Source organism: Cupressus sempervirens, chromosome 4, assembly GCF_028749045.1.
Source record: "Cupressus sempervirens isolate cs-2001-9-10 chromosome 4, ASM2874904v1, whole genome shotgun sequence".
Lineage (NCBI taxonomy): Eukaryota > Viridiplantae > Streptophyta > Pinopsida > Cupressales > Cupressaceae > Cupressus > Cupressus sempervirens.
In genome coordinates, this window is record NC_143121.1 from 336,130,599 (window position 1) to 336,274,777 (window position 144,179).

A 144,179-nucleotide genomic window follows, 5' to 3' on the forward strand; every position below is an offset into this window, starting at 1 on the left:
AATCAATATTATGGCATATGGCTCATCAATTGTAGAGAATAAGATGTGTTATCATGAATGTTGATGATGTTCCTTTGGGGTAGTATCCTAAGCATTGGAGAGATGGTTAGCATGATTGACATGTTGTATTCATGACTATATTTGTCATTGATGTCAACATAGTATTGCTTTTATGAAGACTGGCAAAGTAGAAGATAGAGAATGAGGTCATATGGACTATGTATTGATGATCAAGTCAAGTGCACCTGAGGGTTTATTCTACATTATTTTCTAGTTCTATAGACAAGAGCACATATAGTGAATCAAAGACATGTGGAAGTTATTCATGAATTACATAAGATAATATGAAGACAGAGTACTTGATAAGTGGTTTTTGATGATTCGATTGTATCTCTTAATCGGGATAAATTTGTGAGAGTGAAATTAGATAGTGACAATAGATAGTTTGATGATGATTTTAGTAAGTGTGCAAGGTCAACGATCACACGTGTGAAAACTTGCAAACACTATGAGCTAGTAGTAATTCATAATTACAAAAAGATGTAATGTTTTGTAATATCTTAATGAGGTCCTATTATAATTAATTGAGAAAGCCTCAAGGCCAACTCAAGGAATTATTTTGAGAGTATAATATAAAGGAAGGTTATTTTCCTTGTAGTGATGTGTGCTCCATTTGTATTGAGCAAGTTATATGAAAATTTTGTAAATGCTTGTAAGAAATCCAAGGGATTATTTGGATGTGAAGTTGGTGATCTAGTACCAAATAAGATCAAGAGAGGTTTTGATTTGGTCAAGAGGAAAGAGGAGTTTGAGTTATCTCATTTCTATTATTTTGCGAGGAATAATATAGAGATTAGTTGGACAGTGAGTTCGGTGGTCTTGCCTCTAAATTTGTTTGGACACTAGATCCATGTACCTTCTTCTACAACTCCTAACAGGGTTGGAATCTCCTAACAAGAATTCAATGTCTCCTAACAAGGATTTATATGTACTATATGTATTTCATTGGATCCTAATAGAGTCCATCCTCTTATAAGGAACTATTATAATAGTACATCATTTTGTGGGTACCATCCCCAATGAGTTTTTCCCTCTAATCAAGGATTTCCCTAGCTAACATATCTCATGTTATTGTATGTTTATCTTCTTATGGTTGTTAATTATATTGATCACATGGTTAAGGATTAATAAATGTTTTAATATTTGGATAACTCATTCACCCCCACCCCCCCACACCCCCCCCCCCCCCCCCCCGCCCTCTCTCATTTATCTTGGTGGGATTCACTTTATAACAATTGGTATCAGAGCATGAGGTCCTTGAAGAAAAATCTTAATAGCTTAAGGAGATCAATGGCAAGTCACTTTAGAAAAGAAAGTCCTAATTTTTATGGAGTTAACTATGATAGGTGGAAGGAGAAGATGAAGACTCATTTTCTATGTATGGGTGTAGGGTATTGGTTGATGACAAAGAATGGAAAGAATATTGTGGAAGAAAGAAAAGTTGAGGAATAAAGTGAAGTTGAAAGAGATTTGTTCATGTGCAATATGATTTCCAAAGAAGCATTATTGTCATCCCTTCCTAAGAATAAATACAGTCAAGTAAAATTCTTAGAGACATCTCATGCAATTTGGGAAGCTTTAGAATATACTTTTTATGGTGATAAGAATGCTAAAAGAATCAAACTATAGAATTGGATATGTTTGTTTCAAGATTCTAACATTATGGAAGATGAATCTGTAAGAAGCTATATTGGTAGAATATCAAAAATTGTTGCTTTAATTAAGTCTTGTAGAGGATCTAAAGATGAAGATGGGATTATATGGAAGATCTTGAAAACTTTGAAACCATCATGGATGGCGTAGATGATTGAGAAAGTGATACCTTTTCCTGAGAAGTTTACTAGAGAGCCTCTACTTGGAAGATTGGAAGTAGTAGAAGTGAGCTTAAAAAAATCTAGAGAATTTCCTAGAGTGGAAACATCTTTTAGTGCATTAAATGTTTGTCCTTCTTTATCAAGAAGTGCAAGCACCATTGGAGACTATGCTAGTAGCAGTAGATCCAGATCTATGGAGGATAGAATAATTGAAGAAAGAATTTTCCTGCTTGTAAGAAGAGAACCAAATGGTAAGAGAATTTATAAATGTTAGACATGTAATGAATTTGTTCATTATGCTTCTAAGTTTCCTAAAAGAGAGAAAATTTTAAGAATAATTTCAATTCTAGAAGGCCTAGAGATTGTTTGCATGCAAATGAAGATGATGAGTTTGAATTAAGAGTTCAGAGTGAAAGTGATGATGAATTAGGATTTGTAGCTTTAAAAGAAGAAAATCCTTAAAAAGAAGTTAAAGAAGAGAAATCCCTAGTTTTGCAAGTTGAAATAAGAACTGATTGGATTATAGATAGTAGATGTTTGCATCATATGACTCGAGACATGAATAAGTTTGTTAAGTTTAGTGATCCTAATGGAGGAATTGTTAGAGTTGGTAACAATGCAACTTATCATATCAAGGGAAAAGGATCTATTATTCTTGATAGAAAGACTAACATTGATGATGTCTATTTTCTTGACAGATTAAAGCATAACCTATTGAGTTTTGAACAGTTGGTTGATAAATGTTATTAGTTGTAATTCATAGAGAAGACATGCATTATCAAAGATAAAGATGGTAAGTTGACTGGAACCAGTACAATATCCACAGGTAATGTGTTTCAATTAAACACTACAGAGATGATTTTTTTGGTTACAAATGTGGATAACACTTGGTTATGGCATAGAATATTTTTTCATATAAACTTTGATAATATTGTGAAGGATAGTAGTGTTGGAAATATAAGAGGAGTAAATAAGAGGGGATGGATGAATCAGTTACTACAAAAATAAATCCCAGATCCCTTAGATGTCAATACAAATCAAAACATAAATTCAAATAAAATTGTATTATGTTGTACCTTGGCAAACACACAAGCACTCGGTTAACACTAGAAAATGTTGTAACTTGGAAAATACTGAAAATCAATTGTTACTTGGCAATAACTAATCTTTAATATGTTAACTATGATTAACCTTAATTAAACATAGTTTCATACACATGAAAGTAAATAGTATGAACACAAGTGACACCAAAATTTAATGTGAAAACCCGATTTGGAAAAACCCACCAATTGCAACTAGTTACTAATTTTCACTCTTTTGAAGTGAGCCCTATTAGGAGCCAACCATGTTAAAGGTTGTAAAACACACTACTAGGTGTGACCCTGTTAGAGGATTTAATCACCTTGTTAGGAGTGGCCTTGTTAGAGGTATTTTGACACTTCAATCTAGAAATGTCACCTTGTTAGAGGATTTACAAATAGTTGTTAAGCCACCTCTGATAGGAGATTTAGATCACTGCTACAATGGTTAAAGAGTAACAATGAGATGACTTGATTTTTGATGCAACTAAATTTCTAATTACAAATCTCAATTCTAGCTTCAATACTTGATCCTTTTTTATTGAATGTACCTTTGCAGCTCCACAAGGATATTATGCTTATCCTTCAAATTTGCTTCCTCTAGGCATCATTTTCTTCACACACTCATTCACATTCCAATCCACATCTTGACCTTACATTTATATCTTATACTTTATCAAGTCAACTTGAATACAACTTACAATAAATAATATTCATCTTCTTAGTTGGCCAAAACCATCAAACATATTCATTTAACTTAATAGGCTAAAACAAGAAAATCCTTTGTTAGTCAACCCTTCTTGGTAGACACTAACCATAACAAATTTTCCTTCATTAACCAAGTAAGCTCAGTTAATACTAGTTTTCATGCCAACTTACTTTGTCTCCCAAGTGAACTCGATAAACACTGTCTTCTATAAATTCTCTTTGGTAATTGAGTGATCTTAGTTACCACTCATTACCTTCCAAATTTCCTTGGTCTCTCAAGTGAACTTGATAGACACTAAATTCAAAACTTGGCATACATAGGAATGCTCGAAAACCATAGAAAATTGTTTTCATCGCCTGAGTGATCTCAGCAAACATTGACTAGTGAATGTACAATATTTTGTGTAACAGCAAAGACAATATATAATTGATCAATTATTTTCAACAATCTCCCTCTTTGGCATTGATGGAAACACAACATGTCATAATACAATGAATTTACAAAGAAAAATAAAGTAAGGAAAATATCCTTAGTTTCATTCTAATTGTCATTTATGAGAACTCCCTATTTCTTTAGTCTTCTCCCTATGTCTTCAACATCTTCTTATGATAGCAAATTCTCCCTCTTTGATATCAGACCAAGTTCTTCATGCAACTTCAACTTTTCTCCTTCTTTGACAATTCCAATGACATCAAAGACTCTCTCCTTATTCATAGAATTATGACATTAGATCTCTCCCTCTTTGACATTTGATGCCAAAGACTATGAATAATGTAGTTTCCAATGTACCTTAAGTACTAATTCATATGAAATATGCCCTTTTATTACTGCATCAACTTGACTGATCTTCAACATGCTCTAGTTGATGCATCACTAAATGTTGTTTTAGTGAGCTTCAAATAGGGGAATGACCCCTAGCTTACCTCTTATATATAGAAATGCATCCTTAGGTAATGGCTTGGTGAATATGTCTGCAACCTGTTCTTTAGTATTCGCATATTCCAACATTACTTCCTTGTCTTGCATCAATTCTCTCAAGAAATGATATTTTACTACAATGTGTTTGGTCTTGGTATGCATCACTGGATTCTTTGATATGTTGATTGCACTGGTCTTATCATAAAAGATAACTATTGGATCCTTGATCTCTATCTTCATACCTGTCAACAGTTGCTTGAACCAAATAATATTGGAACAATTGACTATTTTTGCAACATATTATGCCTCTACTATTGACTGAGAGATGAAATTCTTATTTTTGTATGTCTAAGACACTAGTCTTTTACCAAGAAATAATGCCCAACCACTGGTACTTTTTTTATCATCAATGTTACCTGCCCAATCAACATCAGTGAAGGACTTTAACTCTAAGTTACCTCCTTTCTTGTACCATAGTCCATAGTCTTTAGTACCTTTTAGATACCTTGTGATTCTCTTGATTTCCATCATATGATTTTCTTTACGATTAGCTAAAAATATTTCCACCATACCAACTGCAAGAGAAATGACAGGACTAGTATGCACAACATACTGCAATTTACCAATCATTGATCTGTATGTGGTCTAATCTACCTCCTTGGAATCATGATTTTTTGAAAGCTTATGTCCAGTAGACATAGGTGTTCCGATTGGCTTTGAATCCTCCATTGCAAATTTCTTTAGTATCTCCTTGATATAATTAGACTGAGTAATGTAGATACCATCTTTCTTCTGTTGAATCTGCAATCTAACAAAGAATTTTATCTCACCAAACATGGTCGTCTTAAATTCTTTACTTTTTTTGTGTGAAAAATATATCCATAAGTCATCATTTCCAAAAAATAATGTGTCATCCATAAATATTTATGCCAATACAATCTTCTTTTCTAGTCTTTCTTTGATATATAAGCTACTATTATCATTTGTTCTTTCAAAACCAATCTTTATCAAGTAGTTATGAAGCCTTTCATATCAAGCTCTAGGTGATTTCTTGAGTCCATAAAATTTTTTGTGTAGTTTACAAACCATATCCCTTTTGTTGAGATCTACATAACCTTTTGGTTCTTCCATGTAAACTTCCTCTTCAAGAATGTAGATTTCACATCCATTTGATAAACTTTAAAACCTTTATGTGCTACATATGCAAGTAAATTTCTAACACCTTCTAATTTTGCAATAGGAGAAAAAGTTTCACCATAGTCAATACCTTCCTCTTGAGAATAATCTTTACAAACTAACCTTGCTTTGTTTCTTGAAACTTCTCCATCTTCATACAGCTTATTTCTGAAAACCCACTTTGTGCCAATCACATTCTTATCCTTGGGTCAAGGAACAAGAGTCCAGGTCTTATTTCTTTCTATATGTTCTATCTCTTCATTCATTGCTTCAATCTAAATTTCATTATCCAAAGAATCTTTAACATTTCTAGGTTCAAATTTAGTGAGCAAACATGTACCTTTCAATTTGTTTCTTGTCATTGTACCATCAAACTTGTCTCCAATGATTTGTTCAGGTGCATGGTGCCTTCTGACATGTCTTGTTAGTATAAGTACTTTGGATTTAGAACTTGTTTCACATAGCTTGACATGATCTTCAATCTTGGGTCCCATTATCTATGACTTGGTTCCTTCTGATGACTCGGGTTGCATTGGCAGCAACTTAGTAGCTTCTAACTATGACTCAGGTCCTTCAGACTGTGACTCAGGTTGTACTGGTTTTAACTCAGGTACTTCTAAATATTTTGGGGACTCAAGATATTAAGCTTCCTAACTTCCAATTAGATTAGGCAATGTATCAAGTTCATAGTACAAAAACCTTCTATAATCCTCAAGTTTTTTGCTACTTTCGTCCTCACTATTTTCTACAAACTCATCAATTCTTACATATGCACTTTTTATGATCTTATGAGTTGATAAATTTAAACATTTATATGCTTTGCTTCTACAGGAGTATCCTAGGTAAATTCCTTCATCACCTTTGACATCAAATTTACCTTTCCTAGATTCCTTCAAGATATAACATTTTCTACCAAATACATTCAAGTAACTTACATTGGGTTTGTAGCCATACCATAGTTCATAAGGTGTTTGATTTGAGTCTTTCTTTAGTTGTACTATGTTCAAGGTATGCACTACAATACTAATTTACTCCTTCCAATATTTGATTGCAACATTCTTTTCTATCATCAAGGTTCTTGCACAATCCATGATGGATATGTTCCTTCTTTCTGCTATACCATTCTGTTGAGGTGTACTAGGTGTTGATACTTGTCTTTTGATTCCTTTATCAATGTAGAACTCATTGAATTCATTAGAGATGAATTCACCTCCTCTATCTAACCTTAGAAATTTTAATTTCTTTCTTGTCTCTTTCTCAACTCTAGCCAGATACCATGTAAACTTTTGAAAAGTTTCAGATTTTTCTTTTAAATACATTATAGTCATCATTCTAGAATAGTTATCAACAAATAAAATAAAATAATTATCTCCATTGTAGCTCTCTATTCTAATAGGTCCACAAAAGTTTGTATGAACCAACTCCAATATTTTTTTTGAATGATAGTTCTTGCTTCTAAAATTAGTATTTCCCATCTTTCCAATTTGATAATTTTTGCATAGACCCATATCAAGCTTTCTCAAACTAGGAATGCCTCTTAATCTCTTGTTTTTTCTTATTTTGACCAGATTATCAAAATTCACATGACATAGCCTTTTGTGTAATATCCAGCTTTCTTCTACTTGAGCAATGAAACATGAACTTTCACTGAGATCTAGCTAGAATAAGTTACCTTTTGTCTAATTACTAGACCAAACTAGATTTTCTTTTCCATCTAGCAGCTTGGCCTTCCCACTCATGAATTCTACCTTGAATCCAATGTTGTTCAATTGTGCCACACTCAATAGATTATGCTTTAGTCCTTCCATCCAGTAGGCACTGTCACATCTAAGTTCATTGCTCAGGGAAATATAACCTTTTCCTTTCATGCAACAAGGTTCATTATTTCTATAGCTAACACTTCCACCATCATAGTGTTCCATATGTTCAAACATTTTTTTGTCACTAATCATATGGTGAGAACATGCACTATCAATAATCCATGTATCATTCTTACTAACATGAGAAATAAGTGCCATCTTATCTGACTCATCATCTGATTCATCTTTTATAGCTATATAGACCATTTCATCATTATGACTACTATTAGAATCTTTAGCCACAAAACAAGATTTCTTACCTTTTTCTTTGTAGTCCTTGTAGCTCTTGAATTCCTTCTATCATTTGAACTTATTGCTTTTCTTTTCTTCTTTTCTTTCTCTGTTTGGATACCTTGTAGCAATGTGACCAACTTCTTCATATGAAAAATAGATTAGAGGGATCTTACCTTTGTACTTTCCTCTACCTTTGGGATATTTCCTTGCAAGTAGGGCTTTAATAACTTCAAGATCACTGTCAAAAATTTCTTCCTCTTCTTCACTTTTAGATTGTTTGGCTTTTGATTTTCCACTTTTCTTCTTGAGTGAAAGCTTGGCTTCAAATGAAAAATTAATACCTTTGGAACTAGGAACATAGTTATCATAGTTTTCCAACTCAAAATTTGTCAATCTTCCTACTAGGGCATCCAGATTCATCTTATTATTTGGATCACATCTCATCTCTTAAATAGTAGATACTCTAATTGCATAGATAAGAAGAAGGGTTCTGAGTACCTTTCTTACAACAATTTTATCATCAATTTCTCCACTAGAGGATTTGATTTCACTTTCACTTTTTTTGATTCGGTCAACATAATGTACAATGTTCTCATCCTCTCTCATCTTTATCTGATCAAACTAGCCTCTAACACTTTCTGCTTTGGCTCCTTTTACATTGTCATCACCTCCATAAATATCCTTCATTTTGGTCCACATTTCATTAGTAGTAGTGCAACTTTTGACTTCATCAAATTCAACATAGTTGAGAGGAGAAGCAATATCAATCATCATGATATTATGATTTTTCTTTTTAGCAATCTCTTCAACTGCCAATTTTCTAGTGGGAGCCTTGTATTTATTATCAAGATCTTTCAAACCTAAATCACTAATGGTTGCTAGATGCAATTTCATAAGTTCTTGCCATACTGCAAAGTTGTCTTTGTTTAACTTGGGAATCTCTCTTTTGGAAGACATCCTGATCTTTAGCTTAGGTCCTTGAAACCTTCTCTACAAGCACCAAAAGCTCTAATGCCAATTGTTGGAAATAGAAGATGAGTAACTAAGAGGAGAGGGGTGAATTAGTTACTACAAAAACAAATCCAAAATCCCTTAGATGTCAACATAAATAAAAACATAAACTCTAATAAAATTGTATTTTACTGTAACTCAGAAAACAAACAAGCACTCAATTAACACTAGCAAATGTTGTAACTTGAAAAATACTGAAAATCAATTGTTACCTAGAAATAACTGATCTTTAAGATGTTAACTATGATTAATCTTAATTAAAATTAGTTGCATAAACATGAAATTAAATAGCATAAACACAAGTCACACCAAGATTTAACGTGAAAACCCAATTTGGGAAAAACCACCAATTGCAACTAGTTACTAATTTTCACTCTTCTAAAGTGAGCCCTATTAGGAGCCAACCATATTAAAGGTTACAAAACACACTATTAGGTGTGACCCTATTAGAGGATTTAATCACCCTATTAGGAGTGGCCTTGTTAGAGGTCTTTAGACACTTCAATCTAGAAATACAACCTTGTTAGAGGATTTACAAATAATTTTTAAGCCAACTCTGTTAAGAGATTTAGATCACTACTACAATAGTTAAAGATTAAATGACATGCTCTAATTTTTGATGTAACTAAATTGCTGATTATAGATCTCAATTCTGGCTTCAATACTTGATCCTTCTTGATCGAATGTATCTTTGCAGCTTCACAAGGATATTATGCTTAATTCGCTTCCTCTAGGCATCCTTTTCTTCACCCACTCATTCACATTTCAATCCACATCTTGACCTTACATTTATATCATATACATTATCAAGTCAGTTTGAATACAACTTACAATAAATAATATTCATCTTCTTAATCAGCCAAAACCATCAAACATATCCATTTAACTCAATAGGCTAAAAAAAGAAAATTCTTTGTTAGCCAACCCTTCTCAGTAGACACTAACCATAATAGATTTTCCTTTGTTAACCAAGTGAGCTCGATTAACATCGGTTTTCATGCCAACTTACTTTGTCTCTTGAGTGAAGTCAGTAGACACTGTCTTTCGTGAATTCTCTTTGGTAGCTGAGTGAGCTTGGTTAACACTCGTTACCTTCCAACTTTCCTTTGTCTCCTGAGTGAACTTAGTAGACACTTACTTTAGAACTTGGAATACATAGGAATGCTCGGTAGCCAGAGAAAATTGTCTTCATCACCCAAGTGAGCTTGGCAAACACTGACCGGTGAATGTATGACATTTTGTGTAACATAAAAGACAATTTACAATTGATTAATTGTTTTCAACAAGTAGTACATTTTCTGTTAGATATTTACCTAAAATTGTGAAACCTACTAATATTTTTACAAAGAATGTGTTATGGCTAAGTAGAAGAAAGTTTCTTTTCCTAGAAAAAATTTCACTGTCATAGCGAAATTGTACATTTTTCATACAGATTTGAGTGGTCCTACCAAAACAAGAGAATTCTATGGTGAAAGGTATTTTACGATTTTTTTTATGATTTCACTAGAATGATGTGGGTAGCATTTCTTAAAGAAAAGTTTGAGGCATTTGAAAAGTTTAATTTGTTTAAGAATAGATTTGAGAATGAATCTAGAGTAAAGATAAAATGTTTTAGATCAAATTGAGGTGGAGATTTTACCTCAAAAGAATTTAACACCTTTTGTGAATAAAATGGCATCAAGAGACAGCTATCAGTGCCTAAGACTCTTGAGAAAAATGGGATTTTCTGAAATAAGAAACATGTTTGTAACAAAAGTAGTAAGAGCCTTGATGTTTGAGAAGTAGTCAATACAATAGTATACGCAATGAATACAGTGCAGGTTAGAAAAGGTACAAACAAGACTCCCTATGAATTTATAGTTTGGACATGCACCCTCAGTAAAATACTTTAGAATTTTTGGAAGTAAGTGTTACATAAAGAGAGATGATAATATTGGTAAGTTTGATGCGAGAAGCAATGAAGGTATGTTCCTTGGTTATTCATTGAAAATAAAATCTTATAGATGTTTTAATCAAAGAACTAAGACTATTTTTGAGTGCACAAATGTGAAAGTGGATGAAAAGTTTTGAGTTAAAGAAAGAATGTTGGATTATAATTCTGATGAAGAAGAAGATAATCCTAAACCTATTAGAGAGAATGTTGAAGTTTTCTTTGAAACTAACAATGACTTGCAAAATGATGTTCAAATTTTTGAACAAAGAGAGGAACACCGATTTGAACCTAGAGAAGAAGTAAGAATTGTAACAACAACACCTACACCTAATAGGAATTTGACCAAGAATCACCCTATTGATCAGATTATTGGAAGCAAAGAAAAAGGAGTTATGACAAGAAACAAAGTACATGAATAAATGTGTTTGATTTCTCAAGTTGAACCAAGGAGTGTAGATGAGGCATGCAAGGATGATCATTGGATTCAAGAAATGAAGGAAGAACTAGATCATATTATGAAGAATGAGACATGGGAATTGATTCCTAGACCTAAACACAAGAATGTTATAGGGACTAAATGGGTTTTTCATAAATAAGATGAATGAACAAGGTGAGGTTGTGAGGAATAAAGCAAGATTGGTATGCAAAGGATATTCACAACAAGAAGGCATAGATTATGAAGATACATTTTCCCCTGTTGCCAGAATTGAAGCAGTTAGAATGTTCTTGGCTTGTGTAGCAAGTTAGAAGTTTAAAGTGTATGAGATGGATGTAAGTGTATCAGATGGATGTAAAGTTAGCATTTTGGAATGGAAAACTTGAACAAGAAGTCTACATTGAGAAGCCTAAATGATTTCCTTTGACAAAAGAAAAGAACATGGTATGTAGATTGAGGAAAGAATTGTATAGTCTAAAGCAAGCAGCTAAAACCCGGTATGCAAGGTTGGACAAGTATTTGGAAAAGTTGGGATTTTCTAAAGGTATGTAGATAAAAATTTGTATTTGAAAGAAATTGAGAATGGGTTGTTGATTATTGTAATATTTGTGGATGACATAATCTTTGGAGGTAATGATGAAGCAAGTGACGAATTTGTTGATGAAATGAACAATGAATTTGAGATGGGTATGATTGGTGAGATGAAATTTTTCTTAGGTCTACAGATTGTACAGAATAGTGAGGATATTTTCCTATCACAAACTAAGTATATAAATGACCTATCTTGGAAGGTTGTAAACCAATTGGTACACCCATGATAATTGGTCACAAGTTATCTAGCAAAAATGAGACACCTACAGTTGAATAAAAGAAGTACAAATCTATGATTGGAGGTTTGCAATATCTAACTCACACTAGACTAGATATAGAAAATGCACTTGGGATAGTAGAAAGATTTCAAGAAGATCCTGGAGAATAGCATTATGCAACAATAAAGAGAATATTCAAATATTTGAAGGGTACACCTGATTTTGGATTACAGTATGACAGATCAACTGATTTTACTTTGTGTACATATACTGATGTGGATTGGGCATGTAGTATGGATGATAGAAAGAACACTAGCAGTGGAGCATTTTTCCTTGGAGGAAGATTGGTTTCTTGACTAAGAAAGAAATAGGATTGTATCTCATAGAGTATAGCAGAAGTTGAGTATGTAGCAGTTGCAAACAATTATAATCAAATCATGTGGATGATGCAGATGTTGAAGGATATTGGATAGAATTCTCAAAAAAAATTATCGTACATTGTGATAACACAAGTATAGTAAGTATGTCTAAGAATCATATGTTGCATTCTAAGACTAAGCATATATCTATTAAGTATCATGTTTTGAGAGAGAAATTTGCAAAGAAAGAGATCATATTAGAGTATGTGAATACAAAAGAGTTGATTGTAGATATCTCTAGAAAGCCTTTTCCTAAAGATACATTTGAGTATTTTTGAGGTATGTTTGGGATTATGCCCCTGCCTACTTTTGAGTAGATGATGCAGAAAATGCATTAGTCTAGTGGTAGAGAGCATTATTGTTTATTTGGACTAAATGGTGATGCTTCTTGTATGGGGGAGTATGTATGATGAGAACAATCATCAAGGACTCTTGAGAGTTGGTATAGAATAGCTTCTTTGGAAACTTGACCTAATTGAATAATTGGAGCAAATTATTGACATAATGAAGCCTTTTTCATTGATCTCAATGGGGGAGAGATTGTATTAAAAACATCTCCAATGTATGGGGGAGAAGTGTTGCAGATGGAGAATATAAGATCTCCAACATAATGGGGGGCTGAGATTGTAACAATGGGGGAGAAATACTATTGAAAGTGATTGATGTCAATGAGGAAAAACATTGAGTTATATCAATAGGGGATAAGTGTGAAAATAGATGCCCATCCATGTAAGAATGAGGAAACACAAATGAAGAGTTCCTCCTATGAATTTTAATGTGAAAAACTGATGTTGATCCTAAGAGTGAGAAAGAAAAGATATAGCGGTGTTCCAGTGAGTTACAAATTTGATTGATGAAAAGAATTTGAAAAGAAGAGAGCAGAAACAACAGCAAAGTTGGATTTGGTATTCTTGGAACTTTGATGATTTTCATCTATGTTTCCATCAATGCCAAAGGGGGAGATTGTTAGCATGAATGATGATGTTATTCCTTTGGGGGAGTATCCTAAGGATTGGAGAAAGGGTTGGCATGATTGACATGTTCCATTCATGACTATGTTTGTCATTTATGTCAACATAGTATTGTTTCTATGAATACTAGTAGAGTAGAAGAAAAAGAATGAGGTTGTACACATTGTTTATTGATGATCAAGTCAAGGGGAGTTGAGGATGTATTCTATACTATGTCCTGGTTCTATGGACAAGAGTGCTTACATAGAATCGAAGACATGCAAAATTTATTCATAAATTAAAGAAGACATTATGCAGACAAAGTACTTGATAAGTGGTTTCTAATGATTGGATTGTATCTCTTAATTGGGATAAAATTGTGATGAGTGCATTTAGATAGTGATAGTAGATAGTCTGATGATGACATTAGTAAGTGTGCAAGGTCAGTGGTTGCACATGTGAAAAGTTGTAAAGACTGTGAGCCGGCAGTGATTTGTAATTACAAAAAAATGTAATGTCTTGTAATATCTAAATGAGGTCCTATTATAATTAATTAGGAAACCTCATGGTTGATTCAGGGAATTATTTTGAGGATATGGTATAAAGGAAGGTTATTTTCCTTGTAGTGATGTGCATTCCATTTGTATTGAGCAAGTGATATGCAAAGTTGATAAATGTGTGTAAGTGATCCAAGGTATTATTTGGATGTCAAGTTGGTGATTTGGTATTGGGATCAAAAGAGGTTTTGGTCCAGTCAAGAGGATAGAGGAGTTTGAGTTATTTCATTTCTATTATTCTACAGGGAATAATATAGAGATCATTTAGACAGTGAGTTTGGTGGTGTTTCCCCTAAAGTTATTTGGATAGTGGGTCCATCTGCCTTCTACAACTCCTAACATGGTTGGAATCTCCTAATAGGGATTCAAAGTCTCCTAACAAGGAGTGATATGTACTGAATGTATTTCATTGGCTCCTAATAGAGTCTGTACACTTACAAGAAACTTTTATATTAGTACATCATTTTGTGGGTACCATCCCCACCAGGGTTTTCCCTCAGATCAAGGGTTTCCCTAGTTAACATATCTGGTGTTATTGTATGTGTATCTTCTTATTGTTATTGATTATATTGCTCACATGGTTAAGGATTAATAAATGTTTTAATAGTTGGATAACTGATTCACCTCCCCCCCTCTCAGTTATCTTGGTGGACTTTACTTTCTAACAAGATGGATTTGAAGGTTAGTAATGTTGATTTGGTAAGGAATGAAGTATGTAACCCACCTAAATTTAAGGTATACCCTAAGATTGCGGTGACGGGAGATTCTTTTGGTGTTCTATCTTTGATCCCACTAAAAAATATATTGATTCACAATATTAGATCATGCTAAATGTGCAAGATTGGTGAGGTTGGTGATTTTGAACTAACAAATACATATGAAAAGTTTTGTGTAGATGGAATATTGAAGGATGAACACAACCATGTTGTTGAGAAATGGCTTACATGTGCCTTGAACTTTCCTAGGGTTTTCAAGATTGTTTGGATAAAGATTGTGTTGAGCTAAGTCCATGATATGAAGTTATGGTTGGAAGGAGAACCAAATGAGATTACCGGACAAATCATTCACCAAGTCACTGGCTAAACTATTACGAACAAGGTCAAAACCATTTGATGCCAAAGCAAGGAGGTTATTGAGGCTAATACATTGGTGAAATGGAACAAACGTGGAATGAAAATTTCAAGTATTAAAGATGCAGAGATTAATTTTATAGTTAGGGTTATGGTGCATAATTTTTACCAGTCTAGACAACGGGACAGTGTTCCTTGTATGGCTATGGATGTTGTATGGAAGATACTGAAGAAGGCTCATAGTTATGAGCTTGCAGACCTACACTTGAAGCAATTGGCTAAGAATCTAGAGAGCATTGGGAAGGTAAAGAATAGTATCTGTAAGTTTGACTCTCTACTTGTTTATATTTTCTTTTATGTTCAAAATATTTTCCCCAACATAAAAGAGGTAACATGGAACAAGAAGAATTCTATCGCACAATAGATAAATAAATTTATTAATCAACTGGTGACAATTTTGAAATAAATATGGATGGTTATTTTAAGGAGCTTAAGCAAAAAGTCAAGAATGTGTCAAAGATACCCAAATCCTTAGTTGACAATAACCATGGTGATATATTTTTTCTAGTGGATACAGAAAAAAACATATATAGAGGCAGTTATACCAAGAATTGCATGGTTAAGGCTATTAGGCTATGAAATTAACATCGATGAGGCTACTACAGCCATTATAGCACTTTTAGATAAACCTATTGATAAAGATGTTGAGTCATTCAGAAGGTATGAGACAGATAAGGTGCAAATAAATGTTCCCAAGATAAATAAGAAGAGGAAAGGCATGATAGAAAGTTTGGAAAGAACATTTGGAGAAGGTGTCAAACAAGGAAAATCATTGTAGATCAGCGAGGGAAAAGATGAAGACATGTGAAGTGATGAAGAGGAAGGAAATGAAAAAGAAGAGGTTTAAGGTAAAGGGGAAGGGGAAGCAATAGCATCTTCCAAGCCACAAGTAAGAAAAGGTAAGAAGAAGGTCACCAAACCTACCCCTACAACTCAAAGAGCTGCAAGGCTAATGACAAAGGCATCTACTACAAAAGTGGCCAACCCTAAGAAAATAATTTCTAAAACTACTAAGCATGCTCAAGGTAAGAAATTAACAAAGAGGAATGATATCACAATTGAGGTCGAGTCAAGAAAACCCACAACGAAGAAGAGAAGAATGGTTCTAATTCCAAAAGATGATGATGATGAAGAAGAAAAGATTGAGTCAAATGGCACTAGTCACTTCAAAATTGCAATACATAAGCTACCTCAGACAATTGATGAATTATGTGACAATATCAGGGACAGTGCAAGTATAGCAAGATTTATAAATTGGATAAAGTTGATAAGGCTAAGACTAAAGAAGAAGTTCTTGATACGATGGAAAAATTAAAGTATGTTCCATTAGAATTAGGTAACTTGATACCTGATGAACTATATGGAAAGATAGATGAAAGAGGAAGTATGCATTGAAGACTGAGAGGAAAATTAGAGAAGGCACAATTTCCCATGTTATGCCAAAACTAAGAAAGAAAGAAATTTCTAAAGCTTTGAGTGATTGCAATGACATATTTGTTCCTAAAAGAAGAGAATTTTTTTATTTTGAAAAGTAAAGTTGAAAATATAGTGGAAGAAAGTATATGGATGAATATCAGATGATGAGAAGAAAGATGTGGATGAGAAAGATAAACCTGAAAATGTAGAGTTGGATAATAAAGAGGACATATATGATGATACAAAACATCTTGCAGATACAATCCACATCATGATTCAATAAAGTGAAGGTCAAACTGACACACTTGTGATTGAATATGAACCAAAGGTTAGCCCAACCAAGGATGTGTCACATAAAGAAAATTTTATGGTTGAACCTGAAAGAAAGAGTGAAAGTCATATGTTGACCGAGCTAGAGAAGAGGGATGAAACTCTACCATTTAGGTCAGCTCATGAGATCTTGTTGAATCCAAATCTTGTGATAGTACAAGTGAAATATTATCCAAATATTGGTATAGAGGAGAGCACACGTCAAGTAGATTTAGCACCTATTATTTCTATTATTCCTAAAATTTCACTTAGTCAAGGAGATGTAAATTTAAGTCAAGTTGAGCAATAGAGACTGCTAGCTAATGAATATAATAACACCCAAAGGAAAGAATAGAAGGATGATGCCAAAGAGGGAAATAGAAATGTTAATACATATGGTGATAAGAATGAAAGGAGACAAGATGACAGGGATACAAGAGAACAAATTGATGGAGAAAGTAGCAACTAAGATTGCACTCAAACAAGTTGAACTCTCCACTCTTGTTACTGATTTGGAAAAATTAGTGCATAATGTAAACACATTATTTACTAAATATTTTATTTCCCCACATTCACCAAAGAAATTGGGGAGAAAATAGACAAGATTGATTCTAATTTATAGAAGAGCAATAGGACTTGGGCATTATGTTTTTCTAAGATTATATTTTTGCAAGGCAAGCAATCATAATTATTGCATGAGGAATGCAACATCAAATCATAGGCCTCATCCATTCAAGCATTGTTATCACCTCATTTGGAGGTGATGCAAAGACATCTATAGATTTCCAAAGACCTCATTCAAAGTCAAAATTTGTCTATAGCTGACAATATGGTGAACTTAGCAGCAAAATTTGAAATAGAGGTACAAGATTTTGAGATACTTAAGAACAATTGGGACAAAACAATGGGTCTTAAGATTACAACAACCATTTTTTGATGCATTTGGTATAGTCCCTGGTCCAAAGTTAAATATCACTCTTTGGCATAAGTGAAAAAAAATGGGGGAAATGTTGTGATCAAGTGTAAGGAGAAAAAGGAGGAATTGTATTAGAATAATAAGGAGACAATTTATTGATATGATGTTAAACAAAAAAAAATTGAAAATACAAGTTACAGTGTGCTACATGTAGACCGAGCTACTAGTATGGAGCACACCATAAGAGGGAGCTAAATGTTTTGAAGATTTTGTAATGTTCAAAAAAAAAATTAATCATGACAAGTTTTTTTGCCACTAATGCCAAAGGGGTAGATTGTTGACTGCAAAGACAATCTTGGTATTGTCTATTAGTACAAAACACTTAGTCATTTACAAGGTAGAGTTGGTCGGTCAACACTATGACCAAGCCACAACAAAGGCCAAGTTTTAAAGACCAAAATTGCACAAGTTCAATATGTTCCAAGCATATAATAATCATTGAGGAGTTAGTTGTTTTCAAGCTATCTAGCATGATATAATCCGAGTGTCACATTTTCCGAGTAGTTCAAAGAGGAATAGTTCAAGCCAAGCATAGTTTATGTTGAGGATCAACAAGAAGAATCAAGCAAGACTGAGCATCAAAGATGATATGTGTCAAGTTATGCAATTTGTGTATATGAGTTTGGAATGGCACAAAATGTTATGTGAACCATTTTTCCAAGCATGAAACATGTTTTTATGATAGAGGTGAAGATCAAGAAGGTGATTATGTCTATAATTTTGTATCACTAATCCCTATGCAATATAAAGAACCAATCAAAAATAGGAAATCTTAAGTGGAAAAAAGGATGAATGACAATTGTTGATTTTGATCTAGAAGTTTCATAAGATGGCTATATAAGCAAGGTTTATAGGTTGAATATGTTGTTGTGAATTGAGGAATATGTGTATGCAAAGCTAAAGGAGAATTAGTGAGTTGTGAAGGGCTAAAGGCGACAAAATAGTGTAGTGAGAAGATATCGAAGAACAATCACATTAAGGTGATTAGATATTTAAGATAGAAGATTTGTTATCAAAAAATTAGTGCAGATCAAAAGATCAAGGTACTATTACATCCTGACCAATGTATCAAGTGATTCTCTTAGCAGAGTGGTCCTAAAAGACCTATTGTAAATCTCCTAACAAAGTACTCACTTAGCTGTGAAGTTTAAATCCTTTTGTAACTAGGGTAGACCTAATAGTCTTATATGTTTTTAGTAGAGAAAATCCCTCATAGGGTAGATCATCACAATTGATCAAATAGTAGCACTAACAGGCACTTTGTTACTGCGGTAGTGAATATTTTGTGGGTATCATCCCTACCACAGTTTTACCTTCACATTGGAGGGTTTGTGCATTACCAAATCTTGTGTCGTGTTGATTATTTTCTTATGTGTTTTGATCATGTTAGTAGATGTTAGATATGTTATTGCATGATTGATTACATACAAGGTTAAGGTTAATAAGGTATATGGTGAATTACATTTAGTATGGTTAATGTTTCGAGTTCTAGAAAAAATAGAGGAAAGGTGGAGATCATGTATTTATAGCTTTGTCTAATGCAAATTATGTCCATTTTCAAGTGAGAAAACTTAGTATGAAGTAACTTGTGAAGGAAATATGGAATTATGATACTCGTCATACTAGTATTTCATCATTTGTTCCCTTGTCTTTGTTTGGAATGGCTTCTCCTGACATAGCAAGTATGTGTGTGTGTAACTGTTACATGAAAGTGTCAAAAAGTGAGTAAATCCTCATGACATGGATCCATAGGAATTTTTTTGGAACACAAATGTGTAGATCTAGAATATACGAGTAAAAAACATGGATGGGAGACTTTTGGGTAGTGGACCATTTGTTTTGAATGAAATAACTCTTTAAATGAAGAGAAAAACTAATGACTAGTTTTTCTGGAAGTAGTGCATATGCAGACAACAAGATTTAGGCTAAAAAATTAAAGCAAGAATGGATATTTATACATGTGTTAAGGAATCTTATCATAAGTAGGATTTTTAAATCCCATTGTAGGTCAACTAGAAAGCACTTAAAGATTTTGAGTGGGGTTTTAAGTTCATTTGTACTTTTGGTAAAAGTGTGGAATGATTGTGTAGTGCACTTTAACAATGGACTTTTATCTTGCATTTGTGTGTGAGACAAATAATTGCTTCTTGAAAGTGATTCAATGCTTAGAACATGGGTTTTAACCCCAATTGCATATACAAGAATGAATGGATTCTTGCATATGCGACTTGGAGAATTTCACATATGGGAGTAGAAGAATCATATCATAAAAACAGAATAATGCAAATGTGAAAAAAAAAAAACAATTGCATTTTAAAAATATATACAAAACATGAAAACAAATCCCTAAAAATTTCAAAAAAAAATATTGCCTCTTTCCTTGAGAAATGCAATAAAAAAATCTCTCAAAATCTTGGAGAAATATGAAACAAATCCATGAGATTTTGGATTTAGTAAAAGATCTCCAAAAAGAGGTTATATAAGAATTTTTGTAAAATTCTTCCTCAAATCAATGCATTTTTTGAGTCAATAGAGGACCTTTTGTGTGTGTTCCTGATGGAGAATAAAAATAAAAGAAAAGAGCAACTGAAAGAAACTTTCAAACTTGCAAATGCTTGTATTTGCTTGAAGATGCATACACACCCAAAAATAGTGCCTAGGGAAGAACATGTTTTTGGGGATGCAAAAAAGCTTCAAGTGTCACTTTTGGGCCTGGGTTGGCTTCAACTTCAAGTTGCAAGTTAGAATGCTTGCAAATGTTCCTCCCAATCTCATTTTTTACCAAAAATGTGCCCTAGACGAGTTGTTTTGTGCTAAATAGATGTGTATAAGGAAGAAAATCGTACATTGAAGAGCATGCAAATGCTCAAAAAAATGTTGCCAAACAACATGATGAAAAACACAGCTATATAAGGCAAAAAAAAAGGGTGATTATTGGGCATACAAACAATCCCAAAATTGTTTCCTGTAGGAAATGCAACACTTGGAGATCAAAGACATGTTTTATATATGCATTTGCATGTGTTTCAAATGCTTTGATCATATGCAAACTTACCTAAAAGTGTTGCCCGAAAAACACTTATTAAAATGCAAGTATTAATGCTTTAATGACATGCTTTTAGAATCACTTTACATGTGTGATTGGGATAAAAATCACCACTTATAACCTAAACAAGTTTGAAATTAGTAATGACGTAATTTTAGAAACACTCAACATCTAGTTTCAATTTAAAACATATGTAAAGTCATTCAAAATCACCACTTTAAACTTAGAATCACTTAAGACACACTTTACATATGCATTTGTAAATGTTTCATTTAAAAGATATGTAAAGTGACAAAAATGCCACTATGAAGTATAGGAATGCAAAATACACATGAATCTATATCAATGTGCTTATAATATGTGTGATAATGTTTAAAAAGGTTATCAAAAATAATGGTGGACTATTTAAACCCTTTTACGAGTGTTTACAACTTTGATTTTAATACATAGAATAGTAGGGGCCAGTCATTTAAGCCAAACCCCTACAGAAGGCGGGGCCCTAGAGGATCTTCCCTAAGGCGAATCTGTTTGATCTAGATCAACAAAGTCAAAAGATGAAAGGTTGTCGTGGAGATCCCTTTTCTAGTCTATTTCTCCTGGGTGTGCATGCAATGATCCTACTATTCTATGGCCTCTATTATTTAGGGGATGGGTGGGGAGGAATTCAAACCAGGAAGAATAACAAGGACAAGGAGATAAACAACATATAGTCGTGTGCCCAGTTGCCCGTAGGGGCCAAAGAAGTGCAGTGGAAAGGCACTTCATTTCTCCTCGCCTCAAACCCTATCCTCAGATTCAATCAAATTATGCCCTACAACTTATCATAGAGGGGGCCTATAGAAATGGTGGGGGCAAGGTTTAAAATATTAATGGTGGAGATTAAGAGATGACTTGCATATGTGATGACATGTAATACTAGATTTTAAAAGTCCACTTTATTGCAAAAAAAGGTTCTCATTTATAAAAAAATATACATGTAATTTTAGTTTAAAAAAACTGAAGTGATATAAATGGGACTAAAAAATATCACCAATATAAATTCATTAAAAACTATGTCTAAATCTCATCGAAATAATGTGAAATTTTAAAATTAGATTCTAAACCCACTTTACATGTGAATGACATTTGTATTTCATGCAATTATCAATAAATGCCCGCTTTTGAGATATTTTCAATTAAAGGACAAGGATATACAATCAGGCTAAAAAATCACACCTGCAGCACACTTAACTCCTTAATGACTTTAGCTAGACAACTTTGTTAGAGGCCTAAGATAGCTCATAACAAGCGGAATTAATAGGGGAAAAATAAGAATAAAAGCAAAACACAAAAATAAGAAAAAATAAGAAAAAGACTCGAAGGTTACCAAAAATCAAGTGCTTGTAGATAGATAAGAAAAACTTGTTCTGACAAGCAATAAGGTGATTAATTTGATGGAAACCCTCAAAAATGATGCATGAAAAGTGCAAATGAAAGATTCTTCAAGAATGATAAATTTACCTTTACAACACATTATCAAAAACATAGCAGATTCACCTACAAATCCATTACAAAATTGTGTAGGGTTGCCCCAATTTTGTGATGTCAAAATTGGAGACAACAAATATTAACCATCTCAATTGCAAATGTCAAAATTATTATTCTGTAGAATGAAGTCTTTGATATGTTTGGTGATGCAAGTGAAGCTTCACCAATATCTTTAGGATCCTTTATCCATATCCAAGTTAACTATAGCATTAGCAATCTTTTTGTCTTCTATGTAAGTGTGTTTTAGCTTAAATTATTTTAGGCTAAGAAAGAATTTCAAGAGGTTGTTAATGAATAGGATCCTAACCTTAACCTAGAGAATAAAATAGATAATATAAGATATTTTTCAAATATCAATTTTACCATACAAGACTTTAGAGATTATTCTAGAACATATAATTAACCTTTCCTAAATCCCTTTATTATTGTCATATCTTTTTCAATCAATGATGAAAGAAAAACCATGTTGTGAAGCTATTGCCAATATTATGTAAGTGTTGATCTATTTTTCATTCATAATGGAGGCTATATCATTACCTTTTTTAAAAGGTTGTTACCTCTAAAGAGGTTATGAAACAAAAGTCATGATTTTTTGTTGGTGCTTGTCATTGTTATATTGTTTTTTGTTTGAAGGACAACTTTGGTCAAGGATGAATCATAACCTCTTTTGAGATCGGTTTGGTCTAATGTTCATATGAAAAATTAATGACTTGTACACTGCATTAATATAAATTCAATTATTTCAATAGAAAATTACTAATGAGAGTCGTGTTTGTTTTTCTTATATTTAAGATGGAGGACAAATGTCTTTGTTAATATTGTTTGTGTTCTTGTTTTCCTAAGGTGCGTTAATTTTAGCATGTTGACAAATAATTATGAAGTAGGAAATGTTTGTAAACATAAAAATGGAAGAATATAAACTTATGAGTCCTAAATAGACCGATTAGCATGTATTAGCATGCCTTAAGGTAGGGACAAGGGGTTTCTCATGTTGCTAATGCTAAGCATGTGGAAACTAAGTCTTTTCATGTATGTCTTTTTATAGCTCTTGAACTTGATGGCTGACAATGGCAAAGATTGATCAGTGTGTTATTGATCTCTCTTCCGAAGTTATTTGTCGACTTAGGGGTTACTAGCCTAGTCTTATGGGGCTTCGTGCTTGGATTACTAAGCATTGGGAACTTATTGTTTTAGATTCAGTTTAGATTTCCAATGGTTAAGGGCTTCTTCTTAGTCAGATTTGATAATCCAGAAGAAAAAATAACCATTGTGTGAACATTTTCACATGGGAGAATCATTTCCCATTAATGATCAAACGGTGACACTTAGATTTTTTGATCCTTCTTCAAAATCTTTTTGTAAGATGTTGATTTGGGTTAGACTCCCCTACCTCCCACTTCACCTATGGGTGAACTCACTCTTAGAGGAAGTGGGTGAGGCTCTTGGAGATTTTTTATGGTGGATTTAGAGTCTTCAAATATTTTGCACTCCACCTACATTAGTAATTTGGTAGATATTAATGTTTTTAAGGGATTGCCTATGGAGATTAAACGTATTAAGGGTTTTTTTTGGATCTAGTCTCTCGATTATGAAGGAATCCCCTTTAGATGTAGGTGTTTTAAGATGGGTCATGCAACAATTAAGTGTAGTATTGAAACAGTTGCAACTTACGATCTACAAGAATGGTCAAATTTGAATTTGTTGGCCTTTTAAAAGACTAAGGGAAGTTTTCCAAATAGGTCTAATTAGGAACAAAATTATTATAGAAGATATAATCTAGAACAATTTTTTTTTTAAGGCCTCAAAAATGGATTGAACGTATAACATACCCAAAGAGGTCAAATTAAGATAAGGCGTGATATGGAAATATGGATTAATCATATTAATTATATGACAAAGGTAAATAAAAGATATATGACACACACAACTACTCTCGTTGAAGCCCACATCACAGAAAATCATGAATGAGAGGTGCGATGAACCAAACTCATTAGCAATAAAAAGCAACTAGTAAAAAAGAACTCAAGGTTACACAAGCACATTTTAAAGCAAAAAAAAGATATTTGAATAAACTAAAAGAGAAGTATTGATATACCTAACAAAGAATAACCCAAATATATTTTTAAAGAAACTTCGTTCAAGAAAAGAGAAAAATTAGAAAAGCATATTAGGTACTCAATGATTAGAGCATACAAAATAACTATAAGTATTATTTAAGGATTGAAATGTCTTTGAAGGTAAACACGACAATAATAAAAATTACAACAAGGTATCAAGAAATTGGGTGCATGAAGAGCTAAAGGCATGGTTGAGGTTCAAGTTGAATATCTAAAATGGGTGATGAAAATCCTGCCTCCCCACATTGTGAAAATATTCAAAGTCATCATTCAACATGGCTTCTTAAAGACTAGATCGCCAGCTTAACCATACCCTTCTTTAAGAGAAAAGATGACAACAATTCTCCAATTATAGTACAATGATCAATCCATTGTTTGCAAAGTTGTTTAGCAATGTCGTTGATCACAAAATTAGCAAGTGAGCAGACAAAAGAGAGAGAACAAAAGGGTAAACAGGTTTCAAATCAAGGCACTTGATAATCAATCATGGTATGACTCTTAGGGATATGATTGAAAAAAAATTGGAATCAGAAAGAGGAAACTTATAGCAAGTTATGGATAGAAAAAAGGATCTAATTGCAATTTAGAGTAGTTATCCACAAGCTTTATGAAGAAGTAGAGCTGGATTCAAAACTTAGTTACTTTAGAGAGTATCAAGAGTGCCATTGGGGTTAAGCAATGCTACCCTTTATCTCCTACTCTCTTTGACCTTTATATTGACAAACTTGGGGAGTGCTCGAATTTGAAGGCCAGGGAAGTGCTCCTTTGGAAGAGTATGATAGAAGGCTTCTCTTGTACTCTAAAAATCTTATTTTGATTACTAGATATACCCAAGGGTTGCAAACACATTTGGCATCACTTGAGCACTTTTGCAAAGATGTGGATACGTAAATTAACATTAGCAAGATTGAGATTGTGATTTTCTCCAATAGTAGGAAAAATATTTGACCTAACTTCTTATTTTGAATTTAGCATCCTAGAGTTGGTAATGTAGCATAAATGTTTTGGATTGCCTTCAACAGCAAGTTGAAAAACTAGCGAAAGGAAAACAACTTTGAGTAGACAGTACATTAATGCTCTTCACAATAGATGCAGAGTAACAAAGTCATGAGTTTGAAAAGCAATTCAAATTGCATTTGGGCTATTAGCAATTTTCAATGGTGCTTTATGGGTGTGAAACTTGGGCTAACAAAGCTTCCTACATCAAACAGTCATAAATTGAAAAAAATCAAAAGCACTTGTTCACAAGCAATACAAACTATAAGTATCATTTAATGATATTTTCCTAACTGATCCAGGAGCAATTGCTGTTGAAGCCATCAATATGTTGTATCCTTTAAGATACCTGAAAAAGTTTAGTGGATGAAAACATATTGTTGGCTCAATGTTATGTTTAAAGATGTCATGTGAAAGAAAGAAGACAAGGATGATGTAAAATTGTAGGTAGACAAACAAGTCGCACATTCACTTGAAAGTTGTTTTGATAATGACCAAAAAGAGGCTTTTGCTGTTGAGAAATTGCTGTTGACAAATTTCACAAGGTTGTGTGGTTGAAGATGGTTAGGAGAAAGAAGAAACATTACCTTGAAGAATTTAACCCCAACATGAACCATCAGCAAAAAACCTGTATATAGGCCAATATTCCCATCAGCAAAAAACCTGTATATAGGTCAATATTCCCATCAGCAAAAAACCTGTATATAGGCCAATATTCCTTGGAGTTGAGATTCAAATTGCCCAACTAAAGACTAATTTCATCATCTGCCGTGTGAAACATGGAGATGAAAAAGAGCAAAAGAATTTTGGGAAGGTTTGTATCTTGTGCATAATAGGGTCTGTGGAAACTGGAAAAGGGCTTTGTATGAGTTGGTGTGTATACAATGACATCAAGTCCAGCTACATTAATAATTTAGCAATGACTTCGAGATTTATTCAATAGAGGGTGAGTGGTAACAATTGGAGAGCTCATTGTTAAATTAAATTGCATAAGGTCAGCAGTTCACAATGAAAAATTACAGAGTCTACTGTCCCAAAGACCATCTTTGACCTCATGGAGATTAAAAGTCTTCTATTCAATTGTATTTCAATTCTAAATGAAAGTCATAATTTCCATTTGCCCTTTTGAAAATTAAAAGTCTTCTATTCTATTCTATTTTGATTTTTAAATGAAAGCAATCGTTAGCACTTCTCAGTGAAACTGTCAACTGCAGTAATCCCACAAAAAGAGACTTCAGAAGAAGAAACAATCAAAAACATTGCAAAAGAGTTCCATCCGGTAATTCCTGAGTTTTATCACTTGCAAATGGATGGGTTTCTACGTGCCAATTGGAAAACAACAAATATCCAGTGTTGTACTCGCATATGAACATGGAATATGATTGACAACATCAAGTTCTCCATAGGTTGATATTTTCCCAATATTTTTCTCTTACAGTCCATTGGAAGATCCTTTGGTCACTTCTCACAACAAGAAAAAGAAAGAACCACATTTTATTTATTGTGCATCAGTAAATCTCAGTAGTGCTCAATCGAAATTTATAAGCGAAATGGCATCAGGACTCTTATTTCTCCCATCATGTAAGGATATGCTTTGGATAATCAAAATGGCATTATAACCCCTATGATTTTCCCCATCATCTAAGGTTGTGCTTTGTACATATTGTTTGTCAATTTTAATTAATATGTAGTATCCTTCAAAGGTAATAGACAAATTGTATTAAGAGTACTCTCATTTTCTCTATTATAATATTTTGCTCTTGCAATGACACTATTAGGGCAATGGCTATTCTCTTATTGCAATTTAAAATTTGATATGAAGTCAACTGAATATAACTTTACAAAGGAGACCTTGAAGTTTGTCCATTAACGTTTCAAAGATTCTCACAACTTTTTGCTTGATATATCTCCAAGCAATTCTGTTTTCTTTAAGAGGGACTGCTTATTCTACTAAATATTTGATAAGTCCATTAGGATCAACCTTGCTTTTCTTTGTTTAAAATAGTTCATATTATTATCTCTTTTGAAAGAGAATTTTTCATTGAGCATCTTCTTTCAAGGTGTAGAATAAAAAATAGCAACAAATTACAAATAACAGAATATTTCCTTATCAAACCATCCACTATTAAAAAATTAAATCCTTTTGCTTGTGTTAATAGGATTCATCCTTTGTGCTTCTTTGGTTGTGAAAGCCAGTCTGCTTTCATTCCCTCCTAGCTTCTATTCTCAACCTAGTATTTCATTTCAAATGTCCATATTTGGACTTTGGACTTTGGACTTTATATCCTCGTGTCTATTAATACGTACGTAAGCACAATTGAACCTGAAACAATCGCCAAAAAGAACATGGGAGTATACAAAGGCCAAAATACATCCAGATTCAGCAACGGAAAAATATCCATTCAGTTGAAAATATGAAAAACATAAGAGCATTGATGAATACATCTTTCAAGCTGACCAAGGTTCAGCAGATTGACAGAAAAATCTGCATTTGGTTCAGCCTAAAATAAAACAATGGACTTTCACCAATGTCAGTGGCGCATCAAGGTGTCTTACCCCAAAGCTTCACCAATTTCACAAATATGTAGTCCTGTTTAGGACAATTTGTTTCCGAATAACCTAGGAGTGCAAATTGGCCCTCTTTGAATCACTAGTGTTACACATTCATCAATTTCTGCAATGCAATATTTCTACAATAGCTCGTCAGTCATATGATCCTGCAGCTCTCTCCTTGCAGTTGGGAAGACCATAACTCAAGGTCCCAATTCTAGAAATTCTGCTTGCTTTATCCTTTTGTTTAGCCGATCAGGCAACATCCTGCAAAATTGATTCTGGTCACTACAAATTTTTACTCTTTTACTTGACTTTGATGAACAGATTTAAAGTAAAAGATCAACTCATAAAAAGGTTTGCTGCTTGCCAATTCAGCAACATACGTATAGATACAAAAGTTGAGAAATTCCTCTACACTGGCATTCTGCAAATTGATGTTCTGTGATTGAGGTGTTTTAAGAAGCATTCAACACCTATTAATTTAAATAGACTAGTACGAGAAAAGAAAAATTAACATCCTGGACTTTGCCAAACATTAGAGATGAGATATTTGCAGAGTTTCTACTTTCAAGTTTCTATCAAACAATACTAAAATAGAAATGGCATCAAGAGAGGCATGCAGAAAAAGTTAAATAGTTGCTAGGAGTGCTGCGTGTTTTTTATGAGAATATATCACTTTTATGATGAAAATTAACTTATAATATGAAACATCTCAAAGATGCCTAGGATTAAACAACATTAAGGATCAAGGAATATTTGCTCACCTATTAGAACTCAAATGCTTTTGAGACCCTCGATAGATTATGCGTTCTTTCAGATTTTTAAGAGCCTCTTCAGCAGCCTGGAATTCAAAATGGATAAAAATTATAAAAACCACTTGATTCAATCTACAAAGCCAGCTTCACAAAAAGGCTCATGTACACTTTTCAGGTGACAAGAACTGAAGATTGTTATTTTCGCCTACATGTTAAAATACTAGAAAGAGAGCAAATAGAAAAAACAACTCTAATTAGCCTAATTTTATATGATGAAAAGATATGAAAACATTCTGACCAGAGGGTATCACTCCGAGCAAAATCCAAAAAATTAAAATTCAATAATAAATGTACATTTTTATCATATGGAGAAAACACAGAAAAAAAAGAGGCCTGTGAAAAAGCCATGAGAAGAGAATAGATTAAGCTTCATCTAGGTATTGAACAGAAGTTGCCGATAGCCAAGACTTTGGGACTTGAAATTAATGTAAACAGATCTTAAAATTCTCTCATCCTAGGAATCATAATATAACAATTTGGAGGGAAGCATTCATAACCACAATTAACCTTTCTTGATAATCTTCAGAACGAATTCCAAAAGGAAGACTAAGCAGATAGGGCATGAAAGTTTTGTCATGAGCACAAGCAGGAGCCGTAATTATCAAACCAGTAGAAGTTGGAGACCCCAGCAAAGGAGCTCACTGTCTTGTTCTAATAAAAGGGTGGAACTCTCTCTTAAATTAGGAAATATAAACCATGAAAAATAGGAACCAAATTCTAACAGGCCAGCCCACGTGAAAGATAATCATGAAGTTGAATGCAATTCAGAGATGAAAGCTTGTTAAAGGACAATTTTAAGTCCAAAGAAGTGCATTAAGAACTAGCTCAGAAGTCTCCATATCGTCCCATAATGAGTTACTCATTCCAAACATCCTAGTTCTGGCTTGTCTAGTTGCACCTAATAATTTGGGTGAGTTACAAACCTGCTTTGTGTATAACTTAATTTATATTATAAAGAAGTATGAACCAGTTTAGAATCTCTAAGCATACCTCATGCTGTAGAATCTCAGGAAAATTTTGTAATCTCTAAAAATCACAGAACATTTACAGAATTTTTTGCTTAACTATGCACAAGCTGATTAATGATTTCACCAGAAAAAAAAAATTTGAGTTAATAACTATAAACAAAAAACTATTCATCTAAAAAATAGATATAGCCACCTGCAACTTAGCTGCTTCCCAAATTGGAGAATTACTTTTTCCCAAGATTTCTCCTGCCACTTCAACCTAGCAAAAGGTAGACATCAATAAGGAAAATCTTAACTGTGCTTTTAAGCACATAATTTTAATGAAACGGCAATTTACTCTTTTCCTAGAAAAAAGAAAACTTCCTAACAACTCCAGCTGGCATAGAAATCCTTCTCTATGTAAAAAGTAACATGTTAGAACATACTTGTGCATGATAATCTATCACATTTGAAGCTCCGTTTGAATGTTGGTTTAGAAAATGAAAACTAAGACCCTCCTTTGTGCACTGAAAATAAGAGTTAACCTTCATTAAAATACTAAATGTTGCACTTGTTTCAAATACTGAAAACGTACATCTACAGTTGAGAAATTTGCAATTTCATATATGTCCATAATCTCTTTTAACTTCTAATTAATTAAGGTAATCATATGGCATGAGTTGTGTCAGAAGGGTCTTCCTACCAATTCTTGAAGAGCGATGGCAGGATCATAAGTTGCATTCCCATTATCATCTGATCTTTGCTCAAAACATGCTGCTTGTGCAGATATACATGGAACTTGTGAGTCACCTGCACAAGGAAGTCTCACAAAACCCATAGAATCTTGGGTTTCACAAGAAGGTTGGTCTCCATCCCTTTCATGACTAATCTTCTCTGTACACCAAGTCATACAATCAGGATCAACATGTTCTAACTGCTCAGATGTGCTTGCAACAGTTATATCAGGTTCCATGGGCTTACAAGAGACAGCATTTTGCAAATCTCTAGATTGTTTGTCACCTGATCCATTTTTCCCATTACAAATACCTCCAGATTTTATTGAACTGGGGTTTGATGTATGGTTCCCTGCACGGTAGAGTTTAATTTGTAGAGATAAGCATAAAGAAAATAAGGAAGAAGAAACTCCTCAAAACAAGTCCCCAATCAAAAAGAGAAACAAATCATTTCATTTCTGTTAGAACCCAAATTCTTAAAAAATCCAATTAATGCAGGTCATCATCAGAGAAATATTTGACTCATCGCTCCTTCCCTAGTTAAAGAAACTTAGAAATGCTTGTGTGCGTTGTATTTCCCTCTGCATTCTAATTATTACCAACATGTGTGTGTAAGCGGATATGAAAGTAAAAACTATTCACGGAATTTGATCATCATTGGTCTAGAGATAACTTTCACACAGAGGTCAAAGCCTCACTATTGAATATCCAATAGAAGAAAATTAATGCATCATATTTTACAATCAATATGAAATCAATCAAAGGATTCTAATGAGTTCCACTGTAAAATGCAAAATACCCACTCTACATGACATATAATGACACAAAACCCAACTCTTGGTACCAAATAATGCATATATGTGACCATTTAGAGATGTAAGTTAAGTCAGCTGAAAATCTGAACAAGTTTATAGTTTATACTAAGTTAATAACCACCTTTGGAGGCTACTAAATTTCCCCCCTTCGTACGGATAACACATAGCACGTCACATATCTTGGCCATCTATCCATGGAACACAAATTAAATGACCAACCAATTATGTTCTAGTTCTCAACTTCCAATTGATATTTGTCAGCCTTAAATTGTGTCACCAAGTATCTCTATATCTTAATAATTGATTCAAATTTAAAAGTGCTAGCTTTGTAACCTTACCAAATCATGGCAATTGCAGTAATTCTATTCCAGAAATTTACATTCTTACAAAACATAGGGCAAGTTCTTGATATCATTACATATCCGTAGACCTAAAACTGTTCCTCAGGGAACCAAATCTTTGGCCTTCCCTACATTTTCCATATCTGAATGAGCAGCAATGACAGCCATTATACCGAGCATTTTAGGTCTTTGCCAGGCTGTGGCAGTGATACCAATCAGACTAAACATTATGCTTTTGTCAGCCAGAATGAACAGCTTTGGCTCTAACGATCAAACCCTTGAGTAGATCTATTACTTCTAGAAAGATAATGACTATTGTTTCAGAACTGGGGCTATGTCTAGCACTGTTGGTAACGGCAGTTCTGTCATGTTGCATATCAATCTGAAGAGAGTAAAAATATAAAACATTGCATATACGTGATCATTTAGAGATGTAAGTTAAGTCAGTTGAAAATTTGAACAAGTTTATACTAAATTAATAACCACCTTTGGTGGCTACAAAATTTTCCCCATTCGTACAGATAACACATAGCACGTCACATATCTTGGCCATCTATCTCATGGCACACAAATTAGATGACCAACCAATTATGTTCTAGTTCTTAACTTCCTATTGATATTTGTCCACCTTAAATTGTGGCACCAAGTATTTCTATATCTTAATAACTGATTCAATTTTAGAAGTGTAGCTTCATAACCTTACCAAATCATGGCAGTTGCAGTAATTCTAGGCCACAAATTTACATTCTTACACAAAATAGGGTAAGTTCTTGATATCATGACATATCTGAAGACCTAGAACTGTTCCTCAGGTAACCAAATCTTTGGCCTTCCCTACATATCCCATATCTGAATGAGCAGCAATGACAGCCTTTATAGTATTATACTGAGCATTTTAGGTCTTTGCCAGGCTGTGGCAGTGATGCCAATCAGACTAAACATTATGCTTTTGCCAGCCAGAATGAAAAACTTCAGCTCTAACGATGAAACCCTCGAATAGATTTATTGCTTCTAGAAAGAAATACACTGCTGTTGCAGACCTGGGGCTACATCCAGTACTGTTGGTAACAGTAGTTTTGTCATGTTGCATATCAATATGCAGAGAGTAAAAATATAAAACATCAATATCCATAATAATAATCTTCTATTTTCCATCGGTTTCCTTTATAAAGACTCCATCCCAAAAAGCGTGAATTCCTCCATAAATCCTGGCTTTTAGGTGACTTGTCTTAAGCAATAAGATTAACATTTATTAGAAATCCCTCCATGAATAATTTGCCAAGTAAAATCATTTATAACTTAAAAATGGCCCCAGGTATATGACTAAAAACTGGGAACTTAAGGTGTGGCCCCATAATGAATAATGAAAATAATATTCGCTGGGTCTTCAGCTTTTCCTCCTCTTATCTAATTAATCATTTTATACCCTTATTAATCCCTTGGTTCCATATTATGGAAGTTAGAAGTCTTTCCACCCCAATTGCTTGCTCCAAACAATCAACAGAATCAAATTTGATTATGATCAAGTAAACCATTTAGAGCCTAGATCCCAAGGAAAACTCGGTGCATCTTCTTTGAATCTCCATTGCTCTCAATTGTCATAAACATGATAAAATCCATGACCATGAAGCAGACTGTCATAATCCCAATGTACAAGTACCTAAAACCAAACCACAGACCACACCACAAAAACCTGTAAGTACTCTTGTGAGTGAAGAATTCAGTCAATGAAAGTGTAAAACCACTATTATAAGTTGGAAAAATGTTTGTATATGACCCCACATGAATATCCCCACACCTAGACAAATATAGATTAGCAATCTCATCAAGCATATTGACTACTCCAAGGTCTGGTTTAAGGGATTAATCCACTTAAGTTGTAAAATGATGATATCATTCTTTGGGTACCGAGGAATTTTCAGAGTATATATCTTATTAACTCCCATTGCCAAACATGATGTACCATCAGATGAAGATATTATATCACTGCCAACGCCATGTATAAGACTGCAATGTCAGAAGGATAAGGAGATATGTTGCTGCTGACATTATAGACTATTCTAGTTTATCCTCTTCCACCTGATTGATGCTTTCATAGATCAAGTTAAGTTTGCATACACTTGGCTGTCATAACTTGTGAGTTAACACTTTTGGAAGCTCCATGTTGTTGAAGTCTTGGATGTGGCTTCCAAGACTAAATGTCATCACGAAATGTGTAGTCATCTAATTGTATACTCAACCTTGGTATTCTTCCTCTGCTACTAACTTTGGTTCCATCGGCCAACATGATGCTAAATCTATGGAAGTTCTCTTCTTGTAGTCCTTCCTTGATGACAAAGTCCTCATAGATAGCTCCTTGTCTTTGGACAATCCCTTTTAGTATGAAAAGATGATCTTTAGAACCACTAGATAGAGATGCAAGGGTACCTTGAACCTTGTCATCAAGCTGACTATCCTCATTGTTGTTTGCATCAGAAATCACCTCAATGAAATATGCCTTACCCTTAACAAGATACCTATGACCTGGTTCCCAAGGTTTTTTGCAATGAAAACAAAGATTCCTTCATATTAACTCATTTCTTGATTCCTTTTTTAACTTTAGAGGCATGACCTTGGGCTGATTAGGAGTCTTCACATATGATTCATTGTCTGATTTCTGATTTTTGAAGTTCTTGAGTGGCTGAGAAGGTGTGACTTCTATGTCCATGGCTAACCCAGTAACATCATCTAAAGAACCAAGCCTACGAGCCTTAATCAAACCTTTTAATTTGTCACTTAAACCTTCAACAAAGAGCATTGTAACTCTTTTCTGAGGCATATCAGGGGCCATTACAGATTTTTTTTGGATTTCATTGATGTTAGGCTCCAGATGTCCTACTTGCTTGAGCTGTTTCAGTTACCTGTAAAAGTCCTCTATGTCTTTCCGGTCAAAGCAACCAGCCTTTTGACAAACTCTTCATAAGAATGGACCCATGGCATGATCCTGGGAGACAAGTATGTGATGCCACAAATCCTATACCTTGTTCCAGGCACATGGTAGCAAATTAAATTGCTTTTTCCTCTTCCATGGGCTTGAGTGCCAAAATAGTATCCAACTATGAACCCATGATCTTGTTGGCATTTCACTGGTTCCATTAAAAACTTGTATGCTTATTTTGTTCAAAGCATCCTTATACTCCATAGGTTGTGTACCTACCTAAGTGACACTGTAGGTTTCATGTCTTGCCTTTCTAAACGGTTTCTAGCTCGAGATTTACAGTAGTTCATGAACTGATTTTAAGTTCACTAGCAATCTTACATCAGCTGGTAGTTGCAAATATTCATCTTGCGCCACCATCATTTCATCTGTGATGTGCGTTTCCTTTTGCTCTACCTCTAGAACTGCTTCATCAATGGGCCTTGGTAAGAAAAAAGATCTATGAGGTCAATCAGAGGTGGTGTCAGATTTCCTAACAGTGTAAGACATTGTCCTATGATGTTCATTTCCAACTTCACTTCTATCTTCATCCTGGTTTTGTGCATGTTATTGCTGGACCCTTAGATTTTGGATTTGAGCAATAAGTTGTTAAGACTGCACAAACAGTTGCATCACATATTATTGTTGTTGTTGTTGTGCCATCTGTGCCATAATATCATGCTGGCTCAGTTGACCATTACACCATCATTTCTCTGTTTTTCCATGTCTCCTTGATCAAACCAGAGATTCTCGTCTTCATATGCTTCTGACTGTTGATCTGCTCTACTTTTGGTGAAATATTTATATGATCCTATTACTCTTGAGTGCTTGGGACCCGCCCAGGTTTGAATCAATCGAATCAAGTGGTTCGTTACCTATGTAGACTAAAGACTGATGATACTCTCGATCGACTGATATTATATTAGATGCCCACGACCCCTTGAAGGATATATGGATAGGGAGGGCGAGGTTGATGCAGTTGGACTACAGTATATATATCTCCGGCCCACCAGAAACGGGCAGGTTTACCTTGGATTTGACACAGGAGTGATTACAAGTAACATGCAAACACACAATCTGACATGCAACTGAAAAAAAATTGACATGCAATTGAAAAATCTTACACTGACAAACCCCACAAGATGGCAAGATTTGGAGCTCTGATACCACTGAAATATCCTTCCTCCAGAATTTTCCCTAATAACAGATATAAAGTATAAACAAATAGCCAAACCAAGAGATAATTCATTCCATGATTATTTTACAAAATTACAGGTTGATCAGTACGATTTTGTTAGCATGCAACAAAGATTCTTAATTCCGAGACTATCAAATAAAACTTCAACCAAAGACAACCTTAAACTTCAATATATTGAATACAAGGTGTGCCAACATTGCATCAGGCTCAAGTTACAACCTTTGACAAAAGTTATTAGACCTAGATACTGAGAATGTCTATCACTGTTTGAACTGCTCTTGTTTATGACAGATAATCTGAATGAGCAGAAATGAAAGCCTTTATACTGAGCACTGTAGGTCTCTACCAGGCTGTGGTAGTGATACCAATCAGACTAACCATTTTTCTTTTGTCCATCAGAATGAACAGCTTCATCTCTAACAATGAAACCCTTGAATAGATTTATTGCTTTGAAAAAGAAATAAAATATTATTGTAGACCAGGGGCTATGTCCAGAACTGTTGGTAACAGGATTTTCATCATGTTTGCATACAAATATCCAAAGAGTAAAAATATAAAACATCAAAATGCATAATAATAATCTTCTAATTGTCATTGGTTTCCTTTATAAAGGCTCTCCATCCCAAAAAGCACTGACTTCCTCCATAAATCCTAGCTTTGAGGCAAATTGCCTTAAGCACTAAGATTACCATTTATTAGAAATCATTCCATGAATAATTTACCAAGTAAAATCATTTATAACTAGGATGCTGGTACAGGTTCGGTTCCAAGTTTGGTACGAAGGACTGGTTCGCCAATACAGCAAAAATTTGACAAGGGGTTGGGTTCGTTAATACAAAAACATCTATGTATATGTATATATCTATGTATGTATGTATATATGTATGTATATATGTATGTATGGATATATGTATGTATATATGTGTGTGTGTGTGTGTGTGTGTGTGTGTGTGTGTGTCTATATATGTATATATGTATATATGTATGTGTGTATGTGTGTGTATCTTTTGAAGCCTAAAAGGATGACTTAAGATTAGAATGTCACATGGTATCATTAAAACATTTAAGAATCATAAACATGTAATGATAGCATCATGAATCAAGATTATACCATCATTAAAATGTCAAGTGATAAGTCATAACATCAAGTCCAATTATCGTTGTTTCAGGCTCAACTAATGGAATTAAAATTTATTAATATTCGTCTTCTTCTTCTTCATCATCTTCTTCTATATTGGCATTAGTTAACTCACAAACAGAGCTAAAGGTCAATGGGATCAGCTGCACCAATAACAATATTGGTGTCAAAATTTTCAAATTCATCAAGTGCAAGATGAAAAGTGGAAGCCATAGATAAGCCTTTCGATCCACTTTTAAGGGTAGTGGATGTTGTTCTATGGAGCCTAATCAGGCTTGGAGGTTAATTTCTCCCCACATTTATTGACGCAATTTCCCCCCAGAGTTTTCAATGGGGGTTTGAGGGCAACACCCCCAAGATTGGTCAAGGGGCAAAGCCAAAAATGACTCTTATTATTGTATGAAGGCATTGAGAGTTATTTTTTTATTCGCTGACATATTCCAACCCTAACATTGGATGTCAAAAAATAATTAAATGTGCGAAAAAAAACAACTTGGCCACTAACTTTGACCATTATGGGACAAAGTTCATTGGTGGTTCCATGTTTTCCATCTTGGTCCGCCTTGGTGTGGTCTAGTTCAAAACACCCCCTTGTGGGCCGACCTTGTTTCGACACATAGGCAGACCAAAGTGGAACAACAAACCAGTTTGTACCTATGGCTGGTCTGGGGTCCCGTAGAGGCGAACTACACATCCTAGATTTATAACTATAAAAAGGCTCCTCCTCTATAACTAAAAAATACGAAGTTAAGGTGTGGCCCCATAATGATTTGTTAAAATAATATTTGTTGGGACTTTATCTTTTTGGCCTCCTATTAATCCCTTGACTCCATATAGTGGACATTACATTTAAGATAATAGTATCATCTAACAAATTACGCCTATAAGCAATAACCAAACCCTTTAATTTGTACCTTAATCCTTCAAACAAAGAGCATTGTAACTATTCTCTGAGGCATATTTGGGACCATTACAAAAAAAAAATTGGAATTCATTTATGTAAGACTCCAAAAGTCCTACCTGCTTAAGTTGTGTCAATTCTTTGTAATCGAATTCTATGCCTTTTTTATCAAAGCAAGTAGTCAGCCTTTTGACAACCTCTTCATAAGAATGAAGCATGGCATGATTGTAGGAAACAAGTTTGTGGTGCCACCAATCGTATCCTACTCCTTCCAAGTGCATAGTAGCAAACTGAATCGCCTTTTCTTCTTCCATGGGCTTGAGTGCCAAAAAGGTGTCCAACTTATGAACCCATAATCTAGCTGAGATTTCTCCATTCCATTGAAAGTTTGAATTGTAATTTTTCTCAAAGCATCCTTGAACTCTACTAGCTAGAAGCCTTGTCTAGTTTGCCCTCTAGGTTTTCTATCCTGCACTTCCAAACAATTCCTAGCTTTGTCCTTACATTAGTTCATGAACTAATTTAAATTCATTAGCTTCCTTACATCAGCTGGAAATTTCATGCATTCATTTTGAGCCTCCAAGAAATCATTAGTGATGTGTTGTAATGGGCACCCTAGAAATGCCCAAAAACTGAACCAACTGCTGATAGGAATTTAGTCAACTGCTGATAGGAATTTAGTCAAATAATTTGCATCCAACTCTTCATTTTACCGTTAAATGTTTAAACCCCTTTATGGCTCCGGAAATAAATTGTTTGTTTGTTTTTATGTCTTTACATAGATTTGAAACCACATAACATGAACAAGAAGGAATTTATAATAATATATGCAAATTGAAGATTGAACTACTACTGAAATAATATTAATTTTCAAACTAATAAAATCAAATACATAGCAGACTTTTAAACTCACTAATTACTCCAGCAGTATAACATAATATTCCAGTAATAACTTCCCACCTTGCTGCTACAATAATATGAATAGTGTCGTGCTATAGTGCTGCTACAGTAAAATCTGCCTTCAATCAGTCCAAGACCCTCATAAAATCATCCCTTCACAATGGCATAAGCATCGGACAAGAAGTGAGAATGATATGAGCAAACAACCAATCCGCCTATTGCTGGAAATGCGCCCAATCTGCATGTTAATGAAGCTGATAGCAATGAATTCTAAAGGCCAAACCCCAAGAGAATGATGTCTAAAATGTCACAAGAGAGGATAGAAATCCTCTAATGCCAAGAACGGATCTGCAACTCACACATCAATTTTCTTCTCATATTCCACCTACCGAATAAAGCCACTAATGCTCCCTTTTATTCTTTCTTCAAGGGTCGGTTCAACTCACATGAGCAATATGGGATAAAAGATGTGCAATATAAAACATATTTAAAATAATCACTTATGTCTCCCTTAGGCGCCCCCTTTGATTTGAACACATTCCCATAAAATTTAATATTAAAGTAACACTTTAATATTTTACAACTAAATTAAATATTACTTTAATAATACTTCAAGCATAAAAATATATTAGCTATCGGACTCCAAGCAACACGAGTGATAGCTCGTCGGAAAGCTCTCACCAAGGAGTATCAATTTCAATCACCAAAACTAGCCTCCCCTGTGTCCTGTTGACTTACTAAAAATAGTAAGTATGCCTGAAACTGAGTAAATCAACTTCGTTTTGGCCCAAACTGGAGATGACTAGGCCAAAACACTCTAAGATCCCTTTAAACCCTTCGTTAGCCCTCAAGACCATGTAGAACTAGGCTAACGCACACACACTTGGTCGACTGCTAAAGTGGGGACATTACAGTCCCCCCCCCCCCTTGAAATTGCTTGTCCTCAAGCAAGCTCAGTCCAGCCTGCTGAATAACCTACTCACTCTCTCATGTAGCATCCTCCTCCAGCAAGTCTTTCCATCTAACCAAATACTCCTTCACTACCCCGGTTCTGAGTTTCCTCTTTCGGGAGTCTAGAATAGCCTCAGGTACTAACACGAGCTTCCCCTCCTCGTCCAAAGGGGGGAAATTTGTAGAAGGAACTACACTCTGACCAATGGCTTTCTTAAGTCTCGACACATGAAATACATTGTGCACCCAACTATCCTACAACAAGTCTTTAGCTATGTACACTCGGCTATTCCCCAAACCTAAATCCATGAAATTGGGTGCTTCATACCCATACAATGCCATAAATGGAGTCATCCTGATGGTCATGTGATATGTGGTATTGTAACAATATTCCCCCATGTATAACTACTTGACCCACACTCTATTGCGTAGTCACATAATTCCGCAAACAGCCTTCCACCCATTTATTTACTATCTCCGTCTGTCCATCTGTCTGGGGGTGGTAGCTGGTACTAGGTGTAAGATCTATACCACACAACCTGAACAACTCCTGCCAAAAGCCGCTCATGAACTTGTTATCCCTATCACTAACAATAAATCTCGGTATCCCATGCAACCTAAAAACCTTTCTGAAGAATAAATCTACCACCTGAGCTACTATATAAGTAGAAGGAATAGCAAAGAAGTGAGCAAATTTTGTTAATCTGTCTACCACCACATAAATACAATCTCTTCCCTGCACTCGTGGTAAGCCAGTGATGAAGTCCATAGAAATATTTTCCCATTTCCTATCCGAAATGGGCAAGGGTTGTAGTAAACCTGCAAGAAACGTGTGCTCTCCCTTATTCTGTTGACAAACTACACACTCCCTGACATACCTCTGAACATCATCCTTGAGCCCTCTCCATGAGAACCGCTCTCGGATCTGCCTATAGATCTTGAAGACCCCTAGATGCCCAGATGTAGGTGCATCATGAAATGCCCTCAAAATCTCCTCTCTAAACTGTGATATAGGGATCACATAAACCTTGTCCTGAAATTTTATCAACCCATCCAACAACACATACCTGTCATCCTAAATGGTGCCCGCCACTATCCTAGAAGCCCAATCATCTCCCCCATACTCCGCTGCAATCCGATCTCTCAAATCTCCTGAAACCTCTGCTAGAGCGCATAAGTGAGGTCTCCGAGATAAAGCATCAGCCACCACATTTTTCTTACCTTTGACAAACTCTATATCAAAGTCATAAGCCTATAATTTAGTAACCCATTTCTGCTGCCGGTCATTAAGATCATGCTAGCTCATGAAGTATTTAATACTATTGTAATCAGTTTTGATTACAAAATGCCCACCTACCAAATATGATTGAAATTTGGCCAATGCATGCATTATGGCCAACATTTCCCTATCGTAGATAGAATAGCTCCTCGAAGCTTCCTACTTTTGAATGCAATGGGCTTCTCTCTTGTATCAATACTGCTCCTATCCCGTCTCTTGAAGCATCACATTGAAGCTCAAATGGCTTTGTGAAATCAGGTAGAGCTAGAACCGAACAAGATGACATCACATGTTTGAAGTGGTCAAAACATCTTTGCATTGCCTCTATCCATGTGAAGGCTCCTTTCTTGGTAAGCTTTTTCAAAGGTGTGGCAATCTATGAGAATCCCCTAACGAACCTCCTATAAAAACCACATAAACCAAAGAACCCCTTAAGCTGTGTGAGGTTTGTGGGAGTAGGCCAATCCACAATAGCTCTAATCTTTTCATAATCAACCCGAACATCATCAACACTAATGATATGCCCAAGGTAAAGGAGCTCGGTCATGCCAAACTCACATTTTGATTCCTTAGCATACAATGAGTCTCTATCCAGAATAGATAACACCTCCTCCAAATGCTGCAAGTGCTCCTCCCAGGTCTTGCTGAAGACCAAGATGTCATCAAAGAAGACCAAGACGAATCTCCTCAATTGCCCCTTGAACACTTGGTGCATACAACTTTGAAATGTAGCAGGTGTATTAGTTAGCCCAAATGGCATAACCATAAACTCGAAGTGGCCATAGTGACATCGGAAGGTTGTCTTCTCGATGTCCTCTGCTCTCATCTTGATCTGGTGGTATCCAGATCATAAATCGATTTTGGTGAAGAAGCGTACACCATGCAACCCATCAATCAGCTCATCAATCCTAGGAATGGGATACCTATATTTTATTGTTTTCTTATTCAGTGCCCTATAATTGATACACATGGGCATCATCCCATCCTTCTTCTTCACTAGAACTACTGCTGAATCAAAAGGGCTTTTGCTAGACCTTATGTGCCCCATCTCCAATAGCTCCTTAATTGCCTTCTCTATCTCATCCTTGCGTTTCTTAGGATGACGATAGGGGGTAATCATCACCGGTTTGGCTCCCTCCTCAAGCTCAAAAACATGCTCATTCCCCTGTCAAGAGGAACCCCATGTGGGATATCGCCAAATACTTTAGCATGCTTGTCAAGTATCTCTTGGATATCTGGTGGATGACTCTTTACCTATGGCTCCTATGAAGTTGGCATAATGAAACATTATGCTACCCACTCTATGTCATTATGTCGAAAAAGTCTCTGCATTCTCCTTAGGGAGACTATTCTGCAACTCCCATCCGAAAGTCCTCTAAGTACAACAGTTCTTCCCTCATGCTAGAATCTCATCTCCAATTTTGCTAGGTTGAGTGTGAACTCAACTAGCGAGGCCATCCATGTCATGCCAAGGATGACATCACAGTCTCCCATGTCCACTACATAGAACTCATCCTCCAACTCATAGCCGTCTCCAAACCTGATGTAAAGATTAGATATCTTCTGAGTGCATAATAATTTGTCACCATTAGCTACCATGACTCTAAACCCAGCATGTTCCTCAGTCTGTAAACCTCTCATGGCTACCAGTCGTGCATCTATGAAGTTATGTGTAGCCCCAATGTCAATGAGAGAGACCACTTTCTATCCCTGGATAGTACCCCTGACCCTAAATGTGATCGCCTTTTGAGCCCCTATCAATCGTGTCAATGACCTATCATCCTTAGGAATGATATTCTCCTTTGGACTGCTACTCTCATCCGAATCAGAGTGCTGATCCTCCCCCTCTGACTGTGACTCCTTCGTTGAAAAATACTCCATTTGATTTTCCTTAGCCTTGAGAGGGCACTTATGAGATAAGTGTTGAGGCTCTCTACAATGAAAACACAACTTCTTCCTCCTCAACTCATTCAGGGTGTCATTATCCAACTTCCTATTATCCCCTTTTGGCTGCGCATCCTGGTAAAAAGGTTTTTTGTCCTTATCCTTATCCTTCTTCGTATGTGAATTCCTAGGCTGAGATCTGCTCTTAAAAGAAGAAGGTGCTAAGTTACGAGCCTTCTTAGTGGCCTCCTGTAATGTAGTCGGGTCATGCCCTTTGACCCAACCCCTCAAGGGATCTAAGAGTCCATCCATAAATAGCACTACTAATCTCCTATGAAATATATGTAATCAACACAGCTAACCTCTGAAATTCACTGATGTATGTCTCAATCGATCCCCACTACTTGAGCTGTGCCAAGTCCTTAAACTATAACTCGGGATCTTTGGTATCAAATCTCTCTATGAGTCTCTCAGTGAACTCCTCGTAAGATGTGATCTGATTATGCCACAAGGTTACCATGCCATGGTGCCACCACTCATGCGCTGGACCATCCAAATGAATAGCCGCATACTTGATAGCCTCCTCCTCAGGCATAGGATTTAGCTGGAAGTATGTATCTACCTTCTGCACCCAAGCTCGTGCAGTCATTTTCCTTGAAGTATCAAAGTTTTGATTCCTCCCTCTTGCTCTAGGCATGTGTCTCATCCTCGCGTCCATATAATCTCTGAGGAAAATATCTGCCTGAAACTCTGGTCCACTAGCCTCCCAGTCCCTCTTGAACTGATCCTGTAACTCGGTAATCTGCAATTCATTTACTGGTTGAACCGAGTCTCTGGGTGGAAAGGTGGGTAGAAGAGGTCTCGAGCTCACTGTCCGAGCTGGGCGTACAACCTGTCTAAAGTTATCAGCCTCATTCCCATTGTTGCCATTTCCATTATTATTACCATTAATGTTATTCTCAGGACCATTGTTGTTGCCTCGGCCTCCATTATTATTGTTTGCATCACCTAGATTAATATTGACACCCATTTGTCTTGCCATAAGCTGCAACATCATATCCATTCGCCTATTTTGCTCTTGTTGCATATGCTGCCCCTCCTCTAATGTACCCAGTAACTGTCTAAACATTACCTCCTCCTGATCTGGACCGACAATCTTGCCTCCGCCTAGTTCTATATTCCTTTCATCTCGATCACCCATACTGTTGTCTTGTTCAAAGAATATCTCCTCTGTGTCTGTATGACTGGATTCTATGTCCACCCATGCAGATGAACTAGACTGCTCGCTTTGTGAGTCCGAATCTTTGTTGTCTTTCTCTGGTATGGCAGAAGTAAATGGCCTCTATCACATACTCAAGCATACATTCTTAACTTGTTTTATTTCTGATTTTAGTGTTTTGACATTTCGTCAAACACTTTTCCCTCTATCCAGCTGTTCCAAATTCCCTGTAAGGCCTCCATAGGATGGCAGGACTTAAAGCTCTGATACCACTGTAATGGGCACCCTAGAAATGCCCAAAAACTGAACCAACTGTTGATAGAAAATTTAGTCAAATAATTTGCATCCAACTCTTAATTTCACCGTTAAATGTTTAAACCCATTTATGACTCCAGAAATAAATTGTTTGTTTGTTTTTATGGCTTTACATAGATTTGAAATTGAAACCACACAACATGAACAAGAAGGAATTTATAATAATATATGCAAACTGAAGATTGAATTATTGTTGAAATAATATTAATTTTCAAACTAATAAAATCAAATACATAGTAGACTTTTCAATTCACTAATTACTCCAGCATTATAACATAATATTCCAGTAATAACTTCCCATCTTGCTACTACAGTAATACGAATAGTGTCACATTACAGTGCTGCTACAGTAAAATCTGCCTTCAATCAGTCCAAGACCCTCATAAAATCATCCCTTCACAATGGCATAAGCATCAGACAAGAAGTGAGAATGATATAAGCAAACACCCAATCCGCCTATTGCTGGAAATGCGCCCAATCTGCATGTTAATGAAGCGGATAGCAATGAATTCTAAAGGCCAAACCCCAAGAGAATGACGTATAAAATGTCACAAGAGAGGATAGACATCCTCTAATGCCAAGAACGGATCTGTAACTCACACATCAATTTTCTTCTCATATTCCACCTGCCGAATGAAGCCACTAATGCTCCCTTCTTTTCTTTCTTCAAGGGATGATTCAACTCACATGAGCAATGTGAGATAAAAGATGTGCAATATAAAACATATTAAAATAATCAATTATGTCTCCCTTAGGCGCCCCCTTTGATTTGCACACATTCCCATAAAATTTAATATTAAAGTAACACTATAATATTTTACAACTAAATTAAATATTACTTTAATAATACTTCAAGCATAAAAATATATTAGCTATCGGACTCCGAACAACATGAGTGATAGCTCGTCGGAAAGCTCTCATCGAGGAGTATCAATTTCTATCACCAAAACTAGCCTCCCCTGTGTCCTGTTGACTTACTAAAAATAGTAAGTATGCTTGAAACTAAGTAAATCAACTCTATTTTGGCCCAAACTGGAGATGACTAGGCCAAAACACTCTAAGACCCTTTTAAGCTCTTCGTTAGTCCTCAGGACCATGTAGAACTAGGCTAACACACACACACTTGGTCGACTGCTAAAGTGGGGACATTATATGTGTGTCTCTTCTACCTCCATCTCATTAATTAGTTCTCTTTCAATTGGACAAGGTAAAAGGGTCAAACGCAATGGTCAATCAGACCTTGTCTCTGTTGTTCTCACAACGTTAGAGGCTGATTTATCTTGGTTCTCATGCCCGGCTTCACTTCTGTTGTGTCAACTACTAGAACTTCCTGACCTCGAACATCCAATCTCAATTCTCTGTAATCGTACGATCCTGGAATTGTTGTTGTTGCATTTGTGGCTCTTGCTAATGTTGCCTTTGGAGCTACTTCTGCTATTGGGCAAAAATTGTCAAGAAATCATTCAGTTGATTATTTAATTCCCTTTGTGGGCCGCTATCTCTTCGTTCTCCCATCCCAACTTCACTTGGGTTAATTTTAACATCTTGTTGCCCTGACCTACTTCTGATGTTACATCTCTGTGTTTCAACCCCTCTGGGATACATAGAAACAATTGAAGGCAGCATGCACTCAATTAGGCACCAAAAAGCAACTTCAATTCTGACATGCAACAAGAAATTTGGATCATACACTCAAAAAGAAAACTTGCAAATCAAACCCTACAGGTTGGCAGGGTTTGTAGCTCTGATACCACTGATATATTACTTCTTCTAAATAGTGTATTGACTTACAATTTTCCTTGATCGATTTCACCAAATTGTTACAAACATAAAAATAAGATCTGGAAGTAAATCATTAGTCTCAGAAAAAGATTTGTACAGACCTCACATCTCAATTACATATGAACTTCCAGAAGATAGATATTCAGAATTTATTCGGCAATGTACCTGGAATCAATTCCAAGCTTTGGTTGTCATATTACCAGTTATTCCCAGCAGATTATTGTTGTAACCATCAGATCTGGTTGCTTTTCCTATTGCAGCGTGTAATTGTGCTTTCCTTGGCTCAAACGTGACTTTTGTTGTTTACTGCTAATGGCATTTCTTCCTTGTGAAGATGACAGGCAGAGACATGAGTTTTGAGTAAGTAGTTCTGTGCTAGGTTTGTGTCCAGTACAGAAGATCTCAGGGTTCCTCCAGATGGAAATTGTAAGGAGAATAAGAAAAATCAGAAAAGATTGAATGCCTTTTCTTTCCCTTTGAATTACTTTAACTCCACTTCTTTCAAAAAACTGTGAACCCCTCAAGCAAGCCGTGATTCCAAGAATTTAAATTAGGCAAGAAGATTTTCATTAATTATAATAAATATTTGCATGAATCTGCCAACTAGAGAAAAACATAGTTAACTATAATAAATCTTTGTATGAATCTGCCAACTAGAGAAAAGTATAGATAACTTAAAATGGCCCCTTCCATGACTGAAAAATTGGACTTGAGTGATGCAGACCCAACTAGAAAAAAAACATAGAATAACTTAAAATGGCCCCTTCAATGCCTTACCCCTTGGGGACTTAATGAAATGAAGGCTTAGCATTATTACTATTTATTTGAGATGCTAAACAAGAGGGGACATTACAATATCAGTGACTCTTTAAACTCCAAGAATAAAGAATTACTGTATCTTAAGTGAGATTTCTCATCACCTCCATAATTTCTCTACAATGTAAGAATGTTAACCTGATTTTGCTAGCATTTAAGACACGTGGACATATAAGACAATCTTGAGCTAACATGAAAACAAGAATCAGGACCAACTTAGATGGACCCATCACTTCATATGACTTCAGTTTCCGCATTCGTTATTCTTGTCAACTCTTATCCACAATCCTAGGTCAGGTATCCCCTTAAGCAATATTATTTTAACAAATTGTCGACCTCAGCGATTGTTCCACCCTTTTGTATCACATGCCTCGAACTTCTAATAACAGTAGAGGTTACCCATAGTATTATTTTTAACTTTCTAAGAAGGGTCATCTTTTATGGTTAAATACATGTACACAATGGTTAGAGAATGCATCTATTGTCCCTCATTGCTCTTGATCAAATCCTAATAAAATTGTGTTCTCTCTACAAGGGTATGCTCACCTGACAATTTCTAATACACACGATAGTTTGCAAAAAGACAATTACTCTAAATATATTTTCTAGTTTATCAATATGCATTCAAACATTCACAAAGATTAAGCATGGACCCAGGTCTAACTTTATGACATAAGAATTTCAGCATAAGTTTTCAACATCATGATACGGGTAAGTGTTGTTCACATCTACAGCTGTTAAGGTTTTAAAATAAAGAAACTATGCACAAATGACAAGCAGAAAAGTGTTCTTGACTGAATCAATATAAGTTCCTTCTTGTGGCATCCCAAATCCACGCAATAGCAATCTTTTACATTCTAATTGATTTAAATGGTATAAATTCCAGGTTTAATGCCATAGTCAAGAATAGCATCTATTCTATTTTGCATTAAATATATCAAATAAAGGCAAACTTAGCTTAACTCTAACACCCCAATGGACAGAAAAAAATTCTGAAAACAATAGTTCTTCCATACAAAGGACTCACTCCACAGTGCCAAGACTTGCTTGCCAAGCTTTTTCAATGCTCAGAAACTAACAAGCAAAATAAAAATCTCTAACCTCACTCAAAATCTGCCATGTCCCTTGTTCTAGTTTATAAGGCACAATGCTTGGTGAAGTTTTTGCAAATGGGGTTGCAAGCAGAATGAGTTTAACCATGGAGGAAACTCCGTAGTTAAGCGAGGTCAAGCTGGAGTAGTACTGGGATGGGTGACCTCCCAGGAAGTCCCGGTGCTTCACCTTTGTGAGCATTACCTAGATCCAATGAGTGCTAAGTGTTCCATTTATTATCATGAGAGATAGATTCTTGTTAATCACGAAACATGGGTCAATGAGTTCGACTCAAAAATTGTACAGTTAAATCCTGATAGGAATATCACAATTTGACTTGTCGTGGAAAATATCTCCTACTCATCAATTGATGAGCTTCAAGGGCTTTCTAATGAATGATTCATAAGGCACAACACTTGGTGAAGGTTTTGCAAATGGGGTTGCAAGCAGAGTGTGTATAACCATGGAGGAAACTCTGTAGTTAACCGCACTCAAGCTGGAGTAGTACTGGGATGGGTGACCTCCCAGGAAGTCCCGATGCTTCACCTCTGTAAGCATCACTTAGATCCAATGAGTGCTGAGTGTTCCATTTATTCTCATGAGAGATGGATTCGTGTGAATCACTACTCGTGAAACATGGGTCAATAAGTTCGACTTAAAAACTACACATTAAATCTTGATAGGAATATCACAATTTGACTTGATGTGGAAAATATCTCCTGCTTATCAATTGATGAGCTTAAGGTGCTTTCTAATAAATGGTTCATAAGGTACAACACTTGGTGAAGGTTTTGCAAATGGGGTTGCAAGAAAAGTGGTTTTAACCATGGAAGAAACTATGTAGTTAAGCACGCTCTAAGATGGAGTAGTAGTGGGATGGGTAACCTCCCAAGATGTCTCGTTGCTTCACCTTTGTGAGCATCATCTAGATCCAATGAGTGCTAAGTGTTCCATTTATTCTCATGAGAGATGGAATCATGTGAATCACTACTCATGAAACATGGGTCAATGAGTTTGACTCAACACTGTCATGTCCCCTATTTTCCTCTAATAGAATTTAATAATAAGCTATAATAAAATTATAATAAAATTAAAATAATAATAATGAATGAATAAATTATAATATAATTTATCATTCAATTTAAAATACAAATTAATATAATATAATATAGTGAACAATATTATAAATGACATAATATGATATTTTCATGATAATAGTAATAATGTATGGAACAAATGTTTAATAAATAGATAATAAAATATATAATGAATATAATATATTTTCTATTTGATGCTTTATCTAATTCATATAAATCAAATATTAAATATTTTGCAAATAATGAATATAAAACTAAAATATTATATAATGCAAATTATACATTATATCAAACATTAAGATTGATATAACCATAATAAATAATCACTAAATGTAATAGTTGTGACCTTTGGAGAAAAAAGAAAAATACAGAGAAGGATATAAAAGGAAAATGTCACATCATGGAAATTATCAACTTCTTACGGTGGAAAAGAATCTCAGTTCAACGCAGATATATGAAGCTCACTAAATTCGTAGAAACAAGGGAAGAAAAGGGTATTATGAATAAGAAGAAACAAAGACCGAGTACACATATTACCCAACAACGAGTAAGGAGTTAAGCTAGGACATAATCTTATCACGACCATACTTAGAAGGATAACAAGGATGCGTCAGACATTCTAGAGTGAATTCCAAACAATGCACCAGACATAAGGAGAAAGGTTAGAAGGAAGAGGCCTATTGTAGAAGATAAGAAAGGGACGGATGGAAGACAAAATAAGATACAGGTCGAGAATCACAGTGGTAACGGTTGGTAGACTCTAGTGACGTGCACAAGCAGACAAGTACGGAACACAGACAGATTGATAGCGTACAATCCCACCTGAGGACACGGAATGGTCTAACAATCAACAATTAGATACTAGAAGGAACCGACGGAGACATTTGGAGTAGTGTCTTGAAGAGACATCTGGCAGTGCATATAATTAATAGCGAACAAGTATATAAGGGAACCCACCGATACCTAGATAGATAGATAGATAAAATTTTAACGTCCACGAGGCCAAAAATAGCCTATGGGACAGCAAGACAACTCAAGCAGACTTAAGTAGCGCTGTTCGCCTCTTGTGTAGACTAATGATGAGCCCCCCCAATTGCTCAATGTACTCTTCGTTGAACAGGTTATGCCAAGAACTGTCACATATAGTATCCGCAAACTTATCCCTGCTATCCTTGTAGGCCTCACATTCTAGAATAAAGTGCTGTTCAGTTTCCACTTTCCCAGAATTGCAAAATCTGCAAATTCTCTCTTCCCAAGCCTCCTTTGGCCTCTTCCAACGCCCGGTCTCACAACGAAGTTGGTGAGAGTTGGTTCTCAGCTGAGCAATAAGAATTTTAGCTCTCCAAGAAATGTTGGCTCCTATGTACACTTTTTCGAGTTGATCACAAGTGGGGTTGAACTCATTTATATAATATAGTTTCTTCCTCCCAATCTCGCTTCCCCAATTTCTCTTGTAGAATTTCTCCATAACAAAGACCTTTATTTCTTTATTACTTGTGGGGCACATATTGAAATGAATATTCCATTTACTCATCCACTTGATGTTTTGTTGCATCCATGTCCTTTTTCGCTTACATAGTGTGTCACTAAAGACAACTTTCGGCCATCTATCCTCTTCCATTTTTTCGATTCTTTTTAGATAGCTTAAAAGGCGAACCATAGCAAGTGCCTCAATAGGCGCAGCCCCCATTTCACTTAGCATGATGTCATATGGAACAGTGCTTTTAATTTTAAACTTGCTTGTAATCAAGCGCTTTTGGATTCCTTCGATTTGTTTCCATTGTGCTATAGTAGTGCTGCTGGCCCATAATTCACACCCATAAAGAACAACTGGCAGCACAAGAAGACCAAACAAGGTTTGAATAGTTTTCCAATCCCACAACTCCGCTTCACGGCACCTATTCTGAAGAGCGTAGAAAGCCTTCCATCCACCTAATGTCCTTTTATACCTGCAGCTAGACCAGCTTAGTTTTTTGTTGAAATCGATGCCAAGGTATTTATATTCCGCAACTTCTTCGAGAACACTTCCATTGTAATAAAATTCATGTTGATGCTGTTTTTTATTATTAGAGAAAATCATAACCTTGGTTTTGCTGATATTGACTTGCATCCCCACCATTCTACAAAAGCGCTCAAGAGAAGATAGATGGTCTTGCAAACCACAAGCAGATTTGGCAATTAAAATGAGGTCGTCCGCATATAGGAGTAGCTTTATAACAAATTCCCCTAGCTGAATGCCTTCACGCTCTTGCGTGTTTAACCACTCTTCCAGTTTGTCAATATATAAACCAAATAAAGTAGGGGATAAAGGGCAGCCCTGTTTGACCCCGATATCGCTCCTAAAACATTCTGAAATGCCATCTGAAGTTCTGATTTTGACTTTCACCTCTTCGTACATTCTATGAGCAGCAGCTCTGAGATGCCTAGGAATCCCCAATTCTTCCATCCTCAACCAAAGCTTGTCTCTCGGAACGGTATCAAAAGCCTTTTTGAAGTCAACAAAGCAACAAAAAACCTCTTCTTTTTTCTCCCACTCTTTTTCAATAATGTGTCTCAGAGTGACACAGTGATCCACTGTCGAGTGCTTTGGCCTAAAACCAGCTTGCCCTTTAGCACGTTTATGATTTTCTTCTGCCCATTTGCTGATCCTAGTTTCTATCATACTGCCAAAAAGTTTAGCAAAGAGGGGATTGATCATTATAGTCCTGTAGTTGGAGGGATTGTTAACATCACCACTCTTAAAAAGTGGTATTGCAAGGCTGATTGTCCAATCTTTCGGAAACCCTTCCTGGCAGATTTTGTTGAAGATTTCAGTGATGTGCGGTGCAAGAGTTTTCATACCCCACTTCAAATATTCCGCTTGAAGCGCAACAAGGTCTTTTGCTTTGCCTCCACCCAACTTCTTAATCCCTGTCTCTATCTCTTGCATAGTAAAAATATTTGTGGTATCATTGACCAAAGGTGGCTGTCCCACCTTTTTCATCACTCAGCACTCATTTATCTGAATATTATAACTTGAATAGTCACGTAAAACTTGATAACTAGCATCTCCAAGAAAGGCATCTGCGTAGAAGGCATAGGCATGGAGGACATCATTCTGAAAATAATCCAAACAATGGTGGAAGGTAGCAGCGTCTAGTCATTGAGATCTAATACGATCCATATTATGAATCCACCAAAATAAATCTGTAGATTTATCTGAGCTATTACAGGGATGTCAACCAATATAGTAACTGGAGGATTGTTCATAATTGATTATAAGTAGGTTCTGAGGGAGCGAGCCCAGCAATTAGGGAAGATACCATCAGGAACTGCAAATAATCAGGAACTAATCACAGCCAGCAGCACATGTGAGGGGCCAATCAACACGGAGAATTCAGTGTATATACATGAGAAAGAATAATCAGCAGATGTCAATGAAAGGGAATAAATTAATATAGTCGATATCATTCCCAATTGAGACTGGGAGGGACCAGTTCTAATATCACTTGAGATATGGAAGAATATGAAGCATCGGGGAGATAAGAATTCAATATACCAAGCCAGTCCATTGCATAGATACCAGGAATTATTTCATAGGGCTTATCTCAGCACGCTAGCACTCAATCAACATAGCGAAAGCCAATCTCAGTCCGTCATAAACATCAAAGTTGTGGTAATTAGAATAGGAGGGACGATTAATACAGATACAAAGACTATTAATTTGCGGAAGACACAAATGTAGAAATAAGTATGTGACCAGCAATGGAGAAGAATAAAGGTCATTCACGTAGCAGCTTATGAGGGCATCTAGCATTGGAGGGAATAAATTTTTTAACATCTAGTTTGCTTGTAACTCAATTCTATTGTCAGCATAGGCTATGGAAGTCTTTGAAGCATATATATATCAATACAAAGGAAGCATTCGGTTAAAAAGGAGAACCGTACAAACTCCTAAATTGGAACTGGAATTCTGATTCCTATAGACAGAGATAAGAACTTGTGACATGAACAAAACATTAGACATTTAACATATTGCAGATTACATGGGAGCCCACAAAGAGAAAACAAATATGATAATTCTGAAGTATGAAAGTACAAGTAGCGTTCGATGAGAAGAGCCCTAAGCTCGTACAATTGAGATCTACAAAAGTCATTGATAACATAGATCTAGAAAGTAAGGGATATAATATTGTAAAGAGAAAGCATTTATGATAATTGTTCCCATTCTTTTGAGGTAGCAATCCAGGGACATTACAAACACCTACACAGTTAAATCTTAATAGCAATATCACAATTTGACTCGTTGTGGAAAAAATCTCCTACTTATCAATTGATGAGCTTAAGGGGCTTTATAATGAATGGTTCATAAGGCACAACACTTGGTGAAGGTTTTGCAAATAGGGTCGCAAGTAGGGTGGGTTTAACCATTGAGGGAACTCCATAGTTAAGTGCACTCAAGTTGTAGTACTAGGATGGGTGACCTCCCAGGAAGTCTCGGTGCTTCACCTCTGTGAGCATCACCTAAATCCAATGAGTGCTAAGTGTTCCATTTATTATCATGCAAGATGGATTCTTGTGAATCGCTACTCATGAAACATGGGTCAATGAGTTTGAGACTCAAAAACTACACGGTTACATCCTCATAGCAATATCACAATTTGACTTGTTGTGGAAAATGTCTCCTACTTATCAATTGATGAGCTTAAGGGGCTTTCTAATGAATGGTTCATAAGGCACAACACTTGGTGAAGGTTTTGCATATGGGGTTGCAAGCAGAATGGGTTTAACCATGGAGGAAACTCCGTAGCTAAGCGCGCTAGAGTAGTATTGGATGGGAGACCTCCCGGTAAGTCTCGTTGCTTCACCTCTGTGAGCATCACATAGATACAATGAGTGCTAAGTGTTCTATTTGTTCTCATGAGAGATGGATTCGTGTGAATCACTGCTTATGAAACATGACTCAATGAGTTTGGCTCAAAAACTACACAATGAAATCCTGATGGCAATATCACAATTTGATTTGTTGTGAAAAATATCTCCTACTTATCACTTGATGAGCTTAAGGAGCTTTCTAATGAATGGTTCATAAGGCACAACACTTGGTGAAGGTTTTGCAAATGGGGTTGCAAGAAAAGTGGGTTTAACCATGGAGGAAACTCCATAGTTAAGCATGCTCAAGCTAAAGTAATACTAGGATGGGTGCCCTCTGGGGAAGTATCGGTGCTTCACCTCAATGAGCATCGCCTAGAACTAATGAGTGGTAAGTGTTCCATTTATTTTCATAAGAGATGGATTCATGTGAATCACTACTCATGAAACATGGGTCAATGAGTTTGACTCAAAAAGTAAGCAGTTAAATCTTGATAGCAATATCACAATGTCCCTTTTTGTTAAAAATTGGTTTTTAGTGTATACTATATAGCAATCCATTTTAATCTTCTATAGGCTAATCAGAAAAGATTAAGGGGAATAATTTATTTAATATTTATGAATATCTAGATATTGTCAGGTCAAAAGGACATTCAAATATTAAATTAAATATTTGGAAATGCTCAAGTGGGGAGTTGGACTATGTGCTATAATGCAAAGTCTAAAATATTTCTAATTATTACTTTCCCACCAAGAGTCGAGTGGGAAATTGAAATATTTCTAATTTATGATTTTCCTACCAAGCACAAAATTGGAAAGAAAGTGTGGAGTGGGAAATTAAAATACATCTAATAATGATTTGCTAACTAAGAGCAGATTTGAAAAGTAAGAATGGAGTGGAAACTTGTAAGATTTCTATAATAAATGATTTTCCCACCAAATTTGCCCAAAACAAGATAAATGCAAAGAAAGTTTGGGAAAATGGGATTTTCATGTTATTTCTACTTTTCAATTTCTCATTGTATGAACTTCAGGTTCTGCAAAATTCTTCAGTGGACAAAAACCCATTGGAGATTGGAAGCTTGAGGACGGAAACCCATGAGTTTTAGATGGATAGTGGACAAAACCCATTGTTCAAATAGAGCAATTTCATCTAGAGGTTACATTCAAGCATCAAGATTTTAGCAATTTCAGCAATTTTCTATTGTGTCCAGGGCTTCATTAATGTTGTTGCAGTAATTCTATATGTGTTCTGAGGGGTTTGTTGTTATTAATCTTGTATCAGATCATAGTCTATGTATTTTCCATTTGAAATCACACAATATTAGTTTGTGTTGTTACAACATTGGTGGTATTTCGTTTTAAAAGTTTTTGTGGGTCATTCTTATGAACTGAAGTTTGAATATATTAATACGGTTGTTGTAATAGATCAGTTTCAACCATGATTAAAATCATTTTCACTGATTTTTTAGAAAGTTCTATTTTAATGTGTGATGGGGAGATTCCAAGTAAAGCCACTTCTAGTCTTCTTACTTAGACCTTGTTTAGGTCTTTCCTAGGATCACCCTCTAGGCCCTCTAGGGTTCACTTTAGACCCCTTCTATTTTAGGAGAATTCACTTTATTCTCCTATTCCCAAGAATCTCACCACCAAATTTATACTTGACGAGTCTTGTTGGTTTTATACACACAATGCCACTCCAAGACTTGAACACTATGACCAACATTACCATGGATGGATGGGCTTTAATACACATCATTTCCCCTATTCTAGACTTCATCTTGCACTTAACCCTTTGTTTCTACTCGATCTCTTCTATCCCTAGAAAATAGGGCTAGTAGGCTGGTAGCCCAATCAGGCCATAATTTTTGGCTAATAACTTGGAAACTCCCTTAATGACCCAAGAAACTAACTCTTGATGTCGGTACCCTTTGGGAAAACTTCAAGATTTTTCTGGTTTCAACTGCCGTAAGTGTTCGTACAGCACCATGGCCAAATGACCCTAAATTCTTAAGGGTTTAAATAATTTCAAATTCCCAAGCTTGTTGTTGACTAAGATGGGTTCTTCAACACTAGTTTCCTCTTCCACAGTGTCTCACATGTTCGTCCAACATTTCCTCTTCACTTCCACACTTCTACCAATCCATCCACCCATGTTTCATTCAACTGTTATGCTTCTTGCTCCTAGTTGGATGCTTGTTGACTCGCCTAGGGCAAGATGCTAAAAATAGAAAAACCCCATTCTCAAGCCTCCAAAATTGTTATATGCATTGTATATTGAGTACCCTTCCATGTCCCAACAGGCCGTGATAGTCCCGTGGTGGGATTTTATGGAAGAGGCATTTTTGCTCCCCGCCCTGAACAGTCCAGTGAACTAGTCACAAAGGAAAGATTTTACAAACCTATGCAAATTAAATCCAATGAATCTAGCTAAGCACACAGAGCAAGGAAATGAACTAAACTATCAATCCACAACAGAGATGCAGTTCAATACATTTAAGATGAATTGTACAGATTGTAATCAGAACTTTGACAAATTGTAACAGGAATTGTTTAGTCTATTATTCAAAGTCATCAAAATGATCACCCAACCCTTTGATCAGGATTTGGATGACCTTATATACTCCAACATGTCGAGTTCCAGCCACTAGAACTGATCCATAACTACTTGTGGGCGATTTGCAACTTCTTGTCAATGACAACTTTGGAGTGCATTTTTGCCTATTTCCTTGACTTGGACCCTCCGAATCAACTACAAATCGTTGCATCTTAGATAAATTAGTCCAACTACCTCTTCCCAATGTGTTTTCCATCTCTTCTCATTAATTTGGCGTCCTAAGACCGATTTGCCCATGTTTTTCAACTTAGCAACTTTCGACAAACTTGACAATTTTGTGTCAACACTCGGCAACTTGTGCCCACACCTCCTAATTGACACTCTAAACACATAAAAACACCTATAGGACTCCAAATAGACCCTTATTCACTAGTGACTTGGCTATAGTCACTTACAAGCCAAAAAGACTTAGGAGACTTAGGGTTTACCAGCCTAAACCTAGGTGCTCCTACACCAATGTGGCCCTTTCTGTGCAAGAGTAGCTAACTACTTTGGGTGTTTCTAGTGAAGTTTTGTGTAATATTTGTGAATCTATTTTCCAAATATGAAAGTACTATTACATTTTGGGTTGTGCACATTAAATTTGTATCATAGCATAATCTTGTGAGCCTGTTGGATATCAGATGATTGATATGAGTCATCAATTTTGTCAACTCAATGTTCAAGAGAATGAGTCATATTGACAGTGCAGGAAAAATTTGTTATTGGTATGTGCAATACCTGGTTATTAAAGAATTTCAACATTTTCAAGAATATTTTATAATGGATAGGAATGGCCATGCCTCAAGATGAAGAGAATATCAAAATCTTTAAAGAGTATGAATTTAAGCCCGAAGCTTTCAAAGGGGTAATATCTTTTGACATCTACTTTTTGAAGGCAAGAAAGGAAGAAGAGCAATCGAGAAAGGATAAAGAAATACATGAAAAAAGTCAAGAGGAGGATTATTACGAAGTAATTGGTAAAATACTTGTTTATTATTAACAGAGACCGACAGGTCAATTTATACAAGATACTAAACGATGTTTCCGTACGAAACAATCGTAAAGAATAGAAACATTCTATTCTAGAAACATAAAACTAAATATTAGAAACATTCTAATATTTACACGAGATTACAACAGATAACCATTAGATACTAAAAAGAGATAGTAGAAACTATCTATTATCGTAATACCCTCCCTTAATGGTTAATCTATCCAAAGCACGAAGCTATCAAAAAGCGTAAAAGGCAAATTCTGTCTACTCAAGGTGCTTTGCACTGTTCGTTGTGGGCTGCGAACCAGATTGCTTAGATAGGGCAGCTAAGCCCTTCTAACATTCAACCTTCATGTGCCCAAACTTGTGGCAATAGTTGCATTGAATGTTTTTCTTTCGAGAGCCTTTTGAATCTCGAGCAGAGGATGTTTGCTGAGAAAACTGTTGAAATTGGTTTTTATCCTTCTAAAAGGATTTGGCAACAAAGGCTTTCTCTATGGAGGTGGAGTTGGAATTGCTACCGAACTTGTAATGTCCCCGTTTTGGTTGACATCGTTTTGTGTGCCGAATCAGTCTATCATAGACTCTCGTAGATTGGTGGTTGTGATGAGAGAGTCTTTCTGGCGTTTATTTGAGGATTGGATGGCTTATTATGCTCTTGGAGATATTATTTTATCATTACTTTTTATAGACGGCCTACATGTCATAATTTTAAGTTGAGATTGCACTTTTTATTTTATAAAGTTATTTATTATAAAAGTGCATTATAATGGGATTTTATAATGGATGTTTCTAGAAGTTCTTAGTAACTTCTTAGAAAAGGATGTTTCTAGAAGTTCTTAGTAACTTCTTAGGAAAGTAGATAAATAGAGCGTTTGGGCTCCCATTTGGAGGGACGGGAATTGATGATTCTACTACCATTCTCTTTGAGCATTTGTGGCACCATCTAGGTCTGCAAATATTCAGCATAATGCTTGAGAATGATACCTCTCAAGAGATTGCATAACTGAGGAAGTGAAAGACCTTCTGAAGGGTTGCACTTTGGAAGTGGTATTCAGCCATTTCAAGTTGAGCTTAATTTAAATACTCAGACCACCTGAGGGTTTGAGTTTTTAAAAATAGTCTGAAAAAGCAAGTCCGAAAAAGCAGTTCGAAAAAGCAGTTCGAAAAAGCAAAGCGAAAAAGCAGATCCGAAAAAAGCAAGTGAAAAAGCAGATCAGAAAAAGCAAAGCAGAAAGGCAGCATTGGAGAAAATTATTACAGCCATCTACAACTAGGTTCCTTTGTTAGCATTGCATTTTAAGTGTTATAAGTTTAGCTGTAGGTATGCATTATACCAACATTATCATTTTTGTAATCCATGTAAATGCCAAAAGTCTTGGCCATATTTCATGAGCATTGTATTAGAAATTTCATTGCAATTAAAGAGATAATAGTTGCCGGTGTCATTTGAGCAATTCAATATCATTATTTATCAGCTAGTTAGTTTGCATACCAACTGTTTGTAAAAATGTCAGTTGGCTGTAGGTGTTCATTTCTCATGTTTAAATCATATATATGCATTGTATATTGTCAAGATTAGTTGCACATTCATGTTAGGTCATTGTTTAGTCAATTCAAAGTCTGCTTGCAAACATTCTTATTGATGCTAAGTGAAGGAAAGAGTCATAAAAACAAACTGAAATTTTATATCAGTCGTATGACCCTTGTATGCAAAGTGTTTTCTTGAACCTTTATCAGCATTTTGGGATCAGATTTGAGCAGGGTCATTACAGAACTGCTGTTTCCACTGAGCTTGCTGAAGCAAAAGTGTGCAAAGATCAATGAACTTTAGATCAACACCAAAAGATGTGATGTTGAGAGTCTCGATAAAATGCTCGTAGGACTTTGGTAAACTCCAGAGAGTGATAACCACAATGTCCTCTTCCTCCATCTTGCGACTAGTGGCAAGTAACTAATCATGGATTTCTTAAATCCTATTCAGATGAACCTGGAGCGAGGTTCGCTCATCCATGATAATAGAAAACGAAGTGTTCTTCAAGAAGGCTCTGCTTTTGTCAAAAGTCTCATGAAGACCTTTGAGATGTGCCCATATCTCGGTAGTTGTCTTGCCTAATGGAATCTGAGAGAGTTGATCATCATCCACGGATAATTTGAGAAGCATCATCGCCTCTCAATTATTCAGATCCCATGTATCTTGATCAGTGCCAAGGGCATTCGGACACTTATAACACCCAAAACAATTTGATCGGTATTCCAATATTCAAAAAATTGCTATGATCTGCTGCTTCCAAGTGCCATAATTTCAATTGTTAAATTTTGAGTTGCTTTCGAGCAGAATATTTGTCAAAGATGCCATTGCACGTTTCCAATGAAAAAGTGTAAGTGTTTATGAAGGCACGTACTTCAAGGCAAAAAATGCAAGACCCGTAAAATTTGAAGGATGACCCAAAAGAGAGCTCAAAAAACCCAAAAAAAGCATGATGTTCATTTTTGGATCCGTTGGCTCAAAAATCAAGGCACCCAAATAATCCGAACAACCTAGTTGAGCTCTCGAAAAACCCACCAAGAATCTGGAATCAAAAAAAAATCAAGGTCAAAAACTAGGGTTTCGAGCAAAACCCTACCCAATAGCCCCTGAAGGTTGGATTTGCAAAAAAAATGGTGATTTTCTGGAAAAAATCATTTGATTTTTCACAGAATAGGGACTGACAAACTAAGAGGGCACTAGAAATGAGGATTTCAACACCAAAAAATGGTGTTGCATGCATTTTTTTGTTGCAGATACAGGGAAAAATGATTGCAAAAAATGGCTTGTGATTTTCCAGCCAAAATGAGCCAGAGGAAAACGATGCAAGCAATAACAGACGCACGAAATATTAGAGGTCGCTGAAGGGATGCAAATAATAACACACGCGAGCAAGCTGAAGTCGCATTTTTGCAAATTCGAGCTTGAAAAAAGTGCGATTTGTAGACGGAACAAACCCCTAAGAATAGGGCAAAAAATCATGTCTTGGAGAGACGCGAATGCACAGAAAAAAATTGCCCTAAAACCCTGCTCATGATTTTTATCAATCAGATCTCTCAAAACGGAAACTCTTAGTTGGATTATAGAGAGAGTTGGAAACAAATATGTAAGTAAATAATTTCAAAAATAAAAGGCAAATAATTTCAACCAAGAAATTATAGTTATTTGCAAAAAAATTTAGAGTATTGGCTCTAATACCATATTACGAAGTAATTGGTAAAATACTTGGTTATTATTAACAGAGACAAAGAGGTTAATTTATTCAAGAGATTAAACGATGCTTTCGTAGGAAACAATCATAAAAAATAGAAACATTCTATTCTAGAAACATAAAACTAAATATTAGAAACATTCTAGTATTTACAAAAGATTACAATAGCTAACCATTAGATACTAAACAAAGATAATAGAAACTATCTATTAACGTAATAAGTATATCCTAGCTCATCAAGTAAATGAAATATCTCCACATAAATATGAAGAATCAAAGCTGGAAGTCAAAGGAACACTCATTAATATTGTAAGTAGTGAAAAGAAGGATTCCATTTTGCAAGAATGGAATAGATGCTTCATGCAAGAAGATGGAAGGGGTTCACTTGTTCATAATAAAGAGTATGAGTGAAAGGAAGATGCACAAATACATACACTACCCTCCAAACTTACAAATTGTGAATTAATCTATGATTTACAAAGTAGCTTGACAGATCGTTATGCATTTGAGAATTTGGTTAGCTCTCTTTTGAGACACAAAAATGGAGTTGTTGAGGATATGTCAATCAGCTCTCTTTTGGAGAATGAGAATGAGAACTTTATTTGCAGCCCACTGTATGAAGATATTTCAGATTTCTTTCCTTCTTGTCACTACAAAATTATTGTCTTCATAGAAAGCATGTTAAAAGTGGTGATAGAATAACGGATACAACCTATAGCAAAGGGCATGTAGACCTTTTCTTTCAAGCTCAAGAATACTTTTGCATATGGGATCCTGGTCTTTTATCCAAAGACTCGCAGAAAAACGATATTTGGAAGCACATGAAGGTTAAACCACTTCATTGTTGAAAATTTTGGGTTGCTTCGAGAAAGATCTCTCTGATTGTACCTGTTGCATGTCCTTATTAGTTTTCCAATCAATTAGCTTCAGAAATTTTTGTGTGTTTTGCTCGGATGAAGTAGTCAACTCTTAGCAGTATTTATTACCTTCTTCTCCACATCATCATGTTTGATTAGAACTCATTCATTCTTTGACTGCTCTCATATTTGTCATCACATGTGGATAGTCAGTGGCATTCAAAAGGCCTTAGTTATAATCATTAAGCTTTCTCACCGTCAATGTAACATCCATGCATTCATTATGGCAAATGTTCAAGCAACCTTACCTCTTTCTTCTTTGGCATTCGAAAGATTATGTTCAATGAGTGCTTAATCAAGCATTGGCATTTCTCTGTAATATCCCTTTTCGGATAATTTTTCTAAAACCCGTGATATAAACTTACAATTTAAAATCCGAACAGTAAACCAGTATTTGATACAAATTTCAGAACTTTAACCAATTTATAACCAACAGATATACATACGAGAAAACCCAGAAAATATGTTTATTTCCTCCAATGTTCAAAAGTACACATTTAAACCAGCAATTAACACAAGTAGTTGCCAAATAACATTACTGTATTATACATCAACAATACAATAACATGCAACAATTCAGAATATCCAATCTTACAAACAGAAATAACAATCAGATTGGCAATATAGATAAAACCTGTAAGAAGGCTAGGTTTTTGTCCAATCTCCAAAAGTTTCTTCAAGGGTTTGCATCCTAGAAGAAATAACCAGCAACTGTTTCCAGCTCCTAGATTAATATTTGTCTTCAATATTATAATCTTCCTATCCTCACGTGTGGAGCTTGTTGTCCCTTTATAACTTTTCCCAAAGTGATGCACACTCTTTTAAGCAATGTGGGATAAAGCACCTTTTTCGTCCTTTAGTCACTTAAGTGAACATAGTAACTTTTTAAAATAAAGTGACAAGTTAAATGACTTTAATAATCACTTAGTCAAGAAACCACATAATCATCAGGCATTAAAATGACTGACCAAATGAACTCAAATAATCACATGCAATAACTCGTTGGAAAGCTCTCAGCGAGACGCTTCTAAACCAACACTGAGGTACCGAAAAATACTGTGCTCTGTATACTTACTAAAAATAGTAAGTATCCAGACAACCTACCAAACTGCTCCGATGGGTCTAAAACTGGAAATGCCCAAGCCAAACCTCGAACTGAACCCTGCAAAGAACCTTTCTACCCCTAAAACCTAGGCGAAACGAGTCAGCGCATAGAATTATAATGTCCTAGAAAAAGGGGACATTACATTCTCATGATCAAGTGTTCTATTATGATTATTCAATAGTTTTTGTTCTTGATAGAAACTCTCTATTTTATCGGGTAAAGGTGTCTACATAGAATTCTTACACAGCGAGCATCTACTATAGAATCAACGGTTTTCTTTAACAACCAGTCGAGGATCAATATCTTATAGGCAGCACCTATAATCCTAATCAGAAAATCATATCCACTCATAATGTAGACAGCAGCCCTGTAAGAACATAAGGAGATCACTGGACCAAGCATCATCAAATGCAAACAACCAATCAAGCATAAATATTTATACAGTCAGAAAGGACAAATATAATCGGCAAGACCATACATGAGTATCGGTGTATCAGGTCTGCAGACAGGAACACACCATAATCAGCAGGGAAGTCTCTAATACTCATATCAATTGAGATAGAATTTGTACAGCACAGCCTTAAGGAATAATGCAAATCAAATTTTAAGATTATAAAGTTCAAATAGAAGATCCAACTTAGAAGTACAGGTATAATCATTTATATTTATGTTTATTTAGGAATACGATCCAAGCGTGTAAAGTTCTGCTAATTCTTTGTTCTTTGAATCAGACTTTTAGTTCAGTTCTGAATGGCTGAGAATGGTCTTCTAAATAATATGAATATTCAGATTGTTTGAGGAAGTTATCACTTATCTTCAATGCAGGTCCAATCCTCTATATTCGATCTTGAATGAATAAGAATATCTCTCCTTTATAATTTGCTGAATGTAAATGCTTGAAGGAGCAGACTTAATAATTTTTGTGTGTCCCTCAAACTGCATCACAATCCTCTAAATATCAGACATAAGGACGTCACCCTATAAAGGGCATATCCCTTCACTTGGTCGGCTTTGTATCTCCTCATTAAACCAGCAATTTGCTAGATGAATTAATATTAAATAATAACTAACAAAATGTGTTAGTTTCTTTGTAATATTAACAAATCTAAAAGTCACCGCCTAGAGGAGAATATAAATACCAAGCCATTCGTAGATAGTTTTAGAGATAGTGCAATTTGCACTATCAGACCTGGTGATTATCAGGTTATAAAATTAACACTCCCCCTTAATTTGATAATCACACAGAGAGATACTATATCTAGCAACATCAATACTGATGAATAAGCAAGATTTAATACGCTATATCTCTCTGAATCTTCTTAGTATGTGATATCATAGAACACATAACACAATGTCATATTACTCAATCTGTGATATGACAAATCACTGTTACTAGTGATAAATTATAGGATAAATCTAAAAAGTAATTTTTCTTTCTTCATTTATCCAAGTTGTGACTCATAGAAACTAGTATTTCTATATCACAACAAGATCCTGAGTTTAAGATCTACCAAAATACAAGATAAACCCGGAGAATACTAAAATTCTTCCTTTATCCAATTTGTGACCCATGAGCATAGCAATGTCAACATCACAATATGATCTTGAACTCATCTAGATCTTATAGTAGAACTCTACTATTTAGCACATTATCTAAGAGATCATCACCTCTCATAATGTTTCATACGAGTATTCATCATTTTTCAGAGATCGTCACCTGTTAAAATAATGAATACAAATTAATACAAATGGTGGAGCCTATAACAGTCAATAGCCTGACAAAAATAAATAAAATTATTTTATTTATAATCAAGAGAGTACAAATGGATTACAACTCAACCATACCAAGTCTTCTCCTAAAGTGTTCTATCTTCACTCTAGATAGAGGTTTGGTGAGTATGTCTGTTGTCTGATCTGCAGTGCAAATGTATTCCAATTTTACGGAATTCCTGTCTACCATATCTCTTACATAATGGTAAGGAATTTCAATATGCTTGGACCTGTCATGGAAAACTGGATTCACTAAGAGCTTGATGGAACTCTGATTATCACAATGAATAATTGTAGCATCAATGGCTTGCCCAAATAATCCTACAAGTAACTTCCTTAGCCAAACTGCTTCACGAGAGGCCATCGCTGCTACAATGTATTCGGCTTCTATGGAGCTCTAAGCTACTGTAGACTGCTTTCTGCATATCCAAGATATCATGGCTGATCCTAAACTGAAACAGCACCCTAATGTGCTTTTCCTGTCTTTAACACTTCCACCCCAATCTGAGTCAGTGAATTCATGCAAGTCTAAAGCAACTTTCTCATACTTGAGTCCATAATTAAGAGTGCCTTGTAAGTATCTCATAATGTGTTTAACTGGGACTAGGTGAATCTTCTTCGATTCACACATAAACTGACTTAAGGCATTAACTGCATAGCAAATATCTGGTCTTGTATTTACTAAGTACATAAGAGACCCAATCATCTGTCTATAGAAAGTAGAATCTATGAATGGTGATTCTGTAGCTGCTTCCTTAAGCTTATGTAGATTAGTCTCCATAGGAGAAGACATAGGTTTGCAATTCCACATTCCAAATCTCTTTAAAATATCCGATGTTTACTTCCCTTGATTTAATATGATACTGTCAGAATCCTGTTGTACTTCTAGTCCTAGGAAGTAATGAAAGAGTCCCAAGTCTTTCATCTCAAATTCTCTAGTTAGATCTTTCTTGCACTAATCTATGAGATGATCATCACCTGTAATTAGTAGATCATCAACATACAGTATCAAAATTACAATATCATCTTTATCTCTTTTATAATATAAATTTGGATCAGCTTCATTCTTGGAGAATCTTAAGCTGGTGAGATACTTACAACTCTTTCATACCAGGCCCTGCGAGCCTGTTTAAGCCCATACAGAGCTTTCTTGAGCTTGCAAACAAAAGTGTTTGCATCATGAGTTTCAAATCCTTCAGGTTGCTCCAGATATACTTCTTCTGAAATCTTTCCATTTAGGAATGTTGTTTTTACATCCATCTAATGTACCTTCTATCCCTTTGATGCAGCAATTGCTAAGACTGCTCTTATGAAGGTATATCTGGCAACAGGAGCAAAGGTTTCTTCATAATCAATCCCTTCTTTCTAAGAAAATCCTCTGGCTACAAATCTGGCTTTATACTTCTCAATACTACCGTCAGCAACATGCTTTATTTTAAATATCCACTTGGAAGAAACAACAAATTTTCCTTTAGGTCTTGGAACAATTTCTCAAACATCATTTTTCATAATAGATTGGTATTCTGCTATCATAGCTTCTTTCCAAGCTGAATGTTTAATAGCATCAGAAAGATTGGTTGGCTCTGTTTTGGATAAATCACTCATGTTTGTTGTATAACCAGAGAATCTTCTAGGCCTTTTGCTTTCTCTCACTGTTCCTAAAGGTGCAATAAAGTCTTGAGCTGCTTCAACTGTTTTTATGGCCCAAAGTGGTATTTTCTTTGAATTTTCTTCAAGGTTCACATTTTGGATTTCATCTTCGATCTCTTCTAAGTTCTCCCTTTGGAATCCAGATTCACTATTTCTTTCAGAACTAGATAAAGGAGAAGGTTCATCGAAATTTATGGCTCTTTTAAATGCAAGATCTTCTTCAAAGATTACATCTCTGCTAAGTTCAATAGTTTTCTATCCAGGTATGAAAATCCTATATGCTTTAGAAGTTTCACTATACCCTACAAAAATACATTTCCTCCCAGAGGGTTCTAACTTGGTTCTCTTTTCTTTTGGAACATGGATATATACAGGACATCCATAAATTCTAACATGACTTCTATTGGGTTTTACTTTAGCAAATACTTCTTCAAGGGTTTTATCTTTAAGATAGGAGTGAAGGCTTCTATTTTGAATATATACAGCAATATAGGAGGCTTCTGCCCAAAGATAGTATTCTAGATTTTGGTCAAAAATCATAGCCCTAGCAGCTTCTATAATTGTCCTATTCTTTCTTTTTGCTACCCCGTTTTGTTTTGGGTTATAAGGAACAGTGTACTCCCTCTTAATCCCCGATTCTTTACAAAACTTTTTAAACAAGTCTGAGGTATATTCTCCTTTGTTATCTGTTCTAAGGGTTTTAATTTGATGTCTTGAAAAAAATTCAATTAATGCTTTGAATTCTTTAAATCTTTGTAGGATTTCTTCTAATTCCTTGCATTTTAAAAAGTAAATCCATGTTTTCCTAGAGAAGTCATCTATGAACAAGATATAATAACAGAATCATCCAAGAGAAGGAACAAACATAGGTCCACATAAATCTGAATGAATTAATTCTAGTGTATTATTTGTTTTCCTAGTACTATAATGAAAGGGACTTCTAGTACTTTTACCTAGAGCACACCCTTTGCAAATACTAGGGTGGCCTTTATTTAATTTGGGTAATCCAGTAACCATCTTTTCCATAGTTGATAAAGTTTTAAAATTTAGATGCCCTAATCTTCTGTGCCATATTCATTTGAATCTTCAGCTTTGTGAACTAGGGCTTGAATGGATCGACTAGATTCTGTATTCAATTCATACAAATATCCCTTTCTTTGACCAATTAACTTTGCTTTCTTGATGGAAGTGTTCTTAGCCCAAGTTACTACTTTGCCAACATTGTGTCCATCATCTTCAAGTGTTGTAATTGAAATTAAGTTTCTTTTAATCCCCGATACATAGAGTACACCTTTAAGAAGAAGAGTATTTCTTGATTTTAGTTTCAAAGTACAATTTCCAATTCCTTCAATGGAGTGTGCTGAATTATCACCAATGGTAACTTCACCGTTAACCTTCTCTGATAAAGAATCTAGAGTTTCTTTGTATCCCGTTATATGTCTAGAAAAACCACTATCGATTACCCATGCTTTATTTGAAATTTCATTTGATAGAGAGGAATACAAAACACAGTTCTCAGGATCATAAGTATCTTCTTCTCTAATGATATTTGTACAATTTGCCTGTTGTTTGGAATTTTCAAGACAATTAGATCTATAGTGTCCAATTTTTTCACATTTGAAACACTTTATCTAAGATAAATCTTTCTTGGGCTTTCCATTCTTTTGATTTCCCTTTTTCTTCTTGAAATGCTTCTTCTTGCCCTTATAGGAGTTTGTATTAAGAACGTGAAGTTCTTCATCTTCTACTTTTGGTTTCCCTCCTTTCTTGAGTTTTCTAGATTCCTCTTGAAGACAATCATTCTTGAGTCTGTTAAAGTCCAGAAGCTTATCTCTGGCACTTATTCCTTGTGCGAATGTCTCCCATGAATCTGGCAATTCATCTATAGCCATAAGTGTTAATTCTATGTCACTAATGATGGTTCCTATGCTTGATAGTTCATCTCTAATATTGACAACTCTTAGGAAATACAAATTTATCGATCTCCTTTCTTTATCTAAATGTGATTTAGTTGCCTTTTTAGTGCAAGAACCCTGGTTGCATTATTTACTTCATATGCATTTCGTAATGCATTCATCATATCAAAGGCAGTTTGATGTTTTGTAAGCATAGGTACAATATCATTTTTAACTCCTTCCAAGATGATTTGAATAGCTTTTCTATTTCCTTTGCTCCATATAGATTTGTGAGGTTCAACTGAGAGTTGTTTGGATGCTCCATCAACGAATTGTATTACATCGTTCTCTTCAAGAATCATCATAATTCTGAATTTTCAGGCTTCAAAGTGTTCTTTCCCATCAAATTTGTCCTCGGGTCTGATTGTGTATGCCATTGAAGATAGGAGAAAGCTACTAAATATTTATGAAGTTTGATAACTGAATTTTGCAGAGCCCTAGATCTGATAACTAGGCTCTAATACCATGTAAAGTTATGCTAATTCTTTGTTCTTTGAATCAGACTTTTAGTTCAGTTTTGAATGGCTGAGAAAGGTCTTCTAAATAATATGAATATTCAGATTGTTTGAGGAAGTTATCACTTATCTTCAATGCAGGTCCAATCCTCTATATTCGATCTTGAATGAATAAGAATATCTCTGCTTTATAATTTGCTGAATGTAAATGCTTGAAGGAGCAGACTTAATAATTTTTGTGTCCCTCAAACTGCATCACAATCCTCTAAATATCAGACCAAAGGACATCACCCTATAAAGGGCATATCCCTTCACTTGGTCGGCTTTGTATCTCCTCATAAAACCGGCGATTTGCTAGATGAATTAATATTAAATAATAACTAACAAAATGTGTTAGTTTCTTTGTAACATTAACAAATCTAAAAGTCGCCGCCTAGAGGAGAATATAAATACCAAGCCATTCGTAGATAATTTTAGAGATAGTGCAATCTGCACTCTCAGACCTGGTGATTATCAGGTTATAAAATTAACAAAGCGCCGCTTGGTGGAGGGCATTCTTAATGAATGTCAAAACTGATCCAAGCTATGCTTGGAGGGCATTCCTAATGAATGTCAAAACAATCCAAGATATCCTTGGTGGAGGGCATTCTTAATCAAGATTTCAAATTCGAATCTACAGAGAGATTTGATAATCTCTTAGAGACCATATATATATTGGTAATCGAAAATACATATCCATATGTGATAGAGGGATACACATCAATGGGTATCCATTAGGCTTGGCAAGAGATAGAATCTCTTTCCAAGACCTATAGAATGGGTAAGCCATTATTGGCTAAACTAGAGAACTTAGTGGAGTTGGACCAAGATGAAATGGTGAATAGTTGGGGAACATTCTAGTCTTGGCCACAAAGAACTAGGAACCTGATTTTGGGTTCCCCCTAAAGATTAGGTGGGAACTAGTTGGGGATTAGAATGCAGTTTTTCTTTGAGTTATGTATATATAATGAAATGAACTAAGTTACTGACCATTATTGCAGGTCTTCATAGAAGAATCAAGCTGCAATCAACCTAAGAGGCGAGGTCATTACACATAGACGACTTATATGTTTGCATGAAAAGGTGAAAAATAATGCAGACAAATGCAGCAAGCTTCTTGTTAGAGATTTGCTTGGTAGACCACATGATAAAGAATGTAGTAAGGTGGTTGAACATGAGTTTTCTATAAGGAATGTGGAGATATATAGAGGATACCTCATTCCTTGATCTGTGAAGACTCAAATTCTGGATGACTCATGGAATGAGATCAAATTATGCAGTATTTTGGAACTAGTTTTCATGAAGTTTTCCTTGTGTATATTTCTACTTTGAAGGAGGCATTAAAGAAAATGTGCAATTAAAGTATGCACATGGTTCCATAGACAAATCTCGTACAGGAGTATTTTGTGCTGCATGTTACTATGGTTTTGATGCTTCTAATCCATTCCAAGCTTTCCAAACAATATCTGTTCATTTTGAGAACCTTTTGCCAAGATTTGACTATACAAGCACACTATGTTTTTTTGCATTTTGGTCTAGTTTGTAAGATATTTGTAATGTCCCCCGATAAGCTTAGACCAGTCAATCCTAGATTTGTCCAAGTTTTAATAGGATGTATTTAATTTCTGCAAGTAAAGAAACTATTTATAAGTTTATTGATAGAATAGAGGTCTTATTATTCATGTTATTAAGTTTATGCTAGCCTTATTATTATTTTAGTTCATGAAGTATGTTTTGGATGTAATCGGGTTGCTTAGACACCAATTCTCTATAGGCTTTGCCTCATAGTTTACAGATCCAAGCCCTTAAAGCATTTCTTGAGACAATGCTCGCAAGGCGCTCGAGGTCGCTGATCCCCACCCTATTTTGGGAATAACCAATTGGCTGGAATTTACACTAGCCTCCACCCTCCTTAAATAAAAATGATAATAAGTCTTAAGCATTCATATTCTACTGTATTCATTAATTAGTGTTGACCATTAAATAATAATTTCCAGTCAGTGTACATACCTAAAACTGATTGTTATAAATATAATTTGCCTGTGAATGGTACTTATATCTGATTGATTCTTGTTCAATATGTGTATTAATCTGTAGCCTAATCAACTGCGCTGAGTCTCAATGTCTCATATATTGTGAGTGTATTGACAGCTCTGAGTCTCAATGATTTCCTTTTTCTTATTATTTTCCTATTGTTTGGTTCAATTTATATTCTTGTTCCTTTCCTATTCAGTGTTATGCTAAAGAAGTAATAGAATGCAGATATACTTACAGTAGTAAACATTGCCTCCGTAGTAACTAGCTGTCTTTATTAATATGTGAATGGCAAGTACCTAATACTGGCTGTGATATCTCAAAGGGTGTCAAGCATTTTTCTTTTGTAATCCATTTTCAAATTCCTCTGAGTTTTCATTGAATATTATCTAACCCATGCTTATACATTATAAGAGTCATGACCATACTTTCCATATTGCTGACAGTTCATTCAAATTAGTTGTTCCCAATATCAATTATCATTGACTGTTATTTGTCAGCGTAGCGCTAATTAATTATTATCAACTATAACTAGTCTCATGTGTAGTAATACAGTTGATGGACTCCTTACCATCGACTATAGTCGGCAATAGAAGATAGTTGATGTTTATCAATTATTGCATATTATTTAATCATAGTTCCAAGACTCTCCGCAAGTCGGGTGAGTATCCCGAGTCTGCAAGTCGGGTCAGTCATGCCAGGTCTAGTATGGCGATCCAGGTCAGCCCTGTCAGTTTCAATATATGATAGCAAAAGGGTGGAGGCAAGGATAAATCTTCATAAGAATTTCAAGGGTTTTGTCGCTTTGTTGAGTCATAGCCGAGTCTAAGCCAGTTCAGAGCCAGTTCACAAGTCGACTTACCCTTGCCAAGTCAAGGTCAAGTCCGAGTCTTTTAAATTTGATATAAATGATACTAGTTATGTGTCATTTCTTTCTTTTAATCACTCCCGTCATGGAACGAGTGTCATTTGATGGTAAGGTAGCCATCTATGTAGAAAATATATCTTTAACAATGATCATTATTTATTACATAGTTCCGAGACTCTCTGCAAGTCAGGTGAGTATCTCGAGTCGGAAGTTGGATCAGCCCTGCCAAGTCCGGGTAGTTAAACCGGGACAGCCCTTTCAGTTTCAATAAATGATAGCAAAAGGGTGAAGGCAAGGGTAAATCTTCATAGAAATTTCAAGAGTTTTGTCACTTTGTCAAGTCACGGCCGAGTCCAAGCTGGTTCATGAGTCAAGTTACCCTTGCCGAGTCAAGGTTGGGTCCAAGTTTGAGAACTTCTGTTGTCAGTAAAATCTATAGTCTTTCTTCTTTTTTATTCTTTCTCCATTGTTGTCCTCTCTGTATTTTTATTTTTATTCCGTCTCTTTGAGTCATTTCGTTACATTTGCCTCTGTTTCTCTCTTCTTCTTGCTTGGTTGCCTCATTCATCCTTTTCTGTTGACTGCCCCTTCTCTTGTTTGTTTCTTTTCTATACTTCTCACTCTCTTCGTCTTCTGTGTCTCCTTATTCTCTGTGCCCTTTCCATCTCTCCTTCCTCTTTTTATCCCCACTCTTAGGTCTACATTCCATATTTTTGCTCTCATTGACTCTTTGGCATCCTGATGATGGATCATATAGTATGATCTGAAACGTTGATGAAAAAACTCTTACACAATCTTTCCCAGAAATTAATACAATATATTGTAGCCGACAGGTAGAATCATATCCGAAAGGGCGGGTGACGGTTGAGTCACCCCTTCGGGAAAGTTTATGTACATCGTTCGTAGGGACTATTGAAACATCATAATAATCATCATAATTGTCATTGTAAGCATTATACTTGGAGTGCATATTGTGTATATGAATAAAACCTCTGTTCTGTGTTATATCTTACTGTACTACATGCAATAAGTATCCGTTTACCTTGTACGGTAAACATTTGGCATCGTTGCCAGTTGAACCTGGAACAAGGAAGTGTTATGAAGATTAATGCCGAATCTACTTAATAAAGATAGGAATACAATAAAAGATAAGGATGAGATACACACAGCAATGGAAGTATTAATTTTAGCACAACAGGCGGAGCACAAACAAAAGTTTCAGCAGCTTACCGATGGACACCGAGGGGGTGGAGCACAGACGGAGGGAGTACATTCACCTAGTAGACCGAGGAGTGCCAAGGAATTGCTTGAAGAAAGTCGACAATGATTGAATATGGTGGAAGAGACAAGGGAGGAGTTCCTTAACTTGTATGCGCCGAGGGTAGAGAATCCGAACAGTAGGGAAGTAAATCACACGGCTAGAAGTGTCGAAGGAGCACGAGCATTGAGTGAACTCTTCATTCCTAATACACCCAACGAATGGATATAAGCAGAGAATCGAACAACTTCGCTTGAAGAAGATCCCTTCACACTGGGTAATGCGGTTGTCCAAAGTAGGGTGATTGTCCGTAGTAACACGGTTGTGTAGAACAACGTGGGTGCTCAGAACAAAGCGGGTACTCAAAACAACACGGGTGTGCAGAACAACACTGGTACTCAAAACAACGTGGGTACACAGCAAGTACCAAAGAAAGTAGCAATGGCAGGACCAAAGGAAAAATTGTCGAAGTTCAATGGCGATGGGACAGCAGATCCACTCAAACACTATAAGACATGCAAAACAATATGGACGGCAAACGGTGTAACGGACCGAAATAACTGGGTTTGACAGTTTCCACCGACCCTACGAGGTGTAGCAATTGATTGGTTTTCGAATGCCGATCCACAGAAATTAACTACATGGGCAGATGTCAAGAAGTAGTTCGTGGCAAAGTTCCAACTGCTAAGGGACGATAACAAAATTGTAGCAGAAATATACAGTACGAAACAAGGAAAGAATGAAACGATCCGTGTATATGCTAGAAGGTTGAAAGAGTTGGTGGCGAAAATGGAAAGCTAACCAACCAACGGATTGAAAAAATGATGGTTTGTGGGACTACGACCAGCACTGAAAAAGAAAAAAAAAATCGTACCTCCAGCATCGTACATAGATGCATATAATCGGTGATGGATCTAAACAGCGAGCGAAAAACAAGCAAGAAGAAGAAAAACAAATCGTCAGACTTAGACGATTTGTCTTGTGGAAGCAGTAGCAGCAACGAGGAGTCAAGCAAGAAAGTTCGAGCATTGCAAAAGGATATGCTACAAATGATGGAGTTTAACAATCTAAAGAAGAATCCAGACTCAATGAAAGGGGAATTGTGATGTACTAAGTGTAAGGAGGAAGGCCACACGAAGGGCTACTGCCCGAAGAAACAATTTTCCAATATCTGCCAAATTGCAAAACATTCCACCAAGGAATGCCCGTTCAATATGAAGACAAAGGGACATCAGCAAGTATTACTGACGCAGGAAGTGTCCACCGCAAGAGCAGGAACGAACACGAATATTGACACAACCTCAGGAGGATACCATAACAATAACTGGCGCGGACAAGGCGGTAACAATAATAATAATAACAACAATGTGGGCATAAGTTGGATACAGTACGACTCGAGTGAATGGCCAATGATACAATGCCATGCGTGCAATCTCTTGGGGCACTTCACCAGAGACTATACCACAAAGGAAATGCCATAGCTATTATGTAGATGGTGTGGTCCGGGAGACCACAAGGATTCGAAATACCCTAACCAAGGGGAGAAGGCATCGGAACATGTGAGGAGGACACACTAGCCATCACTCGCAAGCAAGCAAAGAAGGCAATGTACCCAGATGCAAAGGAAGAAAAGAAAAGGTTGCAGCAAGCACGAACAGAATTGGAAAAACAAATGGAAGCTGAAAAAGCACAAACGAAAGACACTGTCGGCACTTCGAAGAGGAACCTGGCAGAACAAAATATTATAAGGTAGGTAATGCAAATGGAAGTTCCTATGAAATTAACTAACCACCTTACAATGCCTCAGTTGCAAATGGCGATACTGAACATGACACCACTCCCAAAAGCAATGGAAGAGACAGGAAAGGATGGTAGCGGAGCAACTGCAATAGTCCCAATGCTACTGGCACTCACTACGAGAAGACATCTGGCAGTAGTAGAGATGGGTATCCCAGGAACTGTACTCACGAACACAATTGTCGACGGAGGGTCAGGAGTAAATGTACTACCAGAGGATGTATGGAAAAGTTGGGACAATCTACGTTGTGGCCACCTACATTTCAACTACTCACTACCGACCAACACAAAATCAAGCCTTTAGGGACCCTAATGGCACAGCCTGTAACTATCGACACACAACCATTCTTATTGGATTTCGTGGTCATTCCATTAAAATGAAAAGGGTATGACGCCATCCTTGGACGGGGCTGGCTGGTGCTGGCGAAGATGAAACATGATTGGAAACGAAATACCCTATATGGAAGGCAGAGGCTGGAGATTTGTAATCGACTTACACACACAGATGGTAGGTGAGGAGGAAACATCGTCAAATTTCAAAGGCCAAGGCAGAGGGGACGATGAGAGGAAGAAAAGAATGGAACCTAATGAAGAAGGGATATTGAGATTGGAAGGAGGGTCTAACGATGATGACCTGAACTCGGTGAACGGCCTACTCCATTGGCAAATGGAGGACTACGAGATCTTTCTGAGCTATAATATGTTAAGGGTCAATGAAGGTAATAAAGGAGAGGAAAATGAATGTCTGAAGGAATACAGAGAAGTGAAAGAAGGAAAGACAGTTAAAGCTAAAGATGAACGAAAGAGCATACTGTACGACTAGTACTAGAGAAAGAACATACCGTACAAACACAGCAAAATGAAAGATTCCACCGTATGATACACAGTGAATGGACTGTGCAGAAAGAAAAGGTTACACCGCACAACGGATTTAGTAGAAAGGTGTCAGCAGCAAGGAAAACACATCGTAACAAAGAGAAAGGGCTTAATAAAAAGTTCAGCAGTACGGAGTGAAGGTTCTAGAATCAAGAATATAGTTATTGACAGCAAGGAGTGGCAGCCGACGAAATTTATGGTACCAAGTTTAAAAATCACAATCGAAAACAAGCTAGGAGATATGGAAAGCCTGAGGGAAAGACTATATAATTTAAATAAACTTGATGAGTGACGACTGCAAACACAAAGGGCCACAGAAGTTACACAGAACAAGCATAAGGCATGGCATGACAAGCACTTGTAGTTGAACAGATCTCAACCAGGCCAACTAGTGTTGAAGTATAATGGGTGCAACGAGATCAGACTAGGCAAATTTAAAATAAAGTGGGTCGAGACATATAAAATCTGCGAAGTGGGCAATAACGGAGCAATAAAATTATGGACGCTCGATGGGAAGGAAGTGCCTCATGCAGTGAATGGGTCAAAGTTGAAAATCTATAATGAAAGAAACAATGCCCCTCCGCCAACAAATAATTGAGAGAATAAATAATGTATATATGTAAAATAAATAAGTGTAAATAATGTATAAGTAAAAAAATTTCATAGTATGACCGTTAAGGAGAAAGTAAACAAGTAAATACTAAAGTGAAAAATCATAACATGCTAATAGAACAATGAGATAAAGTCAGGGAAAAGTATCGTACAATTAGTAAGATAAGGAAAATGTATCGTATGGCCAACAAATGGAAAGAAAATGATACCATACAGCCATCACTTGGAGGGAAGAATATACCATATGGTCATCACTAGAAGGAAAGGCATACCACACAGATATATAAGAAGCATTTGGCATTATATGGTCTTTCTAAAAACAAGGTGGAAAGGAAGCCAGAAGAGATCACCATACAGACAAAGGGAAGCATGAGAAGTTGATACTGTACGAACATGAAGGCAAGACAAGATGGAAAGACCACCATACGGCTTGGTATGGTGAGCATAAACCAAGAGTGAGCATACCATATGGGGTTCTCAAATGTCGTACGACCCGTACAAACGAGCAATAACAAGAAAAGGTCGGTCTAAAGGAGAGTTTATAGTACTGTACGGTCTGGAAGGCTACCGTACACCGTACAACTATTAAGAGAGGAGTGAATCTCGTACGAACAAGGAAGGCAATGTACAGATATGGAGTACGATCACCAATACGGATTGCAGAGCAGGTATATGATACACTGCATGGCTATCAGATAGAAATTGACACTGTACGGCCATCAACTAGCAAAAGTTCACTATACAAAATCACTTGAAGGGGAGGAGGTTGCCATACACCGTATGGTCAACACAGAGAAGTTATAAAACATCATTCCACGGTCGTACGGTATAAATTGATACAAAGGACGACCACTGTACAGACACAGGAGTGATAGGAGGTCAAAAAAAAATGACGACAAATCAAAACAGTCCATAATAAATAGCGTATGGTACCGAAGGGAAAGACATAAACAAGTAGTGAAGAAAATATAAGCAATTGGCATAAAGAGTATGGGATCGCAAGAAAATCACAAAAATGGTGTGTTCCATAGACTTCTGTGTGGATTTGAGGGTGCTAATTTGGTCTTGGTGGCGGGGGTGCTACCACTCGACCCCACCTTGTACCGCAACAGGGAGCACGCTCGAGACTCTGCCCCAAGACCCCACGGGGGCGCTGCCCCTCGACACCGCTGCCCCCTAGACCCCCAATCAGTTCAGTTATCGGTCTTGGGAAGTGTGACCAATTGATGAGACATGGAGCTGCTAAAGACATGGAGTGTTTGTATGCTAGAAGTGGAGAGAGCACTAGAGCAAGCCATTCGAGAGGGCTGCTATGCTTTGAGGCACTCGAAGTAGGTGTTGGACATGAGGCTGTCTTAGTGGATGCATAGAGAGCTTGGGAGGAGTTGACCATCCAGTTGGAGGCAGTAGAGCGACACTTGGCTCAACGTACCCAGGAGTTGAAAGCAGAGAACGCAGCACGGGTGGCTATCAAGGTCAGATTGGCTAGGGAGACAGTATTGTGTTAGCAGAGGCTACAGATGCAACGTGTTTTTGGAGACCAGTTTGGTGCAGGCACGAGAGGAATGTGAATGTGATATGGCAGAAAAAGATCTATCCTGTTATAGTTAGTCACAGTTAATGTATTCCATTCTGTTAATCTATCTCAATAATTTTGTAATTGTCGTCCAAAGATAACTTTTCTTTTTGGGGGGGATGATGTCAGTAAAATCTATATTGTAGCCAACGGGTAAAATTGTGTCCGAAAGGGCGCATGACGATTGAGTCACCCCTTTGGGAAAGTATATGTACATCGTCCGTAGGGACTATTGAGACATCATAATAATCATCATAATTGTCATTGTAAGCATTATGCTTGGAGTGCATATTGCATATATGAATAAAACATATGTTCTTTGTTATATCTTCTTGTACTACATGTGATAAGTATCTGTTTACCCTGTACGATAAACAACTTCAATTTATTATTTGTGTAAATATTATTTATTATTTATGTAAAGTTTCTACAAATATCCTTAGACTGAATATAGACTGGAATCTACCTTCTTTCTCTTAATAGCTTGTTGTGAATAACTTCAGATTATAGCTTTTAATTGGATTAGAGATGTAACTCAGAATTCTGCCTTTTACTTCTGCAATTCGAATGAGGGCAGTAATGACTAAACAGCAGTCTTGTATTTTTTCTTGTGTGTACTTGGACTTCATCCTTACCCTCTATTATATTAGGAGTCAAGGGACATGTCCTTAGAAAGGACATGTCTCTTCCAAAATTTATTTGCCTAACCTCTAGAAGTCAACGACTTTCTAAGGATAATTAAATATTAATTAAAAACACAAACAATGTTGTTAGATTAATACTAATGCAAACTCCTAAGGATAGAGGTCGATTTTGAAGAAGGAATAATGCAAAGACTTGGTCATCTACTTATCATGCTATATCAAATCTGATCGATCTGTTATCAAATCAGTATGCTTAACAAGCTGCAGATTTAACACTCCCTCTTAACTTGATAATCATACTGAGAGATATCATATCTAGCAACATCAATAAAGATGAACAAGCAAGAATTGATACTCTATATCTATCTGAATCTCCTTAGCATGTGGTATCATAGAACACATGATACAATGTCATATTACTACACCTGTAGTATGACAAATCACTGCTACTAGTGATAACAGTATTGCAAAGAATACAATGTACAGGATAAATTTGAAGAGTAATATAATTTCTTCATTTATCCAAATTGTGACTCATAGATACTGGCATTTCTATATCACAACATGATCTTGAATTTAAGACTTACCAGAATACAAGATAAACCTGGAGAATAATTAAATTCTTCCTTTATCCAAATTGTGACTCATTGACATAGCAATGTCAACATCACAATATGATCTTAAACTCATCTAGATCTTACAGTAGAACTCTATTATTCAGCACATTATCTAAGAGATCGTCATCTCTCATAATGTCTTTTATACAAGTGTTCATTATCTCAGAGATCGTCACCTCTTAAATAATGAATACAAATGGTGGAGCTCATAACAGTCAATAGTCTGACAAATAAAATTATTTTATTAATAATTTAAAGAATACAAATGGATTACAATTCAATCATACCAAGTCTTCTCTTGAAGTGCTCTATCTTCACTGTAGATAGAGGTTTGGTGAGAATGTTTGTTGTCTGATCTGCAGTGCAAATGTATTCTAATTTTACAGAATTCCTATCTACCATATCTCTCGCATGATGGTAAGGAATTTCAATATGCTTAGACTTGTCATGAAACACTGGATTCACTGAAAGCTTGATGTAACTCTGATTATCACAATGAATAATTGTAGGATTCATGGCTTAACAAATAATCCCACAAGTAACTTCCTTAGCCAAACTGCTTCTCGAGAGGCCATTGCTATTGCAATGTATTTGGCTTCTGTGGAGCTTTGAGCTACTAAAGACTGCTTCCTGCATATCCAAGATATCATTGTTGATCCTAAACGGAAAAAACATCCTGAAGTACTTTTCTTGTCTTTAACACTTCCACCCAATCTGAGTCAGTGAATCCATGTAAATCTAAGCCAACTTTCTTGTATTTGAGTCCAAAATTAAGAGTGCCTTGTAAGTATCTCATAATGTGTTTAACTGCAACAAGATGAATCTCCTTTGGCTCACACATAAAATGGCTTAAGGCATTAACAGCATAGCAAATATCCAGTCTTATATTTACTAAGTACATAAGGGACCTAATCATCTGTCTGTAGGGAGTAGAATCTATGGAAGGTGATTTTGCTGCTGTCTCTTTAAGTTTATGTAGATTAGTCTCCATTGGAGAAGACATAGACTTGCAATTCCACATTCCAAATCTCTTCAAAATGTCTGATGTATACTTCCCTTGATTAAGTATGATACTGTCAGAATTCTCTAGTCTTTCATCTCGAATTCTCTAGTTAGATCTTTCTTGCACTGATCTATAAGATGATCATCACCTGTTATTAGTAAATCATCAACATATAGTATCAGAATTACCATATCATCTTAATCTCTTTTATAATATAAATTTGGATCGGCTTCATTCTTGGAGAATCCTAAGCCGATGAGATACTTATCAATTCTTTCATACCAGGCCCTAGGAGCCTATTTAAGCCCATAGGGAGCTTTCTTGAGCCTGCAAACAAAAGTGTTAGGATCATGAGTTTCAAATCCTTCAAGTTGCTCCAAATATACTTCTTCTATAATCTTTCCATTTAGGAATGTTGTTTTTACATCTATCTGATGTACTTTCCATCCCTTCGATGCTACAATTGCTAACACTACTCTTACGGAGGTATATCTGGCAACAGGAGCAAAGGTTTCTTCATAATCAATCTCTTCTTTCTGAGAAAATCCTCTAGCTACAAATCTAGCCTTATACTTCTCAATGCTACTATCAGTAGCATGCTTTATTTTAAATATCCACTTGCAAGAAACAACAGATTTTCCTTTAAGTCTTAAAACAATTTCCCAAATATCATTTTTCATAATAGATTGATATTTTTCTGTCATAGCTTCTTTCCAAAATGTATGTTTAATAGCATCAGAAGGATTGATTGGTTTTGTTTTGGATAAATCACTCATGTTTGCTGTATAACTAGAGAACCTTTTAGGTCTTTTGCTTTCTCTAACTGTTCCTGAAAGTGCAGCAAAGTCTTGTGCTTCCTGTATTGTTTTAATGGCCCAAAGTGGTCTTTTCTTTGAATTTTGAGTTTCTTCAAGATTTAGATTTTGAATTTGTTGTAAGGTTTTCACACCATCGCCCCAAAATTTTGGGGACCCCCTTTTTTTAATTGCCTTGGCAAATTTTTGGATTGTCCAACAATTTTGATTTTTTTAAGAATTTGAGTCTTAGACACCTTCAAAGCCAAAGGGGAGAGGGCTAGGTCTATTTTCACCCGATTTCAACTTGATTTTCCAGAACAACCAATTTCATCCTTAGGCCAGACAAAATTTTAAGAGGCAACACTTGGCAGGATAAAATTGTAAATTTGTACTTAAACGATTTTTTTTGAAAATTTGGATATAACTGTGTAAATTTCAATAATTTTCAAAAGGGAAATTTTGTTAGACTTGAGTTTTGAAAAATTCTAAATTTTTTTTTTTTTTGGTGAAAAAATTAATTTTGAGGAAATGAAGTCAAAATTGCAAAAATTGATTTTAGACTCTAGAAGTGATTTTATTTTTGTCAAAAAAATTTAAATGGCATAGCAAAATCAATTTGGAGGAAAATTGCAAAAATTGGCTTTAATGGATTAAAATTGCCTTGAAAACATTGCCTTTAATGAAATTGGTAATTTAATATTGAAAATTGGCTTTTGGTTAGCCAAAATCCAATTTTAATGACGTATTAATTACTAAATCCTCATTGAATGGAAATATTTAACACCCCCAGGCATTATTTAATTTCTTTTTGCAATTTTGGTCTAATTGGCAATTTAAAAAAGCAATTTTTATTTTGGCAAAGTTAATATTTAGCTAAGTATTTAATTGTGGGCCATAATTTTGCATTAATTATTGTTTTTCTTACTCCCAGGGTCCCAGTCGGCCAGCTAGAAGCAAATAGGAAAGTTGGGTATAAGAGGCCTCTCTCCCATTTCCTCCTCACTTCTCACTTTTCCTCCTCAAGTTGTTGGCGATTTTAGCAAGAGCAATCCTCTGTCCATTTTGGGCGAATTTTACTCTGGAGCAGCTCTTCTCCTCCTTTAGCGATTTCTCTTGGGAGGCAAATTTTTTGCATTTTTGGGCAATTTTACTTGCAATTAAGCATTTGCAGTCCTTGGCAATTTCTTTTGGAGGCAGATTTTTGCATTATTTAGTGATTTTTCTCCTTCTATTAGGGCTGCGATTTATGCCCTGGGTGACTTTGGAGGGTAAATTGGACTTCCCATGCTCAGGCAAATTGATTTGAAGGCAAAATTTTCTGCTCTTAGCATTTTTTGAGGACAGAACTGATTTTTGTGCCACAGGCGATCTATGATGGAGGTCTGATTTTCTCCATTTGGGGATTGTATTTTTCACATCAGACTTAGGCGACTTTATTTCAAAGGAGATACATGAGGAAAGTATGATTTTTGTGGACAAATGGTGGACAATTTCAAGTGTTTAAATTTCTGATTTGCAAGAGGATTTGAAATTCTCAAGGTCTGATCCTAAATTCCAAAAGAGTCAAGATCTGGCTATTGGTAGAGGTGACTTTTAATCATTTAGAGTTGAAAGGGATCTTTAAGCTGACTTCCTTCTTTCATTCTAGTCTAAAGATTGCCTCCCTTGGTTCTGCTTGTCTAATTGTCCACCACTTTACCATCCCGTAATAGGGCGACGAGATGGAGGATGTTAGTACAAGCAAGAATCCTAAGTGGACAAACACTAAGAAAGACAAAGAGGATATAATGCCCAAAACACCTTTCTTCTCGAAAATGAAGCGAACAACCGACACTAATATTGGTACAATAGACATGATACGGGTAAAGGACAGACTAAAGGAAGGACAATCCCCCTTGGCAAAAAAAGGAGATACAGAAAGCGGTTGCACAGCACAGCCCAAGCGTCGACACTTCCATTTCAACCATGATGAGCGATGTCGAGATGGCACTTGATTTTGAAGATATCAGAGAAGATATCAATGAGACAAGATTTGGATCAAGATTGGATGAGCTAGGAAAGGCTACTATCAAGAAGAAACATTTGGGCACCCTTTCCTCCCTCAATGCCTTTATCGGATTTGCAAAAGAATATGAGAAGGTTCATGAGAAGACACAAGAAGCAGCAAACAACGTGATGAAATCGGCAGAGCTCAAGATAAAGCACACACCTTGTCCTCCCATGGAAGAAGTCAACGAAAGGCTAGCTAGGTTCATTGCCTTGGCTAAAAAGATAAAAGAAAAAGAGAGATTTATATTAGAAGATCATTTGATGTAAGCCCAAGTGGCAATTTCTCTTTCTGCTAGGATGGGACAAGTGTCTATTTCTGATTGGCCACCATTTTGGTGCCTTCTCATTGGTTGCCACTTTTTGCACTTTTTTCATTGGTCCATTGATGAGGTGGCAGCTTCTCATTGGCTGATGGGGTGGCAACCCTAATTACGGTTTCTTAGATTCAATTTGGATCCTCAATTTCGCTTTTGATCTCCACCGTCAATTGTACATTTTGGCCTCTATATAAGGCCATTTGCTCTCATTTGTAAAGTGTCGAAGAAAATTGTTGCAAAGATAATGCCAAAATTCACTATTTCTTTCTCATTGTTGTGACTTGCATGGTGATTAAGAGCCTTTGGTATTATTGCATGGTTTCTACTTTCAAATAGTTAGAGTAAAATTTCTTTTCAAGCTTTTAAAATTGGTTGCATTTCAAGTTAAGTAAGAGTAAAGTAGATGGATAGTTGCATGATAGCATTAGTAGATGTTTGATAGGGATCAATACTAGGTCACTAGCATCCCAGCAGCTTGTTGGGAAGCCTTGTGTGGTAAACTAGTTTATTTTCCTTTGAATCATTGCATCTATGGAGGTGGAGCCGCTGATTAACTTTCATTAGATTCGATCCCTGTCCATTTGCTAGTCTTTCATTCATAGGAGTAAGAGTAGGATAGCAAACAATTTAGGACTCAGAATTTAGAAGAAGAGAGTTAGAAAGTTACCAGTCGTAAGAACCATTCACCCTCCACCACCATCACTTTCCCATCAACATCATCTAGCACCCATACCGAACCACCATCTCCATCATCCCACCAAAGCCCAAGTCATCCTCGAATGAATAGTGTAAGGCCGCCTACGTGATTACCAACAAATCACATCGATAAACTAAGCGAGTATCCACAAGTGTAAGGAACATTGGAGTTATACTCATGTCTCATGAGCATTAACTTTTCAAGAAAGGAGTTCTAGGTTTGATACTCCGTATCGAATATCCAATTACTAATATGTTATGTAAGTGATACAAAACTTGCATCAACAGAATTTCGTCTTCAATTTCTTTTAAGTTCTTCCTCTGAGACAAACTCACTATTTCTTTCAAAACTAAGCAAAGGAGAAGGTTCTTCAAAACTTAGTGCGTTTTTGAATGCTAGATTTTCTTCAAAAATTACATCCGTACTAAGTTCAATACTTTTCTGTCCAGGTACGAAAATCCTATATGTCTTAGATGTTTCACTAAACCCTACAAAAATACCTTTCTTCCCAGAGGATTCTAGTTTAGTTCTCTTTTCTTTTGGAACATGCATATATACAAGACAACCAAAAATCTTAAGATGACTTACATTAGGTTTGACCTTAGTAAATACTTCTTCAGGAGTTTTATCTCTAAGGTAAGAATGCAGGCTTCTGTTTTGAATATAGACTGCAGTACAAGAGGCTTCTGCCCAAAGATAATATTCTTGATTTTGATCAAATATCATAGCTCTAGCAGCTTCTATAATTGTTCTATTCTTTCATTCTGCTACCCGTTTTGTTCTGGATTATAAGGAATGGTATACTCCCTCTTAATTCTTGATCCTTTACAAAACCTTTTAAACAAATCTGAGGTATATTCCCCTCCGTTATCAATTCTAAGAGTTTTATTTTTATGTCCTAATAAGTTCTCAGTTAATGTTTTGAATTCTTTAAATCTCTTTAGGATTTCTTCTGATTCTTTGCATTTTAAGAAGTAAATCCATGTTTTCCTAAAGAAGTCATCTATGAACAAAATATAGTACCAGAATCCTCCAAGAGAAGGAACAGACATAGGTCCACATAAATCTGAATGAATTAATTCTAAAACATTATTTGTTTTTCTAGTGCTATCATGAAATGGACTTTTGGTGTTCTTACCCATTGCGCACCCTTTGCATAAGCTTGAGTGGTCTTTATTGAGTTTAGGTAAACCAATAACCATCTTCTCCATAGTTGATAAAGTTTTGAAGTTTAGATGCCCTAATCTTTTGTGCCAAATTTCATTTGTCTTCAACTTCATAAATTAAGGCTTGAATAGGTCGACTAGATTCTGAATTCAAATCATACAAATATCCTTTTCTCTAACCAATCAACTTTGCCTTCTTGATTGAGGAGTTCTTTGCCCAAGTTATTACTTTGTCGTCCAAAAAATGCATCATTATGCCCATCATCTTCAAGTGCTATAATTGAGATTAGATTTCTTTTAATTCTTGGTACGTAGAGTACACCTTTGAGAAGAAGAGAATTTCCAAATTTTAGTTTCAAGGTACAATTTCCAATTTCTTCGACGAGATGCATTGAATTATCACCAATGGTAACTTCGCCATTGACCTTTTCTGAAATAGAGTCTAGTGCTTCTTTGTATCCTGTTATATGTTTAGAAGATCCACTATCAATTACCCATGCTTTACTTGAAATTTCATTTGATAGTGATGAGTACAATACATGATTCTCAGGATCATAGGTATCTTCTTCCCTAGTAACATTTGTACAGTTTGCTTGTTGTTTAGAATTCTCTAACAAATTAGATTTGTAGTGTCCAAACTTTTCACATTTGAAACACTTTATTTTGGATAGATCTTTCTTGGGTTTTCCATTCTTTTGATTTCCCTTTTTCTTCTTGAAATGCTTCTTCTTGCCCTTATAGGAGTTTGTATTAAGAACATGAAGTTCTTCATCTTCTGTTTTCAGTTTCCCTCCTTTCCTTAATTTTCGGGATTCTTCTTCAAGACAATTGTTCTTTAAGTCTGTTGAAGTCAGGAATATTATCTCTGGCACTTATTCCTTGTGCAAAAGCCTCCCATGAATCTGGTAATCCATCTATAGCCATTAGTGTTAATTTTGTGTCATTAATAATGGTTCCTATATTTGACAGTTCATCTCTAATGCCGGCAACCCTTAGGGAGTAAGAATTCATTGATTCTCCTTTCTTTATCTGAATGTGATTTAGTTGCCTTTTCAGTGCTAGAACCCTAGTTGCATTGTTGACCTCATGCATTTCAAAATGCATTCATCATATCAAATGCAATTTGATGTTTAGTTAGCATAGGTACAATGTCATTCTTTACTTCATCTAATATGATCTGAATTGCTTTCCTATTTCCTTTGCTCCAGATGGATTTATGAGGTTCAACTAACAGTTGTTTGGATGTTTTATCAACAAATTGTTTTACATCATTCTCTTCAAGAATCATCATGATTCTGAATTTCCAAGCATCAAAGTGTTCTTTCCCATCAAACTTGTCCTCGGGTATGATTGTGTATGACATTGAAAATAGAAGATAGTTGCTAATATATATAAAGTCTAATTACTGAATTTTGCAGAGCCTAGGTTCGACTACCAGAGCTCTGATACCATGTAAAGTTTCTGTAAATATCCTTGGGACTGAATATAGACTGGAATCTACCTTCTTTCTCTTAATAGCTTGCTGTGAATAACTTCAAATTATAGCTTTTAATTGGATTAGAGATGTGACTCAGAATTCTGCCTTTTACTTCTGCAATTCGAATGAGGGCAGTAATGACTAAGGAGCAGACTTGTATTTTTTCTTGTGTGTACTTAGACTTCATCCTTACCCTCTATAAGTATAGGAGTCAAGGGACATGTCCTTAGAAAGGACATGTCTCTTCCAAAAATCATTTGCCTAACCTCTAGAAGTCAGTGACTTTCTAAGGATAATTAAATATTAATTACAAACACAAACAATGTTGTTAGAGTAATACTAATGCAAACTCCTAAGGATAGACGCCGATCTTAAAGAAGGAATAATGCAAAGACTTGGTCCTCTACTTATCATGCTATATCAGATCAGTATGCTTAACAAGTTACAGATTTAACAATTTATTTAATATTTCATTTTAATTATAACTTAATATTAAATTTTATCCCTGGAAGGGGATATCACAATATTTCTGAGTTTGTTACAGAAGTTTGTGGCAATGATACTATCTTGAAATAAACTCCTTCGTTGCTATTTCCTACCATAGATCAATAATAATCAAAAGAAGATTTCTTAAGTATTTGCAACAGAAACTTACCACAGATATTGTTGTTCCTTTACTAACTATTCACCATGGAAATTCATGTGTACATTTAAGAATGTCATGGAAGGGTTTTGTGGATAAATGGTGGAGTTATTTTCAGATGAGAAGGTATGCTAAACATACTTGCCACATCTCTTCGGATAGTGTTTTGCATGATCAGTTTATGCATGTAAAAGAACATGGAAAGTGCAATATCTCCTACTAAAATGAATTATTGCTTGCAAATTCAAATTTTGAGAAATGGTGGTGTAAATGTTGTTGTTACATGATGCTCCATGCTGCCCCACTACATAAATGTTTATTTTTATATATCAGCCCATGACAATGAGGGAACCCATCTTCCAATTTGAGGTAATTGATGAATATATTATTATGTCTGCAATGAGCATTTTAGCAGTGTAGAGATGAATGAAGGATTTATTTCAAAAAAATTCTGTTATGGAGGTTGCCATCATAGCCCATCATGTTGCAAAAATCAAACTTGTTCCATTATCAAAAGCTTGAGGGGTCTCTGGAACAACTTTCTCAAAGATAGTGCATCACTAGCTAGAGAACCAAGATGATTTGCAAGGTCAATAGCCAGAGTTAGGGGAAGTATGTGATGGGATTATACAGTGTTTATTTCTGCTCCTTGGCTGTACTATTTCTTTTATATATCAAATCTTGAAGGCGCATACAAAATCCTTCCAGAGGAGGTAAAGTTTGGAACAATCAGTGTTGTTTCCAATAAGGACTATCCCTACAGCTCCAAGATAAAAAGATTTTTGGAAAAGATTGATAAGGGGAAGTTGTTGACTAAAGGAAATGCAAAGCATACTACAAGCTCATGGGTGATATGAATAAGTGGTCATAAATGAAATGTTATTGTCAAATACATATAGCATGTGCACTTTCCAGGGAATTTTCAGGATGGTGAGAAGGAAGATGCAGCATTTCCCAAGTATAAAGTCGAGGATAGACATCCAATTTATCATCACAAATTATCTTGGCATGAAGATCTTCGAGATATATGGAATTGGTCTTTGGTCAATAGTAAGTTACCACTTCTATTCTTCTATGGGTTAATCATAAGAAATTAAGGGGGATAATTAATTTCTATTTATAAAAGTCCAAATACTATTAAAATCAATAGGACATTCAAATATTAAATTAAATATTTGTTGGATTATGTGCCATAATGTGAAGTCTGAAATATTTCTATTTACGACTTTCCCACCAAGAGTGAACTGGGAAATTGAAATATTTCTAATTTATAATTTCCCCACAAAGCATTAATTTGGAGAGCAAGAGTGGAGTTGAAAATTAAAATACTTCTAATAATGATTCCCACCAAGTCCAGATTTGTAAAGTAAGCGTGGAGTGGAAATTTGGAATATTTTTAATTTATGATTTTCCCACCACAGCAGTCAAAGACAAGATGAATACAAAGAATGTTCACGAAAATGACAAATTAATGCCATTGCTACTTTTTATTTTCTCTTGTATGAACTTCATGTTCTGAAAAATTCTTCAATGTACAGAAAGTTAAACCCATTGGTGATTGGAGGCTTGCGGATGGAAACCTATGAGCTTCAGATGGATAGTGGACCAAACCCCACTATTTACATAGAGCAATTTGAAAGATCGCTGATGGATCTTTTCCCCTGATCTGCTATAATTTTATATTTTTAAATTTGTTTTTCATGTTTATTAAAATTTTCTTGCAGAGCTGAAGACGTGAAGGTGAAATATGAGCCCAAAAGGAAGCTATGGCCAGAATCCAACTCTCAAATGTTGTACGTGGAAAAGCAGATGGCTGCCAGGCGCAGCCATACAGCTGCAAAGTTCCCACACGTGGGTAAAATACCCAAACCCCAGCTAAAACACTGACTCAGTACTACGTTCCCTAGAAGAAACAATGCACAATCTCCAAGATGCTTCTGACTGCAAGTATCCAGACCACTGTTTTGGGGGCTATGTCCCAAACAGGCAAAGTGGGTTTGGCGTCCCAAATGCTGAAAGCTCAATCAGAGCCCAAAACACAAATCCAAGATGTAATATGTCAATAATGCCTTCGAACTTTGTCTTTACCTCTTTATAACCCACCAAACTTAGCTCGAACCCTAAAAGTGTCCCCATGTGGCGTTGGGTTATAAAATAATATATTTCTCATTTTTAAAGTGGTCAAGTATCTAGAAAATGACCTTTTTCCCAATAGAAAGAAATCCGTTCACCAAAATGCTCTGAGTTAAAAGAGAAATATTTAGAAAAGTTCAAGACCTTTCCAACAAGCTATTACACCAAGGGATATTCATTCACCCAGATGAGGCCAAAAAACCCCTTATTACTCCAAAATGGCTATAACTTAGCCTTATTTAAATTATTAAAATGCTAACTTAGGAGAATATTTAAATATATTAAAATATTTCCCAAATAGCAATTTTATAGCCAAAACACCTCTACAAGGTGAAACTGAACTCGTCACCTCCTATGACTGATGCCGGATAATTTGAAATAACTGACAGTTTCATCCCTCAAAATTAGGGATACTCCTAAAAAATAGGAACGTCTCCGAATCTCCCAAAACTGAAACCATAGAATGATCTCGTAGAGACTCAAGACTATAACCCATCTCACCTCCTAAAATGTAGGAAACTCCTCCTACAATTAAGGAACTGCCCTCCTACTGTCTGAAACTCCAGATCTGAACACTGTATACCCTGATTGAGTCTCTAAACACCACTGCCAGCCTACGAGACTCCCTGATAGGCTAACTCTATCGTCTCTGATGTCCACTCTAGAAAGGGGACATGACACAATTCCATCCAGAGGTTGCATTCAAGGTTCAAGATTTTAGCAGTTTCAGCAATTATCAATTGTGTTCAGGGCTTCATTAATATTGTTGCAGTAGTTATATATGTGTTTTGTGGATTTTGTTGTTGTCAGTAATCTTGTATCAGATCACAGTCTATGTATTTACCATCTGGAAATCAACAATATCAACAATACTAGTTTGGGTGTTTTCAATGAAGTTTTGTGTAATATTTGTGGACCTATTTCCCAGAACTGAGAGTAATATTATATTTTGGGTTGAAGACAATACAAAACCACACTCAATGAACCAAAAAATGCATCAAACAATATACTAAAATGCACAGGACCAAAAATGTGTTGAATCCGTGTAAATAAAGGAAATTTCCCGTCCATTTGTGGAACCCAACAAAGCATAAACTGTTGCACCCTTCCAAAGCAGTCCCTGTGGGTGGGAACACCAAGAAGAGAGTTGAATACATGTTGTGTGGCAGTTAGCAGGAGCCTCCCCTCTGCCATTCCAGCTTGCATAGGACCCCCCAACAATGCGGAAACAACCCTGAAAAGACAGCATATACTGGCATCTAAAACTCAGCCAGCATTACAAATCCCAGTGTCCATAGAAGACTAACATCCACTCATTTATAATTTAAAATTCTTCGGATTGGAAAGTGCATTGGATGCCCTTAAAGTCTTGTCTACACTGGCTTACCCCTTTTAATAAAATGATGAACCAACCACATAGATCCCAAACCTCCTTCCTGTCCTTAAACTTACTTTTTGATGAATTTGCATCACCATCATGATACCCATATTTTATGCTGGCAGATCAAAGAACAAACCCTGTGATTCATGCTGCTCACTAAACTAGCTCAACTTCCCAATTGTGTAAGATGCCGATATGCAAGTTTGGAAAATATCAAGGGAGGTTTTATAATGCAATTAACAGGTCTTGGAGTGCATTATATTGTCCCATACAATATGTTTGATAGAAAAATTTCAGACATGCAGACAGTTCTTTATTATTTTTAAAATTTCCTCTGGCCTTTGTTAGCCAATATTAAATGTTGGAGTCTTAGGCATGTTGCTTACTACTAATATATTTCACATGTCCCAATACTGTTTAAATGGTGATAAGTGCATAGGACTTGGGCTTTCTAAATTAAACATAATTATTGATTGAATGATATTTAAATATTACAGCTTAAGACAACAATTCCATCACACTTACTTTAAAACTTATTAATACCTGCCACAAACCAGTCAAAATTGGGTTCCTTTGGGGGATCTGACACAGCTGTCCATTGAAACTAAAACAAATGCAGTTATCTAAAAAACAAAAAATTCAGGGTTATGAAAAAACCATGCCAAGATCCATGCTGCCTCCCTTATTAAGTTATTACATACACCAACTGATTTCAATCCACACAAAGGCCAGCCACTAGTGCTTCCTTAAACAAACATTAATTGTCTCGTGTAAAATAAATACCTGAGACAGAGGAATAGTCATGTTGCATGTACCCATGCTTGATTTCATCGTCCCCACCAAAAACCTGCGACAGATATCCCCATAAGAATTTACATCAAAACAAGGCAGTTATGGATTATATCATCAGTTCAAATCCACTGGAACAATAATATGCTATCAAAATGATATTTTAATTAAGAAATCTTCTCAACAACATCTGTAATGCACAGAAGCCAAAATCTCCATTCTGAAATGCATTCATTAAGGAAAACACACTAAGTGACAACACACCGTTTTAGGTAGCAATCTCTTGAATTCGATGTTATTCCTGTTTGAGGGAAAAGAATTTTCAGGGACAGAACAAAAAGGATTGTTCCTCATATGACACATATCAAATGATTGAGATTCAGAATCATGGGTGTTGTCATGTGTTGTTTTCAGAATCTGTGGACACATCTTTCCTGCTCCCACAAATCCAACAAGATGCTGATTAGGTGGTACATTACTTTGTCTCATAGGCCTCAATAAAGGAGTTTCATATGAGTTGAAGTCACGTTGCCCAGGATCTTGTCCATGCTGTAAAATCAGAAGCCGGCGCCTCACATCCGGATCATATTCAGATTCAGGTATTTCCCCCTCCTCTCTACCAGGGGAGCCATTATCACTTGGTTCTGAAATGGAATCAGCTGGTAAAGAATTAGAAGACTCTAAAAGTGAAGCTCCGTGAGAATACTGAGGAACCTTTACAAATGGTTGAGTATGAGCACTATAAGGAGGCCGGACAAGCAGTTTCACTTGCTGAAAAGTTTGCATAAATGACTTTGGGTCTTGATTGTCCGCAAGAGCATGGGTGGAGCCTGTGTTTGGAAGTAAACTCTGATCCTGAAAACAATCAAAATTATGAATGATGATATAAATACTAAACAATAAGATTTCATTTTCAGAATTAACTTTAAGAAAATAAATAAAATGATATAACCAGGATAACATAGGAAAATCTGAGACAATTAACGATCCACTTCATATACTATATACCCAGAAGATACCCAATAATGTGGGCTCCATATGAAATATAAATATAACTAATTACATAGCCACATCTCATATTATAAACCTGGCATACGAGGATAAAAAGGATAAAAAAATTACTTGCAGATTTAATTTCTTTTCAATCTCAGAATTTTCCGTGCCATTAAGAGAAGCTAAATTGACATTGTTATTTGCAGCTGCTTTGGCCTGAACCCCAATACAAAAAGAAAACAAAGAAATCCAATATTCAGATTTCACAGTTGAAAGTTATAACTTAACAGGAATGGACAATGCAAAATTCAACCAGAATCACAAAACGATGGCAAATCCAGACCTCTATTAGCAAGTAGTTGCTAACATCAGGTGTAACTGACAATTTTGTCACATCAGTTTCATAAAATACTCCATCCATCTTTTGTATATGACCCTCATCAAAATCTCTGTCATAAAATAAGAATTCAGGAAAATTAGAAGATGTCCAGACCCTACAAACACAAGGAATCTTACAAAAAGACTTCCAAGTTTCAACCATTATTCTCTTAAACTTCATTTGAATTTCACACTTAGCTGAGCAAGTAAAATAAAGAATTAAACCAATAGATAAAATTCTTCCCAGATCATATTACTTACTTAAAAAAACCACCTCTGACATTGCAAGCTACATTTTTTGCAACCCATAATATTGGAAGGGGAACACTTGTCAGCTGTACAAAGAATGCTGATTGAAATCAGTACAATGCAATACAAAAATAGTCAAAGCAATCCAAAATTTAAAATAGAAATCAGAGAACCTCAGCTAATGGAGCATAGTAGGGTGCAAAAGCTGGAACAACATGCACATGTGATTGATCTGCATCCTCCCAGACTTTCAATCGATCATCAATTACCATTGTAATCTTGGGATGGCAAATCCCTTTATGAAATACATTTACTAAAGACTTTCTTAAACCTACAACACAAACATATAAAATAGAACCAAAAAATGCAACACTTAGGGTCATATGCTATTTAGAAACAAGTGCAAATATTGATATCACAAACAATATTAGCCTAGGGAAGAAAAGCTGAACTTTTGAAACTGAATTACATATCTCCATAACATAACGAGGTGTTGAGGTTACTGATTAGAAATATTTACCTGGCTTGACACAAACAACACGATCATGAAGCTCCCTAGGACTGATTAAGCTTGTCTCAGGATCAAGAAGCCTCCACATCTCCAAAGCATAATCTTTCTCTGACATTGTGCACACAAAAACCTCAAAACGCTTCCGCCCATTAGCAATTAGATAATTTCTTAATTCTTCCCAGGCCGGGCGTACCCTGACAAGGACACTGGTATCTCGAATCTGAAACAAGTATATAATCTCTCTAAGTCTCACCCCAATAATAGAATCCTGATTTTGTGACAGAATACTGATTTTATCTCCCTTTAGATGTGTCATAAACCCAAAAACAAAGTACTTTGTCAAAACAAAAAGCAATTGATCGTGAGAATTTCCTGTCAAGTTAGTGCAATTGTATTCCTTTACTCATTTGAGTCATGATGTAATGTGAATTCATTTCAACATGTTGCATCTTGGTTGTAAGAGCTGGGAAGTATTTATAACCCTTAAGCGACGCCTTCCATGCAATTATGCTTCTCTATGTAGACCTGGGTATGCAAATGAAACATTTTAGAAAGGTCTGCGTATAATATGTGCAAGGGTAGAGAGGCTTAGGAACGTTTTTGCACAATATGTTTTCCTATAGCAGGTCATGACACTGACTGGTGCCAAACAACCATCCTGATGAATTTGAGACAAATTTGACCTGTAAAAAGGTTATCCAGATAGAATGCACAATTAAGAAAATCATCTTTGCCTGTTTATTTAGAATCAAGTCCATCCCAAAAAAATGAAGGAAGAAGCCTAGTTGTCCAATTTGGAGTATGGACCAACTGGGATGCACATTATTAAATTACTATGCAAATTAGATCCTCCATATTGAATTTTGAGTTTTCACTTAAAAGAGAGCCCTGAGATGAATGTGAAGAGTAAATTCAGTGGTAGATTTGGCTGCAGAGAATAGCCAAATGACACTTCAAGGAAGACAATATGGAAATTATACCCTCATCATGTAACTAATAGGTTTCAGGAAATCAAACCATGCTAATTGGACTTATGTAAAGTAAATTGGATTAAGCCTATGTCTCAAAAGACAGCTAAGTAGCTACAAATACATGGAACTAATTCAAAGAGCTTAGAACAAAAAAGAACCAACAAATAGACTATATGATTTTCCTGCATAAATGTTTTCCCAAAGCAGGTTACAGAGCCTGTTTCATGCCAAACAATACATCCTGATGATTCTGTGACGAAGCTGTCATTTAATTATCCTGGAAAATTATAGATTTCAGACACGTGCACAATTAATAGCATTGCGTCTTATTCACAGTCAAACCTGTCCTAAAAACAAGACAAGGAAGAATTTACTTATCCAAATTGAAGTATCGCCCAATCAGGATGTTGACTATTAAGTTACTTGGTCAATTAGAACTTCCCATGTTGAACTTTGAGCTTGCATTAGTTAAAAGAGAACCTTAGGACAAATATGAAGATTCAAATCAGAGGTGGGTATGGCTACAGAGAATAGCTAAATGACACGTCAGAAAATGAGGCAATTGTACCCTCATCAAGCAATAATGTAAATGTATGCTTCTGGAAATCAAGACCCACCTAATTGGAGGGGTGTGACCCAAAATGGATTAAGCCTATGTCCCATAAGACAACTAGGCAGCCAAAAGTAAAATGCACTAATTCAAACATGTCAAGCTTATAACATTAAAGAGCCAACAAATAATAAATGTTTGTTTACACGTTCAACTATGACTGGTTTAATCTAAAATTGTTTAAGCAATATTAAGACATTACTTCTTGATAGGATATTAAAAAGTATTGTAACAATGTTACAAAAAGAAGTGGTTGTGGAAGGTACAGCCAGGTTGTCAATTTTCACATTAGGGAACTCATGATGTATATATTATAATATATATATAGAAAAATACAAATGTGTGTGTGTGTGGAGAGAGAGAGAGAGCGAGAGAGAGAGAGAGAGAGAGAGAGAGAGAGAGGGGCATCATTAAAATAAATTAAGTGCTAATTTTGATATCACACAAAGAATTGACATGAACTTTTCTTTCATTGTATTTTATTTTATCATGCACAAACATATAAAGTTAAAACAACATAATTACATAAAAAAAATCAAATCACGAATGGTAATGATAAGCCACCAGAATTGCAGGAACTTTTATGATACATATCACTGCGAACAATTCATACATAGTAAATAAATGGAACTTCCTCTATATTTTGCTAAATTATCCTGCAAATGACAAACCATCTTATTATTCTCTGAAATATTAACTTTGAAACTTACCTTCAAAATAAAGTACAAGCTGTAAGTCTGGCACAACTAAATCTCACACACAGGTTTTCAGTATTTTAAATAACCCTATATAATTTCAAGTTGTCCTTTGTAGCTCAAAATTTGATGTTACTTTTTGATTGCAAATATTTTACCTCTAAAGAACCTGCTCCTCATATGACATTTTTCATTTTTGACTCAGAATTGTCGTGAGAACACGTCAGATACTTAAACCATAATGATTCAAATTACTCTATTTCTTCCAAGGGGACTGCAAAAATGCTCATGCATTTCTAGATAGTACTGTTATAAGAATAGATTTTAGAATCGCAATTCTGAACTGCAGAATCATCAATATGTAAACTGACATTTGACTGGGATATTAATCATTGAACTTAGGTATTGATGTGCATGCCCTTGGCTTTCTGATCTGCTTGTCTCAATTGAATTTTTTGTTGAGGTGGGCATGCTAACTGCCAGATATGATTTTTGGATAGGGCATGAGTGCCCTATATGTGTTACATATCTATCAAATTTTATTGATCAGCCACACATACATAAAGAGAGATAAAATAAAAACTAATGAGAAACACTTGACAATGGAAATTTCTTTGCTATTTGGTTCTGCATTATATTCCTGTCAAAACTTGAATTTATCTGTTGCAATCAATTGGAATAGACTCTGGAAGAAATGCTTATAATAGTTTTAGAAGAGTTTTCCTTATGCAGGATTTCAGAATCTTTGTTTATAGCTGGCCCAGCAATTATATTTTAGGCTAAGGATAATATTCTTCAACCTAGATTGTCAACTTAGGGAAATATTTCAGGTTTTAAGGAAAGGTATCCATATCATTAGAAAAAATGCTTATGTACCTTTTCCCCGGAACAGTGCAAATTGGCAGAAAATATAATCAAAGGATGAATCTATAATTTCCGGTTTCCAATTCGCAGTAGATGAAAGTGATGGTGTAATAATAAACTTCACCTAGGATTGTCTATGTCCAATTGTAATATTGCATCTACTTTATTACATTTAATTAGGATAATAGGCTAATTCATTTCACTTAGGTTAGTTGATCAAAATAATTAGGATAATAGGCTAACTCATTTTACTTATGCTAAAAAAGACATGTCAACCTTGATTTAAGGCCATCAAGTGCATTAATTCTTGAATGATGGCAATTAATACAATAGCATTATGCTATTTACAAAAAAAATATAAACGAATAACGAAATAAAACTACGAGCTCGTATCTATCAATTAACCACAAATCAATCAGAGAAGATAATGTTATTCTATTCATAACTTGATTGATTGGTTGAATAAAAAAAAGCCATTAACAAACATGTGTCAAAGAGGTCATGAGTTAACTCCAAAGCTAAAGATGAGTTTACTACATGAAGTTCAACAAAGATGGCTCTTTATTACGACAAATGTGGCACCTAGTTGTCGTCAATCAGAAGTTGATGAAGCATTGGTGGCACTTGATAGTTTCAAATCAATGGTGACATATCTTTATTAGCTACCCAGGTGAGGGAAAAGTGTTATCTTATTATCCTAAGTAATTTTAAGAAAATGCGTGCACTATCACAGTTGGTAATCCATGAAATATTATACTACAACTACAAAAGATAGAGAAGGGTTTCACACATTTACAGTAACTTTGCAATCTGAAAAGGAAAGGAAAACTCTGTCAAATTAAACTCGATCCCTATATCGTCAATTGAGTAGTAAGGTGGGGCACTTATACCCACAATGGCCCAGGCTCAAAAGCCAAAAGACATGCACCTCAGTCATAGTGTTACTTGTGTAAACTAGTGCTTGTATTTACTTTCCATGATTCAGAATCATGATAGAGTGTGAAGAGTTATATATCTTTGCAGCTAAGGCATATAATGTTGTGAAAGGGAGGCCTCTTACTAATGATTAAGGCCCATTTCCACAGAAAATCCTAAAATTCATAATTAAGTTGTGTATGACTGCAAAAACTGAATTTCAACAACATATTCAATGTAAAATTCTTTCATAAAATTAACAATGTACCAAGCAAATTCAGATGATGGTGATGATTATTTTGTTAATGTTATTAATCTTAGGATACAGTGTTCTCCTAGGGTTCACTAGCCAATTTCTCTTCTCCCAAGTTCATTTTCTACCGTCCGGATGGCATCTTTGCACAGCAGTATTCAAATTTGCACTCTGCAAACCTTTGAAGATAGGTTTTTAATGTTTTGGTCTTCTAAACAGATCAAAAAATGGGGAAGTAGCTAAGTATGGAATACTCTAATCTAAATGAATATCCCTGTTCTTTATATTGCAGGATCCATCGATATGTAGACACACTATGATTTAAGCCAGTGAAACAAATAAAGCAGGGCCTTGTTCATTTAAATAACAAGGGCCATAAACCCAAAGTCTATATAGACAATGTTAATTTAAGTCTTGTTCTCATAAAATAATAGTAAAAGCAAAATGAATATTTACATCCTCTCCACAGAAGTGTCAATATAGCAACAGAAAAAATAAGTATTACATGAAAATGGCTTCCCAATACCAAATGCATCCTCAAAATGTGTCCCCAGTTCACATTAATTGACTGGTATACCAATATGATCCATCTTAATGTTTCTTTCACTTTTAACAATAGTAAAGCTCAAGTCCACCAAGACAAATCAAAAACACAGGTACAATTGCAATAAATTCATCAGGAAACAAGTTGAGTAGGTCAACCTTACAAGTTAAAAAATAATACTACCATTAGAAATATGTCTTCGACTTTTCATTGCAATAAATATGCCACGGAAATTTGCAGGCATGAAAATTTACTTACATTGGGATTGATTCGTGTCAAAATAATGTTCCATTCATGCAATCTTATAATTGGGCGTATAAGAGGCAGATGATTGTCTGATGGAGCAGGTGCAATCTCAGACTGAGCTTTGAATAATTTTCCATTATCACAAACTTCATCATTCTCACAGAACTGCTTTAAAATTTTCTGGTCTTGCTGATATCTCTTTATCTCTGCTATAAGTCCAGCTTTACGTTGAGGATCAACCTCTCCCAAAATCTTTCGTTTAAGAGCCTCAATGCGATCTTCAAAAGAACGCATTGTATTTGCCACAATGAGTGTTTCATCTAAATCAAATACAATTGCTAAGCATCTAAGGTTCAACATTCCAAGACAAGAACCATAGAGTCCTGAAACTACATTAAATCCCCAAAAGCATGGCACCTGATCATGCCTATCCTCAGATAACATAGCTACTAAATGAATCTCATTCCCTCCAAGCGCAATCATAGCAGTCTGCATATCCAAAAGAAAACACCTTATGATAAACACTGATAATTGTTATAGACAACAAAACTAAAATAAACATTAACTCTTTTCTTCCATGTTGCAAAATTGATTTATATAACATATTGCACAACAAGAATGCAACATCCACTGCCAAATGTAAACAAAATGTCAAGGAATCAACATTGTCAATAGCCTTGAAACAAATACTAAACAAAATTGTCCCTTGATATACATTATTATATCCACCAAAATATACATGAGCAATATTATATTTATATCCATTCTAATATTCTGATGTAAATCAGGGTTTAAGCAAAAACTCCATGCTTACTATAGTGAGAGCAACTAGCTTGCCTTTACACCTCCTACAGAGTAAAATTGTAAGCTCTCTGAGCATTTCTAACCTAAGCATATGCTATGTTTGTTTTATTTGGTTTACTTTTTAGCTGCTCCCTATTAGATTGCGCTTGATTTGTCGGTGTACACCCATCCCATTGAGCCACTTCATTCAAACAAGGATACTATCATTTTTCATTTTAGATCCTAGCTGTGCATTAAATATTGATTTTCATTGTACTTCCATTCTATTAAATTAGAAATTCAAACTATAACAGAATTATTTTGCGAAAATGCTAAAGAAAATATGGCAAGTACCTTTGCTTCAATTAGGCATGATTTATGAAGAGAAACTAGATTTGAGTGATCAGGTTGGGAGTGTTGTTCCTTTGGCTCCATTTTGAAATAGACACCGTTTGAAGCAATTGAATGTAGCACCACCAAAGGTGAACACCTTTTGCTTTGTCTGGAAAATTCAGAGATACGAATCTCTTTGCTAATTATACTCATCAAATAGGCATCTTCATATTGAGGATAGATACACACTTCTCCCACATAGTTATCTCTATTATAAAGCTTAGAATTCAGCTTTTCACAACCCATTCTCACTGATATTTTGTAAGGCAATTTCTGAGTCTGTTATAAATATGGATAATAAGTGTCAAGTCGCTTCCCTTACGGCTATCCACATCTAAAATCAACAGTAAATGCCAAATTCTCCCCTTACTAACTAAGCATTAGAATGAGATTGATTCGATGTATTTAACAAAACTCGTCTGCCAGCCTACCATCTCCAATTGGTCAACCACAATTCCAAAAGCTCCTCAAATCCTGAATCCCACATCTCTCGATTATTGCCCAGCATAAATATTATACATTATTCGACCTCACATTTAAAATGCCTATTCAATCTTATTGTTGTTACCATTTACCATCCTAAATTGCTATTGAATGATCAAATGGGTTGATTAGCTCTGCAAGAGGGGAACCAAAAACATATTTATTATATTATTCCTCTTTAAGTATAACATTGACCGGGGTCTTTTTGCAACCTTGTAGGAACAAATTCAGGCGTTTCGTTAGGTTTCCATTGCTTCCATTTCCATTTCCCGTTACCCTTGATGCTTCCGATTGTTTTAAATATTCAAATTAGATGCTGTTACTTCTTCTTGTATTGCCCTCCAAACAGTATTTTATCTTGTTTGTCATGTAAGGATACAAAAGGTATTATAATGGAGTGAAAATGCATCTAAAAAGGGAACAGAGTTCTGTTAATCTTTCTGAGAACCGACTTACAGACTAAATGATCTCTACACAGACCCCATCTAACCCTAATACAGTCACCCTAGATTCCAGATGCAATTGCACCTTGAAAACCCAACGAGGAAAGCTTGAAACGACAGTATGGATCTACAAGCTTCCACTCCCCAACATCAAATACAAGTCGCCGATATAAAATGAGCAACTCCAAGGAAAAATGAGTCCCACCCAATAGCCAAAACATAAAACCTACGAGATATTCTGATCTTATATATATTAGAAGCTCATAATATCTGTGACAGCAGTCGTAGAAAATATATTCGAGATGAATCTAGGAATGTATCTATCTACCATTTTATAAACGATTTGAAGCCCAAAGGGTGATAAGGGTGACCGTAATGCCCGGCTTTTTACCTGCCCAGTGTACAAAATATACCAAGAATGGCTAGGTTTAAGATGTGTGGATATTAATATTTTATTTTCCTTTATTGTTGTCCTTATAAGCCTTGTCTACATGAGAATCTCAAATATATGAATAAATAAATCAAATTATTTAATTTCCTAATTTTTGTGCCAGTTGACTTGTCTATTTTTATCTGATCTTATTTCAACCTTCTCCTTATAATTTTATTAATATAAATGGAAAAAATAGATTTAGTATATTCAGAGAGAAAAGACGCATCAAATTCTGGCTAAAAATGGAATAAAAAATACTCATCGAAAACCTTCACCTATTTCAAACAAACAAAACAACAATAACTATGTCATAGTTTTCCTAAGTTTTTACACTCGTAATAAAACTCGTAGTCATAAAAATGGGTATCTTTGGTAGTTTGTTCATTTTGATTTGCTTTTGTTTTTTTAATGTAATCCCATGTGAATCAGCGATTGATTTTGTTGTGGAGTAAGTTACGATTTGAATTTTACGAAATTTTATTTATTTAGTTTTAAATCAAATTTACATTTATAAATCATGAAATTGATTTGATTAAAATTCACACTTATAAATTGTGAAATTGATAGGTCACTTTTTTTAAGTTGACATTCAAAGTTAAGTAACCTTTCTAACTATCTAGTGTTGTTATGTAATTTACTAATTATTTTGTTGTATAATCTTAGAAGTATTAATAGTTTCTAGTGACTAAGAACTTGATAAATAGATTTTGGTGGATTAAGAACTTAATAATTTTGATTTAATTATATGATATAATAATATATTATTTATTTTGTATGACTATTGTATATTTGGTACAATTGTGTTTTATTAGTGATTCATTCAAATAGACACTACAATAGGTAAGAAGAAGATAGATGATAGAAATACTGAGGGAACATGTGATATAGTATGTCATGGGAAACCTAGAGAAAAGTACTATAATTATTATGATAAGAGGATTCAAGAGATATTACACTCTATAGCCTAAAAATTAACAAGTATTATCTAAGGTTTCATTTATGTGAATATAATTAGCAATTAAAAAAAGATTTCACATGTAATAATGAATCTCTAGAGTTTAATCTGAAATAAAATTCATATAATAGAATAGCTATTCATATATTAATTAAAAATTAACATTATTTAATTTAAAATAATATGATATCGAATGGGAATATTCAATTTGAAGCAGAAAAAGGGCTAAGCAACTTTAATCCCTCCAGGAGGAGGTCATTTTCACATGAGGGAGCAAATTCTCACCTCACGCAGAGGTGGTCGTCTTTGTTATTTCCATGTTTCTCGATCCCAACCTTTAGCATGAGATGGCTCTTGTTGTGAGTATGCAAACCCTATATTTGTATCATCAGTGGGTAGCTCTACAACTTACAAATTTGTAGTGGAAGGTGTGTGTTCCTCAAACCCTAGAGTAGTGTTTGTGGAGGTGATGAGTTGGACCAAGCAACCTAATGAGGATGGAAGACATCTAGGAAAGAACTTTCATTCGACCCTCCACATTATGCCTAATTCTATTATTTCGAGAAATTAACAATGAAGATCTAGGCTTAGAGAAGTTGTTGTCTTCTTCCGAGTCTTGGATCCTCTAGGTTGCCCTCTGGAGCCTATTTTAATTCTTGGCTTCAAATGGTTTTGGTGCAAAATCTTGGTTTCAAATTTTCACTTTTTTGTATGATACAAAGAGGTCTCTCTATAATCTTTGTCAATGACAGACATAGCCAAAATGAAGTGTTGAAAAAGGAATTTTGGTTAGTGCTTGTTTTAGGGCTATTGGTTAGACCCCTGAAGTCGATACTCTGAAGATCGTTGCCCTTTCTTTCCCCAGGTGGATCATGCTGAGAAATTTCTCACCTGCTCAATGGAAACTCATTCCAAAAACCATTAAGTTAGTCATAAATGTGTTGAGTATGGATGAATCTACCTTAGCTTTTACCTCATCTTGATGCTTGGCTTCTTATTATTGTTAAACCCAGTGTTTAACTCCCTTAGTTACTCGGTATTGAACTTGACATGATGACTACCACAAATGTCATATTAAATTCCTAAGTAGGATACATACCTACACTCTTTGTAGAAATGAAGAGTGTGTATGTAAGCATTTCCCTTTTTTATGCAAGAATAGACCTATGATTCTAAGAGGCAAGAGCCTAATTTTGAAAGATCTAACCCTACATCGACCCCTCTTTGAAGATTTAAATGGAAGCTCCATAAATTCCCTAACCTCTAGTTTATCACATCTAATCTACCCCCCCAATCTGAACCTAGCTCATCCTCCACACCCTAAAAAGAAAACTTGGGACCCTCATCAACCTCTTGATGACCCCCTCCTTCTATTGAGAATAGTATGATAAAGAACATGTTGTCAAAAAAGAGTATTTATGAACCAACACCCAACCTTTCATTCTCTTCAATACTCAATCCTTTGAATAAATGATTTTTAACTAAATCATATTAAGACTACAAAAGTGAAACACAAAGTGCTAAATTGTTATCGTGGAAAAGATTAAAAATATTTTTTACGTTAGAAAGAAGATTGATGATATCAATAAGTTGAGTAATGATAAGAGGAAAAATAAGGTTAAAATAAACTCTTGGAATCCCTCTTCTAGTAGGCATAAGACTATGAACTTGCATAAGGTGGATCCTCCCCTCAATCCTAGCCTATGTAAAATTAGTAGGGGTAAGAAACCCCCTCCTCATTCTAACAATGAGTTTGGTCCTTATCATTCTTCTTGCTCTACCAATGTTTATAGTGAACAAGATATTGGTTATAAAATGGTTGAGATATGCTCCCCTTTCCCTGGTTGGGTGGTCTATACCTACATCAAGTAAGGAGCTTCTTTTAGACCTAAGGTGATGGTCTTGTCCTTGAGTCACAAGATTTGTAATAGGCCTTGATAATACAGAAGATGAAATAGTAAAACCTTGCTGGCAATCATCCATTATGTTTCTCTCTATGTTGACAGTACCATGGAACCCACTAGGGTTGGCATAGTGGATGTTTACGAGACCAATGCTAACTCTAATAAAAACAAAAGAGTCAATAGAGACAAAAACTCATTAATAAGCACATGACATGCATTTATTATTAAGAAAATAAAAGGTGGATCCAGGGGCTCTACCCCTTCTAGTAATATCTCTAAACGGTCTATTACCAACTCCCTAAATGTTAGAAAATATTCTAGGGCCCTATGGAGACTGACTCTTAAATGTTATTATGGAGTTTAATTATGGTTTGAGGAACATACGGTACATCTCGTTGATAGGAAATGTGTTATTGACAGATCATAGGTCATATAAAGGAACCTTAAATGTGTTGCTTCTACAAGATCTCAAGTTATTAACTTCACCCTTAAGGCTAATATTAGATGTATATGGAGAGATGTTATCTACTTTAAACCCAACCATTGTAAAGGTATGGGGAGAGAAACAATTATGATTGGCCATATTTGGAAAGGCAAGGTGAGGAACTGGGGATGTTTACCATGCAATAGAGTTATGTGGGTTGTTGTGAAAGTTAGATCTATCAACTCCTAGGAATGTTCTTTATATGTGCTCTAAATAATTATAAGAAAACAATTGAACCTTGAAAAGGGATGACATGACTAGAAGAGATATCTTGGATATTGGGGGATATTTCAACACGATTGAAAACCCCCAAAACAAATTAGGAGGATCAAAGTTTGAGTGGAAGGGAGAGGGAAAAAAATATGTGTAAGATGGTTAACAAGATGAGGGGTTTTGACCCTGTGGATGGTAGAAAAAAGGAGCTCGAGTTCCTATGCTACACTTGGCATAGTCATCAACAAGGACATAACTTGGTATAGAAAGCTTGAAAATTTCTATGTAAACTAAGATGTTTCTCATTTTGCAAATGAACCTAACAATGGGTGGGTTGGGGTTATTTTGTATACCTTGTCTTGAAGGATTTGAGCAATACAAATCCACAAAGCCTGACAAATACATGCATGTACAAACCTATCACAAAGAAGAAAAATATAAGAGGAGGCAAGGGCTTGCTTTGAAAATTATGCAAATGTATTCTCAGAAAAAGAAAAGATACAAGATAATTACAAAAGATCAATCCTTATAGAAGGAGATCAAAACCCAAAAAGGGTAACCTAAAAGGTAAATGTTATTTAATAATTACTAATTAATTATTAAATATGAATGCAAAAGGTGCATAAAGTGAAATCTTAAGAAGGGATGAAGTGAATTTAATAAATTAAATTAAATTAACACTTTACTTTAACAGCCCCCCTTAAGATGAGCAACAATGCAAAAAGAGCAACGAAACTACAATGCAATGTTGAAAGAAAACTTGGGTCCTGGCAACAAGGCCTGATGAGGTACCCAATCACAACTAAATCTGTATGAAATGGAGAAATAGAGAAAACCCAGTGGGAAAAACTCTACTCCAAAAAGAGATAGCAGAAAAAGAAGGAAGGAATGACTCATCACTGAGACCCCCCAAGGACAAATTCCTTCACCCCAAGCATAGAACATAGCTGAAGATATCGCAAAGATGCAAAAGGTTTAGTAAAGATGTCTGCAACCTACTCAGCATTAGGAATGTACTCCAAGGTCAAGGTGTCATCCTAAATGAGATTCCTGATGAAGTTCATGTGAAGCTCAATGTGCTTGGTTCGTTGATGCTCAACTAGGTTGCATGAAATGTGTATAGCACTCTAATTGTCACACCACAGAAAGGTGGGACTATTAGAAGAAAATCCAAACTCTGCCATCAACTATCAAAGCCACAAAACCTCCTAGTTAGCCAATATAGCTGCTATGTATTATGCCTTTGTAGAAGATAATGTGTGAGCATGTTGCTTCTTGCAAGACCATGTGTTAGGACCAGAACCAAGACAAAATTCAAAACTAGAAGTAGACTTGTGATCGTCAATATCACTAGCCCAATCTGAATCTATGAAACCAACCTAATGTATAGTGAATGTCATAACATTTTGTACCTCTAATATACCTCAAGATACATTTGGAAGCTTGCCAATGACTCTCATAAGGATCATGGGAGAATCAAGAGATAAGTCCAACCACAAAGGAAATATTAGGATGTGTGTGTGTCAAGTACAACAAACTACCCACAAGTTGTTTGTATAGAGTGGAATCCACTGTAGGAGTAGAGCAAGTGTAGATAAAACAACACCTAACTGAAAAGGTGTGCGGGAAGGCTTGCAATCAAACATGCCAAATCTCTAAAGCATATCAAGGGCATACATCTATTGGCGTATGGCTATCCCATCTGAAGACTAAACAACCTATAGGCCCAAAAAATAGTGCAAAAGTCCAAGATTTGTCATCTCAAACTGCTCTCTCAATGCTTGTTGAAAACCCTGTATCATGGAGACTAAACTTCCTGCGATGATGAGGTCATCACATAAAGCACAAGTATCAATAAGTCAGCCCCATGACATTGAATGTAAACTATAGGATCAGAATGATACTGAGTGAACTATGAAGCAAGAAAGAAAGAATCCATCTTCTCATACCAAGCCCTAGGAGCATGTTTGAGACCATATAAAGAGTTTTGAAGCTAACATACCAATGAAGAGTCATACACAAAACCATGAGGTTGTTCCATATAGATCTCCTCATGAAGGTCTCCATGCAAAAGGCACTCTTCATGTCCATCTAAAAAATTGTCCATCCCTGTGAAGTTGCTAGAGAGAGTACAAGGCGAATAGAATTCATCTTGGCAACAGGGGCAAAGGTCTCAAAGTAATCAATACCCTTAACCTATGAAAAACCCTTTGCAACAAGACATGTCGTGTACCTATCAATAGAACCATCTACAACATATTTGGTATGGTACACCAAACCAACTTTCTTCCTTTTGGAAGAGGACAAAGATCCCATGTGTGGTTCTTCATCAAAGAAAACTACTCCTCATCCATAGCCCTATCCCACTATGAGTGTCCTATTGCCTATGAAAAACTCTGAGGATCATCTGAAATGGCATGACTCAAAAGGCCACTACTAGTAGTCTGAGCACGAGTGCGACAAGTATCTGTAGGATCACCTGCCAAAGGTCCAGCTACATCAATAGTATCACGAGCCCACTTGGGTACTTGCAGAACATCTGGTGGAGGTGGTAAAGGGGGATCAATATCTATATCTTCCTCAAAGGATGCGTAATCTTGTAGAGGAGTAAAGGAAGTACTGGGTAGTGAGGAAGAAGCTGGAGATGGAGGATCCATCAGAGGATAACACTCATCAAACTAAACATCCTGTTGAAACAAGACATCTGATAGAATCAGGATCAAACAACTTGCATGCATTCACATCCTCACAGTAGCCAACAAAAATGAGTGGTTGATTGTTCTTTTCCATGGTTTTTTACTAAGCATCTGGAATAAATGCCCAAGCCTCACTACCAAAAATGTGGAAAGTAGAAACATCAGGCTTGACATGAGTCCAAGCCTCCTTAGGAGTCATGTGTCGCAATACCTTGTGAGGCATCTAATTCTGAATATAGTTAGCACAATTGATAGCTTCAACCCAGAATGAAGAACTCATATATCTAGACTGAATCATATAATTGGCCATCTCCAGTAATGTCCTATTCTTTCTCTTTACAACCCCATTCTGCTAAGTTGTATAGAGAACAGAGAATTGATGTTGTAAACCATGCTCAGTGCAAAAATCTCTAAAAGATTAATTCACATATTGCCCCCCATTGTCAATGCGTATACACCTAACAGAAAGACCAGACTGCTTCTTCACAAATGTCTTAAAGATTTGAAATGAATCAAAGACATCAGACTTGTACTTCAAAAAGTACACCCATGTGCATCTAGAGAAATCATCAATGAAGGTGAGCACATATCAAGCACCTAAAAAAGATGGAGTGCAAAATGACATAAGATCACTATGTATCAACTCCAATGGTGCCTTAGCACGTGTGGATCTACCTGTCAAAAAAAGATCTTTGTGATGTTTGCCAAGTGCACAACCTTGACACACACCGTCAGTACAAGAGATCTGAGGTAACCCAATCACTAGCTCCTATGTACTCATCTGATGTAGATAGTTATAATTGACATGGCCAAAACACTCATGCCAAATCTTGTTCACTATATTTGCATGAGCAATGAGAGAAACACCTATATAATCATAGCTCTTAAAGCCATCGAACTGATATAAGTGAGATTGAAGATCAACGCTCCCTATAGTAATAACCAAGTCAAGATCATGGAGGTCTCAAATAACCACATCATGTGGTGAGAACTCAACTATATTTCTAGGGTTTGAATGGAAAATTTGAAAGAAAGACAAGAGGTTTGTAGAAATGGCCAGAACTAAGAGAACATCCTGTAGTGAGCCACCTTCTAAAGAGATAGTTCCTGAACCTGAGACTGAAAGATGAGAAGAATCACCAACTGCAATTTGTGTAGTAACACTCTGAGCAAGTGATGTAACCAAACCAGGTGAGTGTGTCATATGATGGGAAGCTCCAGAATCAAGAATCCAAGAAGCTATAGAAGACAATGCTAATGTAGAAAGAGCATGTCCTTTCCCTATAGGTGGAGGTGGAGGCTTCAAAGAAGCAATAGTGGAATGTTGCATGGCCTCCTCCAATGCCTCAAGATGTTTCCAACACATAGAAATTGGATGTCCTTCCTTGCCACAAAATCTGTAAGGTTCACCTATGTACTTCTTAGTCTTGGAGGAAGACTCACTAGACTTAGAAGAATTACCCTTCTGAGAGGGCTTCTGAGCATCTGATTTGGGAGAAGGCTTGGAGGAACTCTCACTGCCTACTAAATCTGACTTATGCTTCAGTTTATGCTTCAACTTTCCTATAGATGTCTGAGATACCAATGCCCTTTTCTTAGAACTAGTCATAGTATCCAACTATGTAAGCTTTAACTACTCTCTAGTCAAGCGATCACAAAAGACCTCAAAAGTAGGCATAGCAAATATATTCCCCAAAGCATCTTTGGTGGAATAGAAGGTGGAAGAAAATATCTGAAAATTCCCTCCAAGCATAGAGAGAATTAGATAGATGCACTTAGCATCAGTCTTCATCTTTCCACAACCCTGCAACATGGATATCTATTGATTAAGCTTCATCAAGAAGTTGTCAACAGTTGAAAAGGAATCTAGTACAAGTGAGGTAAGCTCTACCTCTATCTAAAGTTCCCTAAACTCATTCACAATACCAAACAAGCCATGAATCTTGATCCACATTGCTAGAGGAGTATCGCACCTGTACAAATGAAACTATAGACTATTTGATACCTGTAATGCAATCAATCTAATTGCCTCATCCATTTTGTTTTGATGTTGCATGATCTCATAAGGCCTCTGAAAAATAGGCTGCACAACATCTAAACATGACCACAACCCTTTTGACTAGAGAAGCCAAGTCATGAAGGTCTTCCAAGTGTGGTAATTGTGAGGGGTCAGAAGTTCTAGAGAAGAAGTGGTCTCGGCCATTGTTTTAGAAAGGGTTTTTCAAGTTTTTTGATATACTGATATAATAATGTAAAATAATATTAAAAAGCCCCCCACAATGTAATAAACCAAACCCTAGCTTACAAATAGATTGTGTAAATGAGAGAAGAGAAAAAAAATTCAAATATGAGTCACAAATACCTAGTATAGAATACTGGTGAAATGACAAAGAATCTAGAAAATTCTTAAGAAGAGCTTTCTGGCACTTTTTTTAGAAAAAAAAATAGAGCTATAACGAAGAAGTTATGCCCCCTCGAAGATAGAAGTCATCAACATACTTCAAGCACCAAAATAGGTATTAATCTAGAAAAAAAATCCCAAAAATTCCTCCATTGTCTCTATCTCAGAACCAACTGTCTGGTGCTTCTTTTGGATCAAAAAAATACCTTTGTATGCTCAAGTTATTGTGAAAAAACCAACAGGGCCCCTCGGAAGCAATACAATTTTTTTGTTTTGTTTGAAGTAATAATATTTTTTTTTTAAAAACTTCCACTGTCAGTGGAGTGGCACATGGGTGGTGTTTTCCAATGGTGCAGCTGTAGTGGCAGGGCTATGGTGGAGGGTGGAGCAGAGGCACCGATGGTGGTGGCGAAGCCTAATGCTGGCGATGCCAGAGTCGCAATAGTTGGCGAGACTACTAGTAGTTACCGCTATTGCTAGTGGTCTTGGTGACCACTTACGGTTTTTCAAACTGCATCAGCCCAAAAATACTAAAATTGTGATTTTTTTAAAAAAAATTGTCTTGGATTGCATGCAGAGGTCGTATGGCCTTGCTATGCAAAAATTATTTCCTGCCAAATCAACGTTGTCCAAAATGGACAAACTTTATATGGAAATAAGGGTTTTAACACCTTCTATCTCCAACCATGAGGTCCGTTTAGCTTCAAACTGGTCCAAAAATTAGTGACGCCCCCCTGTTTGCACAAGAAATACCTGAAAAAACTCTAGATTTGTTCTACCAAAACCTCATTCTCCTTTTTCTCCAAATATTGAACAAGTTATAGTAGATCTAGATCTGATACCATGAAGGATTTGAGCAATACAAATCCATAAAACCTGACGAATACCTGTAAGTAAAAACCTGTCATAGAGAAGAAAAGGACAAGAGAAGGCAAGGGTTTGCTCTAAAAATTATGCAAATGTATTCTCATAAAAAGAAAAGATACAAGATAATTACAAAAGATCAATCCTTATAGAAGCAGATCGAAACCCAAAAAGGGTAACCTAAAAGGTACAAAGGGTAACCTAAAAGGTAAATACCATTTAATAATTACTAATTAATTATTAAATATGAATGCAAAAGGTGCATAAATTCAAATCTTAAGAAGGGAATAAAGCGAATTTAATAAATGAAATTAAATTAACGATTTACTCTAACATATCTCACTACTTAATCCACACCGCCATTATTATTATCTCTGTTGCACCAAGATCTAGTTGGTATAGAGATGTTTTTTCCCTTCATACAAAATTGCTCCCTAATGAGGATGTAATGTAGGATGTGAGTATAATCAATTCTTAAATAAGAGTAATCCCTTGCTCTGGAATGCTAAGGAGAAATGGAGTCAAATTTTAAATCCATGGAAAGGTCTTCTAAAGTATGGGCAAAAAAAATCTAAGGGTATAAGAAGGCTTGAGACTATCCTTCGTAAATCTCTATTTTATGTAGAGGAAGCCTTGAAGGTTGACCCCTCATATAGATATACAAATGAATATCTCTGCTAGGACAAAAGTGTTTGGATGAGGATTCAACACATCAAAATCATGGGCATGAAACCTAGGGACAAGTGTAATTAGTTAGAATATAAAAATGAAGACACCAAATATTTTTTCCAAATTTTGAAATACAAGTAGGCTAAAGAGTACATTGAATGCATTTTGGATGACAATAGGATCATGAATGATCATGATGGTATCCTAAATGCATTCAAGTCATTCTATAGAAAACCATTCTCTCTGGATAATAATGAGGATAAAGAAATTTCCAGGGGTAAGATTATAAACATTATTCCAAATAAACTATAAGGTGTAACATACAAAATGGTGAGAAATCAAGTTGGATGCTATAGGCACCTAAAATTGTCCTTTCTATCTAATATTAATTAAATTAATATTTTCCCTCAAAATTATAGTTAATTTTAATAAGTAATTGTATTATTATATTTATATTATTTATTTAATTTAATAAAATTTCTCCTTTTTTGTATTTAAGTTTTATTTGAATACTATCCCTTCAATATATTATTATTTTTAATTGTATCGTTCTTTCATTTTCTTTATTTGAATAAATTTTATTTCATTGTACTAAGAGAGCATACTCACAAAATAATCAAAAGAGAAACTCAAATAAGGTTATTGGGTGCCCTTGTTTTAGCTCACTAAGGTTGTAGTGAAAATTACTTATTTTGTTGCATTTAAAATGGCTAACATCTAGTGTGATTATGTTTGATGTTTTGATGTTTTTCAATTGCAACAAATAGGTATATATATTTGTTGCATACATTTTGGTATGCCTGATGGGACTTTCGTCTTGATTTCAGTCTCTTTTTCTTTGGTTTTTGAAGGCTAACCCTTGTGCAAGTTGAGTTGAAGGAAAAACCCTATATTTTTGAAAGAATGAATCATATCTTGCAAATGGCTATTCTTTAAAAAAATCATGGTTTTTCATGAAAATTCATTTTTGGTCACAAATCAACAATTTTTTTGAATATATTTATAGTTTTGGAAAGGTCTAAGAATTCTATAGGGGGTTAGTCCTTTGTGTTTTTAATTTGGATTGAAAAAATGGCTCAAAATAGTAATCTTTAAAAACTAGTTTGTTTTACTAAAATGGGTTTGTGGGGCACAAATTAAAGAATATTTCTAAAGATTTTACATTAATGGAAAACTCTTTGATTTTGAACATGGGCCTCATCTTTGCATTTACATATTTTTGGTGTCAAAATCATAGGAGACAAATGGGATATTGTTGACTAGGTCAAAAGAAAAAGAAAAAAGTATTTTGTGAAGAGCTTGAACTTTATTTGCACATAAGTTAATGCATGATAAAAATCAGTCAATTATGAATTTTAATTTCATGTGAAGTCAATTTGTGCAATTTATTTTCTTTTAATTACAATATTTCTTCATGATTTCATATGCTTGATTGAAGGCAGCTTGAATTTTTGAGTCAACTAACAACTTTGTCTTGTAGGTATTACTTAATTATTGTATCTAGCAATGGTTTTTCCAGACGTTTAATCAAGACAAATAAGATAAAACTACTAATATAATTTGTTATGTAGGTGCCTTAGAGTTTTAAGTAAACATTATACTTGTCGTTAAATTTCATTTTGTTTTAGTAAACACATTAAGAGCTCATAAGTAGGGGTTTCTCCATTGGTAGGTGATGAAGGGTGTTCTCCTTAATACCACAAGCACATAACACAAATAGAGAAACAACAATAATTTTCAAGAATAGAAAATGGACTTCTTATTATGTCCAAAGTTATGGAATTAGAGATTTCAGAAATACAATATGCAAAGTCACATGGGTGCCTTCCTTACAATATTCAGCAAGACAAAGTTGCAAACCACCACCCATAACTACCCTAAACAACCTATGAGCTTTCGTTATATAGGCATTTTTTCACCATCTAGGAAGGTTCTATATATTTATCCCTAACCTTTGAGGTTAACCAACCCTAAAATTATATTACTTTATAAAATAGAATTGACTCAAAATAATTACAAATTATATTTTCAATATATTTGAGTAACCCAACTTCCGAAGACCATAACTTATAAATTATTGTTTTGGTTCGCTATTATAACCCCTTTTCAGAAATGCTAGCTTCTATCCTACATCAAATGATTTTTGTATGTGTCCATTAGTCAATTTTGATCTCATTTCAGATCCCCTAAGGGGATTCAAAACTAAGCTCAAATTTTTTACACCAAAAAATTAGCAATAACTTCATCAATACATAAGATATGGCAATGAAGCTTGTCCACCAAGTTGATATGTCTAAGATGAACCTAGATAGGATAATGAGGATAATGAGGATTTGATCAATGTTATGAATGAAGAGATTGATTAGATTGAGAAGAAAAACATATGGACACTAGTATCGACACCTACTGACAAGAATGTGATAGGAACCAAATGGATTTTCAGAAATAAGTTGAATGAAAATGGAAAAGTGGTCAGAAACAAGGCAAGACTAGTTTGCAAAGGTTATGCACAAGAAGAAGGAATACATTATGGAGATAATTTTGCACTTGTCGCAAGACTAGAAGGAGTAAGAACATTGTTGGCTTATGCCACATACAAGAAGTTTAAAGTTTATCAAATGGATGTAAATCTATATTTCTAAATGGAATACTTGAATAGGAAGTATATATTGAACAACCTAAAGGATTTGTTGAACCTAAAAAGAAGAATATGGTTTACAAATTGAACAAGGCTTTGTATGGATTGAAACAAGCACTGAGAGCAAGCTATGAAAGGTTACATTCATATTTTATTAAGATTGGATTCACTAGAACAAGTGAGAAAAATCATCTATATTTGAAATGTGAATCTAAAAGTATTGTATTGATTGCCAAAATATTTGTTGATGATATTATATTTGAAGGAAATGACATGTTGTGTAAGACATTTGCTGATCAAATGAGTGCAAATTTTCAAATGTCAATATTTGATGAGATCAAAATTTTCATTGATTACGAATGTATCAAACAAGGAAAGGTATATATGAGACTCAATCTAAGTATGTGAAAGAAATTTTGAAAATGTTTTGGATAGATGAGTCTAAGACAGTTGGTACACCTATGGTGACTGCAGTGAAATCACCAAAAGAAGACACCATTGGAGAGGTTTATGAGACATAGTATAGATCTATGATTGGTAAGTTACAGTATGTTGTGCATAATAGACCGGATATTACAAATTTTGTTGGTATTGTTGCAAGATTTTCATCTAATCCAAAGGAGACACACATGACTGTTGTGAAAAGGATATTCAAATATCTAAAAGGAATAAAAGATTATGGCCTATGGTACAAACAAGATGATGACTTTAATCTTAAAGTCTACATTTATTTTTATTGGGCTAGAAATATTGATGATAGATAAAGCACAAGTGGTGGAGATTTCTTTTTAGAAGAAATATTGATTGCATGGATAAGCAAGAAATAAAGTTGTATTTCACAATCTACTATTGAAGCTAAATAAGTTGTTGCTATAGTTAATTGTTCAAATATTGTATGGATTAAGCAACTATTGGAAGGTATACAAGAAGAGATAACCGATCCTATTACTATTTATTATGATAACACTAGTGTAATAAATATTTCAAAAAATCTAATGATGCATGCAAAAATAAAGCACATATCAATCAAGTATCTTCATTTGAGGGAAACAGTAAAAGAGAAACAAGTGAGGCTTGAATATGTGAAGTCTAAAGAGTAAATTGCAAACATATTTACTAAGTCTTTGCTTAAGAATGCTTTTGAGTATCTAAGAGGTAAATTGGGTTTTGTGCCCTTATCCAAAATTCACTAGGTGAAGATGCATGATGCATTAATTCATGGAAGAAGTGTAATATCTTGGTGGAGTTGATGCAAGAGTTCACACTTTAGGAACATTTATAAAGTTGTGAAGATGATTGTGATGAAACTGATGTATATTGTGTTAGGATTAACCTCACACAGAAATAATAGTTACATGCAAATATAACCAATATTAGAAAATAATAGATGACATAGAAGAGAACACAAGACATAAAGATTTAATGTGGTTCACCCAATCCATGGGCCACGTCCACCAACAACAAGTCCAATATTCTTATTATCCAGTGATTACAATTTGCAATCCCTTATTTCTCAATACCTCCACAAGAAGCTACAATATAACCATATATTATGAAATCCCCAACCCTGAGCCTTTGTATACAATCTTTTGTTCGCTTAAAAAATTAGGGCTAGAATAAGTCATCCAATAGAAAAATAGCAACCAACACCTTTTACAATATAAGGTCAATTTTGGCTTCGGGGGCGTCACCTCCGAAAACCCCCACAAAGTTGTTTCCCCTCAACCCCACCCTGTACTGTGACAATGAGTGTTGCCCCTTGACCCCATCTTGGGGGTGCTGCCCCCAAACCCCTATAGAAATAATCTAGGGAGAAATTGTGTTGAATAAACCTTTGAGTCTAATTGGGCTCTACGTCACAATGTATGGTACATGCAAGGTACAAGGACAACTACAAGGTTTCATTATTTTTATATTGAAATTTATAATGACCTTTGACATTGTTGTTAAAGGGAGAGAAAAACAATAAAGGGGGAGAGAAGCAACAAAGGAAAGTATCATAGTTGTTGTTGTCAAAAGGGGAGAAGTATGTCAAAGGAGGAGAAGATTATCAAATGGTGAAGTATACCCAAAGGGGGGGGGGGGGGGAATTTGAAAATGGGAGAAGAACATCAAAGTACAGAGAATTCTATGCAAAGGAATGAAGACGAAGCTAAACTAAGACATAGATCATATCTAAGAAGAAATGTTGGTGAAGATTATTGATGTTGAAGGTACATACCAAGTTACAAAGAACCTTTTGGTAAAGACTAAGAGCTAGAAAGTTGTATTGTTGACAATTCATACATTTGATTATCTTATGTAATGTTTTATAATGTAAAATCATATGGTATGTGTTAACATCAATGCCAAAGGGGAGATTGTTAGACCCAACTAATAATGTAATTGGTAATGCTATGAATGTATGTAAAAGAGTCATATCAATTGTTATGTTTTCATTGATGTCAAAGTCTTAGTTTGCTATCAATTATGTTAATTCACTAGAATGTTATATCAATATGATTGATGAATAGGATTCGAAGAAAGTATGTTAAAGACAGAGTTCATAAGTCTGGTATTCAATGGGCACTTGAAAGAGTTGGAAAATGATAATGTAACGTTGGTTTGATTGTTTTACAATCATGTAATATTGTAATGTATTGAGTGACACAAGCTTAACTAAGTGACAAGGTTAAAGAAGGCAGACAGTATTCACTGAGTGACTATAGTTTTCACCAAGTAGTTTGAAAAGTAAGTTGGAAATTTAGTATTTCCCAAGAAAGTCTATTATTAACTGAGTACTATATTACTTGAGTAAAATGTTATGTTCACCAAGCAACAAATAGAAGAACAAAAGTGTAAATATGGAACCTTAGGATGACTTTTGATAGAAAAATGGAATGTTCGAGATGGTTAAAGATACAAGTCAAAGTTTGTTACAAGATCAATGAATAGGAAAATTAAAGGAATATCTGATGATGAAAATTAAAGAAGGATAAGGAAGAGCACAAATATCTATGTGATTTCTATTTTCTATGTGGCTAAATTCACTGAATCTGAGATCGATGATTGTGATTAAGCAACAATAAATGGAAGAATATGGAAGCATAGACTAGATGACTATTTAAGGAGATGTTCAAGATAGTTTTTGGTTGCTAGTTAGTAACTGATCAAATGGTAATAAGATTACTATGAATGTGAATTATTGAAGGAGCTGAAAGAAGATAGTTGAGCCAAGTGAACCATGTAGAGTTGAAGGAACAAAGAAGGAGTGAATCAACCAGTCAAGTGAACGGAGTAAATAGATCAGAGTGAGAGATTAGATAGAAATAAGAGCATAAAGGATATCTAAAAAAGCAAGGTGGTGCTATACCTAAACACATCATTTTTAACATTGTCACTTTCTAATCATTGTAGCAGAAAGTCTCATGAATCAAGTGGACCTAACAATTTTATAAAATCTGATATGGTAACATCAATTAGTCATATTTATAAGTCCTTTAGAGTAGGCCACTCTTTAGATAGGATCAAGGAGTGATAAATTCTAGCTGATCTTTTTCTTAAAATCCTCTAACAAGGTCACATTAACAAGGTTGGATCCTAACAGAGCTCACTTTAAAAGAGTGAAATTTGCTGGGTTGTCAATCCTAGGTTTTCTTTCCCTTCATAGGGTTTTCATGTTAAAAATCTTGGTGTCAAATGTGTGAATGTTATTATGGTGCAATTTGTTTTACATGTTATTTTTATTTTACTGCAACTCGATAACAACTAAGTTGTTGGTCTGTAATAACTAAGTTTTTTTTTTTAAACTATCAGTCAATTATAATAGAATAGTGAATAAACTATTTGGAGTAAAGTGTTTGAATGTGTTAATTGCAAAGATGAATGAATACACCAAGTGATTTCATATGGTGATTATGAATGTTGTTTGGTACTGAAGTTATCATAAGGGGCTATAGGATAATTGAACATAACTGATTCACCCCCCCCTCCCCCTCCACCCCCACCCTCTTAATTATATAACAGTTAGATCCCCCTATAGAATACTAGCCTGGTATTTATTCCACAGCTTCTTGATAAATGCCTTTTTATGATGCAAAATTGCAAAAATAAAATAAAAATGAGATCCTTTGTAGTGTTTAGGTCATATTTTCTAGTGTTAAAGGTGTCATCATTCTAGGATTGGTTGTCTAAAAAGTATCCATCTGGAAGTGGGTAGTATGTGTCTAGGTAAAATTAAAGCCTCAGAAAGTTGTTAATATGTCTAGGAGCTAATTTAAGGACCACTGTTGTAACTACATTTATATTGACAATATTGACAAACACATATAGTAACTTGATATATTTTTGTCTAGATTATAATATGTCTACCATGAGGGTAAGAGTTGCTCCGTAAACTAAACTATCACACAAATTTTTATTAAGCAAGAGGGAACAATCCACCATGCCAAGTATGGATTAGTAAATTTCATCTATAGTATTGAAGGGATCCATAATCTACCTAACCAAGGATTTTCATAATTTGTGTAGTTAAGGCCAATAAAAGGAGCCATGTTTGTGTATGAATTGAAGAGCATTAAAATGGTAACTATAGCATAAGTTTTGGAAGGTTCAATAGATGCCAAATTTGACTGCAAAACTAATTTTTTTAAGGGATTAAATCTGTGTCTAATTTGAGAATAGATAAATTATATGTTGTCTTGTCTATTATATTGTAGAATAGGTATAGGGTTCCATCTCATTTTGAAAGTACCGTGTATGTTAGTTCAAGGTTGCAAGATGGAAGTGGAAGAGAGTTAATCATTCAATTCCTTTTTGGGGATGTGGGTCAAATCATGAGAAATAATGTCAATAATAACATAGATATTAGAAGAAGATTTTGTGATGGTAACTTTATCCATATTTGGGGAAACCCCTAGATTCATTAAGGCAACTATTGCATGGTTGCTTTCTCTAAATTTGTGTTGGTGTTTGAAATGATGTAATTATTTTAATAAATATGTGATTATAGGTATCCATCTTAGGAGTTTCCAATTTTGAAACTTAGATTGTATAATGCCTTGGATAATTATTTGTAAACATCCTTTGATAATGACATTTGTCAATACAGTGAGATATACCTCCTTTATTTTCTCATATTTTGGCTTCATTATTTGTGGTGATGTTGAAGTTGTTAGAGTAATTAGATATTTCCTAATTAACTCTAGTTTGCTTAAGCTAAACTTTAGGTATCTAATAAATAATTTTTTTATTAATTATTATGATGCAACCTAGGTTAGACCTTTTTAGGGTTTCAAGCTCCTTTGTAAGGACGATCTCTCTTTTTAATTATTGATTAATTCATTTTTTATTATAGAAATCTTTCTTTTTGCTCATCAAGAACGTCTCATCTATGGATCTAGGAATTCCAACCTCCATAGATTTTACTTCTCTCTTTTTTTTATAGGTGTTTGCATGCAAGTGAAATTAGAAACAATAGTCCACCAAAATAACTGAGAGGAAGGGGGGCGGGGGGGTGTTGAATAAATTATCCAACAATTAAAAAAATTATCTTCTTTAAAAAAATTTAACCATTCAACCAAAGTAAACAATAACCACAATAAGATGCACATAGACGATTACACCAAATATGTTAACTAGGGAAACCCTTGATCAGAGGGAAAACCCCAGTGGGAATGATGCCCACAAGATGATGAACTAATATAAATATTCCTTGTTAGAAGATGGACCCTATTAGGAGTCTATTACAACATTTAGTACATATGAGTACCTATTAGGAGACTTTGAATCCTTGTTAGGAGATTCCAACCCTATTAGGAGTTGTGTCAGCCCTGTTAGGAGTTGTGATACAATGTATCCAAGAAGAGCCCACTGCCCAAACATGCAATTTCAATTACAAGAAGAGCTCACTGCTCAAACATGCAATTTACTATTATGTTCTTCTTTCCTTTGTTTTTTCAACTGAAACAATCACTATCAAACCTTTTAGACCAAGTCACGAACCTCGGATCCAAATATCAAACCTCGGATCACACAATAGAACCTTGGCAATGAAGTTTCCTTCACTTCTTCTCTGCTTTTCTTAACTTCGTATTCTGATCACTCTATTGCTTACAATTACTTCTCTTTGATACACATGATAAAGGAAAATGTCCTTCCTTTATACTGACTCCATTAAAAATCTCTCTAATTTGGCTATTACACATTTCTCAATTAATTATTATAAGACCACATTAAGAACACGTTACACTTAGTGATAACATTACTCTTATGCCTTGCAACTTGAATATCTTTCTGTATATGTAATATTATGATGAGCAAGCTTGACCACATCATCATCAATATGTCTTCTTCACATCCTCAACCTTGATTCTCATAATAACAACTTTGCTAAGAGATATAACATGTTTACCAAAACATGCCTCTGTAAACTCTATCTCAGAAAAGACATCACCAAAACTTATATAACTTCTTCTAGACTTAATATTTCTTCATCTAGCGTTAACTACATATGCTAGATACTTAGAAGTATCTCTCATAATTTCGAATAGTGAAAATACTCAACTAGCTATTTGTACCAACTTGATCTTTCCATTTTTCTTCTATCAAATACCACATAAAATTGCTATATTGACATCAATGACAAACTCAATCATGAATGTAACATATCATCATAGTAACATATCTACAACACTTCCCCATAGGAGTATCATCAGCATTCATGCTTCCAAAAATCTTCCAACAATCTCCCCCTTTGGCATTGATGGCAACATAGATGAAAAACATCTAGTTCCAAGAATACCAACAATTAAAGATTGTTAACCTCTCTTTTCAAATCCTCTTCATCAATCATTTTCCCCCATTGATATAGCTCAATGTGCTTTTTGTCAAACTGTGTACTTCTTCGATCATGTTGTACTTCTCCCAAACTACTTCCAATTTGTATTCACCTTTTTTTTATGCTAAACTTTTCCCCCATTGACATCAATGTCAAAGGTTTCAATAACCATCAAAATTTGCACCAATTGATTCTTACTAGCTCAAGTGTCCAAAGACACTATTCAAAACAACATCCAACAAGAGTTCTAGATGACTTTGTCCATCATAGATACTACCCCATACAGGAAGTATCAGCATTTAGTCCAGAAAAATAATGGCGCTTTGTTACACTAGACTGATGCATCCTCAAATCTTCTATTATGATGTAGGAAGGGGCATAACCCCTAGTATACCTCACAAATACTCAAGTCTCTTTGGGAAGAGGCTTAGTGAATATATTTGCAATCTGTTCTTTAGTGCTCACATACTCGAATCTAATTTCCTTTTCTGCAACTTTCTCTCTCAACATGTGATACTTAATAGAAATGTGCTTGGTCTTCAAATGAAACACTGGATTCTTAGACATATTTACTATGCTTGTGTTGTCACAATGTATGACAATAGGTTCACTGATTTCTATTCTTATATCTTCCAACATCTGCTTCATCCAAACAACTTGATTACAATTGTTTGCTGCTACAACATATTTTTCTTCTGTTGTAATTTGTGATGTACAATCCTGCTTCTTGCTCAGCCAAGAAACCAATATTCTTCTAAGAAAGAAGGCTCCACCACTGGTGCTCCTTTTGTCATCCATACTCCCTGCCCAATCAACATTAGTATAAGAACTTAAAGTAAAGTCACTAGATCTGTCATATCACAATTTGAACTCTAGTGTTCCTTTTAGATATCTAAATATCCTTTTAACTATTGCATAATGTGCTTCCATGAGATCATCTTGAAATCTTGCAACAATTCCAATTGCATTTTCTATATCTAGCTTTGTGTGAGTCAGATATTGTAAACCTTTAATTATAGATCTTTACTTCTCAATAGTAGGTGTCTCATCCTTTGTAGATAACTTGTGTCCATTTACCATAGGTGTTCTAATGGGTTTACATGTTTCCAAACCAAACCTTTTTAGTAAATCCTTCAAATACTTATTCTGAGAAATAAAGATTCCTTCCTTATTCTATACAATCTGCAATCCTAGAAAATATTTCATTTCTCCTATCATACTCATTTCAAATTCTTTTCACTTTCCTCATCATTTCTTCCAAATATAATATCATCAACAAATATTACCAAAATCATTAGTCCATCATCAATTTATTTCCAATAGAAATTACTATCTACCATACCTTTTCTATATCCAAGCTTTGTCAAATGCTTATCCAACCTTGCATACCAGGTTCTGGGTGCTTGTTTCAAGCCATACAATGCTTTCTTCAGACTACATACTATTTCCTTATCATTTGTCAAAGGATAACCTTCAGCCTATTCTATGTATACCTCTTCTTCAAGTTCTCCATTTAGAAATGTTGACTTGACATCCATCTGATATACTTTGAATTTCTTATATGCTACATATGCTAAGAATAATCTTATTGCTTCTATTCTAGCCATAGGAGCATAGGTTTCATCATAGTTTATTCCTTCTTGTTGTGAGTAACCTTTACATACCAATCTTGTTTTGTTCCTTACAACTTCTCCTTGTTCATTTATCTTGTTCCTAAATACCCATTTAGTTCCTATCAGATTCTTGTATGTTGGTCTGGGGACCAATTCTCATGTCTCATTTGTTACTATTTGATCCAATTCCTCTTTCATATCTTGTTTCCAATGATCATCTTTACATGCTTCATCTACATTCTTAGGTTCAACTTGAGATATAAAACATAGTTCTTCATTAACTTTGCTTCTTGTCATCACACCTTTATCTCTACTTTCGATGATATTCTCATATGGGTGATTCTTGATCATATTATTTCCCGAAGTGGGAGTTGCTATCTCAACTCTTGGCTATACTAAACGTTCTAAGCTTTGTCCCTACCTTGGCTCTCCTTCATTCTACAAATCATTATTAATCTCAAGAAATACTTTAGCATTCCTTGGTTTAGTGACAACATCATCATCTAAACTGTAATCAGCTATTCTCTCTTGTATCTTGAATTTCTCATCAATTCTCACATTTGCACTTTCCATAATAGTCTTAGTTCTCGTATTATAGCATCTATAAGCTTTGTTTTTCAATGAGTTTTTGACAATTGGCTAATAGAGATATGTAATTATTGTCATTTATGGCAACACATGATGTACCTGCTGACAGAAAACCTCAAAAATAAAGATATTGTTTGGCAATCAGAAAATTGTCTAAGTATGGAATTTGGTTTAAAGCAATGTATTGTTTTGTTTATAACTTGTTGCTAACATCATATTATGACTAGCAAAGTTACATGGAGATAGTATACATGTCGGTGATGACATGTATAACTTTGGAAGTCAGTATGAACTGTATAGAAAAGAGATAATCATGTTTTAGCAAAACAGGACAATGGAATTGAAGGAAAGAATTGTCTTGTTTACAAAGAAATTACTTGTCCAATTAGGGCCGACATCCTAAATGTTTACTCTAATTTGAAAAAGTGGATGATGGTCTTAGCTGACCTAGCATCAATTTGTGTAAAGGTATGGTATTTATGTAAAGGACATTTTGTGGTAAGAATAAGTGAGTGTGAGTGTGATTGTAATTGTAAGTGTTATCTTGTAATTGTGATTATATGCGAACTTTTGTGAAAGTGATATATGCAAAGTTCTATATGAGCTATTTGGTGATCCAAAATCAAGCTAAAGATTAGAGATCAGTCAAGGAAGAAGATACAATACTTATATCTAGTCTAATTACTTTTTTGAGTAGTGAGCTCTTCCTGTAATTGGAAGTGCATGTTTGGATAGTGGGCTCATCTTGCATGTATTGTACTACAACTCTTAACAAGGTTGAAATCTCCTAACATGGATTCAAAGTCTCCTAATAGGGACTCATTATACTGAATTTTCTCATTGACTCCTAACAGGGTCCATCCTCTAACAAGGAATTTATATATCAGTATATTATCTAGTGGGTATCATCCCCATTGGGGTTTTCCGTTGGCCAAGGTTTCCCTAGTTAAAAAAATATGGTGTTATGAGTTATTTTCATGCATTGCTACTGTTACTATTCAACATTACTTTATTGCTTTGGTATGCATGGTTTAAAGTAAGAAATAATATCCAGTTGCCAATTAAAGTTTGTAGATTACTAATTTACCACCCCCCCCCAAGTAATCCCTATTTCTAACAATTGGTATCAGAGCACAGTTACTTTGAAGAGGATTAATAAGTTAAGTAAGATCCCTATGGATATGCAACAATTGATGAAGAACCTTGAAGAACCTTTTGAAAAAATTGATCTCCTTATTAAAAAAAGAGATAAGTTGAAGGATAGATATGAAGACTCTAAAGTGTACATTGGAAAATTGAAGGAAAAGATTGAACATCTCAAATCCAAGCCTGAATCTACTAAATCTGGAACTAGTGATGATGATTATTCAAAGTTGAAGATAGAGTACAAGATCTTGAAGCATGGATTGAAGATTAAAAATCTAAAGTTGACTTTGAGGAATGATCCTAGAAAAATTGAGTCTAATTTGAAGACTGAAAATGTAGATCTGAGAGCAAGTCTAGCAAAGAAGACATCTGAGTTTGAAACATTCAAAGAAGATCATGAAGAACTTCATAAATATAATACTATTTTGAAAGGTGAATTAACTCGGTGCAAGCAACAACTTGAGAAGCTCTATTCTAGAAGAGAAAAGCTTGATTATTCAATGTCAATACGGAGACCTACTTATGATAAGACTGGTCTTGGTTATCTAATCAACATGTTTGCAAAGAAACCTAAGATTAAATCAGATCTGAAAGAAAAAGATAAATATGATGATAAGATTGAATCTAGTCAATCTTCTGATAAGCCTAAAGAAGCTAAACAAAATAAGGAAGTTGAAATTTTGGATGAACCAAAGCAAGTGGAATCTCCTAAGCAAACCAGGTATGAATTTAGAGGTAAGTGCTTTTTTATGTAATGAGATAGGTCATATTAAAAGAGATTGTATAAATAAGTCATTTAATCATGTTAAAGACTTTTATTGTCATAATTGTCATGGTATGGGTCATAATGCAATTGATTGTAGGAAACCTAAATATGATAATGATAGAAGAAATAGTAGAATGTCTAGAAATACTAACCCTATAGATAGAAGAAGATCTAATGAAAGGACATCGAAAGAAGGAAGATCTTATGAAGACAAAAGACAGATCATGTGTTATAAGTGTAACAACTTTGGACACATTGCTCAAAATTGTCATGCACCTGACGATCAGCAAAATCTTAGAAGTAGAACACCAGTATTTCAATTATGCAACAACTCTGGACATACATAAAAGTACTACAAAATGGACAAAAACTTCAGAGATAGAAGGAACAATGGAAGAAAATTCAGAAACAGAAGGAATGATAGAAGAAATGCTAGAAATGATACAAGGAACCATGAGAGGAACTTTGAAACTAACAAAGATAGCGAAGAACAAAGAAGAGTGGTCAGTGAACTTTGAGAAGAACTTAATGAAGCATTTTAAAAAGGAATAGATATCTCAAAAGAAAATTTTGATGATGATGAGATAGGAAGATCAAAATCAGTTGTTGAGTTTGATTCAACTAAGTTGAATTAAGCTTGTTTACAGCATCAAAATTTGAAAACTTCATCCATAAACTAAATTAGAGGTAGAAAAGTTGGAAAAAGGTGTATCTAGTTATGTTTAGATGGTACCTAAGCTCACGTGTAGTTTGGAGCTTATCTAAACAAGTTATGAAGGAATTCAAAGTTATTGGTATTACAGAAAAGGTTATTCTTGTAGTAGAAGATGAAAACTATGTTTTTGCAGAGAATTTTGTGAAGAAAAGTTTAGTAGAGATTTGTCATGATAGAAGAAGGCTATGACAAACCTCAGGAGGCATTTGAAGATCGGATAGATGATCTTGAGTAGTTATTTGATTATAGAACGAAATTGACAAATTTTTGGTATTTGCAAAGTATGCAATTAATGTAAGTTCAAGTTGATAGAATAAATTGAGTACAAAATTGATTTTCACTTCATTGCAAATTCATCTGAAGTGAAGAGCACTCAAAAGTGACTTGTTAAGGAAATTTCGAAGCAACCCTATTTTTAGAAAGAGATATTTTATTGTTTTTCTAGAAATTTGCTCAGTAAAAGTTCTTGTTTCATAGAATCATGGATATATCAGTAGTGCACAGTGTTGAGAATGAAGATAGACCTAAGTTGAAGGTTATTTTTGTAAAACCTACTAAAGAAAACCCTAACTCAACATTTTTTATCACTCCGAACAATCTAGTATATCTTGAAGATATAGGAAGTTATCTGAATAGTAAGTTTGAGTCTATTGGTAGTAAATTCATGAACAAGGATATGGAATTAGTTTTCAATCATGACATGACTATAAAGTCTAGATTTGAACATTTAAGGGAACTTGATTTGTTTAAATATCATTTCTACCATGAGTTAGATATAGATGAGTGGACACATATTATACTAAGTAGGATAAATGATGGAAAACTATGGATGAAAGACAATGTAGTTGATATTTCTGCTGACCTAATTCATGAGGTAACTGGTCTTAGTAAAAAAGGCAACATACCTATGGGTGAGAAAATGGTAAAGAAGAAAGTGGAAAGTTATACTAAAGCAATATATAATGGGAAGGCTATGGTGATCAGCACCATCAAGCAAGATGATGTGAGATTCTTGTAGAATTATTCCCTATTCTATTTGTGCAAGTTCAAAGATTGATGAACATTTAGCAAGATTCATCTATGCAGCATATAAGATATGTATAGAGAAAGAACAAGTGAATCTTAGTGAAATTATGAGAATGCAACTCTTAGAAAACTTGGAAAAGATCAAGAGAACAAAGAATGGTGTGTTTAGATTCCAGTCATTGATCATTCACATATTCTTTCATGTACTTAAGAGATTTTCTTATCTATCAGTCACAGACATAATGAGTAGTGACAGATGCACAATGGAGAAGATTACAGAGGTATGTAGAAGGAACCCTATAGAAAATATATTAGACAGTGGCAACCTAATAATGAGAACATTTTAGAATGAAATGAAACAAAAAATCAGAATTGCGCCTACAATTGTTGATAGATTTAAGGAAGACATTTCTATATTAGTTGATATAGATTATACCTATATTCAAGCAATGGAACCTCGAGAAACATTTCTTGATCCCGTGGGTTATAAATTAAATGATGATATAGTAGTTGGTTATATTGATTTGTTGTTGAATTCAAATAGAGACAAAGCATAATATAGATTTGGTACATATGATGAGATCACACATTTAGCTCATCAGGCATCTATGGAGAAGGCATCACATAAGAAAGTAGAGTCTATAATGAAGAAGGCACTATTAGAGGCCGGAATGACAGAGAGTGAATCTAACGTTGTAAGACAAACAATGAAGCAAGGAATACTAAACATTCAACCTTTGTCAGTATCTGTTGCAGAAAAATCTTTGGAACTTAGCATTCTATATGCAACAGTGTCAGATGTTCAGCCTAGTGAACCTAAAAGAAAATCAAAAATATTGGTGGAAGTAGTGACTACTAAAACCAAGAGGGTAAAATAGCAAGCCTTCGAACCAGGCAAAAGATAGAAAAAATCATTGACAATTGAGTCCAGTGATGAAGAGGAAGAAGAACAAGAGATCAAGAAAGCAGAGAAAGTGACTCCATCAAAGCAGTCAATAGGTAAAGCTCGACAACCTTGGAAGCTGATGATAGAGAAGATCAACATAACTATTGCGAATGAAGGTAACTTTGTTCAGATGAACAAGTTTTATGATTTGTATAATAGTTTTGAGAAGGATCAAATTGATATATCTACTATGAGATATATCATAGAAAATAATCTAAATTTGAAGGATATTGAGGGAGTAGTGCAAGAAAAATTCTATGAGAGACTTATAGATAAGAAGACTCCTACAAGAGAAGAAGATCTAGAACTTTAGAAGTCTATGCTTAGAACTATTTGCAAGAATGATGACGACAATGATGTTAAAAGATTGTTAAATAGCCTTGCACCATATTTGAGAAAAAAATTGAGACCATTCCTATTTATGGTTGGTGAAAAGGATAAACTATGAAATGAGACTGGGGCATCAATCAGTCAAATGTTGTCAGAGTTAAAGGCAACATCTCCTCCTACTCCTAGAACCTTGAAAGTGTCAGTGAGCAGTGACATTATGAAAATTGATTAGACCAAAGTTACTATTAACATTGATGATACCAATCCATTTGAAGGTTCTAAACCTAATATACCATACATCAAGGATATTGAAGACAAGTTGTGGCAAATTGAAGAGGAGAAAATGTTACTTGAAGAAGAGAAGAGAAAAATAGAGGAGACCAAGCAGAAATTGCTTAAGGAAGAAAAGAAAAGAAAGGAAGAGGAAGAAAAGAGAAGAATTGCAAAAGAAGAGATGAGGAAGAAAAATGAGGAAGATGAGAAGAAAATATTGGAAGAGAAGAGAGTAAAGGAAAGAGAGGAAAGAGAAAATAAAGAAGAAGAAGAGAGAAGAACAAAAGAAGCAATGAAGAAACAAAGAGAGGATGATACTAAACCATCTAGTTCATCCACTCTGCTCTCTCCTGCTAGTTTAGCTACTAATGATGATGATCAAACATATTTGATCTCATTCCTAACAAAGTTTATTGAGAAGAAAAGGAAATTGAAGAGTCTGCAAAGAACTTTAATAGAAGTAACTGACAGACTACACAGTACCTTTACAGTTCAACCATTGAATCAGACCCTGAACAGAGGGCACAAGTAGTGCTGAAATCATTTGATGAAGAGTTTACCAATTTTTTGAATGTTGTAGAGGAAAAGGCATAGATTTTCCATGATGCTAACTTTTTTAGCACCATATGTCAGAACATCAAGAATGATTTGGTCAATCTTGACTTGTATCAAGGAACTTTGGAAATGCCAACAGGATTGGAGAACTTTTTATGTTAAGTGTACTTTATCATACAAGCTAACTAAGGAAATTAATAGTCAGATAGAAGGAAAGGTGAGTGAGCTAGAGGCCCTATCCAACCAAATCCAACATCCATCTTGTAAAGTAGATTATTTTAAAGGACAAGAGGCTAGTATCCACAATGATATCAGGAAACTGGAACTTCAGAAAGAACATATTTTGAAGAGGATATCTAAATTTAGAGAATCTATTGCTTTGAAATTATATTTTGTTGAGAAGCAATTATAGGAATGTGTCAAGGACAAGGGCACATATTCCAACTTTTTGTATTTAGATCTAAATGCAGTTGAGAATGCATCATATGCTCTATGTGCAATTCTCACATCAACCGAATCTACAAAAGAGACATGGACTAAGGGTATGGACAACCTTAACATTAACTTTGATGATTGTATGAAGATCATATCAACATAAGGAAGGACAACATTTTTTTGACAGTTTTTGACATTTTGACCTTTGTCATTAATGTCAAAGGGGGAGTACTTGCAGAAAATTGTAATTGTAGCTGCAAGAAATTGTAAAATGTATTGTACAGAGGAGTTAATGTAATATTAGACAAATTGTAAAAGATGTAATGAAAGATGTTATTTATTTTTGTCATATTACATTTTTGTCACTTAGCCAATTTTCCCTATTTTGTTGCCATCAATGCCAAAGGGGGAGATTGTTGATAATTGGCTAATAGTGATATGTAATTGTTGTCATTTATGGCAACACATCATGTACATGCTGACAAGAAACCTTGGAAATAAAGATACTTAGTGTTTGGCAATCAAAAAATTGTCTAAGTGTGGAATTTGGTTTATAGCAGTGTATTGTTTTGTTTATAACTTGTTGCTAACATCATATTATGACTAGCAAAGTTACATGGAGATAGTATACATGTTGATGATGATGTGTATAACCTTGAAAGTCAATATAGACTATATGGAACAGAGATAATCATGTTTTAGTGAAATAGGACAGCGAAATTGAAGGAAAGAATTATTTTGTTTACAAATAAATTACTTATCCAATTAGGGCCGACATCCTAGATGTTTAATCTGGAAAAGTGGATGGTTGTCTTAGCTGACCTAACAAACATTTGTGTAAAGGCATGGTATTTATGCAAAGGACATTTTATGGTAAGAATAAGTGAGTGTGATTGTAATTGCAAGTGCTATCTTGTAATTGTGATTATACGCAAACTTTTGTGAAAGTGATATATGCAAAGTTTTATATCAGCTATTTGGTGATTTGAGATCAAGCTAAAGATCAAAGATCAGTTGAGGAAGAAGATATGATACTTATATCCAATTTGATTACTTATTTGAGTAGTGAGCTCTTCATGTAATTAGAAGTGCATGTTTGGACAGTGGGCTCATCTTGCATCTACTACACTACAACTCCTAACATGGTTGGAATCTCCTAACAGGGATTCAAAGTCTCCTAACAGGGACTTATTATACTAAATTTTCTCATTGACTCCTAACAAGGTCCATCCTCTAACAAGGAACTTATATATCAGTATATTATCTAGTGGATATCATCCCCGCTGGGGTTTTCCCTTGGCCAAGGTTTCCCTAGTTAACAAAATATGGTGTTATGAGTTATCTTTGTGCATTATTACTATTACTATTCAACATTACTTTATTGTTTTTTTATGCATGGTTTAAAGTAAGAAATAATATCCAGTTGGCAACTTAAGTTTTTAGATTACTGATTCACTCCCCCCCCCCCCCCTCTCTCAATAATCCATATTTCTAACATGAATAACCAAGAAACATACCTTCATTACTTCTAATATCAAATTTACCAATATCACCATCTCTTTTGATATAACACTTACTACAAAATTTTTTGAAATACTTAACTATAGGTGAGTGACCAAACCACAGTTCATAAGAGGTCTTGTTTGTGTCTTTCCTGACTTGCACTATGTTCATAGTGTATATTGTTGTATTCACAACTTCTCTCTAGAACATTTTAGATACATCATTCTCAACTAATATAGCTCTTGTAGCTTTTTTTATTGATCTATTTCTTCTCTCTACAATGTCATTCTGTTCAGGGGTTCTCGGAGCTAATAACTATCTTTTGATTCCATTTTCTTCACAACACATGTTAAACTCATTTGAAGTAAATTCTCCTCCTCTATCTGATCTTAAACATTTAATCTTCATACCAGATTCATTCTCAACTCTATTCTTTAATATCTTGAACTTATCAAATGCCCCATATTTCTCTTTAAGAAATGCAACCCACATTATTGTAGAAAAATCATCAACTTGAATCATTAAATACCTTTCACCATAGAATCCTTTAGTCTTCGTAGGACTGTTGAGATCTGTGTGTGCAATCTCCAATTTTTCTGTAGTAGTAAACTTCTTGCTAAAAAGAAGTTTTTTATGCTTTGTCAAACCACACTCCTTGCAAATTGTGTTAGTAGGTTTTACAATCTTAGGAAAATCTCTAACTAGAAACATACTACTAGTCTTCACAATACTGTCAAAGTTTATATGACAAAATCTCTTATGCCATAACCAACTATCATCTACCTTTACAACCAAGCATGCCATTTTACTAGGATTCAAATGAAATACATTACCTCTAGATTTGGTTCCTATTCCAATTACCTTTCCATCTTTGTCTCTAATCATGCATGTCTTTTTTGTGAACTGCAATTGATAACCTTTGTCCACTAATTTTCCAACACTCAAAAGATTGTGCTTCAAACCATCGACAAAATATACATCCTCAGTCTTAGTTTTACCATCAAGAGTTATAGATCCAATACCTTTAACTTAGCATGTTGCATTGTTTCCAACTCTGACAATGCCTCCATCTTGACTTTTGAAGTCAACAAACTTATTCATATCACCAGTCATATGATGTGAACAACCACTATCAATTATCCAATTAGATTTCTTTTCAACCTATGACACCAAAGCTACTTTTTGTGGACTTTCTTCCTTAATGGCCACAGATCCTATCTCATCATCACTAGCACTTTCTTGTTCATCAGAATCATTTTCTTCATTTGCATACAAACACTCTCTATCTCTTCTAGGTTTGTAATTTCCTTTATACTTTTTCTCTCTTTTAGGACACTTAGATGCATAATGACCATATTCATCACAAGTCCAACGTTTAAAGATTTTCTTACCACTTTTTTCTCTTCTTACTAGAAGACCTACTCCTTTAATCTTTCTATCCTCATCAAATATACTGTTGCTAGCAAAATCTCCTCTAGCACTTGTGCTCCTTTATAAACTAGGTTAAATATTCAAGGCACTGAAAGTTGTTTCAGTTTTGGTCAATTCTCTAGACTGTCTAAGCTCATTCTTAATTGCTTCAAGTCTTCCAAGAAATGTCTCCTTTGTGAAATCTTTGGTACAAGATATCAACAACTGTATCATTTGAACTGCTGACTTAAATGGTGGTGTTAAATTTTTCAATATCTTACATATAACCTCATCATCTTCTTCAGATCCTCCTTGAGATTTAATACCTACAGTAATTTCTGATATCCTTCCTACATATGTTCTTACAAATTCATCTTCCATCATTTTAGCATCTTGAAATGCACAAATCCAACTTTGTAGCCTCAACTTCTTAGAATGTGCATCACCTTCAAAACTAGTTTCCAAAGCTTTCCAAATCAAATGTGAAGTAACAAGTGATTTTACCTCATTGTATTCAATTTCAGGAAGTGCAGCCAATAGTGCTTCTCTAGCTCTCATGTCGCACATAAAAAGATCTCTTTCTTCCTCGATACAAGTTTCCAAATCTTTTTTAGCAATGATTTTCTTTGTTGATTTTGTCAAGATCCAATATCCCGAACCCATACACAACATATGTGTCTTCATCTTTTCTTTCTAGCTATCATAATTTGTCCCATCGAACTTTGCACTATCTTTCCTAAACATGCTCGCCATGGATCTCCCAAAGTTTTTAAACTTTATCTTCAAGGACCTGATACTCTAATACCAATTGTTAGAAACAATAGTCCACCAAGATGACTGAAGATAACTGAGGGGGGGGAGGGGGGGTGAATCAGTTATCCAACAATTAAAAAATTTATCTTCTTTAAACAAACTTAACCATTCAACCAAAGTAAACAAAAACCATAATAAGATGCACATAGCTAATTACACCAGATATGTTAACTAGGGGAACCCTTGATTAGAGGGAAAACCCCAATGGGAATGATGCCCACAAGATGATGTACTAATATAAATATTTCTTGTTAGAGGATGGACCCTTTTAGGAGTCTATTACAACATTTAGTACATATGACTCCCTGTTAGGAGACTTTGAATCCCTATTAGGAGTTGTGGTACAATGTATGCAAGAAGAGCCCACTGCCCAAACATGCAATTTCAATTACAAGAAGAGCTCACTGCTCAAACATGAAATTTACTATTATGTTCTTCTTTCCTTTGTTTTGTCAACTGAACCAATCACTATCAAACCTTGTAGACTAGGTCACAAACCTGAGATCCAAATATCAAACCTTGGATCACACAATAGAACCTTAGCAATAAAGTTTCCTTCACTTTTGCTCTGCTCTGCTCAACTTCACATTTTGCTCACTCTACTACTTACAATCATTTCTCTTTGATACACATGATAAAGGAAAATGTCCTTCCTTTATACTGAATCCATAAAAAAAATTCTCTGAGTTGGCTATTACACCTTCTCAATTAATTATTATAGGACCACATTAAGAACACACTACATTTAGCGATAACATTATTTTTCTGCCTTGCAACTTGAATATCTTTCTGTATATGTAATATTATGATGGGAAAGCTTGACCACATCATCACCAATATTTCTTCTTCACATCCTCAACCTCGATTCTCATAATAACTACTCTACTAAGAGATATAACAAGTTTACCAAAACATACCTCTATAAACTCTATCTCAGAACAGACATCACCAAAACTTACATAACTTCTTCTAGACTTAACATTTCTTCATCCGACATCAATTGCATATACTAGATACTCAGAAGTATCTCCCATAACTTCAAATAGTGAAAATACTCAGCTAGTTGTTCACACCAACTTGATCTTTTCATTGTTCTTCTGTCAGATACCATAGAAAATTGTTATGTTGACATCAATGACAAACTTAGTCATGAATGTAACATATCTACAATACTTCCCCATAGGAGTATCATCAGCATTCATTCTTCCAACAATCTTCCAACAGGTGAATCTTGGGAGATGTGGAGTTGATATTTCATCAACTTCAACATGGTATCAAGGCTTTAGATCTTCATGCCCCTGTTCTATTCTTGAGAAATTTGGCATCAATTTTCAGATCTATGGCTTTCAAAGGAATTTGTATTGGATCTGGGAAGGACCTATTTTTCTGAGCACTTTGATCTCAAACAGACATCATTGTTGAGCTTAGGGTGCTTGAAACCCCTCGTTTCCATATAAAATACGTCCACTTTGGATGTTGTTGAAATATGAGGCGAAAATATTTTGCACCCAAGTTGTCTTCACCTCGTATGCAAATCGATGCAATGATATTTTTTATTCAAAAGAAATATTGATATTTTTTTATTGACATTTATTTTTTATTTTTTTAAAAATCAATCAAAATAAAAGGCAAACAAAAAGTTCTTACATGCGCTTTTGTGAGGCTTTATTTTTGTTCTTTAACAAAACTTGGAGTACACGCAAGACCTAGAGGAAGAACCTTGTACTCACGTGAGTATTTTTGTTAGACAATTCACATTTTTTGTGGCATGTTAGTTTTCACATCACCATAGTCCCTACTCCAAGTGGTGGTCTTCCTACAGCCATCGGCAATTTGGGCGATGTGTGTTTTTTTTTCGACATTGACCTCAAATTTTGGGGATCAGCCTCTACTTTTGGCAGCTTTGTTTGGATTTTGGGTGGTGTGTGAAGGATTTAGGCCTCGTGTGTCACACATTTTGTAGAATTCATGCCATATTTGGTGCTTCCACATTCTTTTTTGGCTCACAGCTTAATTTATGGCCCTCTTAGTGGCCTTCACAGTGCAACCCACGCGTTGTGGGCATGGAGTAAAGTTGGCCTTCATTTTTCATTTTGGAGGATGTCTAACCTCGGTCTTTAGAGGCTCCTCCCTTGTTATGGCTAGCTTTGCAACAATTTCCTCTTTGGAACTCACACCCATGCATGCCAAGTTTGTGGATCACACCTTTGATTTTGGTGTTTGGAGACACAACATTGCAGGCCACCATTTCCAACCTTTTCATTAGCCTTCCAATTTTGATGTGCTCGGTGGAGGTAGTAAATGTTGTAGTGGATGGGGACTTTTTCCCATCGACAATATTCATTTTCTTTATGAAGGTGGAATTTTGGCAGATATTGCCAATCATGTGGCAGTTTTTTTGGATGGTGCAACGATTTGTGGGAGACAAGCATTTTTTTGGCACCCTTCTCCATGGTTTGTGCGTCCCTTCTGGAGTTCCACGTCCCCATGTTTTGGGCCCATTATGAGCACAATCATTGCTGATGCATACTTTGGGATGCACTCTAAAATTTGGTAAATGCATTGTTGTGAACTAGCAATTTGGGATTCCCCTTACAAAGGCACACCATGGTGAGGAGAAGCTTGGGCTTGAACCCTTACTCTAACAATCAATCAATAAAATGCAAACTACAGGGACTCGATCATGTGGTGCAGCATATCAAGGAATCTCACAATCAACAATGTGTTCATCCCTAGCCCTCCATTTGATTGTTCCAACCTCCTCGGGTTGTCAATGCCATGTCATCAACTATTAAAGACTTGACGGTTTCTATTGCTATGGGATTTTTCTTGTTTGAGACCACCATTTTTTATGCCTGATCTCCTACACATCACCCCTTGTGGGCCCCCTACCTCATGGGACAAGTGCATGAATTTTTTGAAATTTTGTGCTTGAAAAAATGCATGGCTTTTTCAAGGAAAAATGCATGAAACCATGTGGTAGATCTATTACCTACACAAGGTTTTGGCCTTTTTTTTGAAAGGCGAGTTTTTTGAGTTTTGCATGTTGTTTTATTTACACATGTGAGATTATTATTGGCCACCAATTTTTTATTCTGACACCGGCCCTTGGTTTTTTGGCTTGTTTCTAGCGATCAAAAATCTTTTCTAATAGGTGAAATTTTTAGGCTTTTTTTTACCTCAACGATCATTTGATTATCAAATTTATGCTTGTCACTAGTTGATGTCAGCATTGCATCAGTACCCCTGTCACCTCTTTAGGATCTATTTGGACCTACCTTCACATTTTTGCTCATATCTCGGGCATACAGAGTCTTTTTTTGAAAACAAAAAATCACTAAAAGATAGTTTTGAGATCGTCACAGTGGTACACGTGATTTTCACTTTTGATGTTTTTTATAGCTTTTTCTACTATCAAAGTTAGAGGTATAATTTTGCACTCCAAGAGACATATCTTGAGTATTTGATATCCAATTTGGGAATTCTTTATATCATTGGAAAGATCTTTCTGAGCTCTTCCTAGTGATGTTGGTTGTCTTTCCAAATTATGCTCCAGGCACATTCTATCCAATCTTTTTCTTTTTTGCATTATGGTGGATATCTTGGTCTTTTTAGGTTTGGGGATCGATTTCATTAATTCAAATAATTCATCATGACTTATACTATCTATTGTATTAGTCTTATGTCTCTTCTAGCCTATTTAGACATCATTTGTATGTATTCTTGCAAATGCACTGAGATAAAGTGTCATATTTCATCTGTATTTTTGTTTCAGTCATTTTGCCTTGTTTTCTCCTTTTGCTATGAGCAATTTTATCTGAGGACACTCATATATATTATTGTATTCTTGGGATTCACCATATCTTATTCCTTATTGTACATGCACTACTCTAATTAAAGTACCATGGGGGATTGATGTTTTGGCTTGGTTTGTCATTTTCCTTTGTCCAGTGTGTTTCTAATATGTGACATTAGCCACATGACGTGTTTGAGATTGATCACCTTAGTACACACATATGTATTATTTTGTGCATCTCGATCGTGGTTCCCTGACATGCAGTTCTATTGGCCAACTTTTCCAATTGCCTATCACCTCACCCTTGTTTGCATTGGAGGGGGTTCTTATGCTGTTTTTCATGCTTCCTTGGTTCGATGGAGTGAGCTATGTGTTCAGGTATCATTTTGTACAATGCTTAATGATAGGAATCCTTTCAAACTCCTCTCTCGAAAAGTTAATCTGGGATCAACTCCAAGGTTTTGAGCGATCTTGCGACCTACTATAATAAAATCAATTGGAGATAAATGTATTTGTTCAAAGGGAGGCCTTTGCTGGTTCGACCCAATTTGGACAAGATGTTTGATCTGCTTGCTATCTCAAAAAGTAACCTCAAAAGTGATATATTTTTGGTATTTTATGTTTTATGATGAATGCAATCTAACAATGTAACTATGTGAATTCCTAATTTAACCAAGTGTTAGAAAATCAAATAACAAAGATAGGGTAATGAGAGTTTAAGAAAATGACTTGAAAGGGAAATTCCTAATGGACATAAACCATGGTAACAACATGTTTACAAGTTAAATCATCGAAAATATCGAGTAGGAAACCAATGAAAATAAGAGCAGCGCTTCCTCAAATCCACTGATGCAATCGTCGATGGGAACTTAGTGAAAACTAAAAGATGTTTCACTTCTCATCGAACCGCAAGGCCAAGGAAAGGGCACTCATGTGAGACAAGAAGCTATGTAGGAACAATAGGATGATTTCTTCTCCAAATCAATAGGTTAGAGGAATTCGTCAACATGCGGCAAACACAAGAATTAAAAGATTGCATAATCAAATCAACACAAACAAAACCATTGGATCTATTATTATTTATGAACAAGAATTCACAAAAATAACACACTCAACAAAAATAACTACACTCATAATGAGAGCACCAATAGCATATATTATTGCATCAAAATAAAGGCCCAAAATACAAATTACATTCCTAAATCTATAAGAAATCATCTCCTCAATTTGTGTTGAGAGTGAGAGATCTCTTCATGCAAACATATACTTCTAAACTAATAAAACAAATTTAATTATATACAAAAATGACTCTCTGAATGGTGCTAAGTAGGGCTCTGCCCTTGTTTATATCAATTAGTGGGTGCATGAACCTTTACATGACTTAAAATGATAAAAAAAGAAGTAGATGTTGTGGTTTCACAACAAATGCCTCATTTCTCCTAGAAATGGGGACCCCCTACTTTATTTTTTCGACTTTCCAAAATCCTAGTCCAAGGTTCGAGTCTTTTTAGGGTTTAATCTATTGTTTCTGGTGAAGACTGGGTCCCAACTTGAAAACCTAGTTGTCAAAAATCAAAGTTTTCAGAGAGAGAAGTCATCTTGCAAAGAAAAAAAGGTGCACCAACACACCTCCCCACGTGTGCTAGTGTGCCAAATTTCTTAGTAAAGGGGATCACCTTGGTGATGCATAGCAATGTAGCACCAAGGGGGTGTTTAGAACCTGGGTCTATATAATCCAAGGGGGGCCTTGTTCCCCACTCATTTTTCTTCTCCTCCAAGATTTGACCGTAGTACAACAGCTCTGAGGTGCGCCTCCTCTACCTTCACCCTACAAAAAACACAAACAAAACAATGTTAATCTTCAAATTAAGGTGCACAGTAGCGCACCTAATTAGGTGTGCTACTACACACCTTATTCTTCTCAGAAAAACCTTAAAACAAGTGCAAAAAACCTATAATAAGGTGCGCAGTAGCACACCTAATTAGGTGCGCTATTACGTACACTTTAACAATAATAATAATGCCCAAGTCTAAATATGAGGTGCGCATCAATGCACCCCATATAATGGAACTTGAAAATAAAAAAATGCACTAGGCACACCTATCAGGTGCAGCAAGTGCACCATTTTTTTTGCATTCTAGGGGTATAAGTTAGGTTTTTTGGTTTTTTCGAGTGGTCTAGTTTTTAGGGTTTTTGTTCTTGTCAATGCTAGGGCGTAAATTATAAAAAAAAATTGGATTCTAAACTAATGGACATCATTTTTGTGCAGATTCAATGGCTTCTTCATTGTCCTCCCTTGCAGCAAAGATGGTAGTTTTCAAGTTTCAGGGTGTGTCAACGAAATCATGATTTTAGGATGAGTACTCAAAGATCTGGGACACCGAGCTAGGCCATAGAGATTTGGGTACATTCCTAACACTATACAACCAACCAATAGAAAGGTCTTGGATGATATCCATAATGATTCAATCGAGACTTGTTAGAGCAACATCACATCCAATGTATGTGCAATCCTTAGAGCTAATTATGACACTTGCAGAGAATTATGTTCCTGAAGAAAGTGTTGTTAACAGTATTACTAGAGAGATCATCCTAGATCTTTGACCCAAGAACATTGAGAAGGTGCTCCACCTCCCAAGGGTAGATCAATTCATTAGATTAACCTATCAGCAAGCAAAGAGATGTTATAGGGAACATATTGATGAAGCCTCTGAGATCATCTAGTCTTCATACCTCATTAAGAAGACTCCTCTAGAGAAAAAAGCAAGAAAAGTGGATATGACAAAAGGATATATGAAGGAAGATATTGGATATTTGATCATACTCTTGAGTAGAGTTATGGGTTTTCTAGCAGCTAGACACTTGAACATTTTTATGGTGCATTTTATTGAGACGATCAAAATAGCAGAGGTGCCACTTGATTGGGCTTCTATTCTCAGTGAGAACTTGGGTGAGCAGCTGGTGGTAGTGAAGAAAAATAAATAAATTACATGACATCATACTTGGTGTACTTATTAGCCGCAAGGGTGATGGATTATCCAGGGCTCCATAAGAAGGGTAGCATGCAAGATGTAAATGCATGGCCTTACATTGTATATCCTCAGCTGGTAAAGAAGAATCTTTGAGAGCAAAGCAAGGAATATAGGATTGCAAATGATGCCTTCATATTTGCAATAATCCAGTTTATAGAGGGGGATTATGTAAAGAGGATGTCAGTAGAGGAAATTACAAAGATATCAGAAGTTGGAGCTTACTACATCCAGTTCCAAACATTTACATTTTTTAGGGTAGCAGGTACAACTCTCAACCCTAAGAAGCCCCTAGGTATCCTAGTGATAGACTTATTCTCCTAGAGATATCTCAACAACTCTTGTCTACATACGAAAAAGTTAGAAAGTAGCACAAAATATGTTGGATATGGCCTATAACTATAGGACCTTTTAGTGTGGATTGGAGGCAAGACATTCTATCTTTTGAGTGTGAATGGGATCAATATCCCTTGGATGAGTATAATTCCCATTGGCCCTACTTTGATAACATCAGGAGAGTGCAATACTTAGCAGGTAAAACATTTCAGCATGAAGATGCCCTTGAAGATCACTGGATGAATGCAATAAATGACTATGATGTCCACATAAGGGATTACTATAGGATGACTCTGTATCTGGAAAAGAGTGCTTTGAAGATCAAGATTCCATTGAAGATTGTGCAACAAGATACAAAGGATCTTCTTGATCCATTGTTCAATAGGGATAAGATTGGTGATAGACCTATAATGAATGTTGAGATTGAAAAAGAAGAGAACTCAGACATTAATCACAGGGCAAGGCACGTCATCAAATTGACAAATAATTGGATCAAGAGACCTTTCAAACTTGATCCAATTCCTAAAACAACAGTCTTCCATGCCCAAGCCTACCTAGCTAAAGGTTGAGGAGAAAAGGTCATAGTGCCTACATTTATAGCCCAGTCACCAGTAAGACCAAAAATCATGCACCAACTTGATAGACCAGTTGAGTATTATCGAGCTCAAAAGGTAAAGGTAAAGGAAAAAGGAAGAGGAATTCTTCTCAACAAGTCGAGCCAGAAGAGGGAGAAATTCAAGCACCTACATAGATTGGAGAAGAAAATGGACAAGGGTTAGAAAATGTTGAAGCTACAGAGACCCAAGAAATACCTAAATAATAGGTACAAGCCTCCCCCTCCATACCTAAGAAGAGAAGAAAGATTAATACTTTGATAAAGAGGAGACAAAAGTTCAATAAGAAAGTGATTCCTTTCCCATAAATCCCCGAACCTATTCCAGAAGAAGCAGAAGAAGAGGATGATGAGGGTGAAGAGGATAATTTACCTTTGAACCAGAGGACTCGTCTCGCAAGAGCTATAGAATTAGAAAGGAGAAGAAGCTCCACCATCACAACTCCATCTATTCCTGAGCAACCCATTCAAACTAAAACATCAGAAGATGAGATGCAAAAATGGATAGATGAGTAGGATGTGGAAGGCATTGATGTCTTTTAGATGTCATATTTTGATTTCATGCCTGTTGATACTGAATTGGTGGGAGACAAGATAGTAGACACTCCAAATAATCAACCTCAGTAGGAGGATTGGAGTCAATTGCTACCTTAGATACAAGGACCTGAAATAATTCCACCATCACCACATCATGTTACATTTTTTGTGGATAAAGGTTTAGTTACTCCCCTTCCTCCAAATAATGAAGAAGAATAGGTACAAGAAGGACAAGAGGAAGAGCCAGAACAAGCCTCCATTGAGGAAGTGTTAGAAGAAGGGCAGATAAGTGAACAACCTCATTAAACTTCTCAAAACACCGAGGTAAGGATTGTAGACTCTACGGACACAAAGACTCCCACTGCAAATCTTCTATAGAAGGAGAAGACTCCAGAAAGGAGTGATAAGGGGAAGAGTATAGCTAAGAAAAATCCTTCATCCTCAAAAGGTAAATCCCTGGTACAACATATCCCAAGGTGGCTGAGGAAAGAAGTAATAAGAAATAAGAAGCAACAATTCACCACTAAGGAAGAGGATAGGATGGAATTGATAGAAGTTCTAAGGAAACTTGAATCACCACCAAAGGATGCATGGGCATTAACCTTCATCATGAGTGATCAAGGCCAGGACTTGTTTGCTCACGTGATTATCCCTCCTCCACATTCAAATGTTGAAGAATTGACTCCACGGGATTATCAGATCAAGGAGGTCATGCTTGTGAAACCTACTTTGGATACTACTAAGCTAATGGTTACAACAGGAATGAAAGAGGTATTCAGGAGCTTAGAATAGGATGGAGTAGAATTGATAACACTTTGGCAACAAAATGAGATTCCCTTGGACCCTGAACATCTTGAGGAGACTTTGAACACAACAATAGAAAGAAGAGGTAAGGAGATGGTTAACCTAGACCCATTTTTTGAGCTTTTCAGCAATGGCGAGAAAGTTTTGGGGAAAAGGGTGTCAAGATCATTCAAGGAAATCTGAAGTTGTACATGTCATGCAAGATAATTTGGATAGGCTAGTAGCCATTTTGAATCAAGATTTTGGTCTAATGGATGAAGTACATACCTGGGGTAAGGATTTGTAGGCATTATAGGAAATTAAAGGCCAAAGGTATTGGATGTTAATGGAAGTGTATATAGCTGGAAATAAAGTAATGGAGACATTACATGCAAAGATACATAGGCTCAAGGATCAAACCCAAAAGCAAATTTTGGAAGCTGAGAAACATTATAGTGATGCTTGTTTAGACATTTTTGAAGATGATACATGTGAGAAATTAATAAAGGTAGAAGTAGTACTAGAAAAATTCCAGAGAACTTTTGAGGAAGCTACTAATGATGATGACATCATGCAAGCATTCAAAATAGAAGAAGCATTGTTAGACCTGGATGTAAAACTGGGAGATTTTGCTGAGACTCACATCGAGGTGGGCAACTACATGCAGAAAGTGAAAGAAAAACATGAAGCCTTAGATTTTCCATATGTGGCTCAAGTCACTGAGATAATCAATAAATTTAAGGGCAAATACCCAAACATAGCTTTGGTATAAAGGGGAACAAAACCCAGAAGCCAAAATTTCAATTTTGACACTTAGTGCTAGTGCACAGGTGTGCCTTTTTCAGTGATTTTCTAGAAGATTTTGAAGAACTCAAAGGTGCACCAGAAGTTAACTACCAATTCTAAATTTAGAACTCTAATAGATGCCTAGTGAAGATGGAGCTCCTATTTTTGGCACTTCCAGTTACTTCTACATCATCTGAAGGCTTTCTCTTTCTTATTCTTTCATTCTTTCTTTGTTTTATGACATATAAAGGCTCATGCATCCAATTAATGATATAAAGATGGATTGAGTCCTACTTAGCACCAGTTTAATAGTTAGTTTTTACATAAATAGATTTTTTTTTATTAGTTTAGAAGCATATGATTGCATAAATATATCTCTCACTCTCAACACAAATTGAGGAGAAGATTTCTTATAAATTCAAGAATGTAACATGTATTCCAGGCTGTCATTATTTTTACAATAATATATGATTTTGGTGCTTGCATTTGGAGTGTAGTGATTCTTGCCTAAGTGGGTTATATTTTGTGTATTTATGTTCATGGAATGTAATTGAGCCAAAAGTTTTCTTGTGTTGTTTCCGGTTGTACGATCTTTTAATTCTAGTCTTTGCTACGATTTTACAAATGTCATTGATGTACTTACTTTGAGAAGAGATCACAATATTGTTTCTACATAGCTTTTTGTCTTGCATGAGAGCATTTTTGTGGCCCTGTGATCTGATAAAAAGTGAAACATCTTACTGTTATTGAATCCCCATCAACGATTGCATCAGCGAAATTAAGGAAGCATTGCTCCTATTTCCATTGGTTACCCACCAATCTTTTTGAAGGTTTAACTCCTAGATGTGTTGTTTATGTACCTTATGTCCATTAGGATTTACTTTTCATGTTATTTTCTTAAACTTCTTGTTACCCTATCTTCGTTATTTGCTTTTATAAACACTTGGTTAATTTAGGAATTCATATAGTTGCATTGTTAGATTGCATTCATTAAAAAATAGAAAAATACAAAAATATATTTCTTTTTCTATGTTTTATTACTTTGATAGTAAGCAAATTCTACATCTTATCTAAAGTTATCAGAACTAGCAAAGGCCTCCTCGTGAATATTCACATTTATCTTCAATAGAGCAAATTCTAGTAGGTCGCAAGATTGCTTGGAACCTTGGAGTTGGTCCTCGGATTAGCTTTTAAGCAAAGAGTTTGAAAGAATTCTTATCATTAAGCATTGTACAAAATGAAAACTCAATAG

The 144,179-nt window shown here is 35.2% G+C and overlaps 1 protein-coding gene across 1 annotated transcript; it reads right to left on the minus strand.

Moving 5' to 3' along the window:
- Positions 1–27,860: 27,860 nt before the first annotated feature.
- LOC149561393 (RNA polymerase II C-terminal domain phosphatase-like 1) lies at positions 27,861–100,997 on the minus strand. Its single transcript, XM_089825124.1, has 14 exons — positions 99,889–100,997; positions 98,764–99,240; positions 93,663–93,873; positions 93,316–93,473; positions 93,155–93,228; positions 92,859–92,964; positions 92,645–92,731; positions 91,787–92,377; positions 91,517–91,580; positions 30,500–30,882; positions 30,243–30,323; positions 30,011–30,076; positions 28,799–28,875; positions 27,861–28,298 (listed from the first exon to the last, which is right to left on the minus strand). The coding sequence occupies exons 1-14, from the start codon at positions 100,171–100,173 to the stop codon at positions 28,235–28,237; spliced, it is 2,724 nt and encodes a 907-aa protein (XP_089681250.1). The 5' UTR covers positions 100,174–100,997; the 3' UTR covers positions 27,861–28,234.
- Positions 100,998–144,179: the final 43,182 nt, after the last annotated feature.

What these genes read in the sequence shown, in the direction of transcription:
- LOC149561393 (XM_089825124.1), bottom strand. Translation starts at nt 100,173, where the DNA reads ATGGGTTGTGAAAAGCTGAATTCTAAGCTTTATAATAGAGATAACTAT. An exon ending in TGACACGAATCAATCCCAAT is followed by an intron (nt 93,874 to 98,763) that starts GTAAGTAAATTT and finishes TACTTGTTTCAG; the next exon opens with ATTCGAGATACCAGTGTCCT. An exon ending in GCAACTACTTGCTAATAGAG is followed by an intron (nt 92,732 to 92,858) that starts GTCTGGATTTGC and finishes ATTGGGGTTCAG; the next exon opens with GCCAAAGCAGCTGCAAATAA.